The 121,896-nt window shown below is 39.8% G+C and overlaps 1 protein-coding gene across 2 annotated transcripts; it reads right to left on the bottom strand.

Annotated features, from left to right (window-relative positions):
- Positions 1 to 19,304: 19,304 nt before the first annotated feature.
- On the bottom strand, positions 19,305 to 112,617 carry ZNHIT6 (zinc finger HIT-type containing 6). Of its 2 annotated transcripts, XR_006383187.1 has the most exons (11): positions 111,734 to 112,617; positions 110,153 to 110,218; positions 109,960 to 110,066; positions 109,789 to 109,874; positions 100,208 to 100,311; positions 77,983 to 78,051; positions 77,146 to 77,226; positions 75,625 to 75,702; positions 55,381 to 55,505; positions 20,406 to 20,551; positions 19,305 to 19,410 (listed from the first exon to the last, which is right to left on the bottom strand). XR_006383187.1 is itself a non-coding variant. In XM_044238612.1 (10 exons), the coding sequence occupies exons 1-10, from the start codon at positions 112,417 to 112,419 to the stop codon at positions 51,116 to 51,118; spliced, it is 1,443 nt and encodes a 480-aa protein (XP_044094547.1). In that variant the 5' UTR covers positions 112,420 to 112,617; the 3' UTR covers positions 50,153 to 51,115. The 2 variants fall into 2 exon arrangements, 1 of the variants encoding a protein (XP_044094547.1); XM_044238612.1 differs by lacking the exons at positions 19,305 to 19,410; positions 20,406 to 20,551 and adding an exon at positions 50,153 to 51,156.
- Positions 112,618 to 121,896: the final 9,279 nt, after the last annotated feature.

Here is a 121,896-nt window from a genome sequence, read left to right on the forward strand (position 1 = left end):
AATCCCCGGATCTCAGTCTGTAGGTCCATGCTTTCATCTCCCTCTATGATCCCGATATTTGGGCCTCATTAAGTCCCTGCCCTAAAGAACTCATCCTTCAAAACAAAGCACACTGTGAAGCATGACAATGATGTATGTGTCCTATGGATAGAACAGGCTTATTTGTGACTTACTTTATTGGTGGTGGGCAATACTCGTCCATGTAATCTTATAAAGTGCAATTTAATTAAACAAGTACTCAGATGCATTGGTTAGTGCTTTACAATTCTCATATACTCTGTTCACATATGCTGAATCTACCCCTTTCACATGTCAAGTGCAACCACCCAAATCTAAGCCATCATCAGTAATTGCCTGAATTACTGAAATGGCCTCACTTGTGACAAACTGTCTTCTCCAAAGGTGGCTGCAGTAGTATCTTCCACCCCACATGATATCTTTGTCCCTTCTGCAATGTGACCCTGTGGCATAGATGGGGTTTATTTTTCCACCCTCTTGGACCCAGGTCCAAGGGCTCTTTGACTGCTTTAACCAATGAATACCCAGGAGGCAATGCACTGTGGTGCCAGTTCCAACTGTGGCAATGGCTAAAGGTCCTACTTTGTTTCTCTTGGAAACTTCCATATAAGAAGTAGAATTACCCAAGAAGCTTATATGGAAGCTTCCATATAAGAAGTAGAATTACCCGAGACCAGCAGGCTGTGAGAAGCCCATGCCACATTGACGGGCCCTAGATAATACGATGCCATGTGGAGAAAGAGAAAGGCCAGTGAGTACCTTCATGGGAACCACATGTGTGGGAGGGAACCATCTTGGAAGTAGATTGTCCAAGCTGAAGTCTTGTGAATCAGAGATGAAATACCACTTGAGTCCTTCTCAGAGTTCCTGACCCATAAAATTCTGAGCAAAGTAATGTGGTTATTTTCAGGTGCTAAGTTTTGGGTGTTGTTTGTTACACAGCAATACATAAACCCAAACATTATTGGCTTCCTGAAAGGATCCATTTTCATTATGGGAACCAGAGTGATTCTTTAAAAATGTGAAGCAGAGCATGTGAACTCTTGGCTCAAAGGCTCCATGGCTGCCCCTTACTCTTAGAATAACAATCATCTCCTTACTTGGCATACAAGTCCTGGACCCTGCCTACTTCTTCCCACTCAACCTCACCATAATCCCACCTGCCTTTTCCTCTTTGAAGTAAGCCACATTAAGGTCTACCTCAGGGCCTTTGCACTAGCTGTTCCTCTGTCTCAAATGCCTCTCTTGCCTCAATGCCCCTTAATCTATGCTTCTTTTTGTCATGCAGGTCTAGGCATAAATGTTAACATTCTCAGACCTTTCCTTGCCACCTGGTCTAAAGCAGTTCATTATATCAAGCAATTTTGTTTTCATCTCTACCTGATATTTTCTTGTTTATATATTATGCCTCCCACTTCCATAATAGCCTCTATGAGAGGAGAGATTTTTATCTTTTTTGCAACTGTCAAAGAACCACTTGATACTGTGCCTGCCATACAGTAGATGCTCATTAATTTAGATTAATGTGGTCTTAAACTGAGGCTGAATTAGAAGGCACCCCTTCTCTAGCACAATGGGTTCCTCCTACTTCACCTTGGGATTCCCCTAGGCGGTTAGTCATTCATCTGCCCTTCCATTCATACATCCAGTCAACAGACACTTGTCTGGCATAACTATCTTCTAGGCACAATGCTATACAGCAGCTGACCAAGAAGCAAGGTTCCTTTACATTTTTGTAGAAGAGATATACACATAAGCAAAAAGGAGTTAAGGTTAGATTCAGCTGCAGGTAACAGAAAACTAAATAAAAATGGCTTGAGTAACAGTGAGGTTTATTTCCCTCTCATGTGAAAATCCAGGTAGGCAGTACAGGGCTGATGTGATGCCCCAAAGTTTCAGGGACCCAAGCTTCTGCTATCTTGTTCACCATGTGTGGACTCCATTCCTTAAATCACCTCACCTATCTGCAAGGAAGGCTGGGAAATGTAGTTCATATGCTGGGCTACCATGTCACCAGCTAAAAATTAGAGAACCTGTTACTATAGAGGAGAGAACTAGTAGTCTATTCCACATAACCCAAAATATGTTGTAATAAGTATAATAAGGCACAAAGGATGGTTGAGGAGAAAGGTATCAACTCTGTGAAGCTGGGATGAAAGAGGGCTTCTAGGAGGATTTGCCACCTCAGTAGTGTTTTCAAAGATAAATAGATTGGAAACTATTCAAAGGCCTTGATGCTTGAGTAGGAAATTTCTTAAATAAACGATGACAGCTTCCTCATCTCAGCCACTGAGAGAAGCCAAAGATACCTCCACGACCTGGTTTGGAGTCTTATAGACCATTAGTATTTGAAGCTGCTCATATTTTTACTTTGGTTTCAGAAAGTATCATGAAGACGTTACCCATATTAGGGTTCTCTAGAGAAACAGAATAGGATATATGTATATGTATATACATACACACACACACCAAGAGAAAGAGAAAGATTTATTTTAAGAAATTGGCTCATGGGATTATAGGGGCGGGCAAGCTCAAAATCCTTCGGGGAAGCCAACAGGTAAATTCAGGTGAAAGTTAGATCCATAGGTCAGGCTAGGCAAGTTGGAAACAAGGGAGGGTTTCTATTGTGCAGTCTTGAGGCCAGATTCCTTCTTCTTTGGGAAACCTCAGTCTTTTCTCTTAAGGCCTTCAACTTATTAGATGAGGCCCACCTACATAACAGAGTAATCTGTTTTACTCAAAGTCAATCACATCTTTAAAATACCATCACAGCAACAGCTAGACTTGTGTTTGACCAAACAAATGTCCATCATAACCTAGTCAAGAGGACACATAATATTAGCCATAATACTACCTATGTAGTAGAATCTTAGGGGGCAAAAAACTCATGTCTACTCTCTAAAACACAATGAATTTGAGCACAGTCAGCAAAAGCAAAAGCTTTTCTAGTTACACCCAAGATGTCCCCAGGCCTGTCATTGTCCTTGTACATGTGTGCCAATGTTTATTTTTGCATTGACCAGATTCGTGGGCATCTCAAAATGCTCCTGGCACATGACCCAAGCTCCTTACAGAACTGGCAGGATCTACTTTAGCTAAGATGGCTGCAGGGCGGGAGAGTGGAGAGACAGCCTTAAAAGAGCTCTAGAGAAAGGCTTTCTCTAAATCTACGTGGACACAGGACAGAACCCATCACTTGCACACACCCCGAGACAGACAAATAGTACTTGTTCCTCTCGCCCTTCACACAGACCCTCATAATAGCACCAACACCACTATACTGGGACTAGCTGTTTCATTATTCCCCTGAGATTTTAAACTCCTTGAAGAGTTTTGTCAATGAGTGAGTACCAACTAAGAATACATTGAGAGGGAATACGTGAACTATCTTCCAACATCTCCAGATCTTCATGGAGAAGAGAAAGCAAGTTTGTTCTACATTGTCCCAGGGCAGCATTCCCAGGTTGGTGGCTTGGGCAGGACTGGGCTAATAGACATGTTTTGTTCAATTGGCACAGGGTTTATAGAAACTGAAATCTGTTGCCAAGATTTGAAGGCTGAGCAGTTTTTTGAAAAGTCCAAATTTCTGGCTTCGTTTGAACATTTCATGGATCTGGCCGATGTGGACTACGGTTTCTATGTGGTGGGAACTGAGTTCTAGCTTCCTCAGAGCGTGTGCTCTGCCATTCACTGACACAGACTGAGGAGAAAGAGACGTGTGTGTGTATGTGTGTGTGTGTGTGTGTGTGTGTGTTCAGAGATGATCTCTAAAAATTCAGGTCCTTTCTTAAAATGGCACAGCCTAGAGCACCACTTTTACTATGAGAGTGCTTAGAAAAATAACTTTTGGCATGGAAACACTGTGTCATAAGCCCAGGAAAGAATAGAGACTGCTTCATTCGTTTCAAATGGCCGTGGGACTGTAAACACAACCTTGCTTTCCAGCTTCCTTATACAATAACAGTCTGTGTATTTTTGAGTAGAGGTATACCTATTCCATTTATAATATCATGTCACATTTTCCAACAGACACTGGATAAGTTGATCAAAGATAAACACTGCATCCTGAACCCTCACTGAATCTAACCATCTATTTTTGTGGTAATCAAAGAGCCTTCCAAGGGGAATCACAACAAATAGCCACGAGTTCGCTCTAGAATTTTTTTTTTTAATTTTCTTATATAGAATTTTGTTTTTTAGACAACATGAAGTCCTTCCTTCAAGGGCTGCCCCATAAGTCTCATTTTTCAGAGACATTCAATAAACTCCAGGGAGCCTGAGAACTTGTCTAAGTAGTTATAGTTAGACATCCAGTGGAAGAGTGGAAGGTAGACCTCAGAGGATTTATTCTCCCAGCTTATCCTTGACTGACGCATTTGGACACAGGGAAGCACTTGGGCTACACGGAGGTTTGGCTGGTTCTTGGTGTCAACGTGGCTTCTGGGAAGACTTCTGCCAATGGATTTTTCTATAGGCGAGTCAGCATTGTCAGCATCCCATAGCAAGGAGGACGCCCTTCTCCAGCAGAGAATGATTCAACGTGGTAAAAATTTTGATCTTCTATGAAGGAGATTTACTAGCTTAGGAAAAAAAAAAAAAAGTTGCTCATTCATGGAGGGACTTTAAATTCTGGGCTCATGAGCAAAACTTTCAGAAAGGTTCTTCCTATATCCGAATCAGTTTGTTCTTAGAAAGGAGTCCACGTCTTTTAATTGACTTCTTGCATTCAGAATGATACTTAGCTATTTACAGTGTTCTCTTTAACGTCTGGGGGTTTTTCTTAACAAAAGGAAGGCATACTTATATGAGAACAATATAAGAAATACAGAACGTCAAAAAATGAAGGTCTCTAGTAAACATTCCCCTTTAGTAAATGCATGCGCCTGGACTCACAAACTCACACACATGGCCACTTTTTTTTTTTTTTTTTAAGATTTTATTTATTTGTTTGACAGACAGAGATCACAAGTAGGCAGAGAGGCAGGCAGAGAGAGAGGAAGGGAAGCAGGCTCCCTGCTAAGCCCAATGCAGGGCTCGATCCCAGGACTCTGGGATCATGACCTGAGCTGATAGCAGAGGTTTAGCCCTCTGAGCCACCCAGTTGCCCCCACATGGCTACTTTTAAGTGCATAGTGTGTATTACTCACAGATTTTGGGGATACCTAACTTGCATTTCTTTCTTTCTTTTTTTTTTTAAATTTATTTATTTTGACAGAGAAAGACTGCAAATAGGCAGAGATGCAGACAGAGAGAGAGAAGGAGAAGCAGACTCCCTGCTGAGCAGAGAGCCTGACCCGGGGTCCGATCCCAGGACCCTGAGACCACGACCCAAGCCAAAGGCAGAGGCCCCAAAGCACTGAGCCACCCAGGCACCCCTCCTAACTTGCATTTCTTAAAAATATATTAGACCATACATAGAGTTTTACATTTACTACATCTTGAAAGTCAGTTAAGGTTGATCTATGCCATTTTCCTTTAGTCACTGTAATCATTTTATAGACTTTCCTTATATTATTGATGTGCCATAATTTATTTAAATACTTGGTGTGACAGACACTTCTGGATGCCCATCCAACAGCCACTCCCCCATTTCCTTGACTACCAGAGCCCCAATTCTGGTCAGGCGTTCTCCCTCCCATCTGACAAAGGGTTTGCCTCAGGCCTGGCTTTAGCCAGCTTGAGGCTCCTTTCCTTATCAAAGAGAGGTCCTGATCAGTGATTCTCAAGGAGAAATCTTGTGGGGGAGGGAAGGGTTCTGAGAAAGGGGTCCTTGATAATAACAAGAGACTGGAAGAGGAAATGCCTTTCCTCTTTGCCGGACATCACTCCTCTTGAGCCCAGAATGGAGGTGTCATTGACATTGACAATGGTGAAGCAGAAAAGTGAAAAGCCCCTGTGTCTCTGAGGAGATCACTAAGCTGCTCAATAACCCAACCCTGGCCTCACGTGACAGCCAGACCTCCTGTTTGGTGTATTGATAAATCTCCTATTGTTCAAGCTATTTTTGTTAGGCCAAATGTCACTTATAGCTCAAATCATCCCAACTGATGATTTTACCCTTGGCCCTTTCTGATGTCTATGGGCTTTATAAATAGCATAGCAATAACCATTTCCAAATGAGAAGGAAGTACTGTAGATATGAGTGAATAAACCGACAAACAGATATTTGGCAGGAATGAAACTTCCAGTTATTTACTTAACACTACTAAGTATATAGCACTTGATAGGCCATGGGCCAGCCAGACATGGAGTGACAAATAAGGAAATAAAGAGACCTGCTCTCTGGCCTTAAGGATGTCACATCTAGCAGAGATATCAATATATACAAATAATTCTGGTGCACTGCAACCATGCCAGAAAACCTAGGAATATGAGAATATACAAGGTAGCCAGAGAAAGCTTCACAGAGGACAAAATATCTGAACAGAGTTCTGAAGGATGAATAGGAGTTTGCTACTTGGATTTACATCCCAAATTGAAAAACACCAAAGTATTCAAAGCCTAGGAATACTATCAAAATCAGCAAACTTAGAGCCACTGACAAGACCCGAATTGTAAAAGCCATTCTGCATATTCACTTTTGCACTTATGGCTGATAAGAGGAAAAGCAGCCCTCAGCAGGGGCCTGCGGGAGACACGCCCTGGTGATGGGGACAGGCTTGTTCCTTCTATGGGAGTTACCTCTGGAAATCCCCCACCGCCACAGTGATCAGAGCTGCTGGCCTGCAGAGGGTGAGTTAGCACTGATATCACCAGATATGAGCTGGAAATGGGGGAATGCAGCCACCTCACCATCCCAGCAGGAGATTAATGCTGTCTGCTTCTCCCACATGACAGGATCAGCTCAGGCTGACAGGACCCAGCTGAGGCTTGACCTACTGGTGGGTCACCCAAGGCAGCCCCAGGGACGATGGAGCCCTTGGACCCAGTGGCAAAGGCAAAAAGCCCAGAGAGAGAGAAGTGGCCCGGGAAACTTGGTTACTGCCACCTGATGCTCCTGTGTTTGTGCCACAGGTCAGATTCTTGTAGGAGGGCAGCCCTTAATGGCTTCCGGTTCCTCCCAGGGTAATGCTCATACTCCCCGTTAGCTGTGCATAGCTTTCTTGTCCAGGAGTTGAAAGCTGGAAGGCAGTAATGTGACATGGAAATAAAAGGCCACAGGGACAGCTCTATGCTGGCTCCATAACCCCATCTTTTCCTCCAGACTCGAATGAACTATGAGGATTGCACTCACAATCAAAGTGAAGGTCAAGAAAAGGCATTGGGGCACCTGGGTGGCTCAGTGGGTTAAAGCCTCTGCCTTCGGCTCAGGTCATGATCCCAGGGTCCTGGGATCGGGCCCCATATTGGGCTCTCTGTTCAGCAGGGAGCCTGCTTCCCTTCCTCTCTCTCTCTCTGCCTGCCTCTCTGCCTACTTGTGATTTCTGTCTGTCAAATAAATCAATAAAATCTTTAAAAAAAAAAAAGGCATTAACTAAATAGCCAAGAGTCTTTACATTCGATATGGGCGAGTATTAATAAGTAATTCAGTCTTTATATGCTACATCAATATTTAATGAATTAGAGGATTTGGGTGATTTCATTATATCCAGGGATTTGGCTTACACCATTCCGGGTATCTGCATATGCTCCTAAGGACGTCTTTAACTGCCACGGTCACCCTCACATGGTCACCTGCCTAAAAGCTGTACATTCTCTTTATGCTCCCAGATGCCAGAGACCAAATCTCTTGACATGCTGTGGGAACCTAGCCATTGAAATAAATGGAACATGGCAATCCTTCAGCACCGGCAACAGGAGCCACTGCTTTTTTGGGTGAGGAATGGTGAAGCCAAAAAAAGAAAGGGAAGAAATCCCCTGTAACATTAGACAGACTCTAAGAAGTTGTTCTGAATTGGGGCCCAAAAGTCAAGATTAGCAGTCACATAGAACTTTTTTTGTAATGAATTTTTGGCCCAAGTAACAGACATTCATTCATTGACATATATCTGCACATACATTTATATCTATCTATTGTACACACACACACACACAGAGTTGCTGTTTATAATTACTATTTGTTATAAGCCAGGCACATTGCTGAACCATAGGGGGTATAGCTCAGTAAGGACTTGCCATCTAGGTGTCACAGAATCAAAAACCAAGGTCCTCATTCCTCAAGGGCTGCTATCTGCAGTTGTTCCCACTTCATTGCTCATCTGTTTTTCCCATGATCTGCACAGAAGGGAATTAGGACTACACAACTACACATTCCTTACTCCCAGAATGAAGGAAGGGCAAGACCAGGCTAGCCCAGCTTCCCTGGATAACTATGGAAAAACGACATTATTTTAAACTTATGATATACATTCTCTGAAAAGGGAATTCCACGTAGTTCACTCACAAAGGGGCCCAATTTTATCCTTCAGATATCAAATCCCACTTGGAGTCCTATGGCATTAAACCATTACTTAGTACTTTCTTATACCCTATATCATCTAAGACTTTGATGATTCTTAAGATATACCACCATTTTCCACACCACTAAGAAAAATCCATCCAATCATGGCCAACTACATCATACCACTTAAAATGATCATCATACCACGTAAAATGTATCTTGATTTCAGAGATGTTAAAGGATAAAAATATAGCCTTTCTGGAACCAATGATATCCAAGGGCTCATCTAATTAGACTGAGATTTGAGAGAACAGGTACACATCTTATAGTTTGTCTTCTCTACTTTGGCGTGTCTAGCATGGTGTCATGCACGTAGAAAGTACATCGTAAACATTCCTGAGTAGATGAGTGAGTAGCTGCTACAAATTCTATGTCCCCCTTATAGGAAAGTGTGCTGAGCATTACACCAGGACATGCAGATAGAGATAAGAAAGTCCAGATGGGGTCTGCTTCTTCCTATGGCATGTACCATTGGAAACAGGCCGACTCCATGAGCAGACATGGAGGGAGCTCCTCTCTCAGGCACAGCAGCTCAAGGCCTGCTCACCCCAAGGCCTGGTCAAGGAGCTGTTGGCCAGACACACTGCAACGCCAGGCTCCTCAGGGACCTATTTATGTTTCTCCTGAAAACTGGTGTGTAATATCAAACTTCTGAAAATAAAATCACAGTTTAAGTGGACTGTGGGAGCTGGCTATTTAGAGGAACCTGCTGGCGAGCTCTCTTGTAAAGTCAATAACCATCCCAGGTTTATCTACTTTATGACTTTGTATTTTGTATATCGCGTTCCCGTAGAGCAAGGCACACACCCTTATATTGAGTTTCCCCACAGTACAGTCTTTGTGCTGGGTCAGCGGCTTGAGCGCTTTTGCTACGACCGGCCCCTCTCCCTGGAGGGTTCCTGGTCCGCTCAGGTGGTCGGGTCAGACCAATCTCCTCCCACAGGTGCCAGGGCTTGCCTGTTGTGGATGGGGCAAATGGAAACCGCATTTTCCTTTGTTTCGTTTACTTCAGGATGAGGTTACTTCTGATCAGAAAGTTGCATTCAAACTGGAGAGAGATGGGCCATAGCGATAATGCAAGCACGTAGGCCGCACAGAATAGAGCACACATGAACGTGCACATGACGCAGGCCCGTACCCCACATAGAAGAGAGCACACCTGAACGCGCACATGACGCAGGCCCGTACCCCACATAGAAGAGAGCGCATGTGAACGTGCGCATGACGCAGGCACTTGCCTGGCACAGAACAGAGCACATGTGAATGCATACAAAACGCAGGCATGTAGCAAGTACGGAAGTGAGCACGCGTGAACATGTGCATGATGCAGACACGTACGCCACACAGAACAGAGCACACGTGAACGCGCGCATGATGCAGGCACGTACCTTGCACAAAACAGAGCACACGTGAGCGCATGACGCAGGCATGATGCAGGCATGTGCCTGACACAACAGAGCACACGTGAGCGCAGGCATGACACAGACACGTACCCCGCACAGAACACTTGTGAGCATGCCATCCGTGTCGGGGGGGAAAAGGAAGGGATTCATACCTTTGACCCATGTGTACTGAGCATCTGAGACACTCTGGGTTCTGTACCACTTCTTTGGAGGAATAATGAGATGAACAAGACTCAGCTTCTGGCCTCACAGTCTAGTTACAGTAAGGTGTGCTGAATAGTACAATGAAGGTGTGAGGCTGCCTCAGCCTGAGAGAGTTGGAGAAGGTTTTACATGGGGTGCAGTCTGGAAGTCAGGCCTTGGTAGAAAAGGGGAAGGGAGAAAGGGCAAGGCGGGTAGTGACAACAGCGCATTCAAAGGCAGGTGTGCAAAAGCATGGAGAACCTGGAAATTGTTGGTCAGTGGGCACTCTGCAACTATCTCCCTTCCCACTCACAGCCAGTGACAGTAAGTGAAAGACATCCTTAGACAGGACGCATCATCGCAAGCCTCCAGGGAATCCTAAACTTGACCTCCCAGATCTCCGTTTCCCACAGACCTAGGAACCTGAAGTTCTAGTCCTGGTGCTGTTGGTGCCACAGGACCTACCCACAGGAAATGGGACCCACATCCTGAAAAGACCTCCTCCCCTATAGTTTTGCAGTCAAAAGGGTGAGAGGAGCAAGAGAGAGCCAGTAGGGTTCTTTGGTGATGGTTCTGGCATAAGGCTGTAATACCCAATCAGAAATGCCAGATGGCTTCCTTACACTTGCTTAGTTCTCTTCCCTCCTTCATCCTAAACTGTCACGCTTGCGAAATCCACAGGCTTATATTTATTTGCCTGACCTGCTCCTCTGAGTCTGCCCCCAGGGTATGATAAATAATCCCCGGAAAACGCAAGTTCTCATGATCCCTTCAAAGTGGTGAGAGACATCAGAGGCAGCGGCTATGAGTTTCTGAGGCTTGAATTCTCATGTTCCTAATCTCTGGGCTCAGTTTCCTGTCATCATTGATGGACAGTTCTCCCACTCACTGTTGGTGGGCAGGTGTCATCTGTTTTACTTCTTAATATGATTCAGTCAGAATAAAAATGATAGAACCCCAGAGGTGAACTGGGGGACCCTACACGTGGGAGAGATTTAGAGGTTCCTGGCTCTGCCTACCCCTGGAGCCCCTTCCTCACATGTTTGGCAAAGAGTGACCCGAGACTTTCTCACCCACAAGAGATGGTGTCTGCTCTGCCTCTTTCTGTAGTTCATGCTTCAAATGTGTTAGCTGTTCTGAATATTAACTTGAAATCCATCATATAATTTTTAGTAACTGTTAATTGTTCTCCTCCTGGCAGTCCTGAGAATGAATTTAATCCTCTTCCACATGTCATATTTAAGTCCTCTGAATTACGTGCTTCATCCCCATGTGCACTCCCAGCCTTTCTTTTCTTTCTTTTCTTCTTTTTCTGTTTTTTTTTTTTTCACCCCTGGGTAAACACTTATAGTAGGTACAATTATTCCTCACATGGTCTAGTCTTCAGGCCTTCGTTCCCGGGTTGCTTGCTTCCAGATACACCTTTGTCAAGGCCCCTCTAAAAACAGGATATTGGTGAGTTCACAGAGCCCTCTAGATCTTCCTGGAGTGCCAGTGCCAGGAAGCCTATCAACTTCCTTAGGGAATCTAAGCCCACTTTTATTTACAAATCCACCTTCCCTACTAAACGATGAGCACTTACTCTCTTACCTTCCCAGCTTCCAACACCAGCACAGACTTAAATTTCAGAATCCAAGAGACAATATGGTCCAGTAGAATTGGGTCTGTCTCAGTACCCTCGGACACCAGCACTAAGCCTGCTCAGCACCGGCACTTAAAAACCGTGTGGTTAGTTAACCAATACATTTGTTTATGAAGGCAGGTTCAGCTTGCACTGAATTACTTAGCAGTATGTCAATACTTATTAATATAATAACTATTAACTGAAATCTCGTGGTCTACTTCATATGACCTCTATAAGGATAACCCACCACTTCCACTTGTGTTATTGATTTCCTTAATGTAAATTTAGGATTTGGCATTTGTGTAACAAACGCTTCCAAAATTTGGTGGCTTAAAACAACGAGGACTTATTATTTGTCACGATTTTGTTTGTCGACCGGGTGCAGCTGGGTGGTTATTCAGGCCATGACTCACTGAGCCAGGAGCTTGGGCTGGGGCTGAAACGTCCAAGATGGCCTCTCATCTCCCGGGTCTCTCTTCTTGCGGCATCTCATCATTCAGTAGTTTAGCCTGAGCTTCTTTAGAGACAAACAGCTGGCTACTAAGAGGGGATGTTCCAAGAGGACAGTCCCAGTATGCAAGCACCTAGTAAGCCTGTGAGGGCTTCACAGTGACTTGGCCCAGACAAGTCACATGGTCAAACCCGGAGTCAATGCAAGAGGGAACTGCACAAGTTCTTGAGTATCAGGATGTGTGATTTACTGGGGACCTCCAGTCTTACAGTCTGCTCTATGTATCCTTATTAAGTTTCACTGTTACATGTTTAAAAGGGAGTATTTTTTTCTCATGACTTCACAGAGAAGAATCCAATTTTCTCTGGATATAGGCAAGCCTGATGAGGAGGAGGAAGAGGAGGATAAATCATTTATTGTCTACTGTGTGGCAGGTGATTCTTTTCATATTTACGACTCGTGAAAAATATCCCAAGGACAGAATTATTACTTTCATTTTAGAGATAAGGAAAGTGAGTTTCAGAGAATCTCAATAAGTTCCTCGAGATCTCACACATAGTTGAAGGTAAGATTTCAACCTAGGTTTCTCATTCCAAAGCATGTGGTTTTTTTTTTTTTAGCACTGTACCATGCTGTCTCTCAAAGTCTGTACTTTTGACTCAGTGAAATATATAATTCCCTGCAAAAAAAAAAAAAAAAGTTTCTCAAATTCTAATAAAGAACCCAAGATGTCAGAAAATGTAAAATAACTTTTCTTTCTCTAGAGTTCCTTAAATGTTTAAGTCTTGTTTTGTCCCAGGGTATTTTGGTGTTGGGTTTTTGATGGTTTGTTTGTTTGTTTGTTTTTTAATATATATAGCTAATTCTCCTGAGAAGTGAAGAAAGCCTAAAGTGCTGCTCATCCAGGAGGGCTGGGGAGTTTAAGTATGTGAATGGGGGTTCTGATAAGACTTTATATGCATAGTTGTAAGGCAGGATTCCTACAGAAAAAAGCTGGGTTTCAACTTGAAGTCCATCTTAACCCCATCCATAGTGTCTGAATTGCCAGCCTAATCGGCCTCCAAGTAGAGAAGTATGCTTTTTTCTTTATCTACTCTGGTAAATTATTAAAGGGCTCTTCTGCCCAAGGGGAGATCATTAACTTCCTGGAAGGTTGCAGAAGGCATCTGGCAGGTGCAGCAAGGCGAACCAGGGCAGCTCAGTTAGGATGGCAGAAGTTGGCTTCCTCAGGCAGCTTCCACTGGTCAGCCAGAATGAAGAAAAGACCACCACTGGGCAGGGGGAGATAGGGATGGGCCATCGGACAAGAACGGAGGCAAGCATGGGATGGGATGGGATGGGGGCACCTGAGTAGCTCAGTCAGTTAAATGTCCAACTCTTGATTTCAGCTCAGGTCATGGTCTCAGGGCTGTGGGATGAACCCCTGTGCCAGATTCCGCACTGGGCATAGAGTCTACTTGAAATTCTCTCTCCCTCTGCCCCTTCCCACTCTGCTCTCTATCGCTGAAATAAATCAATCTTAAGAAAGGAAAAAGAAAGAAGGGATGAACCCTGTGTCAGACTCTGCACCGGGCATGGAGTCTACTTGAAAGTTTCTCTCCCTCCACCCCTTCCCACTCTGCTCTCTATCGCTGAAATAAATCAATTTTTAAAACGGAAAAAGAAAAAAAAGAAGGGGATGGAGGAAGAGGGCTTCCCCTATCTAGCCTGCAAATGGATTTTAAACTCATTAGGTAATAAAAATCCCATTTGCCTGGTCGAATATGTGCCATATGTACCTGCGTTTACCCACACCTTGTGGAACTCTGAGGTGACAGCCTTGTTACATGTAGAAGTAGAGGCTGGGGCAAGTGCCAGATTGGTCACTGGAGAAACATTTATATAGGTGACACGGAAGGGCAGGAGAGTCCTAGAACCTCAGTTTACTTCGTTACCAGTCCACCCTCCTCATGCCACAGATGAGGTGACATGGGAGGTTATATGATATGGCCAAGGCCACTGACTTTGTCAGTGCCAGAGATGGGACTAGAACCCATACCTCCCAACACTAGGGCAGGACTTTTCCCTCGGTGTTGGTGCTGTTGCCAGTCTCAGTTAAGTTTAACAAGTGTTTGGGGAGAACAATTGAAAGGACTTTCCCCAAGAAGTTGGGGAACCAGAGCATCCAAATCATGGCCTTTAGGCCAAAATTCACAGCCTGCTTAGCTGCATGCTCTCATTCCATCCTTCAGTGATTGCTCCTTTTAGAAAGTGGTGCAGCTGTTAAAAGAATTCTCATGCCTGTGACTCTCTTCTCAGCTTTTCCATCCATGGAACAGGCTCAACGTACAACCTTTTGCTTCTTCCTTGTTCTAAGATCTTGGGAGACTTTCTAAGGTACCACATGGTTCATCTTGAGTCATTTTCCACGATTCACCTGTGTGGTATCAGAACTGGGCCTCATGCAGCTTTGGGTTGTTCTGTCCCCAAAATATGCACACACAAAAAATCACCCACGTTTGGTTTAGTGGATGATACTTCCCTTTGTGAATGGTTTGTACACCATGCCAACTAGGAGGTTAAACTTGGTAAGGAGAGGGATGGGTGGTAGTATAAGCTGAAGAGAAAAATCTGTCTGTGATTACTGGAACATACTTAATAGACATGTGCCTATGTCTCAGTGAGAATAGTACCAGGAATTAAAGGTCCCTGTACTTTAGGAGGTCACTGTCTGTGAGAATGGAAGATCAAAACAAATCATTTTAATTCATGAGGAATGGAAGTTGTGGGAGGTTACATTACATGGCCAAGGCCAGAGATGGAACTAGAACCCACATCTCCCACCACCCAGGACAGGACATTCCCCCTCCCCCCAGCCTGGGAGCTGTCACCAAGCTCAGCAGGTATAACATGGCAGACATGTGGAAAGTCATTTTCTCTAGGGGCCAGGTGTTTGGGGGCTGAGAGAGGCATGCACAATGACCTGGGGAGCCAGACTGCAGAGCCTCTGCTTCTGTCTGGAGAGAAGGCAACACATCAGTCAAGCCTTGGAGGGTAAGCTGACAAGGGCTCGGGGAAGGGCATTCCAGGCAGAGGGAACAGCCTGGGCAAAAGCAAGGAGGTACTCTGGACAGTCCTGGGCTGCTCTGGCTCATGATGTTCAGCCCCACACAGTGCACAAGAGAACCTGGTGCAGAGTGTCTGTCCCCATGTTCTTCCATGTGGGGGGCCTCCCAAGGATGTCCAGAGAGCTTGGCCTCAGGTTCTTATTGTCTGAGGTCACTGAGCCTCCTGAAAGTATTTCAGGAATGTGGAGGCCTGACTCACTCTCTTCCTTGAGTTCACAGTCTGAAGTTCATAAAATCGCTTTCTCCTTTAGTCATTCTTATTCAAACATCGGCCCACATGCTTCACAGATGGAGCTGGCAGGAGGAATCCGGGGACACATTTTTTTGCTCAGGATGTGAAAGGAGATCAAGGGAGATTATTCAGCAGGGGCCATCCACATACACAGGGAAAGGCTGGCAGGGAGCCGTGGCAGAAGGGAAGCTGTGCAACCTTCTGTCTCTGTGCCTTGCCCTTCTCATCTGTGAACAGGGACTGTAACCACACCAGCTTCAGAGAGTCGTGATGAAGGTTCAATGAGTCAATGAGTCAATCCACGTGAAGTATTCAGAACAATGCCTGACAAAGAATAAGCACTTGAGAAATACTAGTGTATGACTGATATTATTGCTCATAGTTGGCAAAGAGTGAGTTTTCTAAACACAAAGTGATGGGGGACAGAGGAAGTGTTCTTGGAACAGGACTGTGGGAGTTCAACCTACAAGGAAGACATCCCCTTCAGTGTGCAGAGCTGTCTGGACGAGGTCGACTTGGGCCATGGCATACCCACGGCGGGGATGGCAGTGCCAAGACTTGGATGAGAAGAAACTCAAGTGTCACATCTGGCCAGATGCCAAAGACAAAGTTTCAACTACAGACTTCTTCCAGGATGGAAAGAGGTATCAAAATGAGCAGAGAATAAGCACAGGGGACCAGGAAGGGACAGTGGGAGCACGGGCTGGGCTTTCAAACAGCCCCGTGTAGAGTTCCCATTGGTTATTCACTTATTTCCCCTGCGGCCAGGTAGGCAATGAAGTTATCAGCAAGGCAGGCCAAGCACAGATCAGATGCCTCTGTTCCTCCTTGCCGATTCCAGGTCAGTTTAAAGGACTGAAAATGCCGGGAGACTTCCAGATCAAAACCGCCACCCACACTGCCTTGGAGCTGGTTTTGAGATCTCTCCTAGAACACATCATCAGTTGTCTTGACTTGAAGAGTTGAGTCCAAGCGGTCTTTCCATTGTTGGAATTCTGTTTGGACAAGGTGAACCTCTCTCTACCTTTCAGAACACTCCTCAGGGAAACTCTCAGTCCTGCCCAACTTAGACAAAACACTGGGCACAGAGTGAGCCCCACAGAAGGAAAGCACCCAGCCCCAAGGGGCCTTGGGAACGTCTGGCTGGCACAGTGCTTGATTTCTTCCTTCTGCGTCAGCCCCTTAGTCCCCATTGCCTCTCCTCTTCTCCTCAGTTGGAAAGGGCAGACACGTGTCTCCTTGTGCTTCTGTCACAGTAGTGCCTACAAGGTAAGAATCCCATATGAATTTGAAAGCCCCCCCCCCTTTTTTTTACAAAAAGTAAAAATACTCCCAATGGAAGAGAGGATTCAAGGATTTCACTGAAAGGCACTGAAAAACCGTATTACCAGCTCAAAGAAAAAGATGGCTGAATAGACAGGAGACAAAGCCTACATTGGCCCTATTTTCAGACCAGTGAGCAGATATAAATTACAATACTCTTTTGTTTCATGAAAACAAACTGGAGAGTTGAGAGTTCTTCTTGAAAGAAGAAAAGGTTATTAGATTTCTTACTATTAAAATTTCTTAATTTTTTATTAACTTGCTTTTACAAAAATAATACAGTACATGCTTATGGCAAGTAACTCAGGATAGAAGGAAATGAGGTGAAAAGTAAAATTCCTTTCCTCCACTCTACACCCTCCTCCTCGCACCTTCCTGAGTCCCAATCCTCAGCAGAAAAAACTCCTCATAGTTTCTTCCCCATTTTTCTAGAACTTTCTATATACATTCCAATCTCCTCTGACACTACTCTCCTCCTTATTCACCTATAAGAAGCCTTCCAACTTGGGATCTCATAATATTCTACTTCCTTTGTCAGAAAAGCTCTTCTAATCTTTGCAAGGCTGGTTCCTTCCTTATTCTGCTAATATCTACTCAGAATCATCACCTACCAGAGATGTTCTGTGACCTCTCTATTTAAACAGGAATCCTATCAACCCCACCATTCTCTACCCCGACAGTCCATGCAGGCAGTGTGCAACCACCACCACCATCCAACTCCAGAACTTTTCATCTTCCCTACTGAAACGTCGCAAGCATTAAACAAAAACTCCCCACCCCCTCCTCCCACCAGCCCCTGGCAGCCGCCATTTTATTTTCTCTCTATGAACTGACTACTCTAAAGTTCCTCGTATAAGTGAAATCATACAGTATTTGTCTTTCTGTGTCCTTCTGCGGCTTATTTCACGTAGCATAATATCTTCTTTCACTAATGTTTTAATGAGTAATGTTATTAATAATTTGAACATCCTACTCATACATACGATACAAAATTCGAAAGGCACAAAAAGACATGGGGTAAAAAGCAAGTTCTCCTCCTACCTCTGTCTCCAAGCACCACAGGGCAACCAGTCTTCTCAGGAGCCTTCCATATACAATCACATACCTACACAAATATTTTCTACACAATGAAGAGCATATTCTACATATTGCTCTGTTAAGAGCATTTCCCTTTTAACCAAATACCTTAGAGATAGTTCCACATCACTGTACATAAACCTGCCTCTTAGTTAATTATTTTTATTCAAATATCATGTACATACAGCAAAGTGCATATACTGTAAGTATATTTACAGCTGGATCAGTCTTCATAAGCTGAACACACCTGTATAACCAGCAATCTGATCAAGAAACAGAACATCACCAGTTTCCCGGGAGTCCCTCTCCGGCAACTTTCCAGACACGACCCATCCCCTCACCAAGGGTAACCCCTCTTCTGACTCCTGACCAGACTAGATTAGGTTCGTCTGTTTATGTAGGTTTTATGGAAAGTATCCTACGACCCACACTCTCGTGTCTTGCTCCTTTCATTCACCATGATGCTGGGGAGATGCACCCACGTCACCGCATTTCAGTGGATATGTAACAATATCCTTGGGTCAGTGAAAGCCCTGTCCGCGCCAGTTGGAGGTCTTGTGTGTGGTATGCAATCTCTCCACCTTGCCCTCAAGAACCTGGAATTCCTCTCGGCGGCTCTGTAAATGCCTTAAAGAGTCCACAGCTGGCGAAAACGCACCTCCAGCTGAAGAAGTGATGAAAACCAGCAGCCCTGAGTTGAGGTCTGGGCAAAAAGTCACACCAGAGTGAGGAGAGGGGAGAAATGCACAGCAGCCCTGCCCTCGGATCAGCATCTCTGCGGCCACAGCTCAGGGCTACATGCTGCTCGAGGCCTCCTTCAGTCCTCCAAGAACTCAAATCAGAATTCCCTGAACATGAGGAATCATGACAGAGCACTGGTTTGCATTCCCTTTGCAAATGTGACTTTTAAAGTGGAGTCAAAACTACTTCCAAGTAAAGAGCTAAGCAGCTTTAACTAATATCAGCAGACGGCCTACAAAAAGAGATGGAGTTAATGTATTCCATCTGTTTATTTGCTCTCTTCTGCGCTGAGACTTGGGGCAAAATACCCGTTTGGGAAAGGAACCGTCACACACAGGGCAGGAACAACGTACCAACAGGGCAGAGTTGGACACGCTGTCCAGCTTGGGCTGTCCACTTATGACTCTGAAATCCCTAACTGTCAAATCAGTCCCCAACCTCACCCCCATCCCTAGTCTGGCAATGACACAAGTATCTATTTCCAGATATGAGCTGCTAAGTGGCAGAACCAATCGGCACATTCGTGTGGGGCCAATCATCACTGCCCTGAGTGGCTCAGGAGGCAACACGCAGGACTGCATTCTTGTGGTTTGCCCTTCCAGAAAGGCCTTTCTCAAGCACCACATGCTGCCGGCACTGGGTCCAGCAGAAGGGGAAGGGCAGAGCATGTGTCCTATGGCAGACTCTGCTTTACTAGAATAATACCTTGCTTCTTGCTTTGGCCGGTCGCGTTCCTTCTCTCCACAGAGGTCCTGTCCTGGAAGGCTTCACTGCATGGGCCCCCCAGAAGAACGCCTTCCTATGTGACAACCTGTAACAAATACATATAGTGGCTCCAGGGTCTCCTGATCTCATTTGGGTAATTAAGCAACAAAATTTTACTGAAAACTCAAGATAATCCAGAAATCATCCCCTGGCTTTCCACTTAGCATGTGGAAGGAGAGAAAAGAAATGAAGAATAAGCATAGGAGCAGAAGAATAAAGAGCTTACAGGAGAAGCTGAAAACAAACCTGATCCCAAGTCCTGAAAGAATATTCCATTTAAATGCTTTATAAAGATTTTCTCTGATGAGTTGCAGAGTCTTCTCTAAGGTGTGCTATCTTACAGTGACTTCTCAGTCTGGTACTTACTGAAAGGTGTTATATACCCACTGTAGGCAAAAGGAAAAGATACAGGGGGAGGACCACATATTCCCAAGGCTAGTTAAGGACAGAGGTGAGTCTGCCAAGGCCAGAGCCGATTTTTAGTCTGTATCAGCAAGGGCTGCTCGTTCTTGGGCCCAGGAGCCTGTGGAGGCCACTCTGATGACCATCCACCACCCTGTTTGGCTGTATTCCATATTCCTTCCTGGAAATTTCTCTAAAAAAGAGAATTGAGATGAAAAATGCCCATAGGGGAAGTATTCATAAAGGCCCACGAGCTCAACTGGCTGGAATCTGAAGAGGGCAAAAAATGGAATGTTCACCCTGAATGACTGAATAGAAGATAAGCAAACATCAGGTGACAGAGCAAACAGAGAAGAAACATGATCTACCCACCCCAGGAAGGACTACCGTTCTTGGATTCGTCTTTAACGGGGAGGAGTTTCTTATTGACTCTCGGGTTTTGAATCCAAGTCTGAGCAAAAGCTGCCCTCGTGATTCTAGAAAGGACAGTATAGGGCACAAGGGCCAAGGATTAGTAGAGTTGGTAGAGGCTGGAATCAGCCTCATGAGAAGAGAAGTTCCAAGAGTCAACAGCAGCTGGCAGCAAAGCTCTCCAGGCTGGAGGATGGCAGGATCCTGACTGTCCCTGCCAGAAGGTACCTTAGAGATGGCCCAAGACGGGGAGTCCTTTGTTTTTCAGGGGAGGAACCCCAGGTCCAGAAAGTAAAGGCTTGTCCAAAGTCACATAGTCGGTGTGGGACACACGGTTGGGTGCAGAGCCGGCAGGCTGGCTTTCATTCCTCTACCTTGGCCAGGGCCATGATAGTTGTGGGGCAGAAAGAAGGGGAAAAGTTAGGAGCTTTGAGAGTCATTAGTAATCCTATCCTTAGACACACAGTTAACATCATTAGCCAGCAAAACGTGCATTGTGTAAACGTGAGAGGCAATATTTATTGCACTAATGAGGTGACTGGTGCCAGTAGCCATTTGTGGCAGACATTTTTTTTTTTCAAGTTTACCATTGTAGCAATAATGCATACATAAAAAGAGATTTACACATTTCCCGTCTAATCACACACGCTGACCATTCTATTATGAGACTGACTGCGTGAACATATGTCCCTTAATTTTATCAGGAAAAAAAAACTTCAATTGAATTATAGACAGAATGAAGACAAAGTTATATGGCATAGAGTTTAAAGACAAAATTGGTTAGGCCCCCCTCCCCTTTTCTACTATTTCTTTGTTTTAGAAAGTGACTTCAGTCCTAATGAAGGTATTAAGAAAGCAGACACAAAGACAAAAAGTTCATTCAATCACTGCTACGCATGCGCCGGCAGCATGAGGAACAATTTGCCCAACTGTCCAACTGTGAAGTCCCCAGGTTGGGGCAAGGCCTCATGCCCATGAAAAGCATGGGTGAGTCAGTATATTTTAGATGTTTTTTTTTTTTTAAAGGCCCTTCAAGGAGCTAAGAGAAACTAGAACATTCAGGTTGAGGGAGGATACAGACTTTTTTCTGCATTGTTTCCTAATGTAGGTTAAAACATCAACAGTCTAGAATGCTGAAAGAGATCTCTTGTACTCTATTCAAGGTAGATGAATGGTATACTGTCATAACCACGTAGGTCTAGAAGGACTTCAGAAATCACCTAATCCAACATCTTCATTTTCCAGATCAGAAAACAGAGGCCCAGTTAGATCCAGTAACATGATAAAGGTTAGCACAACCTCTCCCTGTGCTCTGCCAACCTCCAGTGTGTGTATTGGAGAAAAGGGGGTTGGGTAGAGTAGGGCAGACAGCCTTTCAACAGGTCTGTGAATCTTTCAAAACGCAAGCCATACAAAAAATGTATATGGAGCATTTTCCTGGAATATTTTGATCTACATGAATTAAACTTGCAGATATAAATGAAGATTTTAAAACATTACAATTATAATAATTATCCAGCCCTCCAAAGTGTTCATTCCGAGTAGGAAGCATGTGTGAGCACTTCAGAGATGGGCCTTCTGTCCTCTTGGAGATACTCAGGCCTATGCGGACCACCGCTGGCAACTTCAAGTGGGGAGATCAGAGCCAAACACTGAGAGGGACACACTGTTGCACCTGACGGTGTTTTCATTAACTTGCTGAGACTCAGCATCCTTATTGCTTTCAGGGGGTGACCCCTGAGAGCTGGAGTACAGACTTTTCAGCAATTGTCCAGTCTGACGACAACTGTACACAAAACCAAGTATGGCCAGCACCGAACACCTTGGTTCCCCCAAAGCACTCCAAACCTCAAAGCCCAAAAGATAGTTTGATGAATGAGCCCATAGCCTTGGAGCACAAACAGGATGCTGTTACCATTCCAGAATGATGGCTCATTTAATGAGCACTTATTATGTATGGTGTTTATGGCCTGTTATCTTGTTTATTTCTCAGTAAGAGTGATAAGCAGTAAGGGTAACTGCTCTCTGCTTCAGAGATAGGAAAAAAAGGTCGGCCATGGCCCATGTTTTTCCAAAAACACCTGGCCAGTTAGCGGCAGATCCGATTAAACTCCACTATCTGACTCTAACTCCCTGCCTCCTGGGTTAGGACCCGGGCAGGAGGAGCTGCACTCACGCACCAGCATTCCATATTTTAAGTTATTGTCAAAAGCAGCTCCTCCCCACCCCCCCGCACACTTAATTCCAGTATTTGTTTGGATGCCTGTTTTCTGAAACTTCACGTTTGTTTGCCATGCATGCATAGGACTTCCTTCAGTTTCCCTGCAAATTTCCACCAAATAAAACCATATGCACTTCCATAGCAACACTGCAACACAAACATGGTGTAATCTTTGTCTACTGCAGTACACAGCTCGGAAGGTTTAAAAAAAAGAAAGAAAACTCCAAACAGCCCCCCCCCCCAACAGAAAAACGACATTGTATACAGTTGAACCGAATCCCATGGTAACAAATACAAACATACACTTGATTCTCTTCTTTAAATTTTTTCTTCTCTTTCCTCTCTAATAGTTTTAGAACAAACTGGGTTGGAACACTTGTGACTAAGCAGAGTCCTCATCCTGGGACCCATGAGCCTTCCGGCTGGCGCGGGGCTCCTGCAGGACTAAGGCTACTGCTCTCCACGCCAGCGCCCGTCCCCGCCCCGGAGCTCCCGCCGGGGGCGCTGGAGACCCTGGGGCCGCGCTCCCGGCCTTGTGCAACATAGAGCGGCTAAGGCGACCGCGCCGGGGCGGGTCCCCGCGGGAGGTCTGTCGCGACCAGCACCGGAGGACCGCGCGTGGCTGTGGGGGAAGGGGGGCTCCTGGCCCCTCCCGGCCCGCCTGCTACAGCGCGGGACTCAGGGCTGCGGGGTCCGCGCGACCCTGCCATCCCCGCGCGCTCCCTCCGCACGTCCAGGCGCTGTGCCTGCCGAGGCCCGTCTCATCCTCCGCGCCGGCCTATCGGAGGGATTAGCTCCATTTTACCAACGAAGGCCTCCACCCTCCCGGAAGACAGCCTCGAGCCCAAGTGACACGGCTGGAAAGGAAGAGTGGAGGGACTTGAATCCAGGACTGGTGTTTCTCCTACTCTATCTACTTCGCGTGGCCCCTGGCTGCTAGGTTGCTGGGGAACCTATCTGTGGCCCCGTGTGACCTGTGTGGTGACTCCTTTTCCTGGGTGCGCCTCCAGGGGACCGGCTGGGTTTGGAGGCATGGGCTGCCACGATGCAGGTAAAGGTGGGTCGGTCTGTCTGAGGTCCCTCTTTACCTTCTGCTTCTCTCTCCTCCCCGGAGCCCAGGCTTTTTAAGGGCTTCCTCTGTCCTGACACAGGCAGATGCCTCAGAAACGAAGACATCTCAATCAACTAGTAAGCTGGGGTTGTGCAGTGATTGATTGGCTCCTGTTCCTATAGGAAAGTCCAGCACTCACTAGTTGAAGGGGGAAGGAATTCACGGGGTAAAACGCCATTCTCAATGGACTTCTGCTGAGCTACCGGATGATCTACTGAGGTGGCAGCTAGGAGGCTGCGGGCCAGCCTTGTTTCTTGATAACAAGAAAACCTGCCACTTCTGGAATACTTTGTAGGTGGCCAGGTGCTCTGAGGAGCTCTTTGTAAGATTTCATACTCACAAATCCCGGGAGGCAGTATGATTATTCTGCTTTAAGCCATGACAGATCCAAGGCTTTCAGAGGCATCTGTCCTGTCCAAGACTTGTGCAGTGGACAGAGCGGGGTTCTGCCGAGGCTGCAGCCTCCAGGGCCTGTGACTTCCACTCACTGGACACATGCAAATAAGAAGGCCCAGGGAGACCACATTATTCCTCAGACTCTCAGGAGACCTTGAACCAGCTTTAGGATATTGGAGAGTGGGAACTTCCCTGCTTCTTGTCCAGGTCCAAAGAGGGGATCCAAGGTTTCAGTCAGGAAGGCTTTTTTTTTTTTTTTTTTTTTTTAAATCAATTGTTTTTTGTTTTCAGAACTAAGGTGGAAATGACCCTGTGAGGAAGGAAAAAGAGCATGGCTGCCATGGCCACACAAATAGAACATATATGCTGGCCAAAGGTACATCAGTTCCCCACCCCTCCCTTCAGTGAGAGAAAGGCCCTTTCTGAACCAGAGGCCTATTAAAGCATTCCACTGGGGAATTCTCTGACCCTTCTGAAGGGACACTGTGAGAACCTTGTTCCTTAGAATGCAGTCACACAAAGGGTTTTGTGCAAATACCAAGCCGTGATTCTATAAATGCAAAGGAGCATTAGGGATGGTATGTGAACAAAAGCTGGACAGAGGATGCACGCCCAGATGCTGTCTTGGCCAGGTTGCAATTTGAATGATCTAATGTTTTCTGGCTCCTTCTTGCTTTGCTTTTCCAATTTGGTTCGAATATTTGCATTACTGTATTATTTTCCCTGTACAATTGCTGTTGTCTGTACGCAATTAGGTCATTTTCATAGTTGGGTGAGGAGACGCTTCAGACATGAGATGAGCTACGGCTGAGCTGGTTCTCTCATGGGATGTGCGTTCAGACCCCCATCTTGCTGATCGCAAAGGCTCTACCTGCACCCAGGATCCGAAAGTTTTAATGTAGGTCATTCAACCAAGTGGAAAGAACCACAGCATCCCTGCGTAATGGTGGGTAAGCACATCTTGTTTCTATAACTTTTGGGTTGATTTGCTGATCTAATCATGCTGTTCCTTGGACCAAATCTAACCCTGGATCATAATGCTCCAGACAAAAGAAAGGGCTGTTTCCTGGCAGCCTGTGGCTTCTCTGGTCTGTGGAAGGTCTGCTGAAGTAGACCCTGAGCAAGGCAGAAGGAAAGGGAAGTACCAGGGTGAGAAGAAGGGCAAGCTGCTCCCAGAGGCAAACCCAGAAAAGCATGTGGATGTTCAAGCCAGGACAAGAGGCTGAACTTTGACCAAGGACTTTGAAGAGGGAGAGAAAGGGGATCCCAAAAGAATGGAGGTTTATTTTGCAGATGAAAGCTGACTTGGGCCATGTTCACAAAGGGCTCTGCAATCCCTCACCGGGTGAAATCTCACAGATACACATGCCACTAATCCAGCTTTCTCAGCTCTCCGGAATTTGTGGCCCTTTGGGCAAAGCCAGTGCTACATTTTATGTGTGTGCTGCCTTTAAAATCAGGTGGGGCCAAATAAATGGAAAGGACAGGCTGTGATTAAAGTCATGGGGGAAGCCCCTTGACTCTTAAAGTGCTTTGTAATCAGACATGACCACACCTGGCTCATCGAGTGTTGCTCTCTGGCGGGCCCATATCTGGCTCAACCTTCTTATGGCTCCTGCTTGCTTCCTCTCCCCATCCCTTAGATCGGAATCTACGACACCAATCTTGTTTCCCCTCTCTTCTTTCCTTTTTATCCAAATAACTCATGCATCATTTGTTTACTTGATATTTGATCACCTTCTGTGTCACATATGTTGTAGAAGCTGGAGTTACAAGTGACTAAGTGACTAAGGAGTCATTGCTCTCACAGAGCTCAGTCTAAAGAGGAACACTGACCACAAAGTGTGACAGGCTACGTGAAGGGAAGCCCACTTCAGGCATTTAGCAGTGGCTGAATCAGGAGGCAGCTAAGTCTCAAAGAGATGGCTCTCATAGATGGCTGACGACAAGACTAGAACTAGAGAGACCATTCAGGACGTGAAGCCTGGCCTCCTGCCACCACTTCTTTTCTGTGGCTATCTAGAGCCCCACAGTGGGTCTTTTTCATCCAGTTGCACAGAGTTCACACTTACCCTTCTCCCAAGACAAGGCCATTCCCACCTCACTAAAACTCACATTTGTCACTATAGCCAGGTATGTGCCTACCTCCGAGAGCTGATGTGCTGATAAACTGAGCTGATAGATACAAAAGGGCTTCGAGAAATGTCCTGCAATACAATTCCAAGTGCTAAAGCTACTATCAAAATAGCATTTAGTTCCACTGACAAATCAGCCAAGGGATTAGCCACTAGTCAATACCAGCTTCTGTGGGAGTGAAGCTTTTGAAGCTATATCTTCAGGGATATAGTATGGCTCCCTCCCTAAAGGAATTTATGACAAGCTGATGGTACAAAGGCAAAGAGACAATAAAGTAGGTATTTACGGAGTTCTTGTCATGTGGTTTTCCTTATAGTATTTCAAATAATCCTCACTATCTAGGATATTGGCATTATTTTCTTCCTGGACAGAGCGCCCTCCCCCAACCCCTGTCTGTTCAAGCACAATATAGCATAGTAGCTGAAAGTCCTGCATCAGGACTCAAACTGCTTGAATTCATATCCAGGCAGAGCCAATTGCTTTCTGTATGATGGGGAACATTACTCAAATTCTCAATGTTTCAGTTGTAAAATTGAGATGCTAAGAAGAGTACCTATTTTATGCTTTCTTGGAAGGAGAATGTGACCATACATGTTAATACCTGCCACAGTGCTTGGTCCAGAGGAAGCATGAGATAAAAGTTAGGTATTATTATTATAATCCAGCTTCCACACCTTTTTATCTACAAAGCCTTCCCAGACCCCCCATTAGGATCTGTCTCTTTTACACCTACATCCTCGCATCACTGTGGGCATGCCTCTCAGCATATTTTTATGTGTACCTGGTTATTAGTGTGTGATACAGAAAAACCAATAAAAATGTTGATGGTTGGATGAATGGATGTTAATGTCTCCCAGAACTATATCACATATTCACAGAAGGCAGAATATTGTGTTTCTAGCTATATATACAGAACATCTGGATATCCTAGATAAGATGTAACAAATATACTTTTAAATGCATAACCAAACTCTCATGCAAATTAGGGAAATCCTCTTCACACACATGCATGTATGTGCACGGACTGGATTCAAAATGGTAGACTGCCACTGGAGCGCTACTGCTTTGGAAAGTCTGTCTAACCCCCCAGGGACTTTGAGGCTTGATTTTAGGGAGCATTATGGGAGACAAGAGACTAGGCTTAGTGCCCTCAAAAGATGGAGAGTTGGAATAGAGAATGCTGCATAAAAGTGAGACTCACAAAAGGATACTTACTAAAGGAAAGAATAGACTAGGTAGGAAAAAAGCCTGCCTATCTGCAATGAAGAGAAATGAAAAACTTTGTCTGTTTTAGCCTCACTTCATAAGAAGTTAAAACACAGTCTTTCTCTCATACAAGTGTAGGATTTGAAATTTATACTATCTACATGGCCTGGGAAACTTCAGCTGTAAATTAGTTTAAATTGACCCCAGGTTGGTAGCACATGAGGGCACCTAGCAGAAGCAGATCTTTTGTGGAAGAGCATTCCACAGCTTTATAGGAATCTAACAGATAAAGTCCTACTGAACATAAGATCACAATTAAAATTATAACCATGCTAAGAAACACAGAAGCTACCCTGAGTAAAAGCCAGCAGAAACCACAATGAACAGAATTAGACATTATACAACCGTTATCGTATACAAAATATCAACTGTTTAAAATGTCTAAAGCAATAGAAAGGGGGGGAAAAACCACACATGAAAAAAGAATAAACAGAATCTAAAAAGACCAGGCAGAATTGAGAAAAAAGCCAACTACTACTTCTGAAACTAAAAAGTATAATCATTAAAATTAGAAACAGGAAGTGGATACAAGTAGAATAGATACAGATAAAGAGAGAATTAGAGAACTGAAAGATAAATCTGAAGACATTACTCAGGACACAGCAAAAAAGGGGAAGGCAAAAAATGGGAAACAAGATGTTAAAGAGGTCCCGAAAAAAAAAAAATAGATATGTGATAAAGGCAGTCTTTAGAGAAAAGGGCTAAAATATTCCCAGAATTAAGGGAAAGAAGTAGGCTTATTTAATCTTTGAATCTAAAGCATCTGTTAAGCCTGGTACGTAGTAAATGCCTAATAAGTGTTTGTTAAGTTGAACTGACACAGTGTTATAGTATTTACTCTATTACTTCATATATCTATTTATTTAAAAAATTCACCAGAGACACAGTTGTGAACAAAATAAACAAAATCCCTGTCTTTACTGACCTTGTGTTCTGTATGAAGAAGCCAAATAATAAGCAAATGAACAAACTAATACTCAAGATCTTTTTGATTATAAGAAGTGATATGAAGGAGTCAAAGGGTTATTGAGTAGATATATTCCGACAAGGATTTCATCGAAGAAGTGAGACCTCAATGATATGAAGTCAAGTGAAAGAACACGTCCTAAGCAAAGTATATAGCAGGTGCAAGGGCACTGAATGAGAAATAATGTGTTATTTTCAAGGAAGATAAAGAAGCCAGTGTGTCCAGAGTTCCATGAGTGACATGGAGAGTGATCTGAGAGATGGGCAGGAGAAATGAGATTTTTTTTTCCCTGAGAGCAGCAGGAAGTCACTGAAAGGTTTTAAGTGTAGGAAGCAGTATGCTCTGTCACCTTGGCCACTGTGTGGTGTGGGAATGGATTATAGTGGGGACAAGAATGGAAGCAAGGAGCCTTACTGGTGATTTCAGTTGTCAAATCATAAGACAACAGAAACTTAGAAAGGATGATGGCTGTGCTTATGGAGAAAAATGTTTGGATTTAACTTTTTTTTTCCATGTAAAAGGTGAAGGAAATAAAAGGAGGAATTGAGCATGATTCCTGTTTTTGGACTGAGCAACTAGGTGAAGGGTGGTGCCATTTTCCAAGATGGAGAAGAGCAGATGAATAACACTTGAGTGGGGGTTGGGTAGGAACATGAAACAGGAGTTCTGTTTTGGGCATGTTAAACTTGAGAAGCTTATCACACATCTAAGTAGACAGCTGTATATAAGAATATGGAGGAGCTTAGGGAAATGAGCCCCAAGTGAAGGAAAGGTCCTATTTTGAGAAGTAGGTTTCCTTTAAGATCTTCTTCGTGTAGGCTTGGATAGGTGTACACATAGGAGACTGACCACTTCCAGCTCCAGACCCTGTGGGAATAGTCAGTATAGCTCCAGAGTTCAGGAGACTCTGCCTGTGCTGTGCCCAACCCTGCAGTGGAGCCTGGAGTCTTCCAGCTCCATCTAAGCTCACTGCTTTTGGTAGTGGCTGTAGTTTTAAGCCAGTTTGCATTCTGAAAGATGCCAAAAGACTGAGTACAAAAACAGCATGGTGACAAACCTAAGCAGCTCTTGTGTGAGGAAGGGTGGAGAAGTCATCCTACAATCTGGCTCCCACCCACTCCCACCCACCAGCTCAGAGCATTGTATCTGAGAGATCCAAGGGAGTAAAGTCAAGAATATGACGCATCAGGAGGTACAAAGAAAAAGGAGATCCCAGCATGAGGTAATGACTGTAAAATGCCATAGCCCATTACATAAGCGAAAGTGAAACCTCTGAGGAACAAATAAACAAAGGGTATCATATTGATATAAAAATACAAGAAGCTCACTCTGTGGTTGCTGACACACATCACTGTGGAAACAAAACCATGTCCAAAGTGGCTATGGTTAAACTTGGAACCACATGACAGGAGCTTTAGGAAGTTCCAAAATAATCAAGAATAATTTGAACAAAGTAGCATTCTTCCCCAGGCTTATGATTTTGAGAGAAGGGACAAGCATTCCTTTGAAGAGGAGGGACAACAATTCAAGGTGTTAAAGTGACTCAAGGTTCATTTGAAAGAAGGAAACTACTGCAGCCTTGGAAAAGGGCCATCAGTTAACTGACATTAGTCAGGATTCACTCTCAAGGCCACGAGACTATAGTAGAATACATTCCTTCTCAGCAACCTACACCCCATATATGTGCATGTATGTATATGTATATATCTATCCTCACTGAGAAATCTTTTTTCATTGCTCAGAAAAACAAAGACTATCACTTTAATTCTGTACCTGAATTGTCCACTTTACCTTGGCCACTAGAAACTCAGAACCAGATTAAGTACATAATACTGTAGGTAAGCATGTAGCCTGTGTGGCAACCTCACTGTTGGCTTCATCTTGCTTTTATACCCTTATTATTCTTTCATTCAGCATTTTCTGATTTAAAAACAAAAACAGTATATTTGACCTACAATGTGTTTTGGAATAAAGTAGAATACAAATAAATAAACTTTCTGCCCAAACAAGGCAGCACAAAAAGCAGGCACCTGGTGGTATTATGCCATCTCCTTGAGCCAAAGAGGTTCTAATTACTGTCTGTTAGACACTCACGTCAGAATCATTAACTTCATTAGATAGACAGGAATCTTGCTTCAGCCATAAACAAGATGACAAATTAATGTTCATGAACAAAAGAAGGAGGTATTCAAGGTAAGAAGGGTCAGAGCCAATAAAAACAATCAAAAGTGCAATTCTAATTCCTGTAGGGGGTGATTTCCACCTGGTCCAGGGTAAAGCTTCCAGGAGGAGCTCCTCGGGCCTGGCTGGGTGGTTCTCTTACAGAAACTTGGCTGTGTCCTGGGTATAGCTTGTCCCTCAGCTTCCACCTACTGGGCTCAACTACACTCTTGTCTAGACAAGTGGGTCAAAACCTTTGGAAAGGTTACTTTGGTTTCTGATGACTTCTTTGCATTCTATGTTTTTATTCATTTTTTTGTTCTTTTTTAAATTGACAAAGTTATTCAACTTTTTTAAATTATAAAAGTAACACAAAGGCAATAAAAAATCAAGTAATACCAAAGATATAAAATATAAAACCAAACTTGCTCTTTTTTACCTCCCATTCCATTGCTTCTCCCATTCATCAAGAGTCAGTAACTGTTCAGTTGGACACTTCTCAATCTTTTCTATGCATACTGAGACATATATACATACATATATACATATACTCACAAAGTTTATGTACAGCTTTGTGTTTTTCAAAGAATTTTCTTTTTTAAGATTTTATTTATTTGTTTGTCAGAGAGAGAGTGAGCACAGGCAGACAGAATAGGAGGCAGAGGCAGAGGGAGAAGCAGGCTCCCTGCTGAGCAAGGACTCAGTCCCAGGACGCTGGGATCATGATCCAAGCCGAAGGCAGCTGCTTAGCCAACTGAGCCACCTAGGCGTCCCTCAAAGAATTTTTATTCACTTTTTTGTAACTTGTTTTTTGCACTTACTAAAATATTATGGATTCTATTTCTATTACCTGCATACAACCACATTTTTTATAATGGCTCCTGAAAGAATCATGAGTTAGCAGAACTATACTGTAATCCATTCAGCCTATTAAGGAACATTTAAGTTGTTTCTAATATTTTGATAGTACAAATTAATGTCACAATGAACATTCTTATACTTGTATCCTTTTGCTGTTTTTCTTTCTAAAGAAAACTGCTGGATCAAGGGTATGTATGGGTTAAATTTTGATAGGCCCTGCCAAATTGCCTTCCAGGAAGATTGACCAATTTGCACTTCTACCAACTATGAAAGAGTAGTACCCTTTGTTCACTTTCTCATCAACAATGGAGAGTGCCAGTTTTTTAAAATTTTGGCAGAACTGACTGACAACAGCGTGGTACTTATTTTAATTTGTCTTTGTCTGGCCAGTAGTAAGGCTGATTGATCATCCTTTTTAGTCCTTCCTTTTACTATGGCTATAATGAAAGACAAAATGGAAGGTGGGGTTTTGGTTTATTTCTTTTTCATAGAGATGATCATCAAAACAGTGATATTTTGAGCTACTGACCCTTATAAAGATGCACATGTGAATGTTATACATTTCCATGTTAGGAAAGTCAGTCATAATTTAACTCCTAAGGTCAAATTGTACCTGGTGTTTATTCTTGAATTCACTTAATGGCTTTGGTCCAAAGCATTAAAAGATGTCAGAATTGTATTCTGATAATGTTCCCTTGTACCACCATTATTATAGTAACAGTTGTATGTAACAGAAACAACTCTGACCAAATTATGGAAAGAAAAACTTATCAGATAATTACCGGGAGCCCACTATTGAGTTAATTAATGGATGACTGGGCCCCCAGGAACAGCATGGTGGTCTCACAGCAGGCATGGTATGGCTGGAAGGTCACTTCCACACAGCAAATTTTTTTTAAGTTTCTTGATCTCTATGCTTAAAAGCTAATTTCCTCTCTCCCCCTCTCTCTCTCTCTTTTTTTTTTCTGAGAGATAGAGCACATGCGAGCAGGGGAAGGGGCAGAGGGAGAGAATCTCAAGCAGGGCTCCATGCTCAGCATGAAGACTGACAGGGGGCTTGATCTTATGACCCCAAGATCATGACCTGAGCAGACACCAAGAGTCAGATGCTTAACCAACTGAGGCACTCAGGCACCCCCAAGAGTCTAATTCTAGGGATAAAGCATTTTATTGGCTTAACTTGGGCCTCAAGGGAGGGCAGGTTCTTAATTACAAACCTAACTGAATCCAACAGGAAAGAGATCCTTCTTCAAAAGGAAACTGAAGTCCAGTTAGGAAGTGAAATGGATGCTCATTAGCTAAAAACCAAATAAACAAAACCATCCCCTACACTCAACTTTTCAATCATCATTTCTTCCCTTCACCTTGTAAACCTGCCCAGTCCCCACAGTCATACAGATAATCTTGACAGACAGCATGCTCCTCACATCCAAAAGGGGAGCCTATGGGGCAGAAAAATGGAGACCATCCTATTCGTTACATTTTGTGCAATGCTTGTTCAAGATCTTTCCACTTTCCCAGGTCTGGGATTAAAATATTTAGGTCTTAGAGTAAGAACAATAAACCTGAGAGGTTTTTTTTTTTTTCTTTTTTTCAGATTTTATTTGTCAGAAAGAGTGAGCGAGGACAAGCAGGGCGAGCAGCAGGCAGAGGAAGAAGCAGGTTCCCGACTGAGCAAGGAGCCTGATGCAGAACTCAGTCCCAGGACCCTGGGATCATGACCTGAGCCGAAGGCAGACACTTAACTGACTGGCATCTCCCCGAGAGGTTTTAATATTGGTCTTCACTTTCTTCCTTCTCCTTGGTTATCCTTAAATGCACAGGAATTCTCTTTATTCATTTATTCATCCATACAATGACTATTTATAGAGAGCCAACTTCTGCTAGACATTGTTCTAGGTGCTGAGGGAGCAGCAATGAAATGGAAAGACAGGGTCTCTATCCTGGTAACAGATGAGGCTGCAAAGAGTAAGCAAGGTTGCAATTTGGATTTTGGACTTTATCTGAAAAGCAACAGAAAGTTACTCAAAGGTTTTGGGCAGGCAAGAAATATGATCAGATTATACTTTAGGTATTTAGGTATGCTGTGTAGACAGAGTGGATTCCAAGGGTCAAGAACAAAAGCCAAGACACCAGACAGAGGACCAATGAGGTAGTTAGAAAAGAAAAGACAGTAGCCTAAACTGGTTTGGTGGTCACAGAGATACAGAGATACGCATAGAATAAACAGATATTTAGGAGGTAGAATGAAGAGGATTAGGTGATTAAGGTATTATAGGAAAGAGACAAAGATAACTCTGTTTCTGGTATGAGCAACTGGATGACTAGAGGTGACAGTGGGTGGCCCAGGAGGAGCTGGTTAGAGGCAGGTGGAGAAAAGGATAAATTAGCTGTGGGTCACACTGAGTACATGTGTGATTCTCATCTCAGGTTAGGTGTCTGGTCTCAAGTTCAGTAGAGAGATTCAGAATATGGAGTTACCAGTCGGCATGAAGCCGAGTAGTTAGAAGACGCTGCCTAAGGAGAAGGTGTAAATTGAACAGAGCGGGTCACCAACACTGAACTCATCGTTTAAATAAGAGACCCTGGAATATTCTACCTCAAGAACTGTAACTTCTGTATCCCATGGAGCCCCACATCAAGTCTTCTCTGCCGCAGTTCATTCTATAGACTGTAACAATGGCCAGCTCCTTCATTTGAGAAGATTAATAAATGAGGCAATGGTCCTGGTAGATCCACCATTTGCTTCAGCTTATAGAAAGACTCTCCATTAGTTCTGCTTTGTCCATCTTGTTTGGAGAAAGAGGTGTTCCTCAGTCATGCCCATATTCTCACACAAATTGTCCAGGTAGGTGCCCCACCTTAGTTCAAGGGCTTACAGATTTCCAGGGCCATTGGACCCCAGGCTATACAGGCTATGGACTGGTGGTGGTGGGATGGTGGGGTTAACCCTTGAGGAGAGCTCAGCCCTGACTGAGCCCCTGCCTTCTACTCTATTCCTCATGGCAGATTTGAAGACGGCATTCCCTCCACACAGTGTGGTCCCAGTTGCTCCTCTCCTGATTCTCTCCCTCACTTCAGTGCAAGGTTATCCAGTCACTGGATATGAAAAACTGCGCTTGCCGCATCCTTTGGGTCTTTGTTTCTGTTTCTATCTGAGGTACCAGAAAGAGAGAAAGAGAGTAAAGAAATACACAGGAAGCACATTAGCAAGCTGGGCTAGGATTGTGTGCTCTTTCAGATGATGGTTCACCTACAGCTGATTCAGGGATCAAGCTGGAGTTCTCAATATTGCCGGAAGAGACCCAGAAGGCTGGGAATATGCGCGAAAGATGAGACACCTAAGCTGCTGAAAGCCACACAGAGGCTTGGTAAATACATGCACAATTTAAAAAATGTTTCAGCGAAAATATAAGTGTCTCCAGTTTAGCCCTCCCTGTTAATCTAAGGAATCGCTTGAGCCTTGCAGCCTAGTGCATGATCCCTGCTCTGACCGCGGCTGCCCACGAAGGCCTCAGTGAATTCCTCTTGGAGCCTCCAGACCTCCTTGGCTGGCAACTTGTTCCTCTTGGGACAGTTTCGCCTGAGTTGAGCAGCCTGGCCCCCAGCTGTGTGCCGGCCCTCTCTCCGGTAAGAGGAAACGCTTTCAGTTTAGTCCATTAACACAAACATTCAAAAGCAAACATTGAAAAGCCACAGATCATGTTCACATAAATAAAACAGGATTGAGGAAAGCTTCACCCCAAGAAACCAAAGGAGTATTTAAAAAACTGTCCTTGCCTTCCAAGTAGGCAGGCAGGCAGCAAAAGCCACAGTAATTCCAAAGACTTGTGTGCCCGGTAGAGCTGGGTGGCGGAGGCCACAGACCTTTGAAGAGGAAATGCCATCCCCGGGACAGGCAGGCAGCCAGGCCCTGAGTCCTGAAAGTACCAGAGAGAAGCAGAAAGCAGTGAAGAGGGGGAGCGCAGTGAGGCAGTGCAAAAGGGGAGGAGGAAACAGAGCAAATAAATGGGGAGATTCTTCCCAACTAGGGTCCCCACACCCAGACCAAAGAGTCACTAGACAGAGCAATTCACTGTGCCCCTGAGATGAAGCCCGGGCATGGAGAGTCCTGGGCGGCGGGCACAACCCAGGGTGACTAAGGCTTTGAGGAGGGGAGTGTGTTGTCGCTGAGGGGTGGAGAGGGGTGGTGGTGTCTGGGCTGAGAGATGCCTTTGCTTTGAATGCTTCAGAGGAAATTAACTTTACAAGGTGCCTCCCTGTCTCCCAGAGTTATTAAAAGAAAGGAGGGAGCAAAGAAGAAATGGAAAAACGGTAATATCTCAGGAAGGGCTATGTGAGCCTAACAGAAGGAAATGAGAGGAAGGTTAAGTGATGAATGTGCAACCCCCCCTCAGGGAGGAAAGACTCTGAATGTGACCTTGAGCAAATGGGAAAGAAACACAACCACCAACGTGGCAAAGGGCATAATGCACCTGTGCACATGCACACACACACATGCACACCCCAGCTTTGAATGACTAGAGATAAATGACTAATTAAATACCATAAAACCTTCAAGAGTCTGTTCCTACTCCTGTCACAAGAAGGGAACACTGAATCCTCAAGGAATGGCAGTCGGGGGAAGTGGTGTAAATCATGGGGTTACCAGAAGGGATACATCTGGAAGGCTCTGCAAGTCTTAAGAGTGGGGCCAGTAGACGGATAGCTAGGCACTGATTACTCTTTTGTTGAAGAAGAAGAAAACTTACTACATCGAAAAACTCTTAAAAAACCCTGAAACAGGGATGCCTGTGGGGCTCAGTGGGTTAAGGCCTCTGACTTTGGCTTGGGTCATGATCCCAGGGTCCTGAGATCGAGCCCCACATCAGGCTCTCTGCTCAGAGGGGCACCTGCTTCCTCCTCCTCTCTCTCTGCCTACTTGTGATCTCTCTCTGTCAAATAAATACATAAAATCTTAAAAAAACAAAAATAAAGACAAAAAACCTGAAACAAGAAGGAAGCCAACTGAAGCCATCTATTTCACAGGGTAGGAAGCCAGGTGTTTTCCTGCATGGGAAAAAACTGGGACTTAAATTTTTAAACCCCTCCTGCCTGACAGTAATCCTCAGATCAGATGAGGCTACCTCTGCCCAACTCTGGTAAGCCCTGCCAGTGTTTGAAAGCACAATCCTTAGAAGCCTGTGCCTGCCCAGACACATGTATCCAGTAACTTCTTAGATTTAAAACTGTATTCAGGTAGAATGGCAAATCCCAAAAAAGCAATACACTGGGAGAGAAACAACCCATCTACTGCTACTTTTCTGTCTCTGCGCTAAGTCTTTTAGTCTCTCAAAGCCACTAGGATGGCAAGTCTAGAAGGACTTTGATGCCTCTAGAGGGGACACTCAGGGTCATTGGCCTCCTTATGACAGAGACACCCCAGGGCTTCCAAAGAGTGTTTAGCCCACTGGTGAAGGAAACAGCTCTAGATGGTTTCTGCTGGCTCCTTCGTCCGAGCTGATCCCTGAACCCTCAAAGCGCCAGTCCTTCCAACATGGAAGCCGTAAGAGGGTTAGGAATTTTCTTCACCAAATTAACAGAGTATCCTGACTGCCATTCTTCAGGACAGAAACTGACCAAAGTATACAAGATCATGATGGGTAGCTCCATTCTTCATGGGCTAATTTTTATTTTCAATTTTTCTTATTATTTTATGTATCAATAGATTTAGGAACAATCATAGCCACAGTATACTGAAAGTCTGTCATGTACCAGATGCTACATATGTATCTTATATAATTCTTATAACCCTGAAATGGATACCATAATGTTTCCTTGGTTAATTGAGGCTCAAAGAGGCCATATAGCTTGTAAGAGGCTATATAACTAGTAAATCATAGAGTCATGGTTTGAACTCAGTTCTGTTTAACTCTCAAACCAGTTCCTTTTATCAGTATACTAGATAGGCTTCAGGGGCAAAGATAGTTTTGTTTCTGTAGCAGGCAGAAACTAGTAAGAAATTCTATCTTGAAACCTTTGACTAGTGTAACTCAATGTTCTGCCTCTGATATTGACCAGCAGGGACATTAGGTAGACAAGGCTAGGACACTGTATTAAGAAAATCAAATAATCTCCTAAATACCTTTTTTTTTTTAAGATTTTTTTTTTTTTTTAATTTGACAGAGAGAGAGAGAGAGAGAGTGCAAGTAGGCAGAGAAGACAGGCAGAGAGAGGGGGAAGCAGGCTCCCCAATAAGCAGAGAGCCCGATGCAGGGCTTGATCCCAGGACCCGGAGACCATGACCTGAGCTGAAGGCAGAGGCTTAATCCACTGAGCCACCCAGGCGCTCCTCCTAAATACCTATTTATCATTCATTAATCTATGTTAAATCCATTAATATTTTCAGTCTACATAAATCTCTTGAATCCTAGGTTCTCTAAGTTTATCATTTTAGTCATTTACTACATTTATATGTCTCCTGAAACTACTTTTGTTGTTTCAAGTGAAGCCCTCATACTCTAGTATTCCCAGATTTGTTTACTCGTTTATTTATTTTAAATATTTTGTTTATTTGAGAGAGGGGGGGAATGAGTGGGGGAAGGAGCAGAGAGAGAGAGAGAGCATGAGCAGGGGTGAGGAGCAAAGGGGTAGAAAGAAGCAGACTCCCCGCTGATCAGGGAGTCGAACATGGGACTCGATCAAGACCTGAGCCGAAGGCAGACACTTAACCAAAGCCACCCAGGCACCCTAGTATTCCCAGATTTAATAAAATTGCTGATAGAATCAAGATTAAAAAAAAAAAAAAATCTCAACAGACCGAAATGAAAAGGAGTAGGAATAAATTACAAATCACTGAGGTTCCACCAGTCAGGCTATTGATTAAGGAATGATGGTTAAAAAAGAAGATGGACACTGTCATTCAGTGGTCTGCCATGGGATGTGGTAATCTCAGGCAGCCTGAAGAGAGACATGAAGTCTAGGACAAAGGGTGGGAGAACTCTGGTTTAGTCTTTGCTGCCTATATAGTAAGGAATGTTCTAGACACACAGGTGTAGTAACAATAAAGATGTTTGAGTATTAAATTAAAAAAGAATGAGAAAATGACAGCGTGATTCAAAACCACATTCCATGAAATTTAAGTGCATGTGTGCGCATGTGTATGTGTTGAGGGAGAAGTGGAGCCGGGCAGAGTAACTGACTCAAACATTCAAATGTGGGGAGTGGATTCAGATGGAAGAATTGGAGCCAAATGGAAAGAAACTGCAAGGGGCTGATTTTGTGCAGTGTAAGGGAGAGCTTTCTTAAGGGAGAATTTTCTAACTCTCAGAACTGCCAAAATGGAATGTGCTACCTCAAATGGAGAGAAGCTTCCCATCTGTGGGGGTAATCAGAGACTGAATGACCCTTTGTGAGAGATGCTGTGGAGGGAATTCTGACATTGGAGGTGGGTGAGGGTGTGGAAGTGGCTCCATGATCTTCAGGATCCCTCCCAGGTATCAGATTCCACACTTAATATCTCTTCTCACCCTTCCTTCACCGTCTGAGCAATCCCTACAGAAGCCATTAATCTCTCAAAGCTTCAATTTCCCCTTCAGTAAAAGCATTACATAAAACCTGTGAAATCACAGTTTGATGTGAAAGTACTGGTTATACTTTACTAGGATTCATCATAATAATTATATTTATGAAAATAAAAAATATTCATGAATCACCTAAAAATCACTTTGCTTACCTCCTCAGGCACCTTGGGAGGCCCTGGACTAGCTGATCTCTATGATCCTTTTAGGCATCAGATGCCACGATTCTATGGTTCTGCAGACTTGAACCACACATGTTGGAGGTAACCGAAGAGAAGAGCTGTTTGGAAAAGATGACAAAACCACTAACAGGAGGTGCTCATTTGAACTTCCTCACATTCTATCACTTGGGAAATTGTTACTGCTGCAGTTGGAATGAGGAAAGTTAAGCATGCCAGAAGGACTGCAGAATGATAGGAAAATGTTACTAGGATCATCTCTCATCTCCACTTCCAGTTTGATTCTCGGGCTGCCTTCTCCTGTGGCACCATATATGGGTACGTATTCCCATGTAAGTTAGCCCAATGAGGAAGAGAGATAGAGTTCTAGCATTCCTAGTGAAAAGCCAGAGGCCCACCCTCGAATGGACTGACATGCCCATTCCTGAACCAATTACTTTGGCTGAGAGGGTGGAATGGGGAGATGGGTATCAATCCCAGCCAAACCATACAGCTCAGAATGAGGACAAGTAGCTCTCAAAGGAAATGTGGAGTATTAGATACAAGGACTAAGCAATGTTGGAGAGTCCAAACTCTGGCCACCTAACATCATCCCACAGCTTCCAAACATCCAGGCCACATTCCTTTCCCAAAGGGAGATAATATAAGAGCTCATCCAGTTACTAAAGCTAGATCCAAGTCCAATATTTATGTCAATGTGCAAATCATGTCAAGTAACTCTTCATGGTTCAGTGATCTGTGGGCAAAGAGTGAGCTTAACCACACCCTATATATAATAGGAGAGAGAAAACAGAACTGCAATAAAAATTCCAAATTGCAGAGGGGAGAATGTGAAACATCCAGTGGCCATCAGTCCTCACACATATTACAATCTTTTTGGACAGAAATGGCAAAGACTCCCTCTCTTGCAGTGAAGTGAAGGTCTGGGGTTGTCTCAATTTCACTCTCCAAGTGGATCTCCCTTGTCCAACCTCTTTAGAGGATCATACAGCTTTAGAAGCCACTGCTGGTTGCTGTCACACTAGAATGTATGGCTGGTGGGGGACGGGACTCTGAGGACTTGTTTAGGGGTTGGGCAACCATTTTTTTTTTTTAAAGAGACTTTTATTTTAGTTTGTTTTGAAGATTTTATTTATTTGACAGCGATCACAAGTAGGCAGAGAGGCAGGCAGAGAGAGAGGAGGAAGCAGGCTCCTCACGGAACAGAGAACCGGATGTGGGGCTCGATCCCAGGACCCTGGGATCATGATCTGAGCCAAAGGCAGAGGCTTTTACCCACTAAGCTACCCAGGTGCCCCTGGGTAACCGTTTTTGTCACTGAGGATTTCTCTGTGATATGAATCTCTCGTGACTTTTTTTTTTTTTTTTAAGATCTTATTTATTTGAGAGAGAGCAAGTGAGAGAGAATGAGTAGGGGAAGGAACAGAGGAAAAAGCAGACTTCCTATAGGGTAGGAAGCCTGATATGGGACTTGATCCCAGGATCCTGGGATTGTGACCTGAGCTTAAAGCAGATGCTTAACCTACTGAGCCACCCAGGTGCCACCGTCATGACTTTAGTTGGCTCCCATCTGTGTGTTTTGGTTGAAATGTTTAATTTTATGTGTTAACTTGACTGGGCCCGGTAGTGTTCAGATATTTGGGCAAACATTATACTAGATGCTTCTGTGAGGGTATTTTGGATGAGAGTAACATTTAAATTAGAAGACTGAGTAAAGCAGATTGCTCTCCCAACATAGGTGGGTGACAGCCAATTAACTGAAGGCCTAAAAAGAACAAAAAGGCTGACTCTCCCCCAGAGTAAGAATTTGTCTTCCTTAACCACCTTTGAACTAGGACATTCCTTCAGACTTGAACTGAAACATCACTCCCCTGGGTTTCTAGCTTGCTGTCTCACCTTGCATACACATCTAGAATTGTCAGACTCCATAATCACATGAGCCAATTCCATATAATAAATCTATTTTGAACTGGAGAGTATTATGCAGAATGAAATAAGTCAATCAGAGAAAGACAATTATCAGATGGTTTTACTCATACATGGAATATAAGAAACAGGGCAGAGGACTGTAGGGAAGGGAGGGGAAAACAGAATGGGAAGTCCTCCGAGAAGGAGAAAAACCATGAGAGACTCTTAACTATGAAAACTGAGGGTTGCTGGAGGGGAGGTAGGTGGGGTAATTGTGTGATGGGCATAAAGGACAGTATATGATGTGATGACCACTGGGCGTTATATGCAACTGATAAATTACTGAACACCACACCTGAAACAGATAATGTGCTATAAGTTGGCTAATGGAATTTAAATAAAAATATTTTTTAAAAGACAAGAAAAAAACAAATCTATTTCTCTTTCTATATGTACACCCTTTTAGTTCTGTTTAGAGAACCCTGATTAATACATTGGTCAATTCCATGGGTTAGTAGTACAGATCTAGCTAATTACAATAGCTTTTCATTTACAGTACAGGTTTGGGATGGTTATAATTATGGATTTCTCCTTCCATACTGGCCTCTGTCTGCGGGGGAATACAAAACAATGACCCAGAGAGGAGAGGAACAGCTACTATGCCAGAGGACTGCACACCAGCTGCATCTTTTTGAAAGGCAAGGATGTCCCTTTGGATAGGTTGGGAGGGTATAATAAGAAGATTCTAGAAGAGGCTTGGGAGATCACACTTATTCCAGGTCCTTTCCCATCTTCCTATTTTGCTTGAACTAACTTAGCTGTAGGAAGAAATGTGGCTTTTCCATTCAATTGAGGATCCCGACTACTTCCCTCAGTCTGCTTGGAACTACACAAGCAGAAAGCATTTCCATTTTATGTTTGCTTAGTTTTTAAAGGTGTTAGTTTCAAAGTAAATCTCTCCTTCTGGTGAGACTTACAAAGGCTTCAACTTATAATCAATCCATCCTACAGCCTGAATTTTTTTGTCCAAGTCCTTTAATTTTGCAGCCCAGGGAGAACTACAGGTCCCAATATACACTAGACAATGGAAAAACCAACTATTCCAGTATCACAAAGCAGAAACTGCTAATGGTCAACTATAGTAAAGACTCTACCTTGTCCTCCAATACCCATTTAATTCTCCTCCTTAGAGGAGAGCCACAACTTTTGGTCAATTGCATTGCTACCCAGCATCAAGACTTCCTTTGATTTCCTTGTAAGTAGGTGTGGCCATGTGGCCAAGTTCTATAAATGGAACGTCACAAAAGAGCTGTGTGCAACCGCCATAAAATGCCCTTATAGGGAAAGTTAAGATTATTTTTCCTTTAGGGACGAATGTCATCCCTGCGATCACTCTAGTCCAGGGCATAGGCTCTCCTCACAATCCTGATTCAGCCAATTCCATAATCAAGGGTCTACAGTTTGCCACACTTCACTTCCTGGCTTCCAATTCTGATATAGTTGACAGAAAATCCAACTTACAAATACTTGAATAAGGAAAAAGAAAAGGAATGTATTGGCTAGTACAACTGAACACTCCACAGGGGTGGATGGCTTGGCTTCAGGCTGTCTCTCCTTACAGTAGCAAAACAGGCTAGCCCACTTCCAGCCTTACATTTTTATAGCACGGGAGAGTCCATGCCCTGCCTGTTTTGTAGCTCCCTCGGATTGCACCAGCTCCGGCCACCTGCAGTTGGAACCAAACATGTGGTCACAGGAGTGGTATACTCTGATCTATTATTTAGGCTGCTGAAAACTTCCAGGAGCTAGGGTTGGGCTTAATCCCATCCAAACCAGATGGCTGAGAACAAAGGCGAGCTGGCAGTTTCCCAGAGGAACTCAAGGTATGGTTACCAGAAAGAAGGGGGATGCATGTCAGGGAGCAAACAACAGATTTTTACTATACCATTTACTATAACCCATACTTGCACCATCACTTGGCCTCAGCTTTCTAGACTCCTTACTACTCTCTGGAGAAAGACAAAATGGGACTGTAGGAGATTAAAGATGATAATGAAGTACTTCTGGGTGGGCTACATTATAGAATTTCAAGTCAAGTACTTTTTGATGCATGATACACACTGAAATATATGCTTGCCCTCTCACTCCAAAGGGGCACCCAAGTTTGGGAAGAAAAAGAGAATCTGATTTCTCAGAAAGAAAACCAAGTCAAGCTTCACAACTGCTCCCCTTGCCACTTAGGAAAGTGAGAAAAGAACCTCTGGATCGTGTTCTTCCTTTGACTGTCCACACATAGGTCAGCCAAGAACAGTGACTTCCTTCTTATAGAGTCCCATTAATTCAGTCCAGGGGAGACCGGATGCCCGCTCTCAGTTGGCAATCTTCACCTCAAGTTTTCCATTTCCAATGCTTAGAAGTTTTGTTTGTGAGGGTCCAAATGCGGCAGAAACTATTTACAGGCTTCTAAGCTCCTCTAGCTGCAGAGGTCAAAGACATTGGCTGAACAACTGACCAACCTTTCCAGGGAGAGATCTGAAGCAGAGAATGTGAAAACACACACACACACAATACCTTCCAATCTGTCAGGAACATGGAAAAAGTTGCTGTATCCTCTGTGTTGGTGGGGGCCTGAAAGCACAGCATCCTGGCATCTGGTTAACCAGCCACTGAAAACTTCAAAACACAGAGACTAGACCCTACTGTTTTTCTTTAGGAACACAGGGCAGCAGTCAAGAGTAGGACCACAGGACTCTAGGAAAACTAAGAAGTTATTGGGCTTTTGGGACTATCTTCGCACCACAGACTTCTACCATATGGACTTAAACTAGAATCAACTGTTCAAGGAGCCAAAAGAAATCATGATACCAAGATGTGGTTGTGTGACAGTTTCTTCTCAAAGTAAAAATAATTTTGAGTGTTTAGCAGAAACCTGGGACGAGGGAAGTCTTTCTGAAGTTAAAAACTAAACCACCATTTGATAGTCCCTGCATGACCCACCCCAGGGAGATAGAAAATTCCCCCTTTAAAAATCAAGTGGTTTAGGGTGCCTGGGTGGCTCAGTGTGTTAAGCCTCTGCCTTCGGCTCAGGTCATGATCTCAGGGTCCTGGGATTGAGTTCCGCATCGGGCTCCCTGCTTAGCAGGGAGCCTGCTTTCTCCTCTCTCTCTGCCTGCCTACTTGTGATCTCTCTCCTCTGTCAAATAAATAAATAAAATCTTTAAACAAAAAAAATCAAGTGGTTTAGTGCACTTCTCTCCTTGGTTATATAGTTAAGAGCATGAGAAATGGCTTTAGTTCTATGGAATTAAGAATGGGCGCCTGGGTGGCTCAGTGGGTTAAGCCGCTGCCTTCGGCTCAGGTCATGATCTCAGGGTCCTGGGATCGAGGCCCGCATCGGGCTCTCTGCTCAGCGGGGAGCCTGCTTCCTCCTCTCTCTCTGCCTGCCTCTCTGCCTGCTTGTGATCTCTCTCTGTCAAATAAATAAATAAAATCTTTAAAAAAAAAAAAAAAAAAAAAGAATGAAAACATTTCACATTTCCCTGTTTATAAGGCCTTTCATTTGTTTGCTCTGGTCTCTTCATAAGTTTCCTCCCAGCATCCCATTTCCACTTCTGAAGCCATACCCGATTCCCAGTAGGTCCTGAAATGGTACCTCCTCCCATGGGGTTGTCCAACTCCCCCCAGCCTGACCCCCCAAGCCTGTCTTGTCCAGAGGCAATGCTCAATAGCTCTCAGCTGGAGTCACCAGCATGTCCAGCACATGTCCCTCCTGCAATGTGACAATCACTAATAGTTGTCTTTGCGCCCTTATGTCATTTCTCAGTGGGCCCCTTCCCCAGGGAATCCTGGAGAGCCAAGTGGCTGGAGATCTGCTGCAAGTGCTTCAAGCAGCGCTCAGATAGGCAATACACAATTAATAATGACCAGTAAAACAGACCTGAGGCTAATACCCTGGAATCCACTGAAAGAAACTGGCATTAGCATTAACAGCTGCTTTCAAACTGCAGTGATTGAAGTTTTTATGCCCAAACCAGCAAAATATGTGAGTACCATGGATGAAATACCAGAGAGGAACAAAACATAACAGGAGAAACCCAGTCTGCTGTCCATCATCGAAGAGAAACAGCTCCAAGCAAAGCAGTTTCACGAACTATAAAGAAGCTGGCCTTGTCCAAAAAATGTTAAAGTTGCTGGATGACCCAGACCAAGCTCACTTGGGAGGTTATATAGCCTAAAGGTTAAGAATGTGACTTCTGAATCCCCCAATGGCCTGGGTCTGATTCCAGGCTCATCTCTTTACTTTGCATGTGACTGGCCTGTGGCTCAGTTTCTCTGCCCATATCCTACAAAAAGGCGATGATGGTACTGTACTCAAGGGACTTCCGAGCCCACTTGTTAACATCTCTGAGATCTTTAGTTGTGAAATGGCCTTTGGCCAGCCACAGCCATAATATAGCTGTCACTTCCTGTGCATATGTGGACTTGGTGGCTGTTCCTGGTTGCACAAGTGGACAACTGCAGCCTTTCAGTGTTTGGGTCTATAGATCACTGTCCTGATAGCAAGGAAGCTTTCAGAATGCCTTACCCAGTAATTCCACTTAGGTTTTTCTTTTTCTATGAGCACAGAGGGCTATAAAAACTTGTCTCAATCTCTATTACATCAAACTCCATGCTATTATTTCATATTTACCATCTCAAGTCAGGATGTGTCACACAATGGAGCTCTGTTTTTCGTTCCTGGTGGTATACAAAATGGTGTGTCTTACAAATTGATGGAGTGTTAGATTTGTTGAAATAAAACGACTAAAAGAGTTCTCTCTCTAGAAGTATAAACAGTCTAAACTGAGTTTTTGAAAAGCATTATATCATTAATTTAACTGGCAGCAATTTTTTCTTTCTTAGTGTTACACAAAAGGCACATCTTATCATTAATGGTGTTTTAGGTTCAAAGAAACACAGGAGTACCTAGCTCACAGGAGTGTGAGGATTCAATGACTGATAGTTTTACTTACAGTGGTACCCAGATCAGGCTAAGTTCTAGGTTTTTTTGCTGTTAATATTATCCTATCAGTCAGGGGTTTTGCTGTAGATCCAAAGAGATCAATCTGTAAAAGTTAAAACTTTTTTATAAAGTCTTTCAACCTAGAGAGGTTTCCTACTCCTCCCACCTCATCTTAATGCCCAATCTTTGACGGTTTACTTCAGGCCAGTAACTGTGCTTCTGCTCTCATGCAAGTGCCAACCACAGATTTGGCCTTCAAGACTAGAAGAATTTCACCAATGATTATTAGACAGGAAGAAAGATAATGCCAGGTACAGAGAAGAATCAAGAGAAGGAAAATATTCAAGCTCCAACATTTAGCATTTCGCAATTTGACCTAAGAATAAGCTTTAGCCTCTAGGCTTAGCTTTTTCATGATTTAAGGTAAATCCTGACAGTAAAGCTGCCAACACAATCATTTCCATTCCCCATCTAGCCCCTGTTCGCAAGTGGCAGGTGGGCTCAAATTCTTTAACTCCTGAAGGTGAGGAATAGGAGAGGGGAAGTGAAGCTGGGGAAAGAAACACAGGCTGTCTCAGGAAGTGGGGAGGTGGGGGTGGGTTGGTTCCTCTCAGATAAGATGAAACAGGCATCAACTACCTAGGAGATTGCTGGACTTGCTCTGTTAGCCTAGAAGTACGAGTTGGATGTGAGGCCTGACTCAGAACTGTCCCATCGACATTTCAGCCTGGGTGGCCATCTGCCACCATGTGGTGCCAAAATACAGAATGGACTTGGGACTCTACAATTAGATGCTAGGAATTCCTGGACAGTTAGTTGTACCAACTCAGCCTGTCCTATCTTTCAGCCTGCAACAATGCAAACCCGTTTCATGTTACTGAATTTTTTGTTTTGTACCCCCGTTACTGCCAGGCTTTACTGTCATGTCTACTTCACTGGACCACTGTGAGAAATCTTAACTGTTGTTCCAAGTACATAAAGTGCTTGGAATAGTGCCTGGTATTTTATAAGCTATTACTACATATTAGCTATTTACTCTTATTATTAGTATGACAGTAAATATATTTAATAACCAATATGGCATTAGCATTAGACAATTAGGAGACACATCCAGTATGAATGTTAACTACGACTTCTACATGCAAGGATCACAACTACTACTACTCAAGCCAAGTCTCAGAGAATAGGTAGGGTACATTCATGGAGAGAGTGAATGAGAAAGAAAGGCACAGAAGGGGGAAGAAGCCTGGAATGTCCCTGTAATAACCTTTATGTTGTTTCATGACTAAGGCAAAGGGTGAAAAAGGAAGAAAGGAGAGAAAGGCGGTGGGGGTGGGGAATGGGGAAAGGGAAGGGAGAGCAAGACACAGAGAGAGACACAAGGAGGGAGGTGGCCAAGTCATAATGGGTAAGGGTTTCAGTACTTTATTCAGCAAGAAAGAAAACCGGCAATAGATTTGTGTGGTAGCCCATCAAAGGCTAAAGGATGCATTCGGTTATGAAGTTCAAGATGAGCGCAGTTGGCCATACTCCAGTATGGGAAATGATTACATTATAGTTCATTTTAAAGAACATACGCACACATAATTTAGATAGCTTTCACTGACCAAAGCTGAAAGAAAACACTTGTAGCAAAGTAAGATCCACCCAAATTTATTTAAGGGCCAACTTTTATTTAAGCAGTGCTCGTTTTTGGGGAAAGATTTTACTAATTCATTTGCCAAAGAGAGAAAGAGAGAAAGACAGACAGACAGCACGCACAAGCAGGGGAGAGGTAGAGGGAGGGGGAGAAGCAGGCTCCCCACTGAGCAGGGAGTCCAATGTGGGGCTCAAACCCAGGACCCCAGGATCACAATGACTGAGGCACCTAGGTCCTCAATAGTGTTTGTTTTTTTAAAGTATTTTCCTCTAATACAAATCTCATTTCAATATCAAAATTTCCAAAGTACTGATGAAACTAGAAGTTTCCAAATCTGTGATGGCAATGGACTGGTGCTATGCGCATATGATGAAACCAGCAGCGACAAAATGTCAAACACAATGGAAAAGTATTTTTTAAAAAAAGTCTATAATGGCAACTCAAATCAGCAATGGCATCAAGTAGGAATTAAAATCTCTAGTTAAAGCCAATGAGGATTTATAGGTTAGTTTTGAATTTTACTCCATATTTTAAATCAGAAAAGTCTTACTACTCAAACTCAAAGAGGGTGCAATGAACATCTGTTAGTTTTGTATTCTCAGTAACGTCCTGCCTGTCCTGTTCCCTACCCTCTTCCTTTTTCTGATCATTTCCCCTTCCTCTGGGGTAACCCCTCTCCAGATCAGCTCAGGGACGGAATGTGATTGAATGCGGGCAAAATCAAGGTTCTTTCCCAAATTTTACATAACTTGCTGCCCTGCTTTGGTTATGAGACATAAGCTGACACTGTCAATGGCTGCCACCTACCATTCTCTCCTCACTGCCTCCTTCCACAAAGAGAAAGTTGGCCAGAAAGAGAAAACCAACAAAGGGAAAACACTGATCAGAGCTAAGTATGAGAGATGGAAAGATGGCTTCCTAGGTGTTTGGACGAAGTCATGGCCAGACTTCCCTGTATAGGAGCCTGAGTTGAGTTTCTGTTATCTGCAATCAAAGAACTGGTTAATGATAAAAAATGTACAATATCTACTTGAAAATAAATTTTAACCCAATAGTATAAATTAAATAAAAGCAAACTAGGTATCTTTACTTAAAACTTAATGACTAATATGAAATCAGTTATAACACACTGTGTATGTCAACCATTTTAAACCAAATGTATAAAAGAAAATTGTTGGCATTAGAGTTATGTGTTTAACATTTCATTATACACTGTGAAACCTGAATCGCACTACTTGCTACAGGGAAACAAATTGGCTCAACTAAACTTTGGAATCTTAAATATCTATTATACTAACTCTCTTTAACTCCTATTTATAATATGAACAGGTGCAACCTTTGTTTACTCTAATTTATGGCTATTAATCCCATATATAATAATTAGCAATTATGAAAGGCCTACCTTGCCTTTGAAATCATTGTTTGAAAAATAAAGAAGGCCAGGTGAAGCTTTCCTCCTTTTAAAATGTAATTCGTGAACAAAATGCAGTATGTTGAACTTAACATGGGTCAGGGAGCTTGTTTATTCATCCGAATTTGTCAAGAATCCAAATGGAGAGGGGCCTCAAAAAAAAGAAATTAAGTCTTACTACTACAGACTTCTAGGGCTCAGTGAATTATTCCAACTTCACCCCCTCCAAGCTGTTGTCATAGTTATTTACTAAAAACATGTTTATTATAAATCCCATGGGAATAAATATGTATATTAATCAGTTGAGCTGATAGTTATATTTAAGGGAACTATGCTAAATTTCTTTCCTAAGAACAGTCCATAATTGAAAAATCTAATAGAATTCTAGACTACAGGGATGGCAAAGATGCACTGCATCATGCAGGTGTTCTCCCCCTTTTGTTTTCCTCCTGGGCAGGGGGAAGCACAGGATAAATCCTTTGGTTGTCCAGTTTTCAATTTAAATGCTAGAAGACATGGAACTCAATACTCTTCTTGGAAATGAGACTATGTCATAACACATTTCACTATCAGGAAATTGCTCTCCATCCTGATATCCAGATCATATGCTCCTGGCGTGTACTTTATCCCACTTTCCCACTAACAATTCTGTGACACATTTGATTCGATTCATTCGATTTTTTGCCTGTTTCAAGAAAAAAAATTTTACTTTTAGATTAAAGAGGAATCCTTTGAAATCCCATTTAGTTGTCTCCTCAGAAATACTGAAAAACCGAATTATACACAAACCTTTCACTCTATGAGGAAGATTCCTGAAGCTGTTTTGGAAGTATAACTATTTCTCAAATTGCAAGACCTCGTTTTCTATGAATCACAGTTCCATTATTACTTTTATACTAAGGGTCTTTGTGGCATTATTGTCTTTGGATTTGCTTCTCCAGTTTTGACCCCCAAGTTACACGTATTTGTGCTCTACAAGTTTCTCCTATACTCATCCTCTTATTATTAATTCATATTTCTATTTTTTCCCAAGCCTCTTTAATTAATGCCTCTGGCTTCCTTTTGGTCTAAAACTTATTCCAATTATAAACTAAAAATGAATTCACCAATGTCCCATTTTATCCTTGTTTTCTTAACCATTAAGTACACAGATGCAACACAGATGTAATAATCTTTTACTCTTTTATAGCCATATTGCAATTTCATAACTGTATAAATTCCAATAAAACTAGGAAACTTTAATTTCAGTATGTGAGATCATAATGTATACAGAGCGCCCATAAGGTATAAATTAAGCCATGTATATATATAAATGCACATATACATTCCAGTAACACTTTGAAGAGTTCCAATTGTTTCTTTCTTTAGTTATTGCTGGATGTTTCAAAACAGCATAAAACTGCTCATCACAACACTCCTGTGTGGTAATGAGGAGAGTGAAATGGGAACAGGATGAAAGGCACAGAATTCATAATAAGACACAGCTCATAGTGCAAACAAGGAGAGCCAAATTTGTGAGCACCGAGGGTTCAAACAATGAGAAGCCACTGATTTTGTGAACTGAATATAAGAATTAGCAGTTAATAGTATTTATTTATCCTTTACATGTGATACTAGATGCTACCCAAGTTAAAAAGACCCACTCAGTCTCTCAAGAGGGTGAGTTACAAGTAAATCCCAAAGACAAGGATTGGCAACGATGGGCCAGTCCTCCTGTGGCTACATGGTAGGTCACATGGCTTCTATGTTTAGTGAGGTTCTACCAACGAGACTGCCAACTTTGTGGCTGACACAGGTGATCCTTGGGTTTGGTCCTGCATCAAACTAACATACAAAAGAAGTTTTCAGCCTATGGACTCAAGCATATTAAAACCCTGGGCCAAACTAAAATAAGCACTATGCTGGTCAGGTGCTAGGAATAAAGGCCTTACAAGTCAGTCCACCAGGCTAGAATATACACCTTTTCTGAAAAAATTTTTAGATTGTTTAATTACTCTCAGAGAAAAAAAAAAAATTTAAACCACCCACTGACAGTATCCCAGCCATCCGACAGCTAGTCAATGCATAGTCAGTCCTCTGCAACAGTCTGGGAATTTTCGCCTTCTTCCTCCAGAAGAAGTGCTCAATTTTGATTGCCAATGTTCTTGGTAGATTCACTTTTCACTGAAAAAAATAAGTAAACATACAGTCAAGTGTTTATACTGTTTCTGTTTAGCTTGTTCTGTTTTTCCTTCTTCTCTCCTCCCTTCCGATGCATACCAACAGCACTGCTCATGGGGACAGACAAACCATGTCATGTTCCAGGCAGCCGGAATATACAGATCTGGCCACAATAAAGAAAGGATGTCTGAGAGTAGCAATTATATTTTGTGAGGCAACATCCTTCCTGACTCTGTGGAAGACTTGGGAATGGTCACTTCACAGTGTGGTTATGATCCCATAATCGTACCATTGAAAAGATCACTATCATCACATAGGCTGGCCAAGTGTGCTTGGAATAAATTTTTCCATCATTTTTTTTAAAACTTAAAATTGAGGGTCAGTGTATGTTGAGTGAATGTGGGCTGAGAGAGGACTAGCTAATTGCCATCTCCTTCCTTTCATAGGAAAGATAACTTAGAGCAGAAATGGAGCTCCTTTAAAGGAGCAGTCCTGATTGGAGCAAGCAAGACTACGATTCACTTACTAAACTGAGAGCTCCTTAAGAAGAGAGACTAGATTTTTCCTCCTTATATCTAACTTCCCAGTGTAGCCTGCTTGCTGAATCAACATGAATGCAAGTCAACCAGAGTAACAGCTCTATCTCATTCTACAGAGCAGCTAAAAGGAAATAATATATTAAAACACTGAAAATTAAGGTTAAAATACAGATTATTTTGCTATAGGCTGATAGCCATTTATTTCCATTTTGTAGATGAGGGGAACAAAGCTCTGAGCCAGAGAAAATGTTCAAGGGGCCACAGCTTAGTAAGAGCTGATGCTAGAATCATAAACCTAGATCTTGCCTCATATTCAACTGCCAAGTTCCTTGGGGGTTGTCGATGGTACCTAGATTTAAGATCATCCCAGCAACTGAAATGTTTACTAAATCCCTTTATATGAGCAAACCACTGAAACAGGTTCAATCCAAGATATAGTCCTGATCCTTGTGAAATTTCAAACTCTAGTACAATCCTTCAAAGTATCTCCATGATAATACAAGTCAGTTGTTTCTCCTCTGGCTTTCTTTGCAATTAATACACATTTTATTAGAGTACCTACTGCACTGTAAAGTTTACATGTGTGTTCTTGTGCCTGAGATCCATCCCCATCTCCCCACCCCAATATGCCACACACACTGAAAGAGAGGAAAAGAAAGAGGGTAAGGAAGAATGAGGAGAGGAGAGAGGGGGAGACAGAATGGATGAAAGGATACACTGGCCCACCAAGAGATTGATGAGTAGCTCCTACTTTATGTATTTTCACTAACTGAAGTCCTCAGTTTGGGGCTGGGTTCCTTGTCAAAAGGCAGAGACATTTTCTTTTTTTTTTTTTTAACTTTTTTTTTTTTTTTTAAAGATTTTATTTTATTTATTTGACAGAGAGAGATCACAAGCAGGCAAAGAGAGAGAGAGGAGGAAGCAGGCTCCCTGCGAAGCAGAGAGCCCGATGCGGGACTCGATCCCAGGACCCTGAGATCATGACCTGAGCCGAAGGCAGCGGCTTAACCCACTGAGCCACTCAGGCGCCCGGCAGAGACATTTTCTATTCGAGTTATTTTAGAACAAGACAGATATACATTTTGCTGATATTTTTAAATCAGTGGAACTTTGTACTACTGCAGTTTGGGGGAAACACTTCTCTTTCTTTCCTTCCTGAAGTGGCCTGTTTTCTTCTTTTATTGTATTCCATTCTTTGTTTCTTAAGACTGAAAAAGCAGCATGCTCTTATTTATTTATTTTTTTAAAAGATTTTATTTATTATTTGACAGAGAGAGCACAAGTAGGGAGAGCAGCAGGCAGAGGGAGAAGAAGGCCAGATGTGGGGCTTGATCCCAGCACCCCGGGATCATGACCTGAGCTGAAGGCAGTCACTTAACTGACTGAGCCACCCAAGTGCCCCCAGCATGCTCTTATTAAATCATTTAAAGCTCCTAGCTAACTTTGGCAAATAGGGAACTATGAAGCAGGTAACACCATTCTAAGCACTTCCCACTGGACTAACAGAAGATGGGTGATTAGCACTCCACATTTCTAATCTAGTGGGCTACCTTAACTGCTCAATCTTTTCCAGTCAACCTTTTACATTCCTTAAAAAGCAAAGAAACAACACCTGCCTATTGCCCATCAATACCAGCAGACTTTTGAAAAGAAATTACGGCAATCTACAACCATACCAAACATTATAACAATGATCAAGTGAAAACTACTGAATGCTGGCCCAGAAACACATTTTTCCCAAACGAGAAGAGAGACACCTTGTGCTATGAACTCAAGATCAAAATCCTAACATTTTTGCCTCCGGAGAGAGAAGGAATTTCAAGGCTTTCCAAAGAAAATGCCTTGTTCTTATATAAGCCTCCTCCTGCATTAAGGGACCACCCTGCAGGATATCCAAAGTTATGAAAATGTTCAAAGAAACAGATAACTTGAAGTGCATTTCACACAAAGAAATGCACAGACAAAATTGTGTGCATTTCACATAAAGAAAGGCATGTACAAAAAACCCAGCATTATTTTTAAAGTGCGTGTATTTATGATGTAACAACACCGGTATGGTCCTTAAGATCCTGTCAGACTCTCTAAGTTTTTGCCACAGCAGCTCTAAATGATCCTCTATCCTGAAAGAACTAGTCACTTGTCTTCCTGTAAATAAGTCAAATATCATATACCCACCAAAAAATAGCAAATTTTACTTAATCAGGTTCCAAGTACACTACAAAAGTAGCCTTTTCATTCTGCTTCGTTACAGGAAGCCTTCCTTCAGTGTGCATTCCTAAACAAGGTGAAAGAGTTGCTGTGTGTGCTCTGTTTATTGACACAGACATGTTTGCCCTGGCTAGTAATCCACATTACTAAACAACTTTCCCTGAAACCAACATTTAGAGAGCTATGTGAATTATATGAAGGAAAAAGTAAGGTTTTACACAGCTTTAAAAAAAGAAGAAAAAAAAGTGAAATTGGTCATTTATAACACATTTGTAATTTGAGAAAAAAATCAGATATTCTCAAATTGTGAAAAATGTAAAGTCAAGAATTAATCTAAGGATTAAGAGGTCCATAAATGATTATTAGAAACTTCAACATTTGCTATCTAAAATTCTAGTTTCGAATTGTGATGCTGACAAAATTTTGGCTGCTTTGAAAAAAAAATTTCTCCTATTCACTTTTGCCAAGAAAAAACCCCATTATACACATGTGTAAAAGAAAACCTTAAAATAAAGGTTACTGCCTATTTCAGCTATACTGCTGGTATAACAATAAAATCTAAACTGATGTTTCAAGTAATATCATTTAAAAAATAGATTCAAGCCAATCCAAGGATTCACTGGTCATCTGGAGACTGTTACAATGAAACTTGGCCTGTAACTATTATTCTTAGCTGAATAGTGGTATCTAATGGTTTTGAGTTGAGTCCCCTCTCTGTCTTTTAAAAAGTAATTTCTGAATTTTATAAATCCTCTAGATTTTGCATTTAGAAACACAAGTAGCTCATTCTAACCAGCGGTGGCAAAGATGGATAAGTCATTTTAGATACTAAGCTTTTATGCATTTCCAGTTTTAATACTTCCAATTCCATTACTCGCCAAAGAGGGACAAGTATCTACTTTTAAAGAATCACTAAAATGACAAGAAATATAGCCAAAGAAACAAACATCAAGGAAAATAAAACCACTGCGTTTAAAAAAAGAAAGTAAAGGTCAAGTCAATGGCACTAGCTTATTCTAAACACAGTTCAAACTTTAAACCTGATGTTTTTTCAAACATTATCTCTTTCTATAAGGTAAAATACTAAAAATGTTTTATAATCCCTCATTTTAGGAATCTCTAAAGAAAGAGTTTTAACTAAAGAGTAAATTTATCTGATATTGGACAGACTGTTACTTAAAGGCTATTAGCTTTAAAAAAAGACAAAAACCTGTAGTACCCTAATAAGGCAAAGAATGTTGTTTTAGAGACACACTTATTCATTTTAAACTGATATTATAAGCTACGTGCTCCCATCATGACAGAATCAGTAGCTCATTCATTTGGTTCTTTACATTAACTATAGCTAGCTATAGAGCAAATTCAGGTAAGTGTGTAAATACAGGGGGAAAACAAATATATAAAGAAATAAAGACAGTCATGTAAGTGCTCAGGTTCACTAGAGTTACTCTAAGCATTATAGGAACAAATTTACATTTACCTTGGTGAAGAACTTCCAAGTCATGACTGGATTCTTTTAATACCACATGTAATGTTGGATATTCAATAATCACTTTGTTCCTCAAATTGTCACGGAGACTTTTGTAAGGATCCAGCTCATAATACCTTACAATAAAAAAAGCAAAACAAAAATAAAAAACATCCTTAATACTCAAAGTTACTAATAAAGAAGATATATCAGAGTCCCTTACATTAAAAAAAATTTTAAATGTTGGGGCACCTGGGTGGCTCAGTGGGTTAAAGCCTCTGCCTTCGGCTCAGGTCATGATCCCAGGGTCCTGGGATCGAACCCCATATCGGGCTCTCTGCTCAGCAGGGAGCCTGCTTTCCTTCTCTCTCTCTCTGCGTGCCTCTCTGCCTACTTGTGATCTCTGTCTGTCAAATAATAAATAAAATCTTAAAAAAATTTTTTTTAATGTTAATAACATTAATTCAATTGTTATTTCCTTATAATATAGTAAGTTTAATACCTCTTAAAAAATCAGATGCTATTACTATACAGGTTCTAAAGCTAAATCAAGAGCACATCAAATAAGTGGATATTAGAAAAGCTTGAAAACAAGTCATTTTCAGATCAAGGAATAAAGGCTAACTTTTATACAGTATCTATGGTTTAATGTGTCATGAATTCTTCTTGGATCAGGGAATGACTAGTTCAAAATCCAAATTCCTCAAATATATTTAGTTTGAGCCTTTAAAGAAAAACAAAAAACTATCTCATGATAATTTACAGGAACATATGGTGTTAAAGTAACTGGCTAGGAATACTTTTGGAAAAAGTTCATTCTAATTATAAATAAGAAACTTACCTTGCCATATGATTAATTAGGTCTTCCTTTATTTTGAAATTAAAAAAAATAAAACAGGTTTGAGTTTCTAGATGAGGCTAAAGCACAAAATTTAAGGAATATGAAGTTTACCACTCAAGGTATCACGACATAGCTGTCAAATGTGTCACAGGTAATTAGATGCTAATGTTCCTTAAGGTATAAAACTCTCAAGTCACACCTTTAAAAAAAAAAAAAGGAACTTTTTTTGAATTGATTAAAAATGCATTCCTCTAACATTCTCCTCCTTGGTTGCTTTTCTGGGGCAGCAGAGAAAGGGGTAGAATTTCACTCACTCGGAGTTTCACTCACTAGCTCACTAGGAGTTGCACGTAGGAATATGTTGGCATATGAATATCATGCCACATTAAAGAGGAAAAAGTTGAGAACATTTCACCAATGTAGTCATAATTTTCCAACTTTTTTCTTCCATCTCCACCAATGACAGATGATATTCATATGCAAAACACAGATCCTAAGGAATACCCACCCTGACAGCTGTAATTCCATCCTTTTCCCTCCTGCTCAAGAAAGCATACTGGATACAAGTGATCAAGAATGAAGTTGTCACTGGAATACATTTGAATCTGCTGTAATTTTGTTAAGAGTAAATAATTTACAAACTTTGGTCCTTCCTAATGAGTAATAGATTATTTGCACCGTAACTTGCAGCTGACTGAGACATGCAATGCACTTATGAAGAACTCCTGGTGTAGATGTATAGAGATGTAAGTTTGTTCCCTGGAATACTTTTCAAATAAGGGAGGTGGTGGGGGGGTGGGAAGTGTTTAACAAAATGCAAAGACAAAACCCGCTATGGAAACTGATTTTTTTTGAGAAGTAGAAGTAGGTGAAAAGAGAGGGAACTGTACTTGACTTATGTTTGCCTGACTAAATTCCCTATCCTTGGAATTCAATTCTTCATTTTAGAATCACAGAAACATTTTTATGTTGAAAGAAACATGAAATGCAAAATACTCAGTTTTCCCAAACCAGCCACCCTAGTGCCCATAGGCCATGGAATGCATACATTTTTTTCCCTGTGTAATGTAACACAGATGTGCTTACAATACTTTAAAAGTGGTTCCAGCATTCAAGGATTAAATGCTTCACATCTTTTAAACATTATTCCCCTTTGAAATAGCAGGGTCTTTTTTTAAAGTTAGCAGCAATTATACATAAGAGAAAATGAGACTGAATTAGATATCAAAGTGTAAGATTAACTTTTAAAGCAGAATATAAAATGGATATAACCAAATTTTTCTTAAGAGAAAATAAGACTTGAATTCTCAGTTAGGAAATTTTTAAGTAGTATATCTTACAAACACTTGCAGCAACTTATCTTCTGTGAATTTAAACTGAATCACAAGACTTCTATTAAGAAACATTTCACAAGTAAGGGGATGTTTTCCACTTATTTCAGTTTTTGGTAATTTTCAGTGTAGACTTAACATTTTAGGTATTAGGTTTCTCTGTATTTTCAAAGCTGCATTAAAAAAAAAAATTCTTCAAATGCCACATAACTGGAAGCCTAGTATTCTTGCTGATAAAGTATTAAATATATTCCCAGCAGAGAAACATCTAGAGATACTTAAAAAGTAACATGTAGTAAGTTATACATTACTTCAACCTCAAAGCTACAATGATTACTTATTTAGTTATAAAAAATTTGGTTCCTGTTTTATGTGTGTAGCAGGTCCTTTTACTTTTCTTTCTACTTTAACAAAGCACTTAGGATGCAAACATTTATAAGAACTTACAATTAATTATTTTTAAAATAATTTATTCAAATACAATGAAAATCTAGTATGTTGTATGGTTTTCATTAGAACTGCTGAATTTTATTTAGTGTTTCCCCTAAAATGTTGCAAACTTCTAATCACAGTTAATATTGGTATTGTCAGTAAGCTTCTAGACTTCGGCTTTCAAGTCTGTTAAAGAGGTCTGACTTCACTAGATAATCTTTTAGTTGAAATCCTGAATTTCTTTACTTTTCTACTACTAGTGGTATCTCAGTCTTCCATTAAAATTTGCCCATAAATTTAAAAAGAAAATTATGTAAACTGTTTATGAAGAAAAGTTATCAAACACATATGGGTAACATTTTGTGACCTGTAGTTAAATAAAGCATCAACTTTTAGTGGCTGCTTGGGTTTGGGGCCTAATACCATGAGTTAAAGTCCTGGTGCCATTACTCATTGGTCTGTGATTCTGGACAAGTTACTTTACTTCTTTGATCCCTAGTTTCCACACATGAAACTGGAAAGAATGACAGTATCACTTCAGAGTTATTGCAGGGATTAAATGATAAAACAGAGAAACTGTTAGCTCATTTACTTAAGCCATAAACAAAGTTTTACATTTGTATTTACCTAAAACAAAACACATTTGGATAGAAACTTTAGTTCAGGTCACTGGACTTCTTCAGTGTAACAAAGAATGATACTTACTATATAAGCACGGAAACACACATTTGCTTTTTTATGCATTTTACATTTTAAATATAGAATTAAAACTTTCAAACTATTGTTTTAGATCACACTTACTTCTAGGAAGCTAAAAGAACTTTTAACGTTTCTATTTCTATTATCTTTAGGCAAGCTGTAGAGTCCAGCTTGGCAGTGCCTAAAACATTTATAGGCCTTAGCTCTTTTTCAAGCCATTAAATTACTGAATCCTAAGGGACAGCTTTATCTGTTTGAAATTTTCTCAACTCTGGAGTTCCCATTAGTAGAATGGCTCTGCTACCATAAGACAAACTACTTAGGTTTGGAAGAATTAAGACACCAACATCTGTCTTTTTTTTTTTTTTTTTTTTTTTTAACCCTAGGGATCCTCTCAGACATTTCCTTTTGTTATTTCACTTGTTCACCCTCACAGGCTGACTAGTTGACCTGCTCTAGGCAGCTTTACAGGGGCATTAGAAGGGCAGCATGGCTCAGTAGGCTAAACAGGTGTTGCAGTGATTGACATTACATAAATAAAAGTTGTCTTGATATTCAAGGGTATGTTTTTAATCTTGGCTCTGTTACTAACTTTCAAAGAAACTGCCCAAGTTCTCAACTTCTTCCACTACTTTATTTGCAAATTAGGATTTTAAAAAAGTTTCTCCTAACTCAAAAGAGGACTGAATTTTAAAAAGTCACAAACTACTTGATTTCCCATTACTGACACTCCTTAGATGATCTCCCTCTCCCCTCCTATAAAATATTGAAACTAAATATAAATATTCTCCAAATATAATAATCTAATAGTAGTCCCTAGGCCACAGAACTTTTTCCACTAAAAAATAAGGTCACCGGATGAGGTGATCACCAAATTGACTCCAGGTTTAAAATTCTACAAGTTTTGATATATTTTTTAAAGATTTTATTTATTTGCCTGAGAGAGAGAGAGAGAGAGGGAGCGTGCACATGTGTGCACAAGCAGGAGAATGGCAGGCAGAGGGAGAGGGAGAAACAGGCTCCCCACTTAGTGGGGGTTTGATCCAGGGACTCCAGGATCATGACCTGAGCTGATCATGACCTGGGCACACGATTAACTGACTGAGCCACTCAGGCACCCATCCTTGTAAGTTTTGATATTTATGTGATGTTCATAGCACTTAACTTAACATCCTTAATCGCTGCATTTATTTCTCAATCTAGATTTCCGAGTTAAAAGTGCAACTAACTGATTACAAATGTACAAGGTTGAATCTTTGGCTATTAAAAAAAATTAAAATCTTTCTATCCATATATATGTGTGTATGTATATAAGCAAGCTCTATGCCCAGCACGGGACTTGAACTCACAAACTCACAAAAGATCAAGAGTCACATGTTCTATTGACTGAGCCAGCCAGGAGCCCTAAATTAACCTTAATATAAATCAGTTATTTGATAGTTAACTGTTTTTAAGGTATGGCTCCTCCAGGCCATACCAGTGAATTATGGTTTTTGAATCAACTGCAAACTCTTTTAGAGCCACATTTATCAAATTCCTTGAAAATAATACAAACTTTAGGGGCGCCTGGGTGGCTCAGTGGGTTAAAGCCTCTGCCTCGGCTCAGGTCATGATCCCGGGGTCCTGGAATCGAGCCCCACATCAGGCTCTCTGCTCGGCAGGGAGCCTGCTTCCCCCTCTCTCTCTGCCTGCCTCTATGCCTACTTGTGATCTGTCTGTCAAATAAATAAATAAAATCTTTAAAAAAATAATAATAATACAAACTTTAAAGTAATAAACTCATTTTAATAGGGCAGAAAGTGTACGGATTAAGGAAACAAACTGGTTTTCAAAATCCATATGAAAAGGAAGAAAAACCAGATTGTTACAAAGACCCAGAATAGGAGAAGATACATAAATTAAAACTAAGTACAGGGGTCAGAGAGTTTGAATTCTTCTGTTTAAAAGCAAAGGTTTTATTTAAAATTTCTCCAAATAATACTCCTATGTCACAACTTTTGCAATTCATACAGTCCATGTCATATAGAAATGGATCTTGCCAAAGTTGAATTTTTTTACCTAATTTCTCTTAGTTTTCATACATTTTAAAAAAATATTTTATTTATTTTTTCAACAGAGAGAGATCACAAGTAGGCAGAGAGGCAGGCAGAGAGAGAGAGGAGGAAGCAGGCTCCCACCAAGGAAAGAGCCCGATGTGGGGCTCGATCCCAGGACCCTGGGATCATGACCTGAGCCGAAGGCAGAGGCTTTAACCCTCTGAGCCATCCAGCGGCTGCTTAGTTTTCATATTTAAAAAAGAAAAAAAAAAAAAAAAAGCCAACAGTGGTTGAATTAGTAATTTGCTGTACTTTGTTTTGGGACTTCAATATATCTATGTAAATGAGGACTATAAGTGTTTGATATGGGGCACTAGTCACGAGCTGGGTAGTGCAGACACATGTCTCCTCTTTCAGAAGGCTCAACAGTTCATACTGCAGCAACAAATGATTCTAGTCTATCCATGGTATGAAAGCTATGGAATGGGGTAAAATAGTGGCCAATTACTTATTTTAAAACTTTAAAGAGGGATTTACAAAGCTCTTACTTGTTCTAGATGCCATTTGTTCAGTCTTTCCTGATCCTTACTTGAAGCTTAATTACTTTTAAATCCAGAGACCTGGGCTCCAATCTTAAGATCCTTAGACCTTAAGGTCCTTTGTGACTCCTCAACGTTTGTTATTCCACTTTCTTCATTGGTATAATGATGGAAAAGTTATCTATTCAACAGCTAGCTTATAAAGATTACATAAGAGAATTTAACAGATGAAATGTTTCTAAAGCAGAAGTTGTCCAACTAGTATCAGTAGTAAGATTCTATACTCTGAAGATTTTTTTTATAATAAAGAACCTCTAGCAGGGAAATGACATACTAGAAAGGAATTATGTTCATGATCTATGACAAGATTAGTTAGTAGAAAAAGCATGATCTTATAGACAGACCTAAGTCCAAAACCTGACTTTGTAACTGTAAATTGGTTTCTTCTGGATAGGTCAATTTCTCAGATCTTAACCTTCCTATCTTGTGGAAATATAGTACATACTTCATTACACTTAATGCATGTGGAAATGTAAACACTTATTCATTGATTAATTCCTCAAATATTTATTTAGTATCTACCACATAGAGGTGGTCTACTAGGTAATAAGTTCAGAGAAATAAATCCCACAGTTTACTGATGGTACTAGTCAAAGAAATAATTAACAAATTTCAGTGGGACAATTGTCATGATAGAAATTCTAAAGCTAAGCAGACATTCAAAATATATTCTCTTGTTCCTTACCAACCTGCACATATTCTTTCAGGCTGTGCTAAAAAAAGGGGAGGTAGGTAGGGTTAGCAAATGAAGTACCTAGATAACTAGTACCTACTAACCCAGCTGTGCCAACTGGCTGAGCTTCAGCTTCTCTGCAGCTAAATTTATAGTTCTTATCATAAAACTGCTGTAAGCAGAATGCCATGCATAAAACCCACTGGATATGTCCCTCTCTGATAAAAATATTTGGTACCTCACTCTACGTATTTCCTTTATATGTATGGACACTCTTCAGATTGATTCTACATTTTCTAGTCTTCAAGTGTTCTCTTGCTTCCTTTGTTCTAAGATCTAGATCCAAAATATGGCCATAGTTTAACAGCATTTTGAACACGTACTCATCTTGACCGTGGCTCTCTGAAAAACAATCAACAATCCCAAAAAGATATAACTAAGAACTGGGGTTGGGTTTCACATAATCAAAGAACATGCATTATGTCCATTTGAGAACACATACCAGTGTACTGGGAGATAGGCAGGCCTAGGTTTGGATCTAGGTACCACCATGTGGTGGTTATGAACCTACAGGTAGGGCTCTCTATCACTTACAATGTGTAAAACTTATAAAGCCTGTATAATGTAACATAATCATAATGGATCTAAAAAACGCACCTAATGCACTGAACAACAGTGGAGGCACTCAATATGAGATTGTTATTAATATTTATTATGTTGCATCAAGATACCCATTTGCCTCTCGATTTAACCTTGATCTTAATTCACCCTTGCAGCAAACATTTTTTGGTGTGTTTGTGAAAACTTATTCAGGATCTTCATACTTTTTTGTTATATATAACTTAAAATAGTTTTGGAAAACGATGATACTTTTGCATATATATATTTTAAAGATTTTATTTATTTATTTGAGAGAGAGAGAGAGTGCACATGCCAGTGAAGGCAGGAGTAGAGGAGGAAGGGGAGGGAGAGGGAGAGGAAAAGAATCTCAAGCAGACACTGCACTGGGCATGGAGCCCATCATGGGCCTTGATCTCACAACCCTGAGATCATGACCTGAGATAAAACCAAAGTCAGATGCTTAATAGACTGGGCCACCCAGGTGCCCCACTTTTGTATATTTTAAACTAGGTTATATAAAATTTCATTTAAAAATGTTACTCTCAAATTTAAATAGATGAAAAGAACACAATTTATTGTGGAATGTAAATACTAATGATTTAAAATGAAAATGTTAACTCACTCTTAAATAAATTTACTCAAATCTGAATACCATAGTAATTCGATACCATATCATCCATTTAAAAGACAGATGGGAAAATTGGACAGCTATGTATAGAAGAATGAAACTTGACCATTCTCTTACACCATACACAAAGATAAACTCGAAATGGATAAAAGACCTCAATGAGAGCCAGGAACCTATCAAAATCCTAGAGGAGAACATAGGCAGTAATCTCCTTGACATCGGCTACAGCAACTTCAAGACATGTCTCCAAAGGCAAAGGAAACAAAAGCAAAAATAAACTTCTGGGGCTTCATCAAGATCAAAAGCTTCTGCAGAGCAAAGGAAACAGTCAACAAAACAAAGGGGCAACCCAGGGAATGGGAGAAGATATTCGCAAATGACACTACAAAGGGCCAATATCCGAGATCTATAAAGAACTCCTCAAACTCAACACACACAAAACAGATAATCACGTCAAAAAATAGACAGAAGACATGAACAGACACTTCTCCAAAGAAGACATACAAATGGCTAACAGACACATGAAAAAATGTTCATCATCATAAGCCATCAGGAGATTCGAATCAAAACCACATTGAGATACCACCTGATACCAGTTAGAATGGCCAAAATCAACAAGACAGTAAACAACAAATGTTGGAGAGGATGTGGAGAAAGGGGAACCCTCTTACACTGATGGGGAGATTGCAAGTTGGTACAGCCACTTTGGAAAACAGTGTGGAGATTCCTCAAAAAAATTAAAAATAGAGCTACTCTATGACCCTGCAATTGCACTACTGGGTATTTACCCCAAAGATACAGATGTAGTGAAAAGAAGGGCCATCTGTACCTATGTTCACAGCAGCAATGGCCACAGTCACCAAACTGTGGAAAGAACCAAGACGCCCTTCAAGGGATGAATGGATAAAGAAGATATGGTCCATATATACAATGGAGTATTATGTCTCCATCAGAAAGGATGAATACCCAACTTTTGCATCAACATGGGTGGGACTGGAAGAGTGAATAAGTCACTGAGTGAAGTAAGTCAAGCAGAGAGAGTCAATTATCATATGGTTTCACTTACTTGTGGCATAAGGAATAACGCGGAGGACATTGGGAGATGGAGAGAAGTGAGTTGGGGGAAATCGGAGGGGGAGACAAACCACGAGAGACTGTGGACTCTGAGAAACAAACTGAGGGTTTTGGAGGGGAGGAGGGTGGCCGGTTGGGTGAGCCTGGTGGTGGGTATTATGGAGGGCATGTATTGCATAGAGCACTGGGTGTGGTGCATAAACAAAGAATTTTGGAACACTGGAAAAAATAAAATAAAATTTAAAAAATTAAAAAAAAAAAAAAAAAAAGATGAACATGCTCTTCTCTTTTTTCCCCCCAAGCTCTTCCTTAATAGTTAGAAAGCTTATACGGTTCCCTCTTCTCCTTGAACTTGTATTTCCACTCTAATTCTCCACAAAAAAATTTTACCCTGAATAATGTATTTATGTTTGAAAATCTTTTACTGATTACCCATTTATACTTTTCTGTAACAAAAATGTGTATGTAAACTAAAAATTTAATTTTATTACCTATGACCTTAATACTTTAAATGTTAAAAAAATACTTCTGAATTGAATAATTTTAATAATTATTAGTGTAAAATTGATTAAAACTCAAAGATACTACATTTTAAGTAATATTTTTACTGGAAATTATCTTATAGATGGGCAATTTTGGATGATGGCATCTTCTATTACTTGCAAGTTTGCTTACTATTGTAAGTACTCATTTATAGAATCAAATTCCAAAAAGAAAATAAGGAAATTAAGTAATCCCACCTTTACTAACCCTTCCTTCAGCACATTTACTTTCAAGGGATCTAACTAAAAGGCAACAACGGAGTCTGCAATTTTCCTAAGACAAGACATCTGAAAGTAATTAATGCTATCCTTAGACATTCTGGAATCCCCTTAATGTTCTCTGATAATATATTTTATTCTGTACCAATATTCTCGAAATAATGTTAACTTCCAACACCCTGTTTTCTAATGGCAGGAAGTTTTTAAAAAATCCTAACTTTTAACTGCATACTAAAAATTTGTTTCTTTCTTCTTCTTTTTTTTAATGCATTGGGGCAATCCGATTATTTTTTTAATTTTTAAATTTTTTAAATAAACATATAATGCATTTTTAGCCCCAGGGGTACAGGTCTGTGAATCGCCAGGTTTACACACTTCACAGCACTCACCACAGCACACACCCCCCCCACAATGTCCATAACCCCACCACCCTCTCCTGACTCCCTTCCCCCCAGCAATCCTCAGTTTGTTCTGAGAGATTAAGAGTCTCTTATGGTGGGACACCTGGGTGGCTCAGTCAGTTAAGCTGCTGCCTTCAGCTCAGGTCATGATCCCAGGGTCCTGGGATCGAGTCCCGCATCGGGATCCTTCCTCAGTAGGGAGCCTGCTTCTCTCTCTGCCTCTGCCTGCCACTCTGCCTGCCTGTGCGTGTGCACTTACTCTCTTTCTCTCTCTCTCTCTGACAAATAAATACAATCTTTAAAAAAAAAAAAGTCTCTTATGGTTTGTTTCCCTCCCAATCCCATCTTGTTTCATTTATTCTTTTCCTGCCCCCCAAAACCCCCACGTTGCATCTCCACTTCATCGTATCAGGGAGATCATATGATAGTTGTCTTTCTCCGATTGACTTATTTCGCTCAGCACAATACCCTCTAGTTTCATCCACGTCGTTGCAAATGGCAAGATTTCATTTCTTTTGATGGCTGCATAGTGTATACTATAAATTTCTGACTTAGAATATCTTCAAAGTGTGTTTTTCAATTATTTTCTATAAGCCTGAAGTAAGATAATTTTACAGTTCCAATTGAATTAGGTAAAGCTTACAGATTAATATCTTTAAAGAAGTAAAAATCTGATTTCAAAAAATCCACCTTAATATCAAACTACATATTTCTTTTCACATCTTCAAAAATTCAACTGCATAAACATCTGCCAAATACTTATACAGAAAACATGTCAGACACTGTATGGGAATCAAATGTCCTCAAGGAGTTTACCACCCTGGCCAGTGTTTCTCCAAGTTTGATCACACGGATAACTTAGAAAGCAGAGACTGTAAAAAATGCACTTTTCTGGGTCCTATGTGAAAATGATAAAATAGAGCCTCTAAGGGTAGGCTGGAAATCTGTATTTCCAACAACCGTCCTAAATGATTATGATGGACACTGAAATCTGAGAAGCACTTTGTGAGAAAAGAATACAGGTTAAATGTTCAGTTGTAGAGATGTTTATGGTCAGGAGGAATAATTGGCCAGTGGGGTATGGGTTAGGTAAAAAGCAAGGAGGGATATGGCAGGGCTATGTGGAAAGGCAGGCACGAGACCAGGCTCTTAGAATTAACTGAGGCTGGGAGGTAGTATCTTGCAGGTAGAGCTGAGAGTCAGGGAAATCAGAATCTGAACAAGTTATATGAACTGGAGGTCAGCTCTGCTCTAAGGTAGAAAAGGTCTTTGCTTGCTGGGCAGGGGATGGGAGTGTTAGTGAAAACCAAAAGGAGGTCGGGTGGGTCTCACTTGAGGCCTTTTCACAGACAAAATCAATTTCTTTAAAACAACATAGGAAAAAGCATCTTCTTTAATTTTACTGTAAATGATTTTTAAAATATTTCATGATACAGATCCAAAGAAAGTAAAGTAACCTTAGTTTTTATTTAAAAAACATCCTCTCAGCATGGAAATAAAATCATCCAAGAGAAGGAGCTCATACTTTTGCTGGCTGATCCCCCCCACTCAAAAAAAAGTTTTCCAAAAATTATTAACTACAACCAGAACAGTAAGAAACAGCTAATAAAATCTGTGCAACTACAACATGGTAGTATCCCCAAGAAGAGTAATAATCTTCTGTGTTGCTCATTAAGTCAAAGCCTATTAAATCATATTTTAATTTGGCTTGGGTTTAAAGTCCAAACACTTGACTTTATATGCCAATCTTTGCAAGCAGAATGAAGGCAACTGGTGTGCACGTCCATCAAAAAATGACAAGTCTGGAAGATCTATGCGAAATGCCCATGCCTTCCCTTGGGCACTTATTACGCCTTAAATATAAAATACATAGCTATTGTGGCATTTATCATATATTTGCTTCTCTCCTAGACTGTGAGCTCCTTGAGGGCTGGTCTTTTAGATGCCTGGGTAGGGCTTAACACTGAGCTGACACATGGAAGGGGCTCACTGATACTTTAGGTCACATTAATTTATTAGAAAGCCCATCTTTTGAGCAGGAACTGCTTTTTCTGAAGTAACTTTAAATTATACTGGGCAGCTGTTGTAATCTCTTTCTTTTTTTCTCTCTCATTTTCCATATTGAGAATTGAAGCCCTTCACTGATTAAATGATGTAGTCAAATAACCAATAAAAAAATGCTTTAGGGGTGCCTGGGTGTCTCAGCTGGTTAAGCATCCAATTCTTGATTTCTGCTCAGGTCTTGATCTCAGGGTTGTGAGTTCAACCCCCATGCTGGGTGTGGAGCCTACTTAAAAAAAAAATCCTTTAGAGCAGAGATTGGCAAACTACAATCAGCAGGCCAAATTTAACCCACTGTCTGTCCGTTTTGTAAATAAAGTTGTACTGGAATGTCGTAAATCATACCCATTCATTTATGTATTATCTATAGTTGCGTATGAGCTATAATAGCAGAGTTGACAATTTTGACTATATGGCCCACCATGCAAAAGACATTTACTCTCTGGCCATTGTAGAAAAAGTTGTCCCAATCCTGCTTTTGGGTATTAAAGTGGTATCAACATCTAGCAAATAGCAAGCATACACACATTTAAGTGAATCAGTATACTACTTGTTAAGAAATTCCTACTATGGGGAAGTCACTGACTTAGTACTGCAGGAAATATAACAATGAAGATGCCTAATATAGTCACTGTTTTTCAAAAGGGAGTTTATTATCGAATAGCATAAATCCTATTGGGAGGAAAAATAAGACATGATTGCAGGAAACTGAGAAGTACAACATATTTTTTATGGCACAAATGATAAGGAAATCGCATGCAGTTGGTGAGAAGGGACAGGCTCCACTGCAAATACTGATAAACAATAGCCTACTCAGAAAAATGGAGAGGGAAGCAACCATGTAAGACAGAGTAGTAAGGGAAAAGTGAAACATGGCTCTAAGGTCTACGTCTCACTACAAGAATGACAGTGCCAATAACAAGGATTAAGTATCAGTATTTGCTGACTGCTTACCAGATGCCAGGAACATAATCAACCCATTTATTCTATATTTAAAACAAAACACACACACACACACCAGGAAACAACAGATGTGGTGTGATGAGCTCTAAATGGTTTAAGATCTAATGAGATGTGTTAATAAGACAGCTACAAACCAGGATTTGGAGTTTGGGAAAAAGGTTGAAAATACATCTGAGAGTCACTGTACAGAAATAATACACAAACAAATACAAAATAAATACACAAACTCCTCAAACCTCATATTCTCCCAATATCCAATTTATATCAAAAGAAATAGAAACAAACATGATTGGGTATCTGCCCCCACGTGGTTAATGGTAAACGTGTTGAAAGTATAGCTAATATTGAACTTAGGGTACTTCTCACAAGTATTAGAAAGACAAAATGGCTGAAACAAGTTGTTATTTTAAAAAAAGTAATGCATAATATAGTCCACTGCTGATTACACAGAATTTTTTGTTTGAAACCGATTTCCTCCTTTTTGTAAGGAAGTAATCTTCAGGATTTAAACAATAATAAAAACCCTTATATTGAGTCAATTCTGCAAGAATTGTCTGAATATTGCAACTCTTATTTTTAATAATTTTTTAAGTAAGATTTTATTTATTTGAGAAAGAGTGAGCACAAGCAGCTCCCTAATGAGCAGAGAGCCCCAAATGGGGCTGGATCCCAGGACCCTAAGATCATGACCTGAGCCAAAGGCAGACGCTTAAAAAAACTGAGCTACCCAGGTGCCCCTATCACAACTCTTAATACATGAGTAATACGTATTTACTAAGAGCGATTTGCTATGTCCCAAGCATTGTACTAGCAGCTAACATCACAAAGTATTCTTCACAACAAGGCACTATTGCTTCTGTTTTGATCTCCACTTTCAGGTGGGGAAACAGGCTTAGTAACTTTCCAAGGTTTGTACCAAATTTATAACATTATTTTGACTTTACAGAAAATCTAATTTGATGTAGGCTTTTGCATAAAGACAAAAAGGTTATTTTGGAACATCTCATAATGTGGGCTAGGTTTGAGAAGCAGTGATCTAATAAGCTTAGTATTTACAATGGTGAGGCTTTTGGTCTACAAAGTCTAGTCTGGAACCTCTCAAAGTAAAATCAGGTCTACTTCTATTCCGAAAGTATAATATTACTATTTTTTACTAGAATATGATATCATCTCACTCTGAAGGGATCCTATTAACAAATGAGTAGTATAAAAAGGCCATTGCTTTTAAAAATAATGTTCCAGAAAATGATGCCTCTTCTACTTAAAACTCAATGTGCCCGAAGACTCTCCAGGCTCACCAGCATCTCTCAAAAAACAAATCCATGCCAGGAACCTCAGTCAGTCACTACTGCTTCAGGTTTGTATAGGAGAACTATACCCCATTCATTCTTGAATAAACCCCAGTTTTTATTTATATGCCTCAAAGATAAAAGTGCTTAATTAATGGTTTTTGAGTAAATTTGGAAAGAACTATCCCATAATAGTTTAAACCATATCTATATCAAAACCATGCCTTTACAGGGCACCTGGGTGATGCAGTCTGTTAAGTGACCAACTCTTGGTTTTGGCTCAGGTCTTGGATCTTGGGGTTATGAGATCAAGCTCCACTCTGGACTCTGCACTCAGAGTGAAGTCGGCTTGGAATTCTCTCTTCCTCTGTCCCTCTCTCCCGTTCTTTCTCTCAAATAAATTTTTAAAAAAATAAAAATAAAAATAAAAAGGACCTTACATAAACATCAAAGCAGCAAAGTAAACATGACAAGAAAATGTATCTCAACTTCTTTATGGGAAATAAATGGTTCCATTAAAATACAGAAAACAGATTTTGAAAATTACAACTGAATGAACAGTATCAAATTTTGGAGTATTCTAAATTCTTCAGTCAGGGGCGCCTGGGTTAAAGCCTCTGCCTTCTGCTCAGGTCATGATCTCAGGGTCCGGGGATAGAGCCCCACATGGTGCTCTTTGCTCAGCAGGGAGCCTGCTTCCCTTCCTCTCTGCCTGCCTCTCTGCCAACTTGTGATCTCTCTCTCTCTCTCTGTCAAATAAATAAATAAAATCTTTAAATAAATAAATAAATAAATGAATGAATGAATAAATAAATAAATAATTTCTTTAGTCAGTAACAACTTAAGTAAGCAGCAACACAATGACTATCTCTTACAGGACCTGGCATTACCAACATAGGTTTTTCTGTTTCAAAACCACTCATTTACTATCTGAGAAGAGAGAGCTGGTTAAGAAATGCTGTGGCAAAAGATAAAGGTAAAGGGTGGCCTGCAAACAAAAGCACCTCTCATGAATTCTCCTCCACTGAGAATGTAAGCTCTACAGAGGCAGGAATGGTTCTCCTTACTGCCATTACCCTAATGTCTAGAACGATAACCTGAATCAAAGTGGGTATCACTGTTTGCAAGTGAATGAATACATGAATTTATTTACGAAGCCATATTAGCTTTTATAAGAAAAAAGCAAATTCAAAGCCAGTGTATTCTGGAAAGAAAACTCCCAAACAGATCAGCAGCATATACCTTAGGGTTAGACATGCACTCTATGATCCCCTAAGTCTAAAAATAAAAGTCATGTATGGCAAAGCTAAAAAGTGGGAAACATTTAAGACTGCTCTAGCGGATCAGGTACATCATGAGACAACGGTCATAAACCCTCCAAGAATGGAAAACACAACCAGTGGAAACTGGCAACATTAAATATTTGGTAAAAAGACTTTACTCCGGAGTCATTGGAATGCTGTAAATCGTAGGATACATTTAAAATCAACAGCCACAAGGAAACTACATGTTTCTGCCTTGTAAGTACATTTTAGGAAATAATAAAATCCTTCCATTTTAGCATGCTTATCTTATATTACAAGCCTAACATTTTAAAACCTATAATAATATTACTTATATGTTCTCTGAATGTTTAATGATACATGTAATCAAGTTACAATCAAATATAAGTGCTCATTCTTATCCTATCTATGAATGCATTATCTGAAAAACACTGATTTAAAAATCTTTGACTAAAAAAAATCATTTAAAAAATCATTTAAAAAAATCAAATGAAAATCTATTTCTAAAAGGATTCTCAGGTATCTAATTTCATTATTCATGATTAGAAAATACTTGAAAACAGGAAGTTTTATAGCAATTAGGATCACGGTATCATGAAGTGGACTTAACAATTCAAAAATAAAATGATGCAACATATCCCAACTTAGAATAAAAACTCCTTCACTGGATTTTCTTTGCCTTCTTCCTAATGACTTCCAATAGACTACTGAGTTCAAATAAACAACTCAAATGGGGAAATCTGGGTAACAAGTTTTTGATATAGATAAGAGAAAGTCAAAATACTTTTCATGTTATTCAGATTGGCTCAGGTTTAGTATCAGAACAGCCTATTCTAGGTATTCCTTGAACAACATCACCTTTTGCTTTATTAATCTATCATGCCTTTCCTGTTGGGGATTAAGGTTAACCCAAGGCCCAACTCTGGTCCCTTTTGGGTTCCTAAAGAAGGTATAAAAGAGAAAATAAAGGATCTTAAGGGAAAACGAAGCACAGAGAAACTGAGTGCCTACAATTAGGTCACTGGACCTTCAATTCCGTGCACTTTTTGACCTGGTTTCAGGTTCAGGTTTACACTCTCTGTTAAAAGAAACCTTTCCGATCTGACTGGTATCTTCCTGTGCTCTGGTCTCTCTGTATCCTAATTTCTAATGCAATTGCATGAAATGATTTTCCCAACTGCTTCCCTCTGGATCATGTCATGCTGTAGGCATTTCTGCCAGCCACTCTCCTGGAAAACCCTTGTCTGCTAGGAAATGCTGAAATCTCCATCTCAAAATCTCTAACCTCTCTGCCTCTTCAAGCATTTATAGCACACATTTCCAAAGTTAAAAGTGAAGGCTATCTGAGCCCAAACAGCCTGTCCTGTATTATAAACTTAAAAATACTAAGCATCCACCTTTTAACAAGTATAGTTTTGATTTCCTTGAACTTTGGAAAAAGAGGATACCATGTCAAAGAGTCAAGTTTAGCTGTCTCAGTGAGTAGCAGATTTCTTTACTGGCCAAGCCCCAGTTTGCCTTGACTTAAAATGAAGATATAGCAAACTTTCTCTTTCTGGTAATGGAGGAAATAAAAACGGTAACAACAAAGAAAGAAAATTAAAAAACAAACAAACTGTAATAAACTAAAACAAAACAAAAAAAGGAAAAAAGAAAAAAGAAAAAAAAAAAACCCCAAACCTTTTGTTATTACCAGTTGTACCAAAATGATAATGGGCTGTTTTCCTTAGTTTTGGTAAAGAAATTTAATTATTTGCCTAACAGATTAGGAAAACAGGGTGACCGTGGTCAAGATGATGCCCAACCTCATCAAAGTATTTTTATTAAGTCTAGAAAAGCATGGACATTAGGGAGGGCATGTGCTATGGTGAGTGCTATGAATTGTGTAAGACTGATGAATCACAGACCTATACTCCTGAAACAAATAATACATATATTTTAATAATAAAAAAGCAATATATTTCAAACACATACTTATTAATTAAGAAAATCACTGCATTCATGCAGCATTAAAATAGTAGCCAATGTCTGCTATCTGTAATTATATACAACAAAGGAAATGATGAAGCTAATCAGCTGCATGGGTAGCGCTTTTACTGTCTCCCTTCCAACCATTCCAGAGCCATTTACCTATTATCCCCTACACCGGCAGTCTAGGACAAGGAGCTGGCAAACACTCAGAGTGGTACAGAAGTGTTAGAAGGTTGGACACATCAGCAAGTTGTCAGGAGAAGACTTGGGAGAAGATGAGATGAGACAACTATCTGAAAGTGATTTCATTTTTCATAAAAACTCTCACAGGTGTTCTCTTAACAGGCTTATGAGACTGAAGCCAAAATATACTCATCAAGAGCATACGACATAAATGTGAGTAACATTTACAAGAATTAACTAAATAAAATATAGCAAATGTTGAGAAAGGAACGGAATTTGAATGAGGTAACAGATAATCAAAAGAAGGAAAAATTATTTAATGATTGATAGGAGGTAAATTCCAAAGGAATGATACAAATTGTTTTGTTTAAACATGAATTGTATGAAATTTACTTTAAGATTTTGCTAGGCAAAACTGAAAAAATGCACCTTTTACATCAGTATTTCTCACTAATTACATAAATGTTTGACTGCCAATTCAGAAATACTGATTTTTTGGTTATCATGGATATTATAAGTGGATAAACTATCTTTGCAGAACCCACAAAATTTTCCACCCCTCACTTGAGACCCCAAATATTTTGGGGGAAGGAGTAGAGTTAAAGCATGAATTGTATATAAATATACTGAATTAACAAATCTAGGGAAAAAACTATGTGATAGAAAACTTGAACTTTTTTTTTATCACTGAACCATGAAGTTGAGAGTGTCTGAGATATATTGGTAAAAGTTGGTTAAGACTTGGTGTTTAAACCTGTTCTTAACTACAGGTCTTATCTCATGTGTAAACATTTTGTAAGAATCCATTTATCTGTAGTAGTAGTAATAAAAGCATGCACTTACCATGTGCTGAATGAAATACCTTAATCTCTCATGATAATCTTTTTTTTAAGCCTTTATTTATCTGAGAGAGAAAGAGAGGGAACGAAGGAGTGCACAAGCAGGGGGAATGGCAGAGGGAGAAGGAGAAGCAGGATCCCTGCTGAGAAAGGAGTCGGACTAGGGGCTCCCTCCTAGGATCCTGGGATCATGACCTGAGTCAAAGGCAGACGCTAATCAACTGAACACCCAGGCTCCTCACGACAATCTTTTTTTTTTAAAGATTTATTTATTTATTTGACACACAGAGAGAGATCACAAGTAGGCAGAGAAGCAGGCAGAGAGAGAGGGGGAAGCAGGCTCCCCAATGAGCAGAGAACCTGATGCGGGGATCGATTCCAGGACCCCGAGATCACGACCTGAGCTAAAGGCAGAGGCAACCCAGGCAACCCTCCTCACGACAATCTTATAATAATTATCATCCCATTTTAAAGGTAAGGAAACTAAGGTAAGTGAGATGGTAAAATTTACTCAAGTTAACATAACTGGAGAAATCCCAGCTTTGCTTTCACAGCTTAGACTCTAAAACCTCTAAACTAACAAATCAAGTCATAGGTGAGACTGACCAGATACAGTCTGAACTGATTCTATGAGTTTTGTTAAATGAACAATGAAAGAGCATCAAAGGTCATAAAAGATCAGTGTTTTGTAAGTCAGTACAATGACAATGTCCCTGGCACTTAAGAAGACTTTGAAGAGACTCCCAGAGATCTTTGGTGTAGTCTATTTCACCACACCATTAATGCAGGAACAGCCCAGTCAAGTTAAGAAGTTTCTCAAGTAATAGAGTTTGTTAGATCCCAGCTCTCTTTACGTCTCTCGGCAGAGAATGCAAAGTACGCTATGCTCAGTTGATCATGTGAAGTTTTGTATTTCCAAAGGTAACAACATGAACTCTGTTGTAGAGAATATTTCTTGAAGTAAGTTAAAATGGGTTTTAGGAATCTTTTACTTGTACATAATGCTATTTAAAAAGGGGGGGGGGCGCCTGGGTGGCTCAGTGGCTTAAAGCCTCTGCCTTCAGCTCATGATCCCAGGGTTCTGGGATTGAGCCCCACATCGGGCTCTCTGCTCAGCAGGGAGCCTGCTTTCCTTCCTCTCTCTCTGCCTGCCTCTCTGCCTACTGTCTGTCAAATAAATAAATAAAATCTTAAAAAAAAAAAAAAGACTTTATTTATTTATTTGACAGAAAGACAGCGAGAGGGAACGCAAGCAGGGGGAATGGGTAAGGGAGAAGCAGGCTTCCTGCTGAGTAGCGAGCCCAGTGGGGCTTGATCCCAGAACCATGACCTGAGCCAAAGGCAGATGCTTAACAACTGAGCCACCCAGGTGCCCTGTGCATAATGCTATTTTAAGATATTTTAACCAGAGTAATTTTTCAGTTGAATTTATCCTATAAGTGTGATTATTTTAAAATTTTAATTTGAAAATCATAGTAGTAAAATAACCAGCTACTTAAGCTAATCAAGCTACTTAATTATATTACAGAATTCAAAAATATTTAAAGAAACGGGGAGGGAAGCAGTTTTACCTTACTAAATTTTGCTGTGTATATTCAACCTTCATTAAAATTTGGACCCCAGTTTGAGAGCGAATGTAGGCTTTCAACCTGAAACAAAAATGTCATATTGAAGTAAACAAAACTGATTTTTAATATATTTCAAGATAATATCTATGGAAGACCAAACATTTAATTAAGAGTAGCTAATAATACTTAAAATTCAACTATCCAACACAGAAAAAAAGGTTAAAAATATTTTCTAACCAAGAATTTGAATTTTTTAAAAATTACCTTTCTTCTCTCTTAAATTAAAAAATATTTATTTCAGTAAATTAAGTTAAACTTGGTATTTATTTTTAAAAAATGCATCCAATTTAGTGACAGGTACTTTGTCTTACTGCCAAACACATGACCAATGATTACAGTTGGATTATCAGTATTAAGAAGAAAAGAAATTCAATCACTATATGTGTACCAAAGACACTACTTGATATGGGGCGTGGATTTGGTTCAGTCTGAGCACAACCTTTTATTAGAAGTAGAAGATGAGACTTAATTAGAATTGGATCAGACATTTTAGAATCCACCCAATCTAAAAGTTAAATACCAGGTTACTCTGGAACCAAACCAAGCATTCATATCCTAAGCAGGTACCATCTGGAGAAAAAAAAGTTAAATGGGTTCCTGCTCAGGAAAACTAATTCACACTCTAATAATAGATTTGCTTTTTGAGTGTTGCCTACTGTGTGCTAGGCCCTGTACCAGAAACTTTATAATTCTGGGTTTTTTTTAAGCTTCAAATAACCTTATCTAGTGAATATTATCGTTTTCATTTACTGATGAAAAAATTAAGGACCAAAAGTTAAGTAACTTACTCCTTGATCACATAGTAAAAAAGAGAGCAAGCTACTGTAGCCCAGATATATAATTGAATCTTTCTACTGTTCTATGTTAACCATTTATATGGTTATATGCTATATTTCTGGACAAGAGGCAGAGTGTATCTTAATTAGTTTTACGAAGACTTGGTTGAAACAGAACTCCCTGGTCTTTAACAATTATTCAGAAACTCTTAATTTTCCAAGTTTCTGATTCAGCTTTAAAGAAGTTTGATTCGAGAGTTAACAGTGCAAACTCTGATTCCAGAACATCTGGGTTTAAATCCCAGCTTCCCTGCTTACTTGCTGTATGAACTCATTTAACCACTTTATGGCTTAGTTGCCCCACCTGCAAAATGGGTATAATAGTAGTAATCTACCTTAAAGGATTACTGTGAGGATTAAATTACTTAGTACATATTAATTATCTCCTTCAATGAGTATCTGGAAAACAGTAAATATTAAGTATTATGTACTGTTTTTATTGCTATCCAAAAACATCATCCATGACTGACAAAGCCTTGAGTAAACACCAAGGAAATGGCACAGAAAGTAAACTGTACTGACATATCACATTCTAATAAAGTCATAGCTCTACATAATAAATGTGTACATAACCAGTACCTCAGCATTTTTAATAATTTCAGAAAATTACAAGACTTTTGAAGCATACCTTTGACGAATTACAGGATCAGATTTTTCAGGATCAATGTAAGGTCTTAGGATTTCATTAATAGTTTTATCATCTGGTACTCTTCCCAACAAAAAAACAACAAAAAGAAAACATATTATTATGTATAAGTTTCTACTAATGGTGTTAACTTGGAATTACTAAATCTTGTGATGTTTTGTTTAAATGACTAAACACAGACCTTTTATTTTATTCTTGGCAAAATATAACATCTTTTAAGCAAAAACTGCTTAGGAAAAAGGCTTAAAAAAACTTTTTGGACACACTTAAAAAGTCCTAAAAAGCAATTATTTTGAGAAGCTCCCTATAAATCAATTATAAAAATATGAAGCCTCTTTTAACACACACCTGTGCTCACAGACGAGAAGAAAGAAGGATGAAATATATTTGAAAGATGTAGAAATATAAAATCCGAAAAAAGGTTGCAAATTTCAGTGCATGCTCAAGTTTATTCATTCTAAATCATAAGACCAGGGTAAAAAATTGATATTACTTTTTCTGGAAACAAAGTATTTCAAGTTTTTCAACTTTTCAGTAAATATGCACATTGTTTAGAATTATAAATCTGTAGAAACAAAATTAAGACACTGCTTTGAATGAGTAACTTTTTCCTCAATTATACATATTCATATATAGTACTGTGCTATAAATAGATCCATCCATAATGTTTAAGTCCCTTCCCTGACTTTAGTCTGGTATAAACTTCAAAGGTAACAACTTAGTTATCCATTTTACTCCTGATACACATTTAAGTTAACAGTTTATTGTAAATACAAAACCACAATAAGAACAAAGTTCTTAATAGTTGTAATACTGTACCTTTTTTCTATGTACACAGCTTGACTCTGAGGAAACTGGAGCTTCACATGCCAACAAAACTGCTGTTTTCTAAATTAGAAGATAATCTTATGAGGATCAAGGTAGACAATAAATTTTCTTTTTCAGATAGTAATTCAAAAAGTATTCCTAACACTTCATGTATCTTTCAACTATTTTCTAAGGTTTTAGAGGCTGTTTTTTAAACAATATACCTGTAAGGATTCTGAAGAGGAAAACAAAATGAAGTGCAGCAGTTTTGAATTACAAGGACTTTACACTCCTGAATTAGAAGGCAATTTCACACAGATCAGGGGCTTTTGAGATCAGTGTGTTACTACTTGAAGTTTACAAATAAATTCCTCCTGACTAAAAACAACGGGCTGATCTCTTTGCCTAACTAGTTTGGAAATTAAGTGAATGAAGTGTTGTCTGGTTGCAACCAGCTGGCTGCAGATACACTTCCAAGCCATGAGTACCTGCATTTTGTAGCAAAACAGTGGACAACAAGTTGGTTGCTAAGCAGAATGCACTCTCAGCTAGAGTCCTTTTGCTTTCAGGTCTAAACTTTGGTTTGATACACGATCAACAGTAATAATTCACCAAATGACTAATTTTAGCATAATGACCACATGTTCTATTTAACACACCTAAATTTGGTGACACTATATACTATTCCTTCTTTAAGAAATTTAATGCTTCAAATATTCAATCCAACAGAGAAATTTAAATGTTTTCACCATATGATGGTTTTACATGTTTTCCTTACTTAGAGAAAATTTCTAACAACCCACTGGCAAGTTAATGGCCAACAGCGTTTCCAAGCAAATGACCAGCATCACTATAAATCTGTCCCTTAGCAGGATGGCTCTAAAATCTCAAATAGTTTTCTTTTAATACAATCTAGTAGAGTATCTCTCACTAAGCATTTACATGATTTAGTCCAATTTTTATCAGATACAATAAGAATAAAAGCAAGTAAAAATCTTTCTTTTAGGGGAAGTCTATCACAGATCTGCTTATGGAAGTTTTTGTTAATAACAAGACAGTTTTTAGCATGAGCTAGAAAAAAAAATATGCTTGATTATACTTCTGTTGAAAGTGCCACTTCTCATATAAGAAATAATCATGTTAAGTTTAGCATTTCTTTTTTTTCTGATAGAACAGAGCCATAAAGCACCCTTTATTAACTTAAAGACCAGATGTCTAAAATCTCAGAGGAAACACTTCTAAAAGAAATCTGAATGCAAATATAACAGTTCCTGGTTTTAAATAAACAATTCTTCCAAAACAAAACACTCTGCAATGTTCGTTATCTGTGAAACAGGCATTGCATCACATCACCATCAAAAGGCTCAAAGATGCCACATTTCCTTTCTCCTCTTATTTATTTATTCATCTGAGAGAGAGAGAGAGCGCACACATGTGGGGTGGGGGACCAGAGTGGTAGGGAAGAAGAAAGAACCTCAAGCAGATTCTGTGCTGACTGGAGTATGGAGCCCAACATAGGATTCAATCTCACAACCCTGAGATCATGACCTGAGCCCAAACCAAGAGTCAGATACTCAACTGAGTCACCTAGGGCCCAATTTCACATTTCTTAGTAAGATATAAACCAATTTTTAATCTAAATGTATAATATGGGGATGCCTGGGTGGCTCAGTTGGTTGAGCAGCTGCCTTCAGCCCAGGTCATGATCCTGGCGTCCTGGGATCGAGTCCCACATCGGGCTCCTTGCTTGGCAGGGGGCCTGCTTCTCCCTCTGCCTCTACCTGCCACTCTGTCTGCCTGTGCTCGCTCTCGCTCCTCTCTCTCTGACAAATAAATAAATAAATAAAATCTTTTTTTAAAAAAAAGTATAATATGGCTTCTTTCTAAATATATTTGTTTTTCCCATGTTATAGAGGAGAAAATAAGATTATGAATTCATCATCTTATGGGACTGTAAATCATATTTAATTACTCCAATCATTGCTTGAGTAATTTCAAGAACCATTCCTCTTTCTTAACACTCAGTAGACACTAAATACCTTCAGAAAGTACTTAGCATTCCAAAAACAATGGAAGAAAAGCCCCTGGAAATCATTTTATTTGTTATAGTTAACTAGTTGTGATTGTAAAGAAGTCATCCACTACTATTTTATTATATATACATTGCTAAATTATGACTATTATAAAAATATTTCTATATATGGTCTCAGTTCAAACATGAACAAATATGAGAAGTATGTATACTTTTAACAAATGTGACCTTGCAATTTTTCATAAACAAGGAAAAAGAGTATAAAGAACACTCAATGCACCCATACTCAAGATTAATCCAACTTGCATGTTGCCATATTTGTTTGAAATATTTTTTTCTTCTAAGGAATAAAAAGTTAATTGAACTGTTCCTTGATCAAATTCTCTTCCCATCCAGAGGTAGCTAATTTCCTGAGTGTATATTCTGAGTGTATATTCTTGCCATTCATGGTTTTGTACTTTATGTATGTATCCATACGCATATGTATAAACAATATAGATTTTGTGTAATATTAACATTTACTTCAAAGTTATCATACTCTAAATATCCTATGCCTTGCTTTTCATTTACATTATCCTTTAGATTTTATTTTTTATTATTTTTTAACCTTTTTTTTCCAATTTATCCTTTAGATTTTATTTTAATACATACAGATTAGTTCATTAACTTAAACTGTTCTATGGTATTTCATTTTGTGAAAAATGCCAAAATCTATTTATCCATTCTCTACTGATAGATATTATGATTGCTTCCACTTTTTTATCATTTGTTTTACCATATTAAATTACAGTAAAGAAAAAAAATAAAAGATTATCCCTAGGGATAGGTCTATCATTTACCTCTTCTGGTACACAAAATTAAACGTTAGCTTCATTGAAAAACTGCCTGTATTTTTGGGGCGCCTGGGTGGCTCAGAGGTTTAAGCCTCTGCCTTCGGCTCAGGTCATGATCTCAGGGTCCTGGGATCGAGCCCCGCATCGGGCTCTCTGCTTAGCAGGGAGCCTGCTTCCCCCTCTCTCTCTGCCTGCCTCTCTGCCTACTTGTGATCTCTCTCTATCAAATAAATAAATAAAAATCTTAAAAAAAAAAAAAAGAAAAACTGCCTGTATTTTTTAACTCTATGGTAGTGTAAAAATCATTTGCAAACAGTAGTTCAGAATACAAAATTTAAGGAAAAGAATGGACACAAGAGGTTGAAGGGTACTGTATAAAGATTCCTGAAATGGCTGAGTTAATTTATTTCTGAAGTAGCTGCCAGTTCTTTAGTGTTCCTGAAACTGATGTAGTTCTGCCATGGGCAATGAAATCTAAATCTCAAAAGAGTTAGGGTTTTTTTAATTTCAATTTTTAATTTTAATTCTAGTGTGGTTAACATACAGTGTTCTATCAGTGCTCATCATGATAAGCACTATCATCTGTTTCACTCTCCTCCACCTCCCCTCTGATGAGCATCAGTTTGTTCTTCAAAGAATTTAGTTCATTTCCCACTTTTCATAATTATATATAGTGATACATGTCCCAATTATAAAAATACATATACACCAAAATCACATTATTTTTGAAGGGGACTGTGAGTAATTTTATATTTTATGTTTGCATTGGTAAATTTTCAACACCGTAAAGGAAAATGGAACACCTTAGTATCTTTATGCATGCACACATACACATACATTTTTGTATTTTGGACTACTCTGTAAAGATGGATTCCAAGGAGCAGAATCACTGGACTAGAACAGGGCTTCTTAACCTAGGCAGTGCTGACATTTTGGACCACATGTTATGGTGGTGGTGGTGGTGGTGGAGGTGGGAAGACAGGGGAAACAATTCCCCCAGCAGGATGTTCAGCAGCATCCCCCAAGATGCCACTAGCAACACCCATTCCTCCAGCATGACAATCAAAGATGCCTCCAATTATTGCAGATGTCCTTTGGGAGGCAGAATCACCACTTACTGAGAACCACCGGGATAGAGCTTAAAACATTCACTATTACTCCTACTATATCAAGACTACTATCCCCTAATTTCAACAAAATGCCTTCAATTATAATCATGTCACTGTGTCCTTGCCATAATTACCAAATTCTCATGAATGGAAATACTGTAAATAAACAGCCTAGGTAACTTATGTACCTCAAGGCACTATGTCTAGAGTTTGATAAAAGACTAATGAAGAACAGTGGCAATTGTTAAACCTAATGTCCCCTTCTGGACCACCAGACAAGTAAGAGAACAGTGACCTCTCTTTGAGTCCATTAAACTAAAAAACTACTCATGCATAGCAAAGCTTTTTCTCCTGCCCCCTCAATCATGCATTCTTTTTTTTTTCCCAATTTATTTATTTTCAGAAAAACAGTATTCATTATTTTTTCACCACACCCAGTGCTCCATGCAAGCTGTGCCCTCTATAATACCCACCACCTGGTACCCCAACCTCCCACCCCCCCGCCACTTCAAATCCCTCAGACTGTTTTTCAGAGTCCATAGTCTCTCATGGTTCACCTCCCCTTCCAATTTACCCAAATTCCCTACTCCTCTCTAATGCCCCTTGTCCTCCATGCTATTGGTTATGCTCCACAAATGAGTGAAACCATATGATAATTGACTCTCTCTGCTTGACTGATTTCACTCAGCATAATCTCTTCCAGTCCCGTCCATGTTGATACAAAAGTTGGATATTCGTCCTTTCTGATGGAGGCATAATACTCCATAGTGTATATGGACCACATCTTCCTTATCCATTCATCCGTTGAAGGGCATCTTGGTTCTTTCCATAGTTTGGTGACTGTGGCCACTGCTGCTATAAACATTGGGGTACAGATGGCCCTTCTTTTCACGACATCTGTATCTTTGGGGTAAATGCCCAGGAGTGCAATTGCAGGGTCGTAGGGAAGCTCTATTTTTAATTTCTTGAGGAATCTCCACACTGTTCTCCAAAGAGGCTGCACCAACTTGCATTCCCACCAACAGTGGAAGAGGGTTCCCCTTTCTCCACATCCTCTCCAACACATGTTGTTTCCTGTTTTGTTCATTTTGGCCATTCTAACTGGTGTAAGGTGATATCTCAATGTGGTTTTAATTTGAATCTCCCTGAGGGCTAATGATGATGAGCATTTTTTCATGTGTCTGATAGCCATTTGTATTTCTTGATTGGAGAAGTGTCTGTTCATATCTTCTGCCCATTTTTTGATGTGTTTGTCTGTTTCGTGTGGGTTGAGTTTGAGGAGTTCATTATAGATCCTGGATAATGAGGGCAGCATCACCAAAGGGGGGTAAAGTTTGTTCTTGGGAGTGCTAAAAAAAAAAGTCTCAAATATTACCATGGTGTGTGGGCTTCCAAAGGGTCACTGTACATAAACAAGATTAATAAGTACACACTGTATCTATGGTATCAAATATCATGGAGGGGCAATTAGACGGAAAACGTCTAAAAGGGCTCCTTGGGAGGCAATAATAATAATACCATTATTATTATTATAACCTTAAAAAAGGTTGAGAAACATTTATAAGTACTAAAAGAGGAAAATAAATATTATACTTGATTTTAATAAGGTAATACAGGGCACTTACTTAACAGCTAATGCTTACTAGAAACTGTTAAGGCTCATTCTCTCCCACAGTTTAAAGAAAACAGTATGTGCATGATGACACAAATTTACAGGGGATGCAAATTCTATACCCATGCCTGTAATTATTCTTCTGACTCCATGACTTAAAATTGCTGATTTTCATATCTGGAGTGCTACCACAATTCCAAGGAAGAAGGGCAGAAAACAAAGGCACCAGATCCTTTTAAATGGCACTGATTTCTTAATACAGTAAGATTTTCAAGTTCATTTATAACCAAAGAAATGGAAATGGAAATGAAATAGTTTTACCTGTCAGATTTACAAAGATGTCATTAAAATTAGAAATACTAGGGAAGAGTGGTGAAATGGACATTTTTCATTGTTGACAGAAATATAAATTGGTATAAGCTTCTGGCAGTTTAGTTTCATAAAAGCTATAAATAAATATTCATAATTTAAAAATACATGTATTAAAAAAAAAATAAAAATAAAAATACATGTATTTTTGCCTCAACAATTTTATTCCCAGGAATTTATTCCAAGGAAATAATTGGACAAGTAATGACATATGTTCATGTCTGCTGTTTTACTCTAGAAAAAACAAACAAACAAAAAAAAAAACAACCTAAATGGGTATCATCAGAGAACTGATTAAATAAATTATAGCAGATCTACATAATGAATGAAAAGATGAGGCAGAACTATACGCATTGAGGGAGAAAAATGTATGTGTTGAATGAGGGCATATATGTTTAAAATACATATCCATAAATGTGTTTACAAGTATGAAGGACATGCCCCAAACTTTTAACTACGGTTATTTCATAATGAAAGGACTTAATTCTTTCTTTATACATCTCTATTAAATCTCTGACATAATGATTTGCTAATTTTTATAATCAGCAAAATAAAATGTTTCCATGGGAAAGTAGAGGATAATAGTCCTAGAAAGGACAGGACTAATTTGACCATTCTTTTTAAACCTAAAAATATTCCTTAGTGGAAGTGTTCTTTTAAGAGGTTTCCTTTTTATCTCAGAGATTATTGCCCTACCAGAACTAGGGTTACCCATCTAATCATTTTGACAGCTTCAAAGCTGTCTTCCTCAAGAAATATTCCACATCTAAGAGTTACATATGAAGGCTGAATTCTTAGTACTAAGATTTCTAATATAAAATTTAAACGAGCTTGAATATTTTTGTTTTTAAAAAAAAAAAAATTACCAATTTTCATTCCACTCTCTCACTGACTATCCAGTATTTACTCAAAGAACACTCCAAAGGGCTCCCTAAGCATTAAGCATGCGAACAACGGGGACGAGGCCATGGAAAGCTTCTGTTTAGGGCTTAAATCAACCACCAATCCTGGGCACTGTGTTTCCCTTCCATATGGCTATGAGAGAAATACAGAGTTTCCATATGAAAGCACCTTGTTCTTCATGGCTGCTATACAGAGGAAGAATACTCAACACACTGTATGGACCAGAGGTAGAAGAAGGAAAAGGTTAAGTGGACTCTGGGCTTAAGTCCTACTCTTAACAATTTGTAACTTGATGTTATCTTGAGCAAGAGATAAATCTCTGTGACTCAGGTTTCTCAGAGTCAAGTGGAGAATAACAATAGTATTTATATCATAGGATTAAATGAGTAAATATATGTTGAGAGCTCAGAATATATCAAAAATGTGTTACTGTTTTTACCATTGTTGTAATTCTACATTCAATCCAGTGTTCTGAGTTACAAAGCTTATTAGCACAGAAATATTCACAGGTCCTTTAACTGAGAATATTTTGCCACGAGTTCCTGACCAAATTCCACTTACCTTGAATTTAGTGTTTAGTGGCTGGAGATGAAACTGACCATTTGGATTCATATTAGATTGCTAAAAGTCCTGAATGTTCTGCTAAACCCTATGGATTTTATTTTGTGGTTAATGCACCAACAACAAAGCTTTTAAAAAAATGAAATGAAGGGCTTGGAGGGAGAATCATCATCCTACTACTTAACTCCCCTAGTAACTATTTCTATGTATATTCTACAGTATATTCAAGACATTAACTTTTCAACCCTTATTTGTAATTAGTAAGGGAAATGTTTCTCACTACTTTTGAGAAGCACAATAATAGGTCATGTCAGTTCAAATATGTCTAAAATTTTTACTTCTGATTTTTAAATACAGGTGACTCCATGGGAGTAAACTAAAGCTAGAATTTCCACATGTCTAATCTTCAGAATACTATATCACTAATTAAGTTAGTAACGTCCGTAGCTGATCAAACCTACCAGCAGAACCTTTTACCAGAGTACTAGCAAGGAGCAACAGTAATAACAATAGTTTATTAAGTGCTTTTTTTCTTTCTTTCTTTCTTTTTTTTTTTTAAAGATTATTTATTTGACAGATCACAAGTAGGCAGAGAGGCAGGCAAAGAGAGAGGAGGAAGCAGGCTCCCTGCCAAGCAGAGAGCTCGATGCAGGGCTCGATCCCAGGACCCTGGGATCATGACCTGAGCCGAAGGCAGAGGCTTTAACCCACTGAGCCACCCAGGCGCCCCTAGTTTATTAAGTGCTTTTAATATGTCCGACATTGTTCTAAAGGTTTTACCTGTATTACTTCTTTTTACTTCTTTTAACTCTGAGATGAATGCCATTATTTCATTTTACAGATGAGAACCCTAAGACAGAGAAAAGTCTCTCAAGGTCATTATTAAGTTGGAAAGTTGCAGAGGTGGGATTTGAACCCAGACAGTACAATAACTCCAGAGTCTATGCTCTAATCAACTATACCATTATGAACTTATCAGAACTGCAAGTTCAATAACAAACCATGTACCTTTACGTACTGTTAATTTAAATGCAGTTCAGTTATATTTATATATTTGCCTTCATATTTTGAAATCATTTATTAACAGTTATAGTTTAATTGCCTCCTTGGCAGTCTCTTACCACCACCCTCATTCCTAATCTATAACCATGCTTTGAGGAATGGAACCCATTCCCTAACTCTAAGGATATGCACTTAATTGGTTGGCTTAAGAAAATCACTACCCTAGATTTTCCTTGACACAATGGATCAGGACTGGGCAGATGACCTAGGTGGTCTTATTGTGGTGAATTTCAGGCTTCCTGTTCAATAATGCTGGGAGAGAAGCACTCCTGGATCTTTACTGTAACTCAAACTGTTACCAGGGCACCCTATCAGCATGAGGATTGAGCTTATACCACGGAAGATACAATGGAGAACCAGCAAAAAACTGGGTTACTAATGATGTAATCGAGTCATTTTATCTATTAACTCTGAAGTCATTCTACCTCTGGACATTCAGTTATGATGGTCAATAATATACCCTTTTAAAACTCAAACTGGTTTGAATTGGGTATTTTATTTCAAGCAACATCAAGCATCCTGATATAAGGAATTGAAGTTTTCTTCTTTCTAGGTTTCATCTTTCATTCTTCATTCTGAAGCAGTAGAAAAGGAAGACAGACTAAACTGTAAATTGTCAACTCTTATGAAATTTGGAAGCAGCACATTCTACCTGAAGGAATTTCAGGAAAAAAACATTTTGTTCCACCATCAGTTATAAAACTTTACCTGAATTTAAAGCAGAAAGAAAATCTACCAAATTTTGAAACCCTTCAAGGGAAAAACAAATGTGTAAAATACCTACACAATCCTTCACTCACAGACATTTTATCTTTTAGAATACATTTCAAGAACAAATTTTAAAGTCTCAAGAATAAATATAACTATTCCTCATAAATATAATCCATCTATTTTATTAGGATTGGTACCATAATAAGTGTTTTTGGAAGAGTGAATACAAAGGATCTGTGTAGTTACTTAGCATGGATTAAAATTACTGGAATTGGGGAGAATAAAAACCATAATTTTATATGTCTCACATCATTATGAAAATACTTTGAAAAGTTCCAGTTATATATTACATTTTACTCTTTTAAAAATTAGTTTCACCACTACACAATAATAATAGGAAACAGGTTAAGTATGTGGTACTGGCTTTAGTAGACAGTATATTAAGAAAATGGATATAGCAGGTGAAGACTGAAATGAAAAAGTACATCTTGCTTCAAATAACTGATAAATACTTGAGCATTTAATACAGTAGTTCTCAACTGGGAGTTGTACCAACCTGGGCGGTGGGGACATTTGGAAATGGCTGGGCAGTTCTGACTATTCCAAGACTAGGAAGCACTTCAGGCATTTTAGTGGGGAGAGAACAGAAATGCTAATCTTCCTGTAATGCATGGGAAAGTCCCACACAACAAAAAAACAGCCCTGTTCAAAATGCCAATAGAGCCCTTACTAAGAAACACTAGAATGCAGAAAGGAGAGCACATGTATATGCATACCAAAAACTGAATGCCAGCACTAAATGCAGCATGTGTTTCATATTAACTGTGGAGAAAATATGTACTATAGGAACTGCAGCAAAAAGAAGTAACAGAAAAGATGAGCTATTGTGTCTTCACAGATGGTTAGAAAATAATGGGTGAAGAAAACATTCTAGGATTAAGCATGATTACCAGCCTGGGTATACTAGGATTAAGCATGATGACCAGCCTGGGTATACTTGCTTGACTGTATTAGGAAATCAGGTGGGGACAGACCATTCAGTAGGGATCCCTCATACCAAAAGGAACATTTTCTGCTCAAAGTATGACTATCTCAACTCCCTGACATGGCATATAAAGTCCTGCAAAGCCCAGCCCAAGTGGGGCTCTCTCCAACCTCATCTCCTACCACTTACCAACTCCCAACCTAGTTTCTAGACACACCAAACCACACACAGTGTCTTACCTTTACTACTTTATCCTGTTGCATCTGATAGTCTCCCACAAGACCAGCCTCAAACCTAGACTTAACTTCTTGACTTTGAGCAGGTGACTGTCTCAATAAAAAAACATTTTATAAAGATGTGTCAGACAGCCATGTGTCAAGTGAATGAGGTAAGGAGATACTGAGGTAGGGTGGGCACTCAGAAGCTCTTCAGTAATCCAGGGTGAGACAAAGTGGGCCCGCATGGGAGAATACAGCTGATAAATGCTATGGTGAAGGAAGGGGAAAGAACAGATGCCAGAGGCATATCATGAAGTAGTACACCTGGGGACTGCGGAAGGACTTCCTTAACTGAACCTAGGTGGGGACTCCAAGAAGACCAAGGGTGTTTTCCATTTCCATGAATGCTGGCTAATTGCTGTTACGGAAAAGTACCACCTCTGTGATGCTATGTCACAGAAACTTCCTCACCACTGCCTACACAGCCCCGGTAAGGAAATGCCTGTTTGGGGGAATCATTAAGTTTCTACTTTTTCATACTGTTTTTTCTAAATCCCTGCTGTTGCTCTGAAATCTTTCCACCAAACTAGATCACTGCAAAATCCACTTGTCCCTCTATTACCACAACTGTTAAACCCATCATTTCCTTTTCCTTTGCTCTTTTCTAAAGTCAATTTGCAGTAAAGTATAGTATTTATAGGTCATCATGCAAGTAAAATACTGTGTTTTATGAAGGGTATCACCACATAACTGGTTAAGGAAAAAATGCTACTGACATTAATAAAGAGGTAGATGGGTATATTACTGCAATATAATTAGAATTCCGTAATTTTATCTGAAGGAAATGAAGTAATTTTGCGAATCTGTAAATAAAAGGTTTCTTCTTTACAAGAGAGACATCTAGTGGCTAGCTTCTAACACAGGACAGGCGCTCAATTATTAATTCACAGTGTTGTTAAATAACGGGCACACATCTACCATCTTCACAGACTTAGACTCTCTTAGACATTCCGTATTAGTACATTCAGACCTGTTCCATTCTTTCTCCACTGTAAAAACATGCCATAATTTATGCTGTCCACTCCTGACAAATTATTTAGATTCATACCACTCTTTTGCTATTACAAACAACACTGCACTCAATATCCTTGTACATATTCCATTTAAATGGTTGTATCTATCAAATAAATTTCTAGAAGTGGAATTGCTAAGTGAACAAGTAATTATCATGTCTTCCTGATCCATCTCTTTCCCCCTACTGCCTTATCTTTGTACTGGGGCCACTGTTTATTTTAAACAAGACATTTTAGAAGAGATAATCTGAAAACCTTCTCAATAGCATACATTAAGAAATCCTGGAGAAATAAACAGACTGAGCTCATAGGCAGGTAAGAGGTATCTTTCGGAACCAAAAGGAAGCAGGAACTAAAGACCCTGGGGGAATGCTGAAACGACACCTGCTCTGGAAACCTTTGCCAATTTTGGTACCAAGAGGCTTGTACACAACTATGGGATGACAGGAGACATGATCTTGGACCCACATATTTTGGAGACCTCAAACTGGGATCACACCATAAAGCCAGTGAAAATGTAAACCAGAAAAATCCTGACCACTAGCAAAGGAAACAACTAGGAAATATGTGGGCCTTAGCTCGGGCTCTAGGAGAAAGGTAGAAACAGTAGAGGGAAAGACCTCAGTTGAAAACGTGGAACTGTAACTTCCTCAAATTGGTTGGGATTCAAATTATCCCTACTAATATAGTCTGAGAAATTTAAGACTAAGAAATTAAAAAGGATCCTGAATTGGAGCCATAGAGTATCTTGGCATAAGCAAATGCATGCCACCTTCTATGTCAACTTGTGTTCACAGCTCTTTTTTAGAAGGAAAAAAAAAACAAGAAAACCAGCCACCATAACCAAAAGTCAGCAGAAAGAGCACACAGCAGTAACAGACTTCTAATACTGGAATTATTTAAACAGATAATAAATGTTCTAAATTATTAAACAAAGGGGAACTTAAACATGAGAAAAGAATACAGTTCAATCTAAAAGAGCAGAGAGATTTGGGAAAGACACAAAACTTCTAGAAATGAAAAACAAAACTAAAACAAAAAACACTACATGAGCTAAAGATAAGATTAATTAGACACAGCTGAAGAGATAGTGACTTGAATGATGTAACTGAATAAATTACCCTGAAAGTAGCAAAAACAAACAAATGAGATATTAAAATAATGCCTTAGAATTCCCAGAACTGCAATATGCAGAAAGCACAAATGCCAAGGAAGATAAATAAATTTTTTCAAAAAATCACATGAAGACCCATATCATACTGAAGCTGCAGAACTCCAAAGACAAAAGTGAAGATCTGAAAAGCAACTGCAAGGGACAAAAAAGAGAGTGTTCTTACGAGTGGCAAAAAAAAGAAAGAAGGGAATAAGTAACTGAATGGAAGTATCAAAATAAAATATCAAGATATTTAATATTCAGCTAAACTCTCATTCAAAAGTAAGGGTAAGCTATATGATCTCATATATGGAATTTTAAATCAGGCAAAACTCAACACCAGGACATCACAGGATGTCCCTGGTGAGGAGAGGAACTAACAAGGAAAGACCTTTCCAGGGTGAAGGTAATATTCTATATATACTTATAGGAACAGTGTTACATAGATATAGGCATACCTTGGAGATAATCATGGGTTTAGTTTCAGACCACTGTAACGAAAGTAAATACTGCAACAAAGCCAGTGAAATGAATTTTTTGGTTTCCCAGTGCATAGTTATTTTTACTTCATACTGCAGTCTGTTAAGTGTACAGTATTATGTCTAAAAAAACCAAAGTACATATCTTAAATTAAAAAAATACCTTATTGCTAAAACAAAAAGGCGAACCATCATCTGAGATTTCAGTGAGTTGTCATCTTTTTGCTGGGGGAGGGCCTTGTCTCAGTATTGATGGCTGCTGAATGATCAGGGTGGCAATTTTAAAAAACAAGACAACAATCAAGTTTGCTGCATCGACTGACTCTTCCTTTCATAAATGATTTCTCCATAGCAGATGATGCTTGGAGTTCTTTACCCACAGAACTTTCAATACTGAGGTCAATCCTCTCAAACTCTACCACTGTTTTATCAATTAAGTTTTTTTTTTTAAGATTTTTATTTATTTATTTGATAGACAGAGAGAGATCACAAGTAGGCAGAAGGCAGCCAGGGAGAGAGGGGGAAGCAGGCTCCCCGCTGAGCAGAGAGCCCGACGCGGGACTCGATCCCAGGACCCTGAGATCATGACCCGAGCCGAAGGCAGAGGCTTAAACCACTGAGCCACCCAGGCGCCCCTTATCAATTAAGTTTAACATTCTAAATCCTCTGTTGTCATTTCAACAATCTTCAGAGCACCTTCACTAGGAGTAGACTCTATCTCAAGATACCACTTTCTCCATTCATAAGAAACATCTCCTTACTTGAAAGTTATATTGAGATTACAGCCATTCAGCCACCTTTTTAGGCTCCACTTCTACTTCTATCTAGTGCTCTTGCTGCTTCTACCACATCTGTAGTTACTGCCTCCACGAATGTCTTAAACCCATCAACGTCCTCCATGAGGGTTGGAATTACTTCTTCTAAACATACCTGTCATGCTGATATATGGACTTTTTCCCATGAATCACAAATGTTCTTCATAGCAACTAGAATGGTGGGCCCCCTTCTGGAAGGTTTTCAATGGATTCTGCCTGGGTCCATCAGATGAACCACTATCTATGGAGGATATAGACTTAGGAACTGCATTTCTTAAATAGTGAGACTTGAAGGCCTAAGTGACCCCTGACCCATGAACTGCAGAATGGATGCTGTGTTAGCAGAAATGAAAACAAGATTCATCTTACTGTCTAGCTCCATCAGAGCTCTTGGATGACCAGATGCATTGTCAATGAGCAGCAATATTTAGAAAGGAATCTTTTTGTCTGAATAGTAGTTCTCAATAGTGGGCTTAATTCAGTAAATGATGTTATGAACAGATGTGCTGTTATCCAGGTTTTGTTGTTCCATTTATAGAGCCGAAGCAGAGCAGATTTAGCATGCTAGGATTTTTGGAATGGTAAAGGAGCCTTGGCTTCAACTTAAACTCACTGGCTGCATTAGTCCCTAGTAAGATAGTCAGCCTCTCCCCGAAGCTTTGAAGCCAGGCATTGACCTTCTTCCTAGCTAGGAAAAGTCTAGACAGCATTTTCTTCCAATATAAGCCTGTTCTGTCTACACTGAAAATGTGTTGTGTAGTGTAATCACCTCTAATTATATTGGCTAGATCATCTGGGTAACTTGCTGCAGCTTCTACATCAGCACTTGCTACTTTACTTTGCACTTTTATGTTACGGGGAGGACTTCCTTAAACCTCACACACCAATCTCTGCTAGCTTCAGACTTCTCTTCTGCAGCATCCTCACTTCTCTCAGCCTTCATAGAACTGAAAAGATTCAGAGCCTTGATCTGGATTAGACTTTGGTTTACAGAAAGGTTGTCACTGGTCTATCTTCTATCCAGACCACTTAAACTTTCTTCGTATTAGCAACAGGCTGTTTTGCTTTCTTGTCATTCCTGTGTTCACTGGAGTAGACTTCTAATTTCCTTTAAGAACTTTTCCTTTGCATTCAGAACTTGGCTAAGTGTTTGGTACAACAGGCCTAGTTTTAGGCCTACCTTGGCTTTGACGTGCCTTCTTCACTAAGCTTAATCATTTCTAGCTTTTGTTTTAAAGTAAGAGACATGAGAATTCTTTCTTACACTTGAACACTTAGGAGGTCACTATAGCATTATTAATTGGCCTAATTTCAATATTGTTGTACTTGGAATAAGAGGCACGAAGAGAGGGAGAAAGATGGGGAATGGCCAGTTGGTGGAACAGTCAGAATCCACACATTTATCAATTAAGTTCACTGTCTCAAATGGGTGCATTTCATGGCACCCTAAAACAATTACAATAGTGACATCAAAGATCACTGATCACAGATCACCATGATAAATAATAAGAAAAAAGTTTGAAACACTGTGACAATTACCAAAATGTGACAGAGACATGAAGCAAGCAAAATGTTGGAAAAATGGCACCAAGACTTGCTTGATGGGACTGTCATAAACCTTCGACTTATAAAAAACATAGTATCTGCAAAGCACAATAAAGTGAAGTGCAACAAAAAAAGGTATGCCTGTATATGAATTTGTCAAAACTCAACAAGGGTACTCTTAAGATTTGTGTATTTCACTGCATGCAAATTTTACATCAATAGGAAAAGTGAGCTTCCTATCTTTCAGATAAATGTTTAAAAACTCTGTTTTTTCTTTCATTGAACATATCATGATGTCATTTGACGACAATTCTTCCACATCTAGTTTGTCTCTGGGTACCTAGAATTCCACCTTGGGAAGCAATTTAACTCAGTCCCACAGTACTGAACACTTGAGTTGCTGCATTTTTTACATTATTAAAAACAATGCCGGCATAGATATGTGTAATTCTGTAAAGTGTATGAATACATCTGTAGGCTAAATTATTTAAGTATGTGTATATAACATTTTGAAAAATATTACTAAACTGCCTTCTAAAATGACCACTAATGTATATTCTATATACATAATGTATATTCTATAATGACCACTAATGTGTATTTGGAAAAGCAAATTGGCCTGGCTAACCCATACCTTCATTAGATATTATCAACATATACCTACAGGCCATGTATTTATATGTACATATCTTTCTATGATGTGTCAGGACCATCTATTCACTGAGATTTAAGAGATTCACAGTCATACTGGTCAAAAACTCCCGCCATAAAGGATGCCTGATTTACAATAAACCTCACGCTTCTAAGGTATGTATTGCACCTGCTATGTAACTATACTGATAGTTCTACAGAGGTAACCCAGACACAACGGAGCACAGTCACACTTCACATGTATTTATGTGTGTTAATACCCACAAAGAATTCCTCACTCTGTTCAAAAATTACCACTGGAATGTTTAATTTTAAACAAGTTCGATTTGAGTTTTTGACTATATTGTAACTCAAGCTGCTTAAACAAGCAATAACCAATTTAATATTGAGGGAGTTACAGCAATCATCTTCGTACACAGGACCAAAATCTCATGTGAACAATAACAGTAAAATCCCCAAATATCAGAAATTGCAAGTTTTCTCAGTAACTTTTTTGCCAGCAAAACCTGCCTGAGCCAGTTCACAATCATTATTTACCCATTATAATGTAAACATTTACAGGTTTCACTGTAGACATAGTATCCTTTGATTATGTAATGCTGCTTCAGACCTTTTAGAGGTCAACGTAATATAGTAAATTTACCATATCCCCAAGGAATTCAGATAAGAAAAGCAGACCTTGAATTGTCATTGTATATTATTTACTAAGTGCCAGGTACTACTTTAGGTATAACTTCATTTAATCCTCTCAACACAGTAAATTCAATCTTGCCGAAGGTCACCTAGTATGTACTTAATGGTAGAGGCAATATTCAAATTCAGGTTTATCTGAGTAAAAGCATTAATCGCTTCTGAAAGTTGAAAAAAAGTACTGAAAACGAACCTCTTAAAAATAGAATACTGGGGCATGGGAAGTGAAAATAATCCTTTGAAAAGATTTAGTATCCCCCTCTTCTCCCCTTCTAGCAATCATCTTAAATAACACATCATCTAATAACACTAAATCAGAAAATAACACTTAAATCATTAAAACCTAGTCATTTTCATATGAATGGCTAAGAAAACAAAGGTATCCTAAAGAAGATACTTCTAAATTTTTAAAGATTTTATTTATTTGAAAGACTGAGATCATTAAGTAGGCAGAGAGGCAGACAGAGAGAGAGGAGGAAGCAGGCTCCCTGCTGAGCAGACAGCCCTATGTGGGGCTCAATCCCAGAACCCTGAGATCCTGACCTGAGCCGAAGGCAGAGGCTTAACCCACTGAGCCACCCAGGCGCCCCAATACTTCTAAATATTTTAAAATTTTGTTCCATTTTTTCCCCTATTAGTGAAGACAGGATCTTATATATTTATCTTGCTACTTATACACCACCTTTGAGCAACAGAAATTTTTTGCAATCCTGATTCTACTATACATTAAGTTCAAGAAGTACATCTTTTGTATTAATCTAAATCACTTGATTCTAAAGTAGGAGTGATTCTGTCTCTCCCCTCTGCCCCCAACTCCAGGAAACATCTGGTAATCTCTAGAGACATTTCCTGTTGCCACAAGAGGTGGCTGGGTAGGGGTGTGTGTGTGTGTGTGTGTGTGTTACCAACATCTAGTGGGCAGAGGACAGGAATGCTACTAAACACCCTAAAATGCACAAAATAGCCCCTCAAAACAAAGAATTATCTGGGTCAAAAGGTCAGGAGGGCCAAGATGAGAAATCATGACCTAAATCACTAATGAAAATGCTAAACAAGAATGAACAAAATATTGGGACACACTAAGGAGATTTCTAAGCTGATTATCAATTAACTAACCAGCAATATTCTCAATATTCAGTATGGCTTTCACCCAACTGGAATCTCACCTTAATGTTTTATTCATCTAACATCTAAATGCAGACATTTTAAATTCAATTAATAGCAAAAACATTTCATTTAAAAATAATAATGGGCAATTTCACAACAAACAAATGGAAAATTTAGTTACACAGATTTTGAATTATTTTTATTATTATTTTTTTTTCACTGAACTGACCCCCAAAATGGTCCTACGAATGAAAGATCATCTTACCACAATGGACTGGATTAAGTTAAACTTTATACTCTGAAACATGTATTCAAATATTCCATATCACAGTAACAATTAATAAAAAGCAAAAAAAAATTCCAATTTAGCAACATTTTTTTAAAGAGAAAACTCAGTGGTATTGAGACATTTAAATGGATATTCTCATACACTACAAATGGAAATGAAAACCGGTTTAGTCCCAGTTTATTACTATAAATCACAGTTTACAGATGAGGAAACTGAGGCAAAAAGAAGTTAGTGGTTTAGCTTAGTATCACGTAGCTAGGAGGAGGCTGATTACAATTTGAATATAAGTAGTCTGGCTTCAGTTTCTACTCTTAACTATTCCATCTTACTATCTCTAGGTTGTAGAGATATTTACAACTATTTAAAATGCATCAAAAATGAATATAAGACCAAATTAAAGGATAAAGAGACTAGTAAAAATATTCCCTATGTATGGAACAGAGTAAGATGAGCTATACACAGGCACATCTTAAAAAAATATTCAAGTAAAATGAGCTATAAGCAGGTACATCTTAAAAAAAAAATATTCAAGAGCTCACCCTTTCCAATAATCAGATGTAGTCTCTATCGTCTCTGATCCAGTAAGTCTACTTTCTAAGGACTGATGGTACAGAAAAAGCCATGTAAACACACAAAACAATTCTTCAAGGAAGAATAATTTAATGTAATGTTTATCGTGGCATTATTGCTAACAATGAGAAACTAGAAAAAAGCTATATGGTCATGAATATGGAAATAATTAAATAAATTTAAACATAGTAGCCATTGCCGGAATACACTACTTAGAAATAAGGCAGATCTGCATTAACAAGAAAAGAGCTTCTAGCTGTAGAAAAAAGTGATTCTTTTAGTCATAAAAAATTAGCAATGTCTAACTTGAAAAGTCATGTAACTTTGTATATTCTTATGCATTTAATACCATGTTTCATTTTATTAATGGAAAAGTAGAAGAAACCAGGGTTAGAAGGAAACATCAAGTGGTTATCAGTGGTCATCTCTACATAATGGAATTATAGGTGCTCTTTTTCCTTTAAACTTATTTTTTTTTAAAGATTTTTTTTTTTTTTAAAGATTTTATTTATTTATCTGACAGGCAGAGATCACAAGTAGGCAGAGAGGCAGGCAGAGAGAGAGGAAGAAGCAGGCTCCCCGCCGAGCAGAGAGCACAATGTGGGGCTCGATCCAGGACCCTGGACCACGACCCGAGTCGAAGGCAGAGGCCTTAACCCACTGAGCCACGCAAGCACCTCCTTTAAACTTTTTATAATGGAATTATAGGTGCTCTTTTTCCTTTAAACTTAATTTTTTTTTAAGATTTTTTTTTTTAAAGATTTTATTTATTTATCTGACAGGCAGAGATCACAAGTAGGCAGAGAGGCAGGCAGAGAGAGAGGAAGAAGCAGGCTCCCCGCCGAGCAGAGAGCCCGATGTGGGGCTCGATCCCAGGACCCTGGGATCATGACCAGAGCCGAAGACAGAGGCCTTAACCCACTGAGCCACCCAGGCACCTCCTTTAAACTTTTTTTTTTTTTTTTTTTTTAAAGATTTTATTTATTTGTCTGTCAGAGAGAGAGGGGGAGAGAGAGTGAGCACAGGCAGACAGAGTGGCAGGCAGAGGCAGAGGGAGAAGCAGGCTCCCTGCCGAGCAAGGAGCCCGATGTGGGACTCGATCCCAGGACGCTGGGATCATGACCTGAGCCGAAGGCAGCTGCCCAACCAACTGAGCCACCCAGGCGAGTGTGTGTGTGTGTATATATTTTTTAAAGAATTTATTTATTTGACAGAGAAAGATCACAAGTAGGCAGAGAGGCAGGCAGAGAGAGAGGGAGGAGGAAGCAGGCTCTCTGCCAAGCAGAGAGCCCGATGTGGGACTCGATCCCAGGACCCTGAGATCATGACCTAAGCCGAAGGCAGTGGCTTAACCCACTGAGCCACCCATGTGCCCAATGATGGGTATATATTATTTTTACAGTTGCTACATACACTGATTCCTTCCTACATTCCAGTTAGTGGTTAGGTAAATTTTTACAATAAAGGTTACAACTTGGGGCGCTTGGGTGGCTCAGTCAGTTAAGCATCTGTCTCTGGCTCAGGTCATGATCCCCCGGTCCTAAGATTGAGCCCCACATTGGGCTCCCTGCTCAGTGGGGAGTCTGCTTTTCCTTCTCCCATTGCCCCTCCTCCTGCTTGTGTACTTTCTCTCCTGTTCAATCTCAAATACATAGTCTTAAAAAAAAGGTCACAACTCTATATAATAGCTATCATCATCTCCATTTTACAGATGTGAAAAAAGCAAAGAAACTGACTCTAAATCCTATTTTGAATTATGTTGCTAATCCCCTCATGTGAAAACACTAAAAATTTTTAAGAACACCAATTCCAAATAACTATAAATTCATGAGCAAAAGAGTCCCATTTGCTACTTCAGAGATCTGAAAATAACCAACTATAAATTTGGGTTCTAAACCCAAGAAATACAGTTAATATTTATTTTTGAAAACAAAAACAAAAACAAAAACTTCCCACATACATTCATGTTTCTAGAGACCCCATAATTTTACATTTGAGGGTATATGCTTTTAAGTACTAAGAACTAAGCTCTGATGACAATCTGAATGGCTTCCTTCATAAGAATACATTTTGTATTTGAGAAGACATGAACCAGTTACCTTAAATTTTAAATACAGTATGTCAATTTCTAAATATGTTGGTTTGAAAACGCACACTGGAATTATCTCATATTTGATAAATGAAAAACATTACTTTATTTCTGAAGCTACCCAGAAAAAAGGAAAATCACTTTTACAAATATTTGTTTTGAAACATATAAAATAAATGGATCTACAACTTCTAACATAACTTCTTTTGAAAAGGTGGAAAGCTTATCAGAATAATGGTAATTCTGATGGTTTTGCCTTTTCAGTTTATGAAGCACTACAACTGGGAGGGAATCTTAGTTTACCTACTACAACCCCCACATCATACAGATGAGGCCCAGAGAAAGTAATCTGCTCAAGACCTTGCAGTTACTAAGAGGCTGAAGAAGGTAGAACCCACTCAGGATCTTTACTTCTAAGTCCAGAATGCTGACATTTCAAAGTATTACCTAGGGGCGCCTGGGTGGCTCAGTGGGTTAAACCTCTGCCTTCAGCTCATGATCTCAGGGTCTTTGGATTGAGCCCCGCCTCACTCTGCTCTGTGGGGAGCCTGCTTCCCCTTCTCTCTCTGCCTGCCTCTCTGCCTACTGGTGATCTCTCTGTCAAATAAATTAAAAAAAAAAAAAAAAAAAAATCTTTAAAAAAAAAGAAAGTATGGCGGGGGAGTGGGAGGTTGGGGTACCAGGTGGTGGGTATTATCGAGGGCACAGCTTGCATGGAGCACTGGGTGTGGTGAAAAAATAATGAATACTGTTTTTCTGAAAATAAATAAATTGGAAAAAAAAAAAAAAAGAAAGTATTACCTAGTAATTCAGCAGGCTACTTACAGTATTTTGGGATCTTGTCTCCTCTGTACTAATGGGACATTTTAGATCCAGCACTTACAGAAAGCAGCAGGCTAATCTCTATTGTATTTATCTGTACTCACAGATTTACTATAGAGTAAATGTTTTCAAAGTCCCTCTTTTCCAACATTGGCTTTCAAATAAATCTTACTGGAATCCCAAAGGAGTTTGATAGAAAACAATAAAAAAACTAAACTCCTCCAGTCAAAATTGTACAGGGGTCCTGCCTTATTATTTTGTCCTTGTGACCTCTAAAATACTTCCATGGTACTTAGGTCTCAGATATATACACATATACAGTTACACATATACACACATACACCACAGGCCCAAATTTTTATTAGTCACATGACATAAAATTGGTGTAAGTTTTTAAATGCTTATTTTCAATTTGTGCAATTACCTTGGCATAGACCAATAATAAAAAGCTTACAGACTACATGTTAGGTAACAATGCTCTATAGCAAACCAAACTTTAAAAGATGTTCCTGATCAAATCAGAATACTCAATATACTAAGAATGAAATTAGAAACTTACTTCTTATCAAAAAATGTTGAATTTTCTTTTCTCTTGGTGAATCCATTGGGAAGAAGCTTTAAGTTAATACCTTGTCTTCTGGCACGATTTTTCATAAAGTACATCTAATAACAAAAAATAAATAAATGGACAAATTAATTTTAAAACGTCTTAAATTTCAGAAGTGAGTAAAACAATGTTCTAAATGTAATAGTTAAGATTTATTGGGTACATATGTTTCACAAGCTGTACTAAACAGCAATAACTCTTTTAATCCTCACAATATTATCAGACAGGTACTATTACTACCCCCAATCTAGGAATGAAAATTAATGAGATGTCAACATTACATAGCTATTCCTGAGAGAGACAGCCTGTATTCAAACTCAGGTATATCTAATTCTAGAGCCTGTGTTTTCAACCATACATTCTATGAGCCAGAAGAAGGATTTAATGGGATTTTTAAAATATATAGGTCATTTGGCAATTCATAGGGGCTACCTATACAGTTCCTTTTCTTTTACTGAAGGGTTTATACCATCCATACTTGGCTTTATACATTCCTGCTTTGATTACCAGGCAGGCAGTTTACTCAGGGGAGGAACCATGGCATTGCTAGTACAAAGCCAAACTTAAAGTAGCCACCACTGTAGACCATACAAAATGGGGTATGTGAATCATCTGGCTCTGAAATGTGTTACTCCACTGACTGTCTGGGTTGGTTAAGCTGAACTAGTCAACTCCAGAGAGTAGTGAAGGAAATAATATCATCAAGACTTCTTCCTTGACACTCAAAAGGCAAATATATCCTACCTGACGATCAAAAGGCATATATAAATGCAAGTTTTTGGTTAAGTGAATGGCAATCTAGATTTTGCAATGCAAAGAGACAATTAAATCATAAGCCCAGGTTAAAGAAGAGTCAGTTATCACTTGTTAAGAAGAGAAATAATTTAAGAAATTACATCCAATTTTATAACTCATGTGACTTTGGTATCAGTAGTGGCAATGATTATAAGGATTAACCCTGCCACTGAAAACATGTAAGAATTACAGACAATGGGGGAAATAAATACATGTAATAAGATACATTTAAAAATCACCTTAGAAGCACCGAGAAGCTGTAAAAAACAAAACAAAACAAAACAGAAAAATACAAATATACACGCCAATATTTAGTGAGAAGTGAAAGCTCAGAGAGGTAAGCAAAGCAATGAAGCCACCTTTTTAAAAAATTAATTATTTTTATTAACATATAATGTATTATTTGCCCCAGGAGTATAGGTTTGTGGATTATCAGGCTTACACAATTCACAGCACTCACCATATCACATATCCTCCCCAATGTCCATAACCCAACCATCCTCTCCACACACACCCCTACCCCCAGCAACCCTCAGTTTGTTTTGTAAGATTAAGAGTCTCTTATGGTTTATCTCCCTCCCAATCCCATCTTGTTTCATTTTTTTCCTTCCCTACCCCCCAAACCCCCACTCTGCCTCTCAAATTCCTCATATCAGGGAGATCATATGATAACTATCTTTCTCTGATTGACTACTTCGCTCAGCATAATACCCTCTAGTTCCATTCATGTCATTGCAAATGGTAAGATTTCATTTCTTTTGATGGCTGCATAGTATTCCATTGTCACACACACACACACCCCACATCTTCTTTATCCATGCATTTGTTGATGAACATCTAGGCTGTTTCCATAGTTTGGCTATTGTAGACATTGCTGCTATAAACATTTGGGTGCACGTGCCCCTTTGAATCACTACTTTGTATCTTAAGGGTAAATACCCAGGAGTGCAACTGCCGGGTCATAGGTAGTTCCATTTTCAACTTTTTGAAGAACCTTCACGCTGTTTTTCAGAGTGGCTGCACCAGCTTGCATTCCCACCAACCTTGTAGGAGCATTTCCCTTTCTCCACATCCTCTCCAACATCTGTCATTTCCTGACTTAATTTTAGCTCTAAAGAACTTATCAAACTCAACATCCAAAGACATTCAATCAAGAAATAGGCAGAGGACACGAACAGACATTTCTGCAAAGAAGTCATCCAGATGGCCAAAAGACACATGAAAAAGTGCTCCACATCACTCAGTATCAGGGAAATACAAATCCAAACCACAATGAGATACCACTTCACACCAGTCAGAATGGCAATGAAGCCACTTTTGCAAATTCTAGCAAATATAGGCTTTCCCTTTCAACAGCCTTCTCCCCAAAAAGGTCAGAGTTAAGAGCCTGTAATCTTCAACCCTCCTCAAATGAATCTCAGTAACAGAACATGCCTAATAATATTAAGTTAAGGGCGAACCAGAAATAAACCTTATCCCCACAGCATGCGAGGAAACTTATATTGGAATGACTGGAATAAAGGGGAAAAAGGAAAACAATTCATTAGAAGCTGTGGCCATGGGCCAGTTCTTGCTAACATTTGAAATGATTGGCCTTGCTTATGTAGTCAAGGGAATCTTAAACTTTCAACTTGGTTTAAGACAGATGCAGATTTGCAATATTCCCAGGTACCTGGAAGAATACAAGAAGGCCTGCACTCTACTCTTCAAAAAGTTCTCACAATTTAAGAAAAAAAAGCAGTACTGAATAAATAAAAAATAAAGAAACATGAATAATGCAAAGGTCAGTGAGCAAGAACCAAAAGAGAAAAGAGGTAGCTGATAATTCCCCATATATTCAGGATCATACACAGACGGTAGAGTATCTCTACAAAATTTAAAAACATCAGCAGTTTAAAATATGCACAGTGAAGAGAACATAAAAATGAACTCAGCAGATTTTTCAAAGAACCAAATTAAACTAGAATGTTTGCAGAATACATTACAGAGACAAAAAAGATTTAAAAAATCAAAGACCTTAAAAGGTAGGTAAGATATGGGGAGAGGGCTTAAGTCACATTTAATGGTAGTTATAGAAAAGATAAGGAATAAGGTAGACATAATCTTTTAATAGAAATGTGCTAAACATTTCCCAGAACTGACAGAAGATATGCCACAGATTCAAGAAATCTAACAATTATCAAGTTAAGATGAAAAGAAATTTGCATTTTTTGTATTATAGCACAAATACACAATACCAAAGATAAAAAAAAGCAGCCAGATTAAAAGATTTCAAAGGCAGTTAAAAACTCTAGGTGACTGTAATAATAACAGAAGCCGTAAGACACGGGAACACTAATCCTAAACCAGAATTCCAGAGAAAAATAATTTCAAAGTGAAGAAAGGCAAATAAATAGAAAATTAAACAAACAAACAAACAAAAAACAAAAACCTGACAAAGGAACACAAGAAGTGGCAAACCCTCTAATTTTCTTCTCTAAAGGAAATTCTAAAGGATGTACTTGAAGCAGGAAAAAAGTTGTCTCTCAGATGTAAGATCTAAGATGATGAGAGAAGGAATAAAGAGCAAAGAAAGTGGGATATATAAACTCAAGGGGCGCCTGGGTGGCCCAGTGCGTTAAGTGTCTAACTCTGGCTAAGGTCATGATCTTGGGGTCCTGGGATGGAGCCCAGTGTCGGCTCTACACTCAACAGGGAGTCAGCTTCTTCCTCTCTCTCTGCTCATCCCCCTGCTTGTGCTCTCTCTCTCAAACAAGGTCAAGAGGAATTTAAGGTAATTGCTAGTAAAATCTGCCTGCTACTTATCTTCACAGATAAATTTTGTTGGGATGTCACTCCACCCATTCGTTTATATACTGCTTGTGACGGATTTCTCGATACAAGAGCAGAGCTAAAGTAACAGAAACAATATGGCCTGGAAAAAATATGTACTATTTGACCCTTTACAGCAAAGTTTGCCAACTCCTATTATTATAAGGTCTTCTGCGTTGTTTAGGCACAGGGTTCAGGTACTACTTAACTTCAGATACTGGCAAATTAAGCATGCACGTTGTGGAGTCCAGCTTAACTAATAAAAGGATAGGAAAAGGGCCCATAAGTTCTAAACTGATAAAGAGAAAAATTTAAATGACTGAAAACAACAACAGTCCAAAAGACAAGAAAAAAAAAACTGATACAAATAGCAAAAATAATGTGACACATTTAAAGTCAATTATACAGGTGATTTATTAAAATGTAAATGAACTTAATGATTTAGTTAAAAGTTACAGACTATCAAATGGAAGAAGAACTGGAAACGAACTACAACCAGAACATAAGGACACAGAAAGGCCTTAAGGAAAAAAACAGACCATACAAATACCAAGCAAAGAACTTTATAAGTATTAGTCAAAGTACACAAAAATCTAGAGACAAAGAGGGTTACCTTATAATGCCAAAGGATAAATACACCAGGGAAAAGTACTTCCTGAGGTATGCATTTAATAATTCAGCCTTAAAACATATAAAGAAAAACAAACTGAACCACAAGGGGAAACAAATCAAACAGGCCTGTTTGAGTTTATCCACTGGGAAATGTTAACATACTTCTTTTGGAAACTTACAGACAAAACACACAAAAAATATCAGTAATTATAAAAAATTTGAATAACATAATTAATAAACCTGACCTATAAGGGGTATATAGAGTAGTATATTCAGCAACTGCAGAATATTCTTTCTTTCAAGCAAACAAAGAACATTATAAAACTTGACCATAAACTGGGCCACAAACACAAGCACTAATGTATTTTAAAGGAATGACCTTGAAGAGTATGCTCTCATAAAAAAAAGAAAAAAAAAAAAAAAAAAGAGTATGTTCTCTGACCACAGTGTAAGTAAGCTAAACATAAAAAAGATATAACAAAAGTCAAGAGGACACATTAGCAAAATAGAAAAAACATATAACAGCGACTGATCTAAGGAAAAAAAGATACAAATAACCAATATCACAAATGAAATTACTACAACTCTTACAGAACTGTAAAGGAGAGGTTTATGAAGAACTTTATGCCAATGAAGGTGAAAACCTGGGTCAAATGGACAAATTCTTAGAAAAATGTAATAGCTAGTAACACTAAATCAAGACACAGTAAACCCACAGAATCCCATAAATAGTAAAAACTATACCTCAGTGGCCCAAACCCTAAGTCCATACTGGTTCCTTAATAATTTTACCAAAGTCCCAAGAAGGAAGTAATTCCAACATTAGTGAATGCGTCCAAGAATAAAATGGGAACATTGCCAAATAATTTTATGAAATTAGAATCACTTTGATATGGAAATCTGAGAACACTAAAAAGGAAATCTCACTCATGAAGAGAAATACAAAAATGAGAGCATGGATAAGGTGAACGCACACATATAATTCAAAGGAATTCTGCAGAGTATAAAAAGCATATGATATGATAATAGCACACCCTGCAAGTTTAGCTTAAAATAGAAAACTGATTAAGATTACTCATATCCGGCGCCTGTGTGGCTCAGTGGGTTAAGGCTCTGCCTTTGGCTTGGGTCATGATCTGAGGGTCCTGGGATCGAGTCCTGCATCAGGCTCTCTGATCAGCAGGTAGCCTGCTTGCTTGCCTCCTCCTCTCTCTGCCTGCCTCTCTGCCTACCTGTGATCTCTGTCAAATAAATATTTTTTTTTAAAAAGATTACTCATACAGATTATAGATTGAGAACAAAAATAAAATAATCAAATACAGAAGAAGCATGTGATGAAATACAACCATCATTCATGTTAAAATCTGATAGCAAACTAGGACTAAAACCTCCATAATCTAGATGTCAAATTACACCTAGAAAAAATTTAAGAGCAAACATCATGATGCAATCTTGGAAGCTTTCCTTCTATAACTAGGAGTTGTAAAACAAAGATGTACAGAGGCATTAGGATAGTAGGCCTGAGGGGCGCCTGGGTGGCTCAGTGGGTTAAAGCCTCTGCCTTTGGCTTAGGTCATGATCCCAGGGTCCTGGGATTGAGCCCCACATCGGGCTCTCTGCTCGGCAGGGGGCCTGCTTCCTCCTCTCTCTCTCTGCCTGCCTCTCTATTTGTGATCTCTGTCAAATAAGTAAATAAATAAATAAATAAAAATTGAAGAAAAAGATAGCAGGCCTGAGACTGTTATCATTAGGTGGTTTTGCTTGCAAGGTTTTCCCTGGCTGGTGCAAGGAAATTTGAATGATTGGTAAATGGTTCTCTACACTAACTTTTTGTAAAACAGTAAGTGTGGTTCACTGTGCCTGAATTGTTTATATAAACAACATGGTTTTACTTGCTTTCCTTCTGGGAGTCTGGAATTTGGCACCTGCTAGGCAGAGGGAAGGTACTTCTGTGACCAGCCCCCCTTGGGCAGTGAGTTTCTAATGAGCTCGCCTAGCAGACTATACTTCACAAGCTTTATCGCACACTACTCACTGACAGAGGAATTAACTGCATACTGTGTGACTCCAAACGGAGAGGATTCTTGGAAGCTTACAACTGGATTCCTTCAGACTTCAGACTCTGTTCCTTTTCTTTTCTCTAACTTTGCTCTACATTCCTTCACTGCAATTAGTTTTAGCCATGAGTACAACTGTATATTGAATCATGTGAATCCATCAAGCAAATCAAGTCCAGGGAAGGACTTGGGACTTACAACATCAATATTTACTATCATCATTAGTATCTGACAATAAATGGGAAGTCCTAGCCATTCCAATAAGAAAAAGAGAACAGGACAGAAAGATAAAAACAAATTGGGACAAATTGTTTATAGAGAAAATCTCAAGGAATCTATAGAAAAGGCACAGTATAGATTTTAATTCTATAAAATGCGAATTATAATCCCATACAGTAACAACAAAAATATCATTCCTAAACACCAGCAAAGAGATTAAAAATAGAAAATACTACTTTAAAAAGCATGAAAAAATAAAGTGTCTAGTAACAAATCTTTTTTTTTAATTTATCTATTAAATTTATTTATTTGAGAGAGACAAGGAAAAGACAGCAGAGGGAGAAGGAAAAGCAGATTCCCTGCTGAGCACAGAGCCTAATGTGGGGCTAAATCCCAGGACCCCGAGATCATGACCTAAGTCAAAATCAAGAGTCAGACACTTAACCGACTGAGCCACCCAGGTGCCTCTAAAATGCCTAGGAATAAATCTAACAAAAAACGTATAAGAGCTCTACAGAGAAAATTAGAGAGATATTAAATATATTAAATAAATGCAGAGATTTCAAGATTTAATGCTGTAAAGAAGTCCAATCACTCAAGTTACTCTGTAAAATAAATGTAACCCCAATTAAAATTCTCAGGTGGGGAAAGAGGAATGTAGAATCAATAGGTGATTCATCATATCTGTATAGAATTACAAAGAATCATACCCATAGCTAGAGTATAGCAATACTCCAGAAAATGAACAAAGTCAGAGGAACTATTTTGTGAGATAGTGAGTTGCAGTAAAAAACTACAGTTGAGAGTGTAGTATTGGCATGGACAGACAAGTAGGCCAACAGAATAGAAAAGATAGGCCAAATACTGACCCAAGCATATATGGATAGCTGCCCTGCAGAGCAGTAGGAAAGGATGAACTTCTCAATAAATGGTACTAAGAAACTAGATCATCCATACAGAAAATTAAATGGGATCTCCACTTCACATGATACACAAAAGTGGATTCCAGGTACTTTACAGACATAAATCTGGATGCCAACACTATAAAACTTTTAGAAAATAACTATGGGAGAACAGCTTCATAACTTCAAAGGGGGAAAGCGTTTCTTTATAAACATATAAAACTACTAACTATAAAGGGAACATGATAAATTTGACTACATTAAGGTTAAGAACATCTGTTCATCAAAGATATTATGGAGTGAAAAACAAGCCACAGGATGGAAGAAGGTATCTAGAACACATACAACCAACTGCCGACAGGCATTCAAGAAATTACTTACAAACCAGTAAGAAAAAGAAAGCTGACAATAAAAAACGATTAAGAGACTTGACCAGGCATTCTACAAAATGAAATCCAAATGGCCAATAATATATTTGAAAGATGCTCAATCTCATTAGAAATTAGAGAACTGCAAATTAAAAACCCTGATAAAATTACAAAGCCATCAAATTGACAAAAACTTTAAAACTCTGCTCAAATCAAGTATTGGAGAGGACGTGACAGCAGGTACACACAATATTGTAAGTCTAAACCGGTATAATCACTTCAGAAAATGTTTTGGTTACGTCTAGTAAAACTGAAGATGTGCATACCCCACAACAGAGTAATTCCACTCCCAGGTATAAACCCTAGGAAAAAACGTGTACATACACAAATCACAATTCATAAACAGAAGTGCTCATTGCAATACCTTTAAGGTTTTTGTTGTTGTTGTTATTACAGAATACCTGGAGTCCATGTTATAATAGAAAATTCAGAGTCCATCAACAGAATGGATACATTAATGATGATATAGTCCTAAACTAGAAAACTATTCAGAAGACTGGATTAAGGAACAGCACAAGTCAGTGGCAGATAATTTTTAAGAAGTTGGTAATGTTCTAATTCTGGGTGGTAGTTACATGATGTTCACTTTATAATTACTCAATAAAAGTATATTTGTATTTTATGCTTTTTAAATATGTATGCAATTCTTTATGATAAAAACAAAAAAATTTAAAAATTTGTCTTTTAAGCAGAATTTTAATTATGCTTAATTAAACTTGAGAAAACCATGCTGATGCATGATAATTTTTCTTTTAGATATGTGAAATGTCAAGTCTGTACCAGTAACAACAATAAAATAAGGTGTTTTAAAAGTGCTAAAATGAAAAAAAAAAAAAAAGTGCTAAAATGCTGCAACTCCAAAATTAAAATGGTCTTTGAAAAAAGAACATAATTCTATGGCATGATTTAATAACACTATTAAAGAATTTCTAGAATAGCAGTTGCAAAGTATTTCAAATACATAAGCTTTAATTTGCATACTTAGCTTAAGGAATGCAAAAGGGATGAAAGAGTGTGAAAATGAGGTGTGTTGGAAGAGCAAGCCCTGTTAGTTCTTCCTTCAAAATCAGAATCTAAACACTCTCTTGCCCACTGATGCTCATTTTTCAGACAGCAGCAAGTGTGACCTTTCAAAAGGCAAGCGTGCTCAAAAGCTTTCCATGGCTTCTATTTTCACTCAGGATATATTAGGAGCCCTCAACAGTTTTTCTAACCCCATGTTCAACCTTTTCCTCCTTACTCACTTTCAGTCACCCTGTCCCCATTTTTAATCCTCAAACACACCAACCTCATTCCTAACTCAGTCTTACTTATGCTTTTGTCACTATCTGGAACAATCTTCCTCCAAAGGTTCATATGGCTGCCTCTTTCTCATCATTCAGATCACTGCTTAAATGTCATCTCTCAGAAAACTTCTCTGAACTACAGTATTGAAAATACTCGTGACCTCCTCCCAATAAACACCATTTTCATATTCTTTTATCTCCTGTGCTTTATTTTCTACATACAATTAACTCTATCTAACATTATATTTGTTCCTCTACTCATCTCCTGTCTCTCCCCACACAGTACAAGCTCCATGAGGGTAAGAACTTTGTTTTGGTCACTGATGTAGTATCCCTAGTAACTGGAATAGCTCTGGATCACGCCACTTAACTACATTCATTAGGTGAAAAAACGAACTGGAAGAGATGAAAAGAAATACTTACATGTTTATTGCTTATTGGTCTTTTTAAGAAAGCATCTCTAGAAATGTGGTCTGCTGTTCTTGCCACATCTTCCAAAAACCGATAATCTATAAATTTTAAAATAGGAAAATAAACAAATGACATATGCCAATGGCCAGGAAACATCAATCTGCTATGCATAAGATGACTTACCGCTTAGGAGATTCATTTCAGTAAACTGTTGTATGGAAACATATGCAGTCTTATCTCGAACTCCATTACAGGTCAGTTCTGCTTTGTGTTTCTTTACACATGGCAAACTGAAGAGAAAATGAGGTGGCACTATTATACTCTGAGGTGGGAAGGGTACAAACAAAGGTAGTAAGACAGGAAATTACACATATACCTGCAGGAATATCGCATACAACGTGGACACTTGTACTTCGCTTCTTCTGTACCACAAGTTTCACACCTACAAGAGTACACAAGAAATTCAGTAAGTTATCAAATATTAATACTACTTATTGATTTATAAATTTTTAGCTGATTCAATCACTCATCACAATTTATAGATATGTAGTCAGTGAATGAAGTATATGCAAGTTACTCTGATAAAAGTACTCGATAGCTGTCAAACACCCTTGGAACATTCTCGTCTTAGGAAACTGTCTCCTCCAAACGACCACTACATTTACAATGTTGTTAGCACTACATAATTCAAGAAAACATGTATTAAATTAAAAAAAAAAAAACCTCACTTTTGACTTCTTTTTTCTACTACGATCAGAGAATGGGATTATTCATTAATATTTTAATTTTTAATTCCTGGCAGTCTGCTAAAGATTGTGTGTTTGTTTGAGTGTGTGTGCACACATGTATATAGTCCAATCCATGAATTTACATATCCTTAAACGCACACATACCACAAAAAGAATAGAAGGCCAAGTCAAATTTACAAAGTATCAGCTGTACCTTTTTTTAAAAGATTTTATTTATTTGACAGGGAGAGAGAGACAGCAAGAGAGGGAAAGAGGGAAACACAAGCAGGGGAGTGAGGGAGTAGGCCTTCCACAGAGCAGGGAGCCACCCAGGCGCCCCTCAGCTGTATCCTTTCTCCTCATCTCCGTACCCAACCTAAAATGAGCATTAAAATAATCTAGAGGGGCCCCTGGGTGGCTCAGTGTGTTAAGCCTCTCCTTCGGCTCAGGTCATGATCTCAGGGTCCTGGGATCAAGCCCCGCATCGGGCTCTCTACTCAGCCGGGAGCCTGCTTCCCACCCCCACCTCCCGCCTGCCTTTCTGCCTACTTGTGATCTCTGTCAAACACATAAAATCTTTAAAAAAAATAATAATCTAGAAATGCAATTACCCATCATCTTTCTTCAATTACTCTTCTAGGATCTTGGGATACTGACAGCCAAACTACAGTCATTTCTATTTGGCCCACTGTGTCTAGTCAGTAATAGTCCCAAGAATCTAACCACTTTTATTTCCCATGCTGTCACATGGTCATACACTATAAGGATATTATAAAGCAATAAATATTCATATTCATAACTATCCATTGAGAAAGTGGACAATTGGGTGAGTTCAAGTGCATTTTTCTTCCTAAATTTAACTTCATCCATGTTGTCATTGTTAGTTTTTCCTATGTTTATCCCTTTTTAAAGAATATTGAGTCAAGACCATATTAAGTCAAACCAGAATCTGATCCAAGAATTTTCTGGTCCCCAGAATTTACACTTTCTTACTTGGCCATTGCCCACTGACCACTAACAGCCTGACATATTTTTACTGAATCTGCTGTCCTTTGACAAAACCCTTTCTTCCCAATTACCCCCTCCCTACACTACCAACACGCGGGCTCCAGGGACCCATGTTTGCATTTATTTTTCATTATTCCACACCTGCCTGCTAGATTTCCTTCAATCCAGACAATGGAGGACTCCATAGCTTTATTCCCCCAATGAATTTCTCCCTGTCCTACCTTGACATGGCCAGTTTCCGTTTTAAACCCACTGGGGGATTTATCTGAGGCTCTTCTTTCACCTTTGTATCATCCATCCCTTCTTCCTTTGGGAAATACTTCTCTTCTTTTACAAAAACTTCATCCATCATTTCCTCCTTTTTAATGTTCTGAGCAACAAACACCTCTTCTTTTATCTCCAAGTTATCTTTCTTCTCTTCCTTCACATCTAGCCAGTCCATAACCTCCTCCTTCACCTTCACTTTCTCTTCTTTTACCATAAAACTACTATCTTCTTTTACGTCTGCTTCATCCACTTTCTCTTCTTTTACCATAAAACTACTATCCATCTCCTGCTTCACCTCCAAAGTGCCTGGTTTCTCCTCTTTCACCTCAGGCCCATCCTCCAGCTCCTGCTTTACCCACCGGCCATCCAGCATTCCGTCTTCCATTTCCGACCAGTCCATAACTTCTTGTTTCACAACCGTTAGGTCCACACGCATCTCCTCTGCTTTTTGTCCACTTCCTTCTCTACCCTCTGTCTTTTCCATTCCTGTCAGTCCATTCCTCGCTTCTACACTGCCAGCGCCCGCCCCTGCTGTGCCCCCGACTCTCTCCCTACCGGACTCGAGACTTAGCCGCGCCCCCTCAGCACCACTAGGCAGACCTCCACCCAATGTCCCTTCATTTGCAACAGCAATATCCATCAGCTCACGACCAGTGGCCTCCGCTCGCACTGTGTCCTTCAATGTGGCTTATCCACGCCAAAAAGAACGAATTCAGCGCCGGTCCACCGACAGTCTCCCACGTGGGCGGCCGAAAATCGCAAGCAGCAAACCCCTGCCCGCAGCTTTCCTCCAAATCGTCGTAAAGCGACACTTCCGCCCCTCGCCACTTTACGACTGGTAGAGCCCTTTACGGCTTCGCGGCAATCCCACCTAGAGGCTCCGAGAGAACCGGCGTGAAGCCGCGCCCATTTGAGCCTACTTCCGGGGCGGGGATTCGTCGAACGCTTTCCCCCGGGGAGGCATCTTCCACCGGCTTTCCGCGCGCGGTCCACCCGTGGTCCTGCACGCTCTTCTGTAGAATGGGGGTGCGGGACGGAGTAAAGAAGCAAATCTCTGACAGTTTGGGAACGGTTGAGACCCACCTGTGTTAACGATCAATCTTGTATGAAAATGGAAGAAACCCTTGATGCCATGCTTCTGCAAGCTTCATTCTTCACCCATGCACTAGAGTCGATGGTGTTACTGTGAAGATTAAACGGAGTCATGCATGGAAATGAGCCAGTAGTTACTGAAATAAACTCAATATATGGTGGCTATTTTAGGGAATCCCTAGAGTTTTCAGATAAGAAAGAAGGAATTAACTTTTATTGTAAGGACCTATTTTACTGTCCCTGCTCCCCTCCCCCAGGGGACTTAAAAACAAGTCCCAGAAACCAGCTCCAGGTGTGAAGGCCAAGAAAAACAGGGCTGTACCCACCTCCAGTCTAGCCCTGACATAAGTACAGCCATCTTGGCAAAGAAAAGCTGGCACCTTGCACTGTAAGAGTGGGTTAGCATAAGAATGGCCATCCTAAAGGTGGGGAAGCCACTTTACTGAGCATCCCTAACCAGTCCACAGGGCGCAGGTAACTTGAGATATAAAAAAGTAGCTAAAACCTGAAAAAGCAACTTAATCATATACCACCAGGGCAGTTAGGCGATGGTGCCACAGGGATCAGATGTTAAAGAAAAACAAATAGTTAACTTGCAGAGATCACAATCCTGCAAGACAGAAATCTCCCTTGGTTTGCAAATATCCCGGTGATTTACAACAAAAAGGGCTATCTCTTCAAATGGCCCAATTTCCAGAGACAAAGGGCTCAGTTCCTCAAGGCCTAAGATCCCACAATAAGGAAGGAGGCTGAGGCAGAAGGAAATGCAAATAAAGTTAAATTTCCTCTAAACCTAAATCTCTCTTAACTGCCAGGATGACGCCAGGGTGACACCGGTGTGGCAAAAGGGTAAACAAAATTAAACTGTCAAAGTGGGGTGCATGATATGTATGTAGCTATGAAAAAAGTGCCTTGAAAATGCTATATAAACCCTTGGCTTTGAGTGCTCGGGGTCCTTGTTGAAACCTGCTAGGCTGGGCGGATACTTGGACCCCAGCTAGCTGGAAATAAACCTCACTGTATGACTTGCATTATCGAGAGTGTTCTCTGTCTAATTGAGGGATGGTGGACTCTGTACCCTAACATTTGGAGGTTCCACCGAGATTTAAGACCCTCCTCAGAGAGATAGACAACTCCCCGATACCGAGGTTTAAAGGAACTGATGAAGTTCTAGAACCTAGGTGAGGTTTGGTCGGCTGAGGTCCGGAGCCGATGACCAAGAAAGAATTCTTGAGACATCTTTGGTGCAAAATGGTGGTTTATTTAAAGCACGGGGACCGGACCCGTGGGCAGGAAGAGGTGCTGCCCCGGGTTGTGAGGGTAGGCATGTTGTATACCTTGCGGTTGGGGGAAGGTGAGGGGAAGGGATGGGAGGTTTCAACAGAGTTTTCATATGTTAAAGAGGGCCTACAAGGTGCAGGGGGGAGGCCTTGCGCTTATGGCCTGATCAATGTCGTCTTTAGGTCAGGCATTAACATCAAGATAGTTGGGAGATTCTTGGTGGGGTGTTATGATCCTGCTATCATTTACATTCCCTTCTACCTCAGCCTCCTCCAGTTTATGGTGGGTAGGGAGACATTAGGGCTTCAGGAACTGAGAGTTATTTGCCTCTGGAAATTGTGCTATTGATAAGGTAACCTACCTGTTTAGATCTCAGGACATCTGTAGAGCAAGGGAGATTCCTGTTCTGCAGGATTGCAATCCCTGCAAGTTAACTATTTATCATTTTATGACAGTCAGGGGTGCCTGAGGAATGCTACACATATGGAGGGGAGCAGGTGGAGAGGGGGTGCAAGGCGCCAGCTTTTGCTCTGTCCTCAGCCAGCCTCCTGCTCCCTCATCAGAACCGCGGAAGGAGAATTGGCCACCTCCGTCTGGAGAACCTTAAAAGTTCTTGCCTGGAGAGACTAAAGGTTCCTGTCTGGATCTGATAGAGATTATAAGTCCAAAAAGGGCTGGTTTGAATCTTGGTACAACTTTTCCCATGGCTGACGACCCTGCTGACAGCCCTAGTGGGACCCTTGGTTATAATTCTGTTTGCTTTTACCATAGGACCCTATATTATTAATAGGTCAGTTCCTTTTGTTAAGGATAGGATCAACCCAGTACAGCTCATGGTTCTTAGAGCTCAGTACCAACCTATTGATCCAAAGGTAGCAGAATCAGGCGTGTAAAGTCAACATTGACTATAACATGTCCAACTGAAAGGGGGGAATAAGATGCCTAAATTATAACCATTACCGCTATTTCTGCTTCTGTACCTTCGTTTGCTAACCCATGAGGAGATGGAGAAATACCAGCAGACTTTCTATAGACACTCTGTAACCACACAACCCCCTCCCAGAATTGAACCTGACAGAATGGCTGCTCCCGAACCCCTCCCCCGGCTCTGGGCCAAGAGATAACAGCCATCTGATGCCAGAGAAACCCCCACCCGGAATTGAATGTAACAGAATGACTGCTCCCGGACCCCCCATCCGGCACTGGGCTGAGAGATAACAACCATCTTGTGCCCCGTGGCTTGACAGGAAGACCCCGGTCAATCCTGAGGTGACACATACCCTAGCGGTGCCAAATCAGCAGTTTGAAGAATGACCCTTTGTTTGAAGAGCCCTTTGCCCTAACCAATAATCCATTCCCAGCCTTTTCCCACTCTGTAGCGCGCCAGTCATATTATAGAGTACCTTTTTGATTTTCCCGCGGTATGTGGCTATTTGTTACAAGATACTATGATGTATGCTAAGTCCCTGCCTCCCCAAAAACAGTGTATAAAAAGTGTTGTGATCCTGAGCTCGGGACCTCTTAGCGTCACTGGCAACGAGTGCGCGGAGGTCCGGGTTCGAACTCGTAATAAATGACCCTTGCTGTTTGGCTTTGACTCTGGACTCTGGTGATCATCTTTGGGGGGTCTCAAAATTTGGGCACAACATTATTCTTTCAGTTCTGTCAGTAATAGCCTACAACAGCCAGTTTCCCATTCCCAGCATCCTACAGGATTCTCTTAAGAGAATATGTGTTTGTGTGTGTATCCCTAAAGACTGGGGCAAAAGTTCAATCCCCAGGAATAGAAGATCTAAAAAAAAAATACAAAAAAATGCAAAAAACAAAAACCACACTTTCATCTATTTCAGTCACTTTTCAAAATTATTATTATTACATACTGGGCATTAGGCCCTTTCACCTAATCTTCACATAATGTCTGCAAGGTATTTTTCTCACTGTTTCAGGAGAATTCATAGGAGATATATTTTTCTTGCTGCATAAAGGAGACTTCAAAGAAACAGTGTCTCAGCCGTGTGCTGCTTTGTATTACCTCCTCAGTGCAGGGCATTTAACTATTATCTCTTATTTGCAAGTTGGTCAAGGAATGGGAATTTTCAATGGATGAGCAGAGTGAGGAAGGAAGAAAATTTTGAAACCTAATTGGGGCACCAAGGATTAAGCGGAAGGAGCATTGAAGTAAATTGGCAGAGTTTAGTACAATCTTCTTGTGGAGAGTGAGAAAGAAGCTTTCAGGGGAATCATATGGATAGTCTCTTTTAGAGATACTTAGAAGGGCTAGCTGCCCATGGAGTCAAAGAAAGCCTGATTGAATATTCAGGCCAGATCACTTATTTACACTGGGGGAATGGGCTAAATGATAGAAAGAATTCATGTAGTTTTTGCTAAAGATGAGATTTGTGAGATGGGAGCAACAAGACGGAGTGTTGATCCTCAAGAGAATAAGACCATCTGGATTTCCATTTAAGAAAGGGAAAAGTTCTGGAACTACAGATCAGACACCAGAAGCATAAAGACTATGTAAGATTTTAAAACTTTTGTCAATTCCCTACATTTGTTCTTGTAATCTGTGTGTGGGGTTTGTTTGTTTGTTGTTTTGTTTTGTTTTGTTTTTGTTTTTTAAATAGTCACTGGAGGAAAAATCGTTAAACCACTAAGGCTTCTTGATGGCGCTAATCATTTACTTAAGTTAAACAATCCATCTGTGTGACTGTAGTTTTAATGGGGATACTAAAGGTTGTGGTGATACTGTTGAATGGTAGCTTTGAATTTAAAAGGAAGGCTCAGATGGTTCTGAAGGAGGGAACTTTGGGTGGTTGGCATATAGAGCACAGCACTGTATGCAAGGATGGAGATAGGACAAGGACAATGAAAGGATGGCAGAAGTTCTGTGGAGCTGTCACTGAATTCCTATCCAGTTCCTCAAACTCCTTTCCTCCCCTTTTCCTCATCAGTGGAGGAGAGGGACAACCCCAGCTCCTTCAATATAGGATTGTGCCCATCATTTCTGTCTCCTGCCTCTGCATCAGGCATCACCTTGCCACTCTCCTAACCACTTTGGGAACTGGACCTTTGCCAAAATTATAGTTGAGTTCATTTTAATAGCCAGAAGCCTAGGAGTATTTTTTAGGAAAGCATTTTAGCTGTGACTAAAATGCCATGAAAAAGTATATCTTGGGGATGGTTAAATCATTTCTGCAGCTCAGCAGGTACTTTGTGTAGTCAACTGTCTGCTTGACTAGAGAATGACGGTTAGAAGGGCCTTTCCTGACCCTCCATTAGACAGGTAAGAAAACAAAGACCCAGAGAAAGAAAATGATTTGCTCAAGATTCAGTGGCTCTTCAGTGGCAGCACTGAAAGAGAAATTTAACATTCTGATCAAAGCCCTTTGTTCGCACTTGAGCTAGCTTAAGATAAAGGTCAGGATGTGGAATTTCAGCTGGGTCCGCAAAAGAGGCAGGAGCTAGGAACCAGAAAGCCTGGAAGTCTGAGTCTTATTGTATATGGCTATGTGCTGTGATGTGTTGCAGGTTTGGACTATTCAGAAACAGGTGCTGATAGGAGTTGTTAGGGACCAACACCTGTGAAGAGAAAGGGGAGGAAGCAGGATTGGCCAGAGAAAGCATTTAAATTGTGATGCAGGTCTGACAAACTTTGGCCAAGCTGACAGGTGACTCCGAGAAAGCATTTGTCTTTAGAGAGTCTCACTTCAGGCAGAACTGCCTCATACTTTTTATCTGGCCCCACTGGGTCATCTGATACAGAAAGGGAATGATCTTGGGCAAGAGTGCCTCTCTGCAGCTAGAGCTAAAAGATGAACTGTGCTCTTTGAGGCTAGCTAGCAAGTCCTTCTTTGAAGATTTGGGTGGCACATCTCTGTGGTGACCACGGTGTAAATGTGTGTCTCTGTACCCACATGGCCTCTTGTCACTGAATTGGCTTCATTCTACTTTCTCTGTAGGCAAGCTCTCTTCTCCAATGTACTTTGTTAAAAAATACTGCCATTCCACAACTCTGAGTTTTCTGTATCCTCAGTGCTTATATAATCATGGAGACTCACTATTGTCTATTTCCAAATCTCTGGAGAAAAGAATCTGATTGGATCAGCCAAGTAAGAGAGGTAGGGAAAAGCGCTGGGTTTAAATCTCCTTTGCCTGTAGCTAGGTGACCACTTTGAGTCTCAGTGAATCTATCTGTAAAATGGAGGTAGTTATACATATTTCACAGAGCTATTTTGATAATTGAGAAAATGTATGTGAAAGAATTTTGTAAACAGTAAAGCATTCCGCAAATATAAGGATTATTTTCCTTATCCTACCAGTAATTTTGAGACTCCTGCTGATGACATCTTGCCTAATGAATTCCTTGGTATTTTATTCTTTTTTTATTTAGTTAAGTAAGCTCTACACCAAATGTTGGGCTTGAACTCATGACCTCAAGATCGAGAGTCCAGTGCTCTACTGGGTGTGGTGCAAAAACAATGAATACTGTTATGCTGAAAAGAAATAAAAAATAAATAAAATCTTAAAAAATAATAATAAAATAAAATAAAGTAAAAAAAAAAAAAAGAGTCCCATGCTCTACTGCCTGAGCTAGCCAAACACTTGAGTGTTTTATTCTTTCTGATGTGATTTTGAAAAGAATTATTTAACTTAATTTTTGGATTTTCCATCACTAGCCTATAACAATGCAATTGATTTTTAAAATTGATTTTGTATCTTTCAACCTTACTAAATTCATTTTTTATTATATATGTTATATATAGCTCATATTTTGTTTAGTAGATTTTATGTATGTTTATGAAGGATGTTTGTCTATAGCTCTCTTTTCTTGTAATGTCATCAGATTTTGTTATTAGGGTTCTTTATGCCTTTTAGAGGAGTTCCCTAACTAATTTCTACTTTGCTTATTTGTTATTTGATAGTATCAAATGTTAGTCAACTCATCTACTAAGTTCATTTCAATCACTATATTTTCCATAATCAGTTTCCCCAGCTTCTTTTTGTTTCATATTGCTAATATTCTCCCTTATCTCTTCGGAGATATTTCTTTACTCATTTAACATTTCTCGCTTAAAAAAAAAAAATCCATTCATTTTGTTCCACTAGTACAAATTGTCCAGTTTTTTAAGAAAGATCTTTTAAAGAATTACACTTTTCAGATTCTGTAATTTTTTCCCCTGTGATCTCATATTCACTTGGGAGTATCAGCAACTTCAGCTACAATTCATACTTGAAAGGGAGGATCAAAGGCCTGAGACTTGGCTTGTGATTCTTCTGATGTTTTTTCCAAGGTGGCTGATAAGGAAGAGAGTGGATGAGTCTTAGGGTAGGAAGCTTCTGATGTTCTAGTTGGGGCTCCACTAGAATCACTTGGACTTTTTATGAGGAGAATATGCCCCCTATGCCTGCACTTGCCATCCCTTTCAATAATTACTATATTCTGTGTTATTACCCAGACCTGAGGGTAGAAGCAAGAGAAGAGAACTGTTGCAAGCCAACCTGTACGTACAGTTATCAACTTCCCTGATGTTATTCCACCTATATGGGCAGGGGTTGGGCTAGCCCTGCTGTTGGCCCTTGAGTTGGGGTAGGCTGTGATCCACCCAGGGTAATATGGGTAGACAAGGAGACAACTAGAGATACTATTCCTCCATTTTACCCCTTATTTCCATCAGGGTCCATCTACAACTCTAGGTCTTTCCTTTCCCCACCACAATGGGCCCCAACTCCCTTTCATCTTCTACATTCTTCTCCGAATTTCTGAGGAGGCTCTAAGATCCATTAGCACCCTCTCATTTATATGACATCGTCAAGATTAGACTTGGAGACTCCAGGAAGTACTAGTGTTATTCATTGGCTATCTTTTTCAGGAATTGGATTCTCCAGATTTATTTTAAAAATACGGATGATAGTAACTTTCTGAAATAATTTCAGAGGTGTCCTTAATATCCTTCCTACTAGGCTTCCCATGCTATAGCTCAAATTTTTCCAGCATGCAAGATGTTTTATTATATCTGCAAAGGTTTCATTATATTTGCAACTTTGAGGCAACATATGCAACAATAGCCATATACTTGTCCACGGACTGTTGTATCAGCATCACCTGGTGTGCTCAATAAGATTTCTGGGTCTTTCTGTAGAGGTACTTAATCAAAGTAGAGAAAGCTACTGAACATCTTTTAACAAGCACCTCTATGTGTACTTAAGATGTAAATGCAGGTTCACTGGGTGAAGGCATTACAGTTACACAGACCTAGATGGTAGCCATGATGGCTACAGAGCCCTTGGAATGTGGTTATCCAAATTGAGATGTGCTGTAAATATATAATGTACACTGACTTTCAAAGATTCAGTATTTAAAAAAAGAATAAAGTATCTCATTAATAACATTTTTATATTGATCACATGATGAAATGAAAATATTGTAGGCATATCAGGTTATGTATAATACAGTATTAAAATTAATTTCACCTGTTTTGTTTTATTTCTTTAAATGTGGCTACTGGAATATATATTTATATATATAAATATTTATATATAAAAATATATATATATATTTTTATATTGAGCAGTGCTGCCCTAGGAGATGATTAGAATTCAAATGTCAATTGCTGAGATTTAGATAAGAGAAATATTCAAGAATCAGCTAAGTGTGGTAGTTCATTTATTAATTTGGTCAATAAATACCTGCCTCCTCATTCTTCAATTTGTAGCCTGAGCGTCTTTGCAAATCACAAGTCTGATAATGTCAGCCAACTCCTTAAAACCCTACAATGTCTAATTGTTGCTCTTAGGATAAAGAACTAAATCCTTATCATGGCCTTGCAAAGATCCCTCATAATGGCCCATATCTTCTCTTCAGCCTCATGTCTAATTACTCATCCTTCAGAAGGAAGTAGGCCCTACTTTCCTACAGAAGCATTCCTTAGGCACTCCTCCTCCCCTGTACTCCAGCCTCGGTCAGAGTTCATGTATATGAGTGTATTTCTTAAAGATCACTGGTTTCAAGTTGTAATGATAAATTCATGAATACTATCATTTGATTAACATCAGTTTCTCTCCTAGATAGAAAGCTCATTGAGCACAGGGACCTTGCCTTTTTTGCTCAATTTGAGTTGCCAACTCACAGCACAGTCTCTAGTCCACAATATGCAATAAAACATGAAGACATGGAGGCCTTGAGCACCTATTTGCATCATACACTGTGCCATTCTGTGTAATTATAAGCATTAAAATCCATATTTTGAGAGACTATGGACTCTGAAAAACAATCTGAGGGGTTTGAAGTGGCAGGGGTGTAGGAGGTTGGGGTACCAGGTGGTGGGTATTATAGAGGGCACGGATTGCATGGAGCACTGGGTGTGGTGAAAAAATAATGAATACTGTTTTTCTGAAAATAAATAAATTGAAAAAATTTTTAAAAAATCCATACTTTGCCTTCAGGGAGGTCACAGTGAGTGAAGGGAAACAGGCATGTGAAGGACAATAACAACCTACTGAAGCAAGTGTAGAAGACAGAATGTGGGGGTGCCTGGGTGGCTCAGTCGTTGGGCATCTGCCTTCAGCTCAGGTCATGATCCCAGCGTCCTGGGGATAGAGCCCCACGTTGGGCTCCCTGCTTGGCGGGAAGCCTGGTTCTCCCTCTCCCGCTCCTTCTGCTTTTGTTCCCTCTCTCGCTGTGTCTCTCTCTATCAAATAAACAAATAAAATCTTTTTTTTTTTTTAGATTTTTTTTTTTTTT

Source organism: Neovison vison, chromosome 2 (assembly GCF_020171115.1).
Source record: "Neovison vison isolate M4711 chromosome 2, ASM_NN_V1, whole genome shotgun sequence".
NCBI lineage: Eukaryota > Metazoa > Chordata > Mammalia > Carnivora > Mustelidae > Neogale > Neogale vison.

What these genes read in the sequence shown, in the direction of transcription:
- ZNHIT6 (XM_044238612.1), bottom strand. Translation starts at nt 112,419, where the DNA reads ATGGATATTGCTGTTGCAAATGAAGGGACATTGGGTGGAGGTCTGCCT. An exon ending in CGGAAACTGGCCATGTCAAG is followed by an intron (nt 110,219 to 111,733) that starts GTAGGACAGGGA and finishes GTACTCTTGTAG; the next exon opens with GTGTGAAACTTGTGGTACAG. An exon ending in ACACAGCAAAATTTAGTAAG is followed by an intron (nt 55,506 to 75,624) that starts GTAAAACTGCTT and finishes TTTTATTGTAAG; the next exon opens with GTATTATGAGCTGGATCCTT.